The sequence below is a fragment of the Lytechinus pictus genome, chromosome 17, assembly GCF_037042905.1.
Source record: "Lytechinus pictus isolate F3 Inbred chromosome 17, Lp3.0, whole genome shotgun sequence".
NCBI lineage: Eukaryota > Metazoa > Echinodermata > Echinoidea > Temnopleuroida > Toxopneustidae > Lytechinus > Lytechinus pictus.
The window spans coordinates 30,165,943-30,300,316 of record NC_087261.1 but is presented as its reverse complement, the minus strand read 5'-3'; the positions used below and the strand labels follow the sequence as shown (position 1 = coordinate 30,300,316).

General features: G+C 36.8%; 7 protein-coding genes across 9 annotated transcripts in view; 4 read left to right on the top strand and 3 right to left on the bottom strand.

Moving 5' to 3' along the window:
- The window catches only part of LOC129279955 (uncharacterized), a 17,654-nt gene extending 16,427 nt beyond the window's left edge, over window positions 1-1,227 (top strand). For both annotated transcript variants that reach the window (XM_064112268.1, XM_064112269.1), the window contains one exon: window positions 1-1,227. This exon is cut by the window's left edge and continues 586 nt beyond it. In XM_064112268.1, coding sequence (XP_063968338.1) covers window positions 1-736 — 736 coding nt within the window. In that variant the 3' untranslated portion in view covers window positions 737-1,227.
- Window positions 1,228-18,625: 17,398 nt separating this feature from the next.
- LOC129279911 (beta-1,3-galactosyltransferase 1-like) lies at window positions 18,626-21,554 on the top strand. Its single transcript, XM_064112493.1, has one exon. It carries the CDS (start codon window positions 18,724-18,726, stop codon window positions 19,930-19,932), a length of 1,209 nt encoding a protein of 402 aa, XP_063968563.1. The 5' UTR covers window positions 18,626-18,723; the 3' UTR covers window positions 19,933-21,554.
- A 42,155-nt stretch (window positions 21,555-63,709) lies between these two features.
- On the bottom strand, window positions 63,710-64,423 carry LOC129279846 (uncharacterized). Its single transcript, XM_054915904.2, has one exon. The coding sequence runs from the start codon at window positions 64,334-64,336 to the stop codon at window positions 63,806-63,808; it is 531 nt and encodes a 176-aa protein (XP_054771879.1). The 5' UTR covers window positions 64,337-64,423; the 3' UTR covers window positions 63,710-63,805.
- Window positions 64,424-74,005: 9,582 nt separating this feature from the next.
- Window positions 74,006-78,335, top strand: LOC129279889 (uncharacterized). The gene is made up of 2 exons (XM_054915954.2): window positions 74,006-74,187; window positions 75,257-78,335. The coding sequence occupies exon 2, from the start codon at window positions 75,288-75,290 to the stop codon at window positions 77,523-77,525; it is 2,238 nt and encodes a 745-aa protein (XP_054771929.2). The 5' UTR covers window positions 74,006-74,187; window positions 75,257-75,287; the 3' UTR covers window positions 77,526-78,335.
- Window positions 78,336-85,355: 7,020 nt separating this feature from the next.
- LOC129281001 (ribonucleases P/MRP protein subunit POP1-like) lies at window positions 85,356-107,206 on the top strand. Of its 2 annotated transcripts, none has more exons than XM_064112358.1 (10): window positions 85,356-85,437; window positions 91,807-91,948; window positions 92,336-92,520; window positions 93,379-93,611; window positions 94,647-94,762; window positions 95,225-95,385; window positions 96,351-96,471; window positions 96,907-97,079; window positions 100,799-100,976; window positions 103,172-107,206. In XM_064112358.1, exons 2-10 carry the CDS (start codon window positions 91,855-91,857, stop codon window positions 104,941-104,943), a joined length of 3,033 nt encoding a protein of 1,010 aa, XP_063968428.1. In that variant the 5' UTR covers window positions 85,356-85,437; window positions 91,807-91,854; the 3' UTR covers window positions 104,944-107,206. The 2 variants fall into 2 exon arrangements, with proteins under 2 accessions (XP_063968428.1, XP_063968426.1); XM_064112356.1 differs by lacking the exon at window positions 85,356-85,437 and adding an exon at window positions 85,502-85,726.
- A 5,520-nt stretch (window positions 107,207-112,726) lies between these two features.
- LOC129279851 (uncharacterized protein C16orf52 homolog B-like) lies at window positions 112,727-113,447 on the bottom strand. The gene has a single exon (XM_064112152.1). The coding sequence runs from the start codon at window positions 113,344-113,346 to the stop codon at window positions 112,813-112,815; it is 534 nt and encodes a 177-aa protein (XP_063968222.1). The 5' UTR covers window positions 113,347-113,447; the 3' UTR covers window positions 112,727-112,812.
- Window positions 113,448-124,100: 10,653 nt separating this feature from the next.
- On the bottom strand, window positions 124,101-133,677 carry LOC129279834 (prostamide/prostaglandin F synthase-like). The gene is made up of 5 exons (XM_064111965.1): window positions 133,149-133,677; window positions 131,473-131,677; window positions 130,660-130,775; window positions 128,588-128,663; window positions 124,101-126,409 (listed from the first exon to the last, which is right to left on the bottom strand). The coding sequence occupies exons 1-5, from the start codon at window positions 133,206-133,208 to the stop codon at window positions 126,249-126,251; spliced, it is 618 nt and encodes a 205-aa protein (XP_063968035.1). The 5' UTR covers window positions 133,209-133,677; the 3' UTR covers window positions 124,101-126,248.
- Window positions 133,678-134,374: the final 697 nt, after the last annotated feature.

The window sequence follows — 134,374 nt, the reverse complement described above, 5'->3', positions numbered from 1 at the left end:
GCCGGATCTGGTGCACTTCAGAAAGAACATGGATCCGAAACGGGTACACTATAATTTACCAGAAAATTTCATGGAGAGTATAAAAAGTGTAAACGGTCAACAGCCGGCACCAATTGATCCGGAAACCATGCTCTGGAATCGGAATTTGTGGCAACCGGTTTTAATGGATGATGTTTCATTGGTATTTCTTGGAGCTGAGCAAGCAGTTTTAGAAGGAGAAGCGAGTTGGATAGTTTCTAAGATACCATACCAAGCAGAATTGCAAGCTAAAGGAAAAACTGTCGTTGTTGAAGGAAAATTCCAATTCTTAAGCAGAGACTCACAAAAAGTGGTTAAAGGAGAAGCGGCTCGGGTCGTTATCCGGTCATCCGGCGTCAACCCGCCAGCACCGGATAAAGTCCAAGGCGTTCAGTTAGTCGTCAGACCAGACGGTTTCATAGAGTTATCCGAAATCAACATGCAGCACGCCTCGTTGTATGATTTACGGACAAGTGGACATTTACCACGTAACGACTGCTACGAGTTTAAGATTGTTGATAGGGGAGAAGATTATCCAATATTTTGTGAAGTGAAATTATTAAAATGTGAAGAGGAGGATTCCGATTTAGAAGCTCTATCAGTGTCATTACATTTTAAAGTTCCTTACGAGCCGGAGAGTCAGATGTATTACGTAGCTGTCAACCCTATTGGTGGAAAACAACCTTTAGTTATTGAGAATTTAGTCGTATACTCTTAGGTAATGAAGACTTGACATTGAAGTGTAGAAGTAATTAAACCCTGTGCACACCTCAACTCGATCATTTGTCCAGGATGCTTCGAATAAATTGCAGTACTAGTTTTTTTTTAACTTCCAAAGAGTGTTTTATCAACCCCAGGGGCCAGGGGCCTGTTGCAGAAAGAGTTGCGTTTAAACGCAAGTCAAAATATCAAGCGCAAGTCCCAAATACGTGTGCTTCATCGGCTGAAAATCAAGTCTTTCTGCAACGGGCCACTGATCTTGATGATGATTCCTTTTTTTCTCTTCAAATTAATGAGGTATTCATTGATGGTTTGGGACTTAGAATTACCCGTCTTGGTGTTTTCTCGGAGAGAGTATGGTATTTTCCGACATTTTCCATAGGAACATAGTTTCTCAGCCAATCAAGCCAGGGAAAGTTTCCAGGTAACAAATGTTGATGAAACGCTCTACTGGGGTAGAAGTAAATCCCCCTTGAGGACCCCCAACCCCCCCCCAAAAAAAAAAAACAGAATCAAAAGAAGCAGAAGAAGTAAAAGAAGAATGAGGAGAAGATGCAGAAGTGGAAGAAAAGAAGAAGAAGTTAGATACCTTTTTATGGTTGCAGTGATTTTTTTCAACACGTTGGAGTCCTTTGATTTACGAATCCCCGATCTCTTCCTTTTAACATGCTTAATCACAATAAAGACAGTTTGATCATTCGCAACTTTCTATCAATGGTCTTAGTTAGATTTCAGTTCATTGAGTATACGGTTTTGTGGTGAAAAAATTAAATCTTAGTTCTGTTATACTCTTGCCATTGGTCATTGCATGTTGACGAACCGTGTTATTTAAGAGTTAGTAGGAATCAAGCATGCTTGGTATACACTCAAAACAACGGAAGATGAAAGGGTTTAGTTTAAACGCAATAAAAATATATTTAGGTTGTAAGATGGCGCATTCTGATTGGGTGATTATTAAGTTGCGTTTGATTATAACTGTTAATGCAACGAGCATCAGGGGAGTGTTTCACAAAAGGACTTGTGTGTTGTTTTATCCGACAGATACAGCAGTAGCAGTGCCTCTCGGTCAATCGAAATCATTGAAAGTCAGACAAAAAAAAAATGTTGATGAAACGCTTCACACTAAAAAGTGAAATGTTAAATCACCAATAGAAAGATTGGAGGAGTAGCAACCTTTTCAAATGTTATATCCGACAATGCATTAAGCTGAATCCAACAATAATATTGAAGTGTAGGGTCGAACCATTTAAAGTGGTAAATGCAACATTTGGAAAAGGCTGGTTCTCCTCCAACCTTTCAATTGCTGATTAACATTGCATGTTTTAAAGTGTTTCCAGGGGCCTGTTGCAGAAAGAGTTGCAATCAATCGCAACTCAAAAATCATTCGCAACTTGATTTTCAATCAATCAACAACGCGCAATTGGGACTTAATTGCGTTTGATTTTTTACTTGTGTTTAAACGCAACTCTTTCTGCAACGTCCCCCTGCTTGACAAGTAAGTCAGAGAGGTTATGAAAGTTTAGGTATATAGGCTTTCTTCAAATTGTCTTTCAGGGAAGCATGATGGAAAGGATGCGACAGTATTATTCAGTAGGAATATTATGACCTGGGGACCGTTTCATAAATCTGTTTGTATCTTAAGAGCGACTTTAAGAACGACTGGTGATCCTTTCTTACTCGCAAAGCCATCGCTAATGATTATACCATTTACCGCAAGAAAGGATCACCAGTCGTTCTTAAAGTCGCTCGTAACTTATACGAACAGCTTCATGAAACACGCACCCGAAATGTATCGATATCCACCTTTTGAGATGATCTAATGTGGAGTGGTGTGGCCCAGTGGATTAGTCTCCGGACTTTGAAACAGAGGGTCGTGGGTTCGAATCCCAGCCATGGCGTAATTTCCTTCAGCAAGAAATTTATCCACATACCCAGGTGAGGTGAATGGGTACCTGGCAGGAATGTATTCCTTGAAGTGCGTGTGCGCTGTATTTACGGCTGCCAAGCTACAGCTGGGGTACTAATATCCAAGTACTTTGGAAGCGCATAGAGACATTTTTCCTAATTGTGATATTCGCTATACAAGAACTGTATTATTATTATTTAAATTAATATTGGGCTGTGCCGAAGAAGGGGCCGTTGAGAGTCTTGGATACGGTATATTATTTTCGAAAATTTGCGAGCGAAGTGACTAAGCCAAAATATGACAACTTTGTAATTGAATAATTTTGCAATTCATTACATTGTTAAAAAGTAAAATTTACAATTTGATGGAAATGGGGGATAAAATATTTCACGTGTATGACTTATAGAGGCAAGGGTTGCAGCCCCAACCCAACCCCGCCAGTGCAAAGTATTTTTATAGTGAAATGCAACAGAAAATGACTGAAAATCGTCTGAACCGGCTCTTCATCATTTATTTCTATAAGTATGTTCCAACAGTTCAAAGGTTTAATGTCCCAAATAGGAAGTAGTATTATTTAATGTAATGTATGATTATATCTTTATATTGTGAAAAATAAGCCATTCCGCTATGTGCCTTGAAATACAGATGTAGTACGATAATTTTAAGTATATGCCATTATTCTGTAAATACTTTTTATTTATTAAAAATATTATGAATAGTGAGCGTTGTATGTAGTAATTATTTTGTTGTATCTATTTTGTATCTACACTCTCAGAACAAACTAATCCAATTGATAAGGGTTCTATATAGTATACCAATGATTTAAAGGTTCTATTGATTTAAAACAAAATTAAAACATTCAAATTTACAAATATCTTTTTTGGTTAGCCTTGCAAATTATTTTATATGGGATGTGTTTAATGTTGTTCATATGAATTTAAAATAACCTTGGAAGAAAAAAAAATCAAATTCGTGTTGACACTTTCAAAATACCTGTGACTGGATAATTATCTAATCGCGATGTTCTTGAATGTAATTCAATGTTACAAAAGTCATGTAGTATATAGAATAAACCTGGGTTTCCCATCACCTTATTTTTAAGCACTAAAAAAAAAAAAATTATGTTTGATATTTCCAAAGGCACAATTTTACAACACATCACATACACAGGTTAACAGAAATAGGACATCACAGCTCAGATTACAGCTTAGATTTCTTAAAAGAGTTTAAGCTATGATAAACGTTGTCTTTAATTCAAATGTTTGTAAAGAATAAAGAATCATCGAGTTTACTAGATCATTATTCAATTTGATTAGTTTGTTTTTAGAGTGCAGTGATGTAATCATGGTGGTTTACAGCCACTTCGTTGATATCATACCAGGGGCGGCCCGTCTTACAAAGAGTTGCGATTGATCCGATCAATCACAACTATGGACAGCCAGCAACGTCAACATCTAAAATACATGAATGTTCAAAATGTTTTCTAGATTTGACATAAATTACATAATTTCATTGTTTTCTTGACAATTTGGTTTGTTCGCCTTTGTTTACAAAGGAAATTTTATGCAGAAAAAATTATGACACTGATGGATTTCCATAGAGTTACGATTGATTGGATCAATCGTAACTCTTTGTAAGTCGGGGCCCTGGGGCCCGTCTTACGAAGAGTTGTAATTGATCCGATCAATCGCAACTATGGAAAGCCAGCAAAGTCAACATGTAAAATGCATGTTGTTTTTTTTCTAGATATGAATGTATATTCATAAATTCATTGATTTCTTGACAATTTGGTGTGTTCTCCTTTGTTTAAAGATTACATTTTTAAAATTTCCTGTAGAAAAAAATTGACACTGATGGATTTCCATAGAGTTACGATTGATTGGATCAACTGGTCTCATCCATGTTGAAAGGGGGTCCATCCGCTGGTCATAAGGACCACTGGTCATAATACCCACTAATCATGAGGACCGCTAGGCATAATAGTCATTAGGGTCGCTATTCATAAGGTCTATGTTCATAGAGGTCGCTAGTCATAATAAACGATTTCGGTATTGCTATTGGTATTTATTTTCCATATCACAATGTTAAAAACAATACAAGGTATATATATGTACATAATAAAATCAAAAGTATAGTGAGATGGCTGGATAAACCCACTCAGCTTTGTTAATATATTAACAAAACTGTTCTTCCCTGGGGTTCAGAGAATATGTAACAACAGTTACTGTACATAACATGAATTAACAACAGTTACTGTACATGACATAATATAATTATACATAAGACATAATTGAGCTAAACAATAATGAAAAAACAACAAAAAGAATGTAAGAGAATACATCTATACCCTAACGCGACCCCCCACCCACCCACTTGTCGCTAGTATTTCTTTTAAAGGTCAGGGCAAGACTGAATTATCTGATTTAAATTTTTATAAAAAGTAAATAGGCTATTTGATAATTTTATTGTAGATGGTAGATCATTATATTCTCGTGATACTCTATATAAGAACGTTCTTCGACAGCATTCACTCTTGGGTTTTGGAATTTTAATATTTCCTTGCGATCGGAGAGAATACGAATAATTACAATATTGGAAAGACTCTCCTAAATAAGGTGGGGCTAAGTTATGATAGGATTTGTATACCATTATGTTTAAATGTGATTTACGCCTTGATTCCTGCATGCCATCCTAATTTTATATGAATATCAATGTTTGAAACGGGATTAAACGGATTTCTTTTTAAAATGAGACGTCCGGCCCTATTTTGTATTTTTTGCAAACGGTCAGTGTATTTTTTGCTTGCCGAATCATAAACGACATCTGCATAATCAAAAAGTGGAAGGATAATATAATTAGAAGGGTCATCCTTGTTACCAGATTTAAATAATGGTATTACTTTAGTAGTTTTAAACTGATTAGGAAAAATACAATCTAGCAGTGACTTATTAAAAAGATAAGTTAAAGAAGGAAGTATAACAGTAGAAGATAACTGTAAAAACTGTGCAGTGATTCCATTAATTCCATATGAAGGTTGATTTTTCAAGAGATTAATTTCTTTTAAAACAGCTGCCTCTGATAATACTCTAAAATTGAAAGAAGATACGGCTTGATACTCTTGATCAGATATGGATTCATTTGTAATAGGAATTGTGGATGCTAAATGATTACCAACGTTTGCAAAATACTCGTTAAATTTTTCACTTTTTTCGAACAAACTTTCACTATCTGTTTGAAATGTATTTTTATTACTATTGGTACGTGGTAATAAAGATGTCAAAACTTTCCAGGTATTACCAGAGTTTTCTTTTATTTTCAATATATTTTCCGAAAAATATTTTTTCTTTCTTTTCCTTATCTAAAAAGTAACATTATTTCTAATTTTTCTATATTCTTTCATTATTATTTCATCTTTATTTCTCCAAGCTTTTCGCTTTAATTTATCTCTTTTTCTTATCAATTCAAACATATATGAATTCATCCATGGAGACTTCTTATTTCTAATTTTCTTGCTCCTGATAGGCATATGCTGATTAACAACATTCATAAGTAAACCCTCCCATTTACTGACTGCTTCACTGATACACGTACAATCAAGAATTTCATGGCAAGGTTGATTACTTAAATCATCTAAATAAGATTCTAAATCAAAACCAGAAAAATTTCTATAATTAATAACTCGAGAAGAATTTTCAGTCTTTGACTTCCATATTAAATAACTTAAAGAGTGATCACTCATTCCAACATGCAAAACACCATGTGATTTAATTTTCTCAATTGAGTTAGTTAACAAATGGTCAATGAGTGTCATTGTTTTTGCTGTAATCCTGGTCTGTTGTATTAATTTGCTGTAGTGAAAATAAGTTATGTATATCACTTTAACGTTTCAAATCGGACGATCCAGATATTTTCAGTAAATCACAGTTTGTGTCTCCCATGACAATGCTTCGTTAGATCTTCGTCGATTCCTAGCTTTTTTCCTTTGAGGTTACGACGTTTTGATAGAATGAGACTTGTACCCTTTTAATAAACCCAATTATGCGGCTAATAGCAGCATAATTTGGTCGTAAAATCGGAGGAGGACAAGAGTTATCCGCATTATTTTGATGCTGCAAATATCCGCATAATAGCAGCATCGGGACAAGATTTTGACTTTATGAACGCATTTCCAAATGATGCGGATAATTGCCATGGTGCGGTCACAAGGTCACCCTTTTCCAACACAACCGCATCGGAGGGGGCGTGTGCGGTTGCCATGACGATTATCCGCCTTTTTCAGGACGGGCGCTTGTAAAAATAATGCGGATAATTTTCGAAGTTTGTGAACGCAATTTTTATTGAATTATCCGCATTACTCTTAGGCGGCTAATTGGAGGATAGGTTTATGAAAGGGGTACGGGTCCGAAAGGAGACGAACTTTGCTATTATGACCCGCGGCCTAGTCAAAGACTTGCTGCTGCGAGTCACTCTAGTTGATTGCGAGTCTGACGATTTCTTTGTGCTCAGACGATGTGATCTCTCAATGTCATCCTTGGGTATTGAGAGATTCAAATTTTCACGAGCGAGTCTGCAGATAAGGTCATCGGTGTTCTCTCCTTCGGATTCGGGGATGCCATAAAAACGTAGACAATTACGCCGAATGTATTGTTCTTGGTCATTCGCTGTCCGTTGAAGCGTACGAAGAGATTCCCGTTGACCGTCGATGGTGTTTGATTAGTCTGCTATGCAGACTCTGAATGGCTCGTGAAGTGGGATCTGCAGCTGGTTTGCGAAGCAAACCAGCCTGAAAGGGCGAGCGAAGCGAGCCATTCCACATCTGCAGCTCCAGTAGACCTAGTCTGCCATGCAGACTCCTTGAATCAGCTGTGATACACACACTGCAGATGTGGGTCTACAGTTGTAGACTAGTGTTTGATAGGGTAGCGATCTCTTTGTCCTTAGCTGCAAGTCTACTTTCGAGGTCCAGGTGCCATGAGCCTAATTACATCAGTAGGGCTAAAGATATTCGTTCGACCCAAATTCGATTTTTTTTTTTCAATTTGATATTGCTGATTGACAAAAGTGTATGAATATGATTCAAAATCTAACACTGATTCTAGAAATGGTAACTACTGAACTTCCTTTGCCCAAATTGGGAAGATATATCAATGATTTGGAACTATTTTTTGACTGGCGGAAGAATTGGGGCTATTTTACTGTTTCAGGTGATGAATTTGATCCCATCATAGTTATCTTCATAAATGGCGATTTATTTTTAAAATGAGCTGGCTACGATACCCTTCTCTGGTCAGATATGGAATGTCAGATATATATCCTATCCAAAGGTAGTAAACATTCGACCCTCTAATTTCACATTTATTTTTTATGAATTTTTCTTAAGTGCCATTTTAACACACAAGTCTATGGGGAATGTTTTACGCGCGTGACACCTCCAGTAATCTTCCTTCGCTCTCTTCAATTCTGCCGATGATCTTTATTAATGCATCTTCAACGGCTTCACGCACTACTTGATTTGATTTGATTTGATTTAATTTTTTCTTCTGCATCCATAACATTCGTATAATACATTTTCATAACATAATAAACATAATATGCTAGCATTTTTGGCATGAATCATAAATAAAGAGTATTAAAAAGATAATTTCAGACAAAAATTATTAACTATATGATATTTACAATTTGCAGGAGAAGGATTGTCATCATAAGCAGATTGCTTGAAAAAAATGACAATCCCAAACTTATACTTATTGAATTAATTAATACATTTATAAAGCAGAATGGGCATACATTTTCAAATACGAAACATGAATTCATGCAATATCAGAGTATGAAGATGAAGATGATAAAGCTGAGGGTGACGGTGATATGATGTGATGATGATGATGATGATGATGAAGGCCATGGAGATGATGGCCTTGGCGAATTGTATTGAGAAACTTATCACTATTCATGTAGTTCTTAAAGGGGAATTAAACCTTTGGAATAAAGTAGGCTTGTGTGAAAACAGAAAAATCAAAGAAACAGATCTACGAAAGTTTGAGAAATATCGGACAAACAATGAGAAAGTTATGAGCATTTGAACATTGCAATCACTAATGCTATGGAGATCCTCCTATTAGCAATGCGACAAGGATGTGTGATGTCACATGTGAACAACTTTCCCTTTGATGGACTATAAAATACCCCAAAAATGTCTCTTTTTGCTTTTTCACATGGTGATACAAACTCTTATTCATGATGTATTCTTTTAAAAATCTGTATTACAAGCCCTCCTATAGAAAGAACACATGATCTACTGATAGATGTAATAAAAGAGGCAATTTAAGTGAAAAATATACTAAAGTAATGGGGAGAGTTGTTCACAAGTGACATCACACATCTTTGTCGCATTGCCGATGGGAAGATCTCCAAAGCATCAGTGATCGCAATATTCAAATGCTCATAACTGTCTCATTATTTGTCCGATTTTTCTCAAACTTTCGTTGATCTGTTTCTTTGATTTTTCTGTTTTCACACAAGCTATCTTGTTCTAAAGGTTTCATTGTCCTTTAATTGCATCGTCGGTAATCGATTCGATTTTATTTTGGGTCAATCCTTCTGGCATGTTATTGTGAAGTAAAACTGTGAAATAGAAGCCGTTGGACCCAGCTGGGTGTCAAATCTACACAGTGTATAGGCCTTCTGTACAATAAGTGTTTTGACAGGCCAAAAAGTTCATGTGAGGGTCGCCATTCATAATCAAAGATGAGGGTCCCTAGGGTCGCTACTCATAAGGGGAAGTGGTTTGTTTGACCATAAGGTTCGCCAGTCATAATAAGAGATGAAGGTCGCCAGCCTAATAGTAAAAGAGGTTCGCTAGTCATAATAATAGATGAGGGTCGCTAGTCATAAAAGAAGGGGTTCGCCAGTCATAATAGTAGTAGCGGGTCGCCATGCAGTCATAATAGTAGAAGAGGTTCACCAGTCATAATGGTAGATGAGGGTCGCCAGTCATAATATTAGAAGGGGTTCGCCAGTCATAATAGTAGAAGAGGGTCGCCAGCCATAATAGTAGAAGAAGTTCGCCAGTCATAATTTATAGTAGAAGGGGTTCGCCAGTTATAATAGTAGATGAGGTTCGCCAGTCATAATAGTAGAAGAGGTTCGCCAGTCATAATAGTAGAAGAGGTTCGCCAGTCATAATAGTTGAAGGGGTTCGCCAGTCATAATAGTAGAAGAGGGTCGCCAGCCATAATAGTAGAAGAGGTTCGCCAGTCATAATTTATAGTAGAAGGGGTTCGCCAGTCATAATAGTAGAAGAGGGTCGCCAGCCATAATAGTAGATGAGGTTCGCCAGTCATAATAGTAGATGAGAAGGATCCACGTTAGCCCCGGAATATCATCATCAAATTTTCCAACTACAGGGCAAGGGAGGCTGTATACGCATCTAGGGCTAAGCTGAAAGGCCTTTCAATTTACATCAATGAAAATCTAACACGGAAGCGATCTCAGCTGTTCTGGCAAGTGAAGAAGGGAAACCTCCCGCAAGTCCACAAAGTCTGGACTCAAGACGGAAGAGTAACAGCGATGAATAAGAGTGGGAAAAGAGTTGCTCTTTCAAGTGTAAAGGACCTCGGAAAACTTGATCAATTGAAGGAATGAGACAACAATATCAATCAAATTCACTGAACTGTAATACTTGGTCTGCTTGAGCACACAAGCGTTCCTGTTTACTAACTGCTTTTAAATTGCACTATTAAATATACGATTCGTTTTTAATAACGTTAATCACTAGAACTTGGTTCTTATTTTATTGAATATTTGTATAAAATTACATTCATTACTTACACGTAATACTTTTCACTTGTTTTGAAGTGTGACAATTTACATTTTATTGTTATTGTTGCTGTTGCTATTTTGCACATATTCGGGTCTTTCATGTATATATATTTGATAATTAAAATGATTAATGTATATAAATTGCTTAGAGTGGAGGAAGTAAAATATCAACCTAATTTCAACATAAGATTTAATGATTAAATACCCATGTTCAATTTGTAATAAATCTGTTAAAATAAATCAAAAGGCTTTGTTATGCACTGTATGTTCACAGTGGATGCATATAGTTTGTGGCGGGGTCTCAAGAGAGACCTATGATTCAGATGAACTGTTTGAAAATTGGCAGTGCCCGAAATGTATTCTCCAAAGTGTATTACCTTTTTGGAATGATCCTGATCTATCTACTGAAGTCGTGTATAACTGTAATAATATTTCTGTCGACGCACATGATGATAGGTCAACCGAAACTAATGATTTTGCTCTAAAAGATATGAAAGGTATAAAATTAGTTCATCTTAATGTCAGAAGCATTGTTAATAAAGTTGCTGATTTACAATGTTGGCTGAATAATAACCCTTATGATCTACTAGGAGTGTCAGAAACATGGTTAACAAAAGAACATTCTGATAGCTTGATTTCTGTTAAAGGTTATAAGTTTGAGAGGAAGGATAGATGTACTCATGGAGGTGGAGTGGGATGTTTTATATCAGAAAATTTATCGTATATAAGGAGATTGGATCTTGAATCTGTTGCCTTAGAAATAATTTGGTTGGAGTTGCAACGTAGCAATAGTAGCTCATTATTTATTGGTATATTGTATAGAAAACCGGATAATCATTTAGATTTTTTTGACAGTCTTGAAAGTAATCTTGAGAAATTGTATACAGTTACAAACAACGTCATCCTTCTTGGTGATTTTAACTGTAATATGCAAACCGTAAATAATCTTTCTAGAAAAGTTTCCAGTCTCATTACTACAATGCAAATGACACAGGTTATATCTGAACCCACTAGAATTTTCACCACATAGCCAGTCAGTAATCGATTTGGTATGTATTTCTGATGCACTTGTTGACAATATTATTAAGTCAGGAGTGCAGTCAGCTGGACTTAGTGATCACTCTGTGATTTTTACTGCAATTAAAGGGAAACATCAATCCCTTTCTCCGAAAATAACTAAATGTCGTTCATTCAAGTACTTTGACAGTGAGAAATTTAAAGATGATGTAAGGAAAGTTGATTGGCATGAGTTTTATTCCTGTGGAACTGACGTTGAAAAATTGTGGCACTACTTTAAAAACACACTCCTGGACATTTGTGACAGGCATGCCCCCGTGATATCAGTGCGGCAAAAACAAAAAGGGGTACCTTGGATAAATGATGATTTGTTGGTGTTAGCACGCGAAAGGGATTATTATCGAAAGCAATTTAGAAAAAATAAGATTAATTTATTGGTGGAATAAATTTCAGTTTTCCCGTAACAGAGCTAATAACTTGATAAAAAATTTGAAAAAGAAGTATTATCAGGACAAATTTAAGGACTGCGAAAATGACATAATAAGAACTGGAACATTTTATCGAAGCTTATACCTAAGAAAAATAAAACCACGAGTCATGATGTTAAATTAACAATTGATAATGATCAAATACCTAACAATGAAATAGCTCACGTTCTAAACAAAGCCTTTAATGAAGTCGGCTCAAGGTTGCAAACCGCTTCGGGTAATTTCTCGAAAGATTTATTAAACAATTTACAAACTCTGTTTATTCCAGATTGTGAATTTAAATTTCATGCAATCGAAAAGGAGTATGTTTTGAAAAAACTATTACATATTGATTGTTCGAAAGCGGTCGGAGTAGATGGCATTCACCCTACGTTTCTTAAGCTGGCAGCAGAGAGTATAGCTGGCCCTTTAACCCATTTATTTAATGCAACTTTACAAACTAGTGTTATTCCAGAAGATTTCAAAACAGCAAGAATTACTCCTGTACATAAGGGAGGATCATTTGATATTGACAATTATAGACCAATTTCTGTGCTTCCAGTCCTGTCCAAAATACTAGAGAGAGCAATGCATGATCAATTGTATAAGTACTTAAATGTAAATGATCTACTTGCAAATTGTAAGTCTGGCTTCAGACCGTCTTATTCTACTGCCACTTGTCTAACTGAGATTACAGACATTTGTATGATAAAATGGACCGAAAACATGTTACTGGTGGTATTTTCTTGGACTTACGCAAAGCTTTTGATGTTATTCCTCACAATTTTATACTTGCAAAACTTAAGTACTATGGTATTACTGGCAATGAATACAACTGGATGGAATCGTATTTAACAGACAGAAGGCAATTTGTAATGATTAACAGTTGTCGCAGTGAATTTTTGAAGATAAAATCAGGTGTCCCACAAGGATCTATACTGGGTCCATTGATATTTTGTATTTTTATTAATGACATGTGTAATTTGAAATTGCATGTACATTCTAAAATGTCTCTTTATGCTGATGATACCGCCATTTTTAATCACGGTGAATCAATTAAGGAGGTACAAAAGTATTTGCAAGATGATTTTGATTCAATAAGTAAATGGCTAGACTTAAATAATATGCATTTACACCCGCAAAAAACAAAAGCCATGGTATTTGGTCAAAAGAAAAAGTTGAGGGGTGCTCATTTGTCAGTGAAATTCAGGAACATACAATTAGAAAATGTAAAAAAGATTAAATACTTAGGTGTCATGCTCGATCCGGGCTTGACTTGGTGCGAACATATTACTAATATCGTTTGTAAAATATCTCGGGCAATAGGTTGTGTAAGGCGGATTAAGCACTTACTGTCTTTTGATATCATGAAGAAGCTGTACTTTTCTATGATTTTACCTTACATTGATTACTGTATTACATCTTGGGGAAGCAGTGCAAAAATACATTTAGATAAGATACAAAAACTTCAAAATAAATATGCCAGAATGCTTTTGAAAAAAGATTATAATACATCACAAATTTCTTTGTTGCAGTCACTGAAGTGGCAATCAGTAGATCAGGGTATAAAATATCAGTATTGTGTTCTTGTACAGTGCGTCCCACAAAAAACGAAACCGAGATTTATCGATGATTTATCATAACTTAATCACAAATACAATAGACAAATGACATACCAATGTAAAGCTTAGAATCTCCTCTTTCATCTGATTTTACTTAGATTATTCCCCATTCACGCATGAGTGAGCAAAACAATTTGATGAAAGGATACCAAAAACTCATTTGGCGGGGGTATCTAAAATTTCAAAAAGAAAATCACATGCCTAAAATTTTAAGTATCTGCTCTTTTATTTGATACCTTAATCACAAAAAATGGTCAAGAAGTAAACAAGTTATGTTCCCTCGAAACAATGCTTGTATTTCCATCATTTCATTAAATAAACGTGTTTTCACCGGTTTCCCACAGAAGCTATCGCATGGTTAACAAAAGACTTAATGCATGGCTGATCGTCAAGAAAACGGAGTGTCAAGTGAGTTTGAACGCTAGCCTGGAGAACCTTTTAATTTTATGAAATTATTGAAATTCAAGCCTTATTTCAAATAACCATAACTTTGTTATTTCTTGACCATTTTCTGTAATTGGGGTATCAAATTAAAGAGCAGATATTGAACTTTTTAATAATGTGGTTTTCTTTTTGAAACCCAGATACAGCCCGCCAAATGACTTTTTGGTATCCCCTCTTCAAATTGTTTTTGCTCACTCATGCGTGAATGATAAATAATCTAAGTAATTTCAGATGAAAGAAGAGATTCTAAGCTTTACAATGGTAGGTCATTTGTCTATTGTATTTGTGATAAAGTTATGATAAATCATCGATAAATCTCGGTTTCGTTTTTTGTGGGACGCACTGTATATAAAATAATGAATGATTTAGTTCCAAATTATTTAAAACCTTTAGTATGTAAACGGCCCGTGAAATACAGGACACGGTTTTCTTTACGATGCCCCCTTCAGCTTCCCAAAGCTAGAATTGAACATAAAAGAAAATCTTTCGCATATGTCGGACCCAAATTATTTAATGCACGTCCTTCAAATTTACAAGTTTGTACCTCCTTGTTAGTTTTTAAAAAATTATGCAAAGCCTTTCATACGAATTGATAAAGAGCGAAATGATATTCCATTGATTTACAATGCTATGTATGTTTAAATTGTCACTTCCCACTCTATATTTTGGTGTTAATTGTTTCTAATGTTAGATATTTTGTATTTTGTATTTTTGATGTTGTTTGTTGTTGTTGTTGTTGTTCGTAGTTATCTTGACATGTATTTTAAACTGCAGGGCGCCTTTGTAAAGCAGTTTTAAGAACTGAACAGGCCTACCCTGCAGTATAAAATAAATAAAACAAAATAAATAAATAAATAAATAAATAATAATGAGGTTCGCCAGTCATAATAGTAGAAGAGGTTCACCAGTCATAATGGTAGATGAGGGTCGCCAGTCATAATAGTAGAAGGGGTTCGCCAGTCATAATAGTAGAAGAGGGTCGCCAGCCAGAAGAGTAGAAATGCTGTCTTTTGAAATTCATCTGCTGTACGGGAAATACTGCCTTTACTAACAGGTGGAAATTTCTTTGCGTCCAACAAAAAAAATACAAATTGCTTTTGATTCTTTTTGGTTTTTTTACACAGGATCACATAAACGTATTTCAGGCTTCTTTGATATCATAAAATAAACTCAGAAATTGTCACTACATCCCGAATGACATACCAATGATCGCTTTATAGTCGGATTCGTGAAAGTGACCAGATCCTAAGTATTTCATGGACCCAATATAATAAACCTGTTTACGGTTGTAAACTGCGCACAAGCAGTAAAAGGTCATTTGAGATAAACCATGAAGTTGGTTTTCAAATTCACTGACAGGCATTCGTGATTTGATGATTATTCAGGTATTCCTTTTAAAATATTCTTTTCATCACATCCAAGCTGAAGAGTAACAAAGTCTTCTTAATCACTGGTATTTGACAGTAGCCCAAACTATAGTCAAAATGTTCCAGGACCAGACAACAAAACAAACAGATTTAATAAAACTTTACCCCTGATGTACTATTCTTGTCACCTGCTCTATACAATGCCTTTCATTCGTAGAATTTGAACATCTTCATTTGAAAATGTTAGTGCTCATCCTTATGAAAAATCGCAAATAGTCCAGGATAGGCCCCATAGAGAAGGGGTCGAACCTTGTTTTTTTAGATATACAATGTTTTTTGATGGTTTCTTGTCAATTCGAAGGTGCTGATTCCGAATCTGAATGATGCCACTCTTGTAACCTTGAGCATTTTCCGCAAAATCCAATATGGCCGCCAAAAAATGCAAATTACCCATGAAAATCATAGAATTGCCCACACATTAGCTATAAAATGCATGTAGTTGTTGTGCAGAAGTTAAATACCCGTTGTAAAAATTTGTAAATTTGATAAAATATTTATTTTATTGATATTCAAAATGGCCGCCATAACCCCTGTATACCTTATTATGTAGAATATGAATGGGGATTTTTTTTTTTTTAACAAGAGCACTATTATTGCATGTGATTTTGACCTGCGAGTGGACTACTGTCTGAAAACATGACTATTAACAAAACTATGTCATTTGTATACTATCTAATGTGATAAATGCTGTATTATGATATTCAAAATGACTGCCATAGACCCATTATAAAAGGGGACAAATAATTTTCACAACCTTTGAATTTGTTTGACTTTAAAATGCCAATAACTACGAAATATTGGTGAAACACTGTCTGACAACAAGGATTTCTAACGAAACATATCATTTCCCTTGCAATTTCGGTAATTATGCTGCATTTTGACATTCAAAATGGCTGCCATAGGCCCTATCTGTATTATGAACAAAGCGAATGAAGAAACTAATTTTCACAAGATTAAAAACAGTAAAATGAATGTAATTGTAATCTACGAGTGAAATATTGTCTAAAAACATGTTTTCTAGCGAAACATATCATTTCCTTTTTCATGTATGAGATAAATGATGTATTGTAAAATTCAAAATGGCCCCTATGGGCCCTTACAGTATTATCTACAAAGTAAATGGGGACAAATACTTTTGAAAGAATTAGGATTTGCCTGACTATGAAATCCATATAATTCTGTTGTATAAGGAAAATATTGTTTGAAAACGTGTTTTTTTTTTTTTTAATGTAACATGTCCTCTCCCATGTAGGTGATAAATACTGTATTTTGACTTTCAAAACGGCCCCACAAGCCCTTATAAATTCTGTAACATGCGTATAGGGAAACTAATAATCACCAGAATGAGAACCAAAAACGCACGTAACTATGTGATGTATAGGTAAAATTTGGTCTTGAACATGATTTCTGACTAAATACATCACATAACGGTTAAGAAGGTAATAAAGGCCTTACTTTAAAATTCAAAATTGATGCAATATAGCCAAAAGTAGTATGTACATTGTAACTGGGGACAGCTAATTTTGACAGAATTTTTACTACGAAAATGGCTTAATTTTGATATAAGTGTTAAGTATTGTCTAAACCCAATGATTTCTAACGAAATATATCATAGCTTGTGTCATAAAGGTGATGAATACTGCCTTTTAAAAATGAAAAATGGCCGCCATAGTCCCTTATCTTAATATGTAAAATTTGAATGGGGAAAGATAATTTCCACACACAAAAAAAACATATTGCAGCCATTTTGAATTTTAAATATAGCATTTATCACCTAAATAGCATAAGAAATGATCTATTTGGTTAGAAATCATATTTTCAGACGATATATCACCCATACATGCAACACCATTTTAGTCAAGCAAAGCCAAATTCTTTTAAATTATATGTTCCCATTCACAAAGTACATAATAGGCCTACCGTTAGGGCCTGTAGCGGCCATTTTGACTTTCAAAATACATTATTTATCACCTACCTGGCAGAATGAATGATATATCTTGTTAAAAATTATGTTTTCAGACAATATTTTACTCTTAAATCACAATTATATGCATGTTATGGTGCTGACTCCTGTGAAAATTGGTTTCCCAGATCGATTGTACATAATACAGTCAATGTCTTTTGGTGGCCATTTTGAAAGTGAAAATGCAATATTTAACACAAATATGAAACCCTTAATAATATATTTCGTTGCAAATTATATTTGAAGACAGTATCCCACTAATTTACCACAAAAAATGCGTTTTAGTGCTCACATTGTGATTGTTTTTGTCCTCTCTCACATCGTAGATCATAATTCTAGGGCCTTTGGCGGCCATATTAAATATCAAAATACAGGGTTTATCACATACATGGCATGTTAAACAATAAATTTCGTTAATAATGTTTTTAGTCAGTATTCCACTCGTTTATCTTAACAAAATGCATTTTAGTGCTCACTCTTGTGATTTTTTTGTCATCATTCACATTGTACATAATAGTGTTAGGGCTTTTGGAGGCCATTTTGAATATCAAAATACAGGATTTATCACATAACAAATGATATATATCGTTAGCAATCATGTTTTCAGACATTGCTTCACTCATAGATTATAATTACTTGCATTTTCAGTGCTCAAGTTTGTAAAAATTAATTTTCCCCATTCATGTTGTACAGGGGTCTATGATGGCGGCCATTTTGATATCAAGAAAATAAATATTTTGACAAAAATAATTTTTTTCAGATATTATTTCACTCCGGCAGCACAATTGCATGTACTTTATAGCCAATGTGTGGACAATTTTATGATTTTCATGGGTAATTTGGATATTTTGGCGGCCATATTGGATTTTGCCAATTTGCAGAAAATGCTCAAGGTTACACGAGTGGCATCATTCAGATTCGGAATCAGCACCCTCGAATTGACAAGAAACCATCAAAAAACATTGTATATATAAAAAACAAGGTTCGACCCCTTCTATCCTGGACTAAAAAGTCATTTGAGAAAAGTTGATCATCAGTGAACTGGCTTATTATATTGTCTGAGGGCAATAGCACTTGTGCATGAAGCCCGAAATTACGCAATCCTTCAATCTCTTTTGCATGTAATCCTTGAAGCGTATACCCACCATGTTTCAGCATTTGAAGAAAAAAAAAAGACATTGTTGCATACTGCATGCATACTTCAATTATTTGCGTGTAGTGAGGCTCTGTGCTCTGTCGGATCGCAATACTTGATCCATAGGAACATTCGATCAACAAGCATTTTCGAAACAGGACGAGAAATATCCTCGATTCGGTTACCATGACTCGGTTTTCCAGGGCCTATAAAAGACTATTTGCTGCTATCTTATGTGAATGTCTGACATTTATGGTATGTTTCATTCCCTTTGGATCTGTTCAGAAACATTCAGTTCGAATCAACTTGTCTTCGAAAGAGACATCACAACTTGGCAAAACTGCTTTATCTTATCGTCACACGAGTCACGATCAGCCTGCATACAGATCAATTTGGAATGAGACAATAGCAACTGATAATCTCACAAATCATCTGCCACTTTTCAACAACTCAACTCAAAACACCGAACAGAATGAAGAGGGACACCAGGAGGAACATCAAGAGGAACCACAGTCAGAAACTCTTACTTGGCTCCAAAGGACACATTGGGAGTCAAAGATTGATTTACACACATACAAATATTTGAATAATCCTCGGGATAAATGTAACTCCAATGGCTTCGTGGTAGAAGGATTCACATTGCTTGTTCTCGTTAAGTCGGCACCTAATAATTACGAGTTGAGAGAAACCATCAGAGAAACGTACATCCAAGGAACCCTAAAACACAACAGTTCGATCAAAGTTGTATTCCTTCTTGGATTCCCAGCACATGGTGAAGCAGACCAAATGGATATCAACAAGGAAGCGGACAGTAACCGGGACATCATCCAAGAAGACTTCCAAGACTCTTACTATAATCTTACCATTAAGGACATGATGGGACTCAAATGGACTATGACGTTCTGCAATAATAGCCACTTCGTGCTGGTGACCGATGATGATATCATGATTGACGTCTTTACCCTTGTTGAAGATTTATCACAGGTTTACCCAGTGAATCAATTCGTACTAGGAGAGCCAACATATGGTGCTGCTCCAATCAGAAACCCAAATCATGGTACTTTAAAGAAGTTTTACACACCACTTTCTCTGTACCCCAAGGCCAGGTATCCAACATACCCACAGGGTTATGGGTACATTTTTTCAATAGATGTCGTACCTCAAGTTTTCCAAGCGTCCAAGGAAGTACCACCTCCAGTGCCTTGGGAAGATGTCTACATCGGTGTTCTCCTTGAGAAAATCCAAATAAATATCACAAATAAGTTTTACTGGTATAGACAACGACACCCAGTCAAGAATCCTCTACTTCCAACGAATGACTACTTTATGATACAATTATCCATTGCCCAGATGAAGACAATTTGGAATAGTGTTGAGAGTGCGTTCCTTCGGTAAACCCATGCATGGTCCGATACTCTACGATCGTCCTCAAATGAATAAAATGTGTAATTTGCAATTGATTATCTTTAATTACCTTAATCCATCGTTTCATTGATCTTTGTTAACTTTATACAAGTTATGTATCTATTTGAGATGTAGCCTTTTAAAACCGAGTGTTCCCATATCTCTAATATGGGAATTAATGAAGTCAGGCGTAGTGCAGTCAACTGACAAAAACGTTCAAACGCGCAATGTATGCATTCAATACCAATGTTGCTTGACACATTTTTCTCAAGGTCCCACGAGCCTAATTACATCAGGAGGGCTAAAGATATTCGTTCGACCCAACCCATTCGAATTTTTGTCAATTTGATATTGCTGATTGACAAAAATGTATGAATGTGATTCAAAATCTAACACTGATTCTAGAAATGGTAACTACTGAACTTACTTCGCCCAAATTGGGAAGATAAATAAGTGATTTGGAACTATTTTTTGACTGGCGGAATAATTAGGGCTATTTTACTGTTTTAGTTGATGAATTCGATCGATTCATAGTTATCTTCATAAATGGCGATTTATTTTTAAAATGAGCTGGCTACGGTACCCTTTCCTGGTCGGATTTGGAATGTCAGATATATATCCTATCCATTGGTAGTAAACATTCCACCCTCTAATTTCACATTTATTTTTTATGAATTTTTCAAAAGTGCCATTTTAACACACAAGTCTATGGGGAATGTTTTACGCGCGTGACACCTTTAAGTAATATGGGAAATCTCTAGTAGTGGATGGAATACCTGGCCAAACTCTTCAGTATCAAACAATTTCTCACTGATATCAATATGTTTAGTCATCAAGTGGTGCAAAAAAATGGATTCAATGGCTAGCAGGGCTACATCAGGTAAAGTTAGTAAGTAGGTCTGTATAGCCTAGGAATGTATGTAGATTGGTCAATGTATAGAGTCAAGGCCTCTTTATGTAACTTCTGATTAATATCATTGTTTTGTGTTAGTGTACATCACCTACTTAGCATTAGAAAGACCTTTAGAAATTGCTCATGTTGAAATTGTTCTTAGGAAGGGGGTAGGTAGAGAGGAGATAGAACTTTGAGAACTTTACTGAAGAGAACTAGAGCGGTACCTTCAAGAAGGTATATAGAAAAGGGCACAGAGTAAGGTAAGGTATCTAATAGTGCTCAACTAAGGAGGGAGGGGGGTGGCTGTGTGCTGCAATCTTAGTATAGCCCCCCCCCCCTTTATTAAGCCATGCCATCTATAACATTATCTTTCTCTCTCTCTCTCTCTCTCTATCTATTTATTTATTTATCTCTTCCTTCTTACATCTGAGAGGCAACAGCCCTAGCAAGATTTTGAATAGGTCAAATGCAAATATACTAAAGTAGTATCTCATTCTTTTATTGTTTCCTCATCCAATCTCATGTATATTTGGTATTTATGTTTGGGGCAGTTCTGTTATCCTGATATCTACACATAATTTACATACACCTTTATATTACAATTAATAGGGATCTATATTGTCATTGCATTCACTGTTGGGCTATATGCAGGTAGGATTTGTATACATCCATATACAGTGAAAATAACATGTATGGGTAACACATTAAAATGGGTGATAGCATAGAAAATAGGCATTTTCAATGCATTTCTTTGTACTAGTGTGAGTGTACAGATATAAAAGAATAGCAAAGTAGCTATTCAAAAAAATAAAATACATAGGTCATATAATATAGGTCCCACGAGCCTAATTACATCAGGAGGGCTAAAGATATTCGTTCGACCCAACCCATTCGAATTTTTGTCAATTTGATATTGCTGATTGACAAAAATGTATGAATGTGATTCAAAATCTAACACTGATTCTAGAAATGGTAACTACTGAACTTACTTCGCCCAAATTGGGAAGATAAATAAGTGATTTGGAACTATTTTTTGACTGGCGGAATAATTAGGGCTATTTTACTGTTTTAGTTGATGAATTCGATCGATTCATAGTTATCTTCATAAATGGCGATTTATTTTTAAAATGAGCTGGCTACGGTACCCTTTCCTGGTCAGATTTGGAATGTCAGATATATATCCTATCCATTGGTAGTAAACATTCCACCCTCTAATTTCACATTTATTTTTTATGAATTTTTCAAAAGTGCCATTTTAACACACAAGTCTATGGGGAATGTTTTACGCGCGTGACACCTCAACCTCTCTGAGATGATTCTTCGAAGCATATGGACCATGTTCGAAGTAACTTCATTTTGTGTAAACGAATAACCTAATTTTCGTTGACACGAAACCACCATACTAAGTATACCAGGAAACTTAGTGTATTCTTCATCTTCCACTGTTATCAATATCCAGATAATCTAAATCATGGAATCTGTTGCGGTTACTGAATTTCATAATTTCATAAAATTGCATCATCTGTTGAGTTCACTGAGAGTTCGTTGACACAAAACCATCATTTTCTGCACATTACTTATCTTTGTTTCTATATGTATAATTGACATTGGTAGGCATATAGGCATCCCATCATCCACATCATTCTTATTTTTAAAAAATGGGATGTAAACCAGTGTCAGTTATTTCACACCGGTGTTACATTCGTCCCTGTGTTGTCATCTTAACACAATTTGGTGTCATGTTCAATCTCGAGGGTTCCTGTTCTGTGTAGGTTGTGGGCCACAACAGAGTAAATCGAAAACAATGTAACATTGCCAAGTTGATTGTTGTTTAAAGGACAAGTCAACCCCAACAAAAAGTTGATTTGAATAATAAAAAAATTCAACAAGCATAACACTGAAAATGTCATCAAAATCGGATGTAGAATAAGAAAGTTATGACATTCTAAAGTTTCGCTTAATTTCACAAAATAGTTATATGCAAATCCGGATCAGTATGCAAATGAGGGAAATGATGACGTCACTCATTCACTTTTTCTTTTGTATTTTATTATATGAAATATTCAAATTTTCTCATTGTTCTATTAAACAAATTTTCATTTCTCCCCGAACATGTGGAATTACAATTGCTTAACATTTTATGGTTCCGTCAAGTTGGTCCTTACTGTCAAATCTGTAAAAATTGAAATGCTGTATAATTCAAACAATAAAAAACAAAAGAATGAGTGAGAGAAATAATCGATTCTCTTATTTGCACGTGACCAAATTGTGCATATGGGCATTTTCACCACAGATGGACACAGAGGCAAAAAAATAAAGTTGATATTCATGTCAAATGCTTTATGTTTTTTAATAAAACAAGACCTGAAGTTTCTGAGACAAATTTTTTTTCCGACTCTGGCAGCCATTTTTTATTTCAAAATGGCTGCCAAAGTATGGATACAAATTAGTGTTGAAAATAGTATATTGATACATATTTTGTTTTGACAGATTTTTAAAGAACAGGTTTGATCATGATGTTTTCGCGTTTGATTTAGCTTGCTATTATAACACTTTTTAAAATCCCACAGAAAGAAACACCAGTAATTCATTCATCTGATAAAAAAACATTGATGAAGTATGTGATATGGTATGTAATGTCAGTTACCGAAAACATGAACTTTTTTTTCTCATTTCCTGGAAAAGAGGATATATTATATGAAACTTGGTAGATTTCCTCTCTAGGTAACACCCCTCCATTCTACACCAAAATTAAAGATTACCAATTAACCATGAAGCAATAGGGTACCATTAAATATATGTAATGTCAGTTACCAAGTGGAAAATGTAATGTCAGTTACCGAGATGTAATGTCAGTTACCATGATAAAACGTTGGTTACCAATATTGAAATGCAAATATGTGGTCAATTTTATGGTGAAGAAATATTGTATACTTGTTATTTAACCCTAAGAAGACTGGGGGGGGGGGGGGGCTGATTCAGCCCCCCCCCTCGACATTTTTCGCGATAAATCCACTGCTCGAATGTTTTTGACCGCGTCGCTAGCTGACTTTTTACCTTCAAGTCTCGAGCAACTTTTGAGACCAAAATTGTGACCCCCGGGTACACGGTTCCGAAATTACACAACATTTTGTAAGTGCATGCAGACCCAAAATTACTCAAAAACGTGAATTTGTGTACAAATCCAATGCAAATAGTGTTTTCAGCCAAAATTCATAAAATGTATCATTATTTTTCCTTTTACTGCTAAAATCAATTAATTTTATCTTGTATAGGGCCAAAATAAAGTCCCTGACAATTTCCATTAAAAAAACAATAAAAAACAAAAAGTCCAAAAAACAAAGAAATACATAAGAAATTTAGAAAACAATAGAATACATAAGAAAATAAATGTGATGTTGAAATTTTTGAAAAATAAATTTGATCAGATGCCTATCTAGAGTATGTGAAACAAAAATTAGCATTTTAGGGTCATTATTTTATTAATTAGATCAAACTTATGATTATACGCATAAATTAGCATAATCAATCAGCAATGAGATTTTTTGCAGAATTTGATTTTATAGTTTTGTAGATAATGCCATGGGTAAAGCGCGTGCCAATTTTCGTTGCGATCGCGCGATCGACGGCCGAGATCATAAAGGGGGGCTGAATCAGTTGCATTCCCATCGTGCAAAAAAAATTACTATGAAATTGTTTTGTACATGCACTCTACCAAGTACCTAATTGTTTGTATCAGACAATTTTTTGTTTGGTTTTCGGGGGGGGGGGGGGTAGGGGGTACTTTTCCCAACCTATTGCCTAAATCTGCAACATTTTTAAAGCTTAACATTGTGATGAAGGGGATTTCCGAGGTCCCTTTTTTAGTTTCTAGGATTCTTTTGAGCATTGCCTCGCTAAAAGTAAATTCCTGGATTTTATACCTGTTAGTAGTGTGGATGTGTGATACAATTTTGTTTTTGGTTTATAAGTATAGATGAAAAGTGAAATTTGATTGTTCTGATCAATGTTGCATGGATCTACTAAAACTGTGGTGTTTTTTCTAATTTACAAATAGTTCAGTTTTAGTTTAGAAGCTGGAGTTTATTTTTTGTTGACAGCTTATAAAAGAAATTAGCAAAGAAAATGATTAAACAAATTATGAAGAGAATTGAAATCCGACAGATATGCACAAGCATTGCTTGCACTGACCAGAATAGAAATCACTAAAACTACATGGCTGCATGAGATTCGGGGGAGGGGCAGGGCCGTAGCCAGAAGCATTTTGTTGGGGGGTGTACCAGCTAAATTTGCCAACTAAATTTGGCGTGACAGCGCCAACGTGAGTACAGGGGGAGTCTGATGGGGGATGTGCCCCCCCCTACAATAATCACATGCTAAAAGATTTTGAATTTTTAGAATTGAATTAGTGGCATTTGGTGAATACTTTAAGGTAAATTATACAAAGATATACAAAGATATTTGCACTTTAAAAATAAACATTTTGGATCAAAATAGAAAGGCTAGTGTGCCGTAGTTGCTAACTTGCAGTATAATGATATACCCTATGCATTAATAATATCAAAATCAAAGATTTTTTAATTTTTAATTGACCTTCTGTGCAAGATGTCTCAACTAAAATTTCAAGAGTGCTACTGCTAACAGTGGCGTACCGTGGGTCACGGCATTGGGGGGGGGGGGCACCAGCAAAAATTTAGAGTCATTAAGTGGGCGCGCGAAGCGCGCTCAATTGCCAGGTATAATGACCTGATAGGGACATTTTAAGGACTGTGCCATTAAAAGGATATGTATCTTAGTGATCAAATAATGCGAGCGCGAAGCGCGAGCTGAAAATGTTTGATATTCAGTCCTAAAAAGGGACATAATAAGCAAAGTTTTGTAATCATGATACGTACCTGTCTTACAAAACAAACAATGCGAGCGCGAAGCGCGAGCTGAAATTTTTTGTATAACTTAACCCTAAAAAGGGACATTTTCAGGACTATCTTTGGGAATTTATGAAGTGCGTACGTATCTCATCATAGTCATCTAATGCGAGCGCCAAGCGTTTGCTGATTTTGTTAGAATTACACTGGCACATGAAGCAGTTTTTGTGGTCATTGTAATCATGAACATGATACGTATTTCACTAATGAAATATTGCGGGCGAGAAGCGCGAGCTGACAATTTTTGAAATTCAGACCTGAAGAGGGGCATTCTATGGCTTGTTTGTAGGAATTTACTATTTCACTAATTAAGTGATGCGAGCGCGAAGCGCGAGCTGAAAATTTGTTATAATTAGATCAGAAAAAGGGACATTTTAAGGACTGTCTTTAGGAATTCGTGCACTGCAAAAACGCCGGTGTTGATTTAACACCAGCCCGGTATCTATATCGGTCCACACTAATGCGAACATATGCATATGTCACTACATAAAACAATGATAACTTGAAGTGCAAGGAGATAGTTTGGTGCATAATCTTTATGGGCTTAAAATACAACAGGACTATATATCTCATTAGTCAGACAATGCGAGCACCAGGAATGATGCAACCCCAACCTGCCCCCATCCCCACCCTAAGCACCTTCTGACACCATAAATTAAAAAAAAAAAGTTTAGTAAAAATAACTTAGAACATTTTTGTGTTTTTTGCCAACTGCAAACTTGTAGACAAGTCTACAAGTTGTAGACTTGTCTTCATGAATTTGCCAACTGCAGAGTTACCAGCTTTTTTAAGTCATGTGTTCTGTTCTTTTCAGATCTGAAACGGGGCAGTACTTGTACATCACTTTGCTGACTGGTAGAGCGTATAGTGTTCTGCCATAGGCCCACTTTATAATTTGCCAACTATACTTTGGCTTTGATTATTCAACTTAAACCTTGGAAATTCATCCCACCCAATATTTATGTAGCTAGTCTTGCCTCTGATTTTACAAAACTAATGTGTTTGTTAAATCGTCAATAATTGTGGGATAATTTGCAAACTAACAAGCTTGTTCATATTGGGGGAGGACCGGGGGGCTTACTTTGTGTGTTATTATAGCTCCATCTGTTTTGTACTTAGTATTTTGCTGACTAGTAGGGCTCTAAGCCTGGCTACATGGACTTGGATTTGCCAATTGGTTGTCTTTACTCTAAAAAATCTCGTAAAACTCTTCGAAGTTAGTACCCCTATTTTTCTTTCCTTTTCTTTCTTTCTTTCTTTCTTTCTTTCTTTCTTTCTTTCTTTCTTTCTTTCTTTCTTTCTTTCTTTCTTTCTTTCTTTCTTTCTTTCTCTCTTTCCCCCTCTCTCTCTCTTTCTTTCTTTCTTTTTCTCCCCTATCCTCCATTTTGCCAACTGGTACATGATTTTGCCGACTGCCACGAATGTTGGGGGGGTGTCACACCCCCCATACCCCCCTCTAGCTACGGCCCTGGGGGAGGGGTACATGTAGCCTAGGGGAGGAGACCCTTATTAATTTTGCCTTTTTTGAGGGGAGGGGGAGGTTGGAGAAGGAAAAGGTTTAAAAAGTCAATATAAAACTGATGAATATATTATGGGTGTATAGTCAGAAAAATCCATGTGTACAGTCAATGCAATATTAAATTACTATAGGAAAACATGTAGCTTCTATGACCCCACCCCCCCGGTAAGTAAAACATACATTTCCTATCTTTTGATAATTAAAAATGTGAAGTATTATGGAACTCTTATGATTTTAAAAAGCCTTACATATAAGTACCAAGAAAATTATGCCTTTGAAAATCATATAGCACTGGATAATGTTAGTGTGTATTGTCAGTTACCGACAAGTAATGATAAAAATGTTCAAATCAAAGAAAGGAATTAAGAAAAAGAAAAAGTTTTTTCATTGAAATGTTCCTAAAAACTCTGGTATACTTCCACATCAAGCTCACTTTCATGTGAAGCCCTGCACAGAAGATACAATGCAATGATTCCACACATTTGACTTCCATGTGTTATCTCTATGGCAAATTAAGTGTAATGTCAGTTACCGTAATGTCAGTTACCAGCATGGTTGTGGAAAAATTATCATAGTCCCCAAAAGACAAAAACGAATTGTTTAATATTTTGATCTTAACCTAGTAACGGAGGTATATTTACATATTCAAATTATTTCTCTATCTACTCAGGGACATGAGATATTTCAATTTTAATGAACACCCTGAAATTGCATGTCCTTTTGCGTAATGTCAGTTACCGACACATTTTTGTTTGCTGATGCGTAAAAAAATGTGGTTACATAGGAAAACTTAGTATCAGAGTATACAGCAAGGTTCACTTTATTAACTCTATCAAAAGCAAGCTCCCATCATTTGTTGTTTTAGAGATACACACAATGGAAGGTGTGAAAACATTGTGCCGTGTAATGTCAGTTACCGTGAAAATGCCCATATAACTATTCTGTGAAAAATGATCGAAATTTCAAGATTTTATTAATTTCTTACTGTAGGGTTGAAGAAAATTATAAGTTTGGAGTTGAAAATAAATGAAGTTCTAAATCATCAAACTGAAGGGGAATAAGTGAAACAGACGCAAAATGAAGAGAACTTAAACCGAAGGAGTCTGGTTGTACACTATTTAATATCTGGGCTATTTTGCCTCAGCTTAACTTTGGATCACAGTATAATTTACATAAATATTTAAATTAGAAATAACAACCAATCTAACTAAAGAAAATGGAAGGATCGAACTAAAATGTAAGAACCCAATTCATAAGATAAACCAATAAGGAATGAGATGAGATGGCAAAGATGTCTGGTGATTATGTAATAATGGAAGTAGAAACTAAGGAGTCAGGTGAGGGATGGAATGAGTGGAACACCTGAAGAGAGAGAAGGGATGAAGATGACAAAAGAAAAACAGAGTAAAGACATTGAGAGTAGAATGAATGAATGACAACTGAATATCATTAAACTCAAATAACCTAAGTCCAGACTGCAAGGGCAGTACTGAAAAGAAATGCAAATGAACTAGTCTAGACAGAACAGAAATATAAAACACCTGAAGAAAACACAAGTCAAAGGAAATAAACAAAATAGGTAAATGACAAATTAATAATCCTACATAAACTTTCTCCTTCCAAAAAAATTGTCCTCAATTTTTGTAAAGAACTAAAATATAAATCAAAAATGCAAAACCAGAATTTGACAAGTTGAACATTTAACATTATTTACATAAAAGTATTTAAAAAGAAGTAACGTAACCATGACATAATTCAATATTTACAATAAATGTGAAGACCAGGAGAGGATGGAAAAATTTGAAGAAAAAAAACATTTTATCAGAATTTTGAACTTTTCCTTTTTGGCATCATATGTGTAACTTCAATGGAAAATGAACATGCAAATAATTTCAATGTATATCTTATACTTGCATGCCATGAAATGAAATACCGTATCAATTAAGAAAAAAACAAAAAAGAATTGAAAATTTTTGTCTTGATTTCGGAAAAGAAAAAATATGTTATAATCTTGAATATATATATATATATAATTTTTTCTTCAAATTATTAAAGATTTCTGTTTTTGTTAAAATTATGCATGTGTTGCCAACTGGAAAAATGTATCTCCTGGACTTACAAAAGAAATGAAAAAACTTATATGAGAGCACTACTAGACAAATAGATAAAAACAATTATGGTAGCTCAAAGGAATATTAAATAACATTGAAAAGTGCAAGATAAAATACTACTGAACTTTACAAAATTAAACGTATGACGTTCAGCAAATAACATAATTACCAGAAATTATGAAAAATCAAACATCTGAATTTATATAAAGCCATATTTTCTGAAATTATATGACAAAGTATATCTGTGAAATATGTATTAAAGGAGAAATATATTGAAAATCGTAAAAATGGAGAATCATATATCAAATCAAAGGAGAAAATAAGGAGAACACGATGGTGACATCATTTATCATGGAGACCGATGGAACTCAGTTAATTGATAGTTTAAAGTTCTCTCTCTGAATGCTTCAAACACGCAGAATTACGTCCGCGAAATTGGGGATTTTTTATGACGTCACTTTCTGTACGAGAGGCGTGATTGGCTCTCCCACGTGAAGCTCCACTTGCATGCAAAACCTGTTGCGAGGGTACGTTTTCTCCACATTGTCACTGAATACTTCGATCACGAAATGAAAGAAAACCCAGAATTTTATCTAGATTTGGATTTTCAAATTGATGATTTTGAAGATGAAGAGAATGATGATGAAATGAACAACAAAGTGACGTAGTTGGAGGTAAATTGGGGGAATTACGCCGATGATGATGAGTCGGACAATTCAACTTGCAACACGATCACATGCCGATTCGCTACCTAACTCATGCAGCTGCTAAGAGCTAGCTACACCGTGCGTGCCAAATTGAATTCACGAAAATGACTTACCACACTGTCCAGACAGAGTCTCTTACTTCTGTGACTATGAAGAAGGAAAATAATGATAAAACTGTACTTACAAATAAGTGAATGTAATCCGAACCTGAAGGCAAATCAACTCAACGAATAGCAGCAGACGATATGCACCGATGATAAACTTCATGTGGCTGGGATAGATTGTCACTCGTTCTGTTAGATGTAATTTTTATCTCATTAATTTGACAAAATTACGAAACTCGAGGAATTATTTATCTATATAAAAATATAATAACACCTCGTATAATTTTTAAATTACGGTAAAACCATTTTTTGAAGGAAAACGTTGAGGTAAATTAAAATTAGATGTAAAAGATCCCCAACATGCGTAGCTTGATTGAGAGCTGTGCAACACGTGCATAGATCTGCTCTCTCAGCCAAGGCGATCAAGCAATACGGCATGTTTGTGATTTTGATTACGATCACATATACGAGCTTTTAAAAGGTTTTATCGTAATTTAAAAAATAATACGAGATATGTTACTATATTTCTATATAGATAAATAATTTCCCGAGTTTCGTAATTTTGTCAAATTAATGAGATAAAAAAACAGAACGAGTGACAATCTATCCCAGCCATATGAAGTTTATCGTCGGTGCATATCGTCTGCTGCTATTCGTTGAGTTGCATTCAGGTTCGGATTACATTCACTTGTTTGTAAGTACAGTTTTATCATTATTTTCCTTCTTCATAGTCACAGAGGTAAGAGACTCTGTCTGGACAGTGTGGTAATTCATTTTCATGAATTCAATTTGGCCCGCGCGGTGTAGCTAGCACTTAGCAGCTGCATGAGTTAGGTAGCGAATCGGCATGTGATCGTGTTGCAAGTTGAATTGTCTGACTCATCATCATCGGCGTAATTCCCCCAATTTACCTCCAACTACGCGTCACTTTGTTGTTCATTTCATCATCATTCTCTTCATCTTCAAAATCATCAATTTGAAAATCCAAATCTAGATAAAATTCTGGGTTTTCTTTCATTTCGTGATCGAAGTATTCAGTGACAGTGTGGAGAAAACGTACCCTCGCAACAGGTTTTGCATGCAAGTGGAGCTTCACGTGGGAGAGCCAATCACGCATCTCGTACAGAAAGTGACGTCATCAAATTCAAGTCAATTCAGAGACCGATGCGAGGCATATTTCGGAGAGGCATTTTGAGCGTTTTTTAATCGGCGATTTTCACCTTATGTATTATTTTCGTTATTTTTGAATGACCCACTGATAATCCCCACATCATTACCTTTCCATTGTCATATAATAAGACCACATTCATAATCAATATAGTTCTCCTTTAAGTTCAATCTTTGACTTTACTTTAAAAAAAACATTAAAATAGGGGTTATCAAAATTCTAGGAATTTTAAGTGAATGTTGGAAAAAGAAATTACTGAGTAATACAAATAAAAAAGACTTATTTTGTATAATTTGTAAAATTACAATATGATGAAACTTTAATAGTAAAAAAATGATAAGAAATGATTTACATTGAACAGTTAACTAAGTCTGACTTTGTGCAATATCAGTGATAAAACTTTGATAAATATACAGTGATTAAAATTGAAAAAGTTTTGAGCATTAAGGTATACAAATGAAATATTTCACAAATTTAGTTTGTCATAATCTCCTTTAGTTTTACGATTTCATATATTGCACTTAGTTCACATTATTTTCAGATTTAGAAATTGAAAAAAATTAAATATTTAAAAATCTGTAATATCAAAATATTAAAATACATCAATTTGAGCTGAGAAAATTATAATTTTGATATATTGCACATTAAATGTAATCACTTGATCCACGACAAATCGTAAATATATTTCAATTTATGTACATTTAAGACACCAATTTAAGACAAATAAATACCTAAAGAAAATTGTCTGATTCAATAAACAAAAATATACTTTTGTAGAATTTGAATGATCTTGCTAAAAAAAATGTTTCTATATAAGCCTAACATTAAATCAAAATAAGGCATGTGATTAAATCCAGTTAAGAATCAAATATATAGGTTTGATAAAAAAAAAATGATTGCTTTTTTAAAATCTAATTCATTTGTGTATAACAAAACACTCAATTATAAATAAAATACTGGAATTTGTGTATCATATGCCTTTTACAGTATATAAAGAAATAGATCAGTTTGGATACATAATTTATCTAAAATTTGATAAAATGCTATTTGAACTTAGAATTTGGCTATCATAGTAAATATCTATCGTTTTTGTATGAAATTAATTGAATAGAACTTATTAATACATTTGGCAAGATTATTCCATAGATCTGTACAAAATTATTCAATAAACAAAAATTGCATAAATCTAAAGTTAGGGGAATTTTATGATCACAGAAATCATATCTTGAGAAATCATTTTTATATTTTTCAACGAATTTAAAATCTGTGACAAAATTTAATGAAAATTGTTGTTCTCATCATCAGGGAAATAAATTGTCCAAAAGTTCCAATTAAAGTTTGAGTTTGAGAGAAGAATGTAGTCTGGTGGTAAAATGGAGACATCAAGTTCAAGTTGTTGAATATCGGACCTTCTTAGGAGGCGAAAAGTTTTCACTGTATGCATGAAGACCAGGGGAACAGCATCATCCACCATGGGCTAGTATACAATACTAACCTCGTACTAGTGTGAGTGCTCATGGGCTGGAGCAACTGAAGAGAAAAAGGTGGCGGCTGGCTTCGAAGATCAAAGCAGAGCGTCATCAACTCTAGATGCGTAGGCAACAGAGTAACAGGCGAGAGGCTGGAATGTGTCATGCATCGAGCGAAGATAGAGGGACAGCGCAACGTGAAGATCAAAAAGGCAGCATCATCCACTCGAAGAGAAGCAAGGCGAGAGGCTGGAAGGCATCATGAGGCAAAGACTGTTGAGCCAAAGAGACTGAATGAAGAAAAATAGGCAGCGACATCATCCACTCCATGTAGTCGGGCAATGGTTGTAGTAAAAGGCAAGAGGCTGACTCGCAGGCAGAACTTTCATCTACTCACGTTGAGAAAAAGGCGAAGGCTGGCTGGTAATCAGGCAGAACGTTCATCCACTCACGAAGAGCAATAGGCGAAGATCCGAGCTGGTACTCAGGCAAGGCTTTCACCCACTCACGTATAGAGCTAAAGGCAAAGACTGGCTGGTAGTAGCATCATCCTACTAGACAAGCCACAGCATTGACGTTGAAGTTGTAGGCGAGCTGCTGGCTAGCATCAATCAGGCAAGAGGTAACGGCTGAACAGAAGTGTGAAGGGCTAAATGTTTCTCCAACAGGAACATGATGACGATAAAGTTGACGAAATAAGATTGAAAGTTTGTGGCGAACAGATAAGCGAGGCATGAGGTTCGAACACCGCTGCTACCAGTTGTAGGGTTGAAGAAAATTATAAGTTTGGAGTTGAAAATAAATGAAGTTCTAAATCATCAAACTGAAGGGGAATGAGTGAAACAAACGCAAAATGAAGAGAACTTAAACCGAAGGAGTCTGGTTGTACACTGTTTAATATCTGTGATATTTTGCCTCAGCTTAACTTTGGATCACAGTTTAATTTACATAAATATTTTAATTAGAAATAACAACCAATCTAACTAAAGAAAATGGAAGGATCGAACTAAAATGTAAGAACCCGATTCATAAGATAAACCAATAAGGAATGAGATGAGATGGCAAAGATGTCTGGTGATTATGTAATAATGGAAGTAGAAACTAAGGAGTCAGGTGAGGGATGGAATGAGTGGAACACCTGAAGAGAGAGAAGGAATGAAGATGACAAAAGAGAAACAGAGTAAAGGCATTCAGAGTAGAATCACGGACCTATTACATAGGTCCATGGTAGAATGAATGAATGACAACTGAATATCATTAAACTCAAATAACCTAAGTCCAGACTGCAAGGGGAGTACTGAAAAGAAATGCAAATGAACTAAAGTCTAGACAGAACAGAAATGTAAAACACCTGAAGAAAACACAAGTCAAAGGAAATAAACAAAATAGGTTAATGACAAATTAACAATCTGAATTTGATGAAATTTTCAGCATTATGCTTGTCTGATTTTTCTCTATTGATTCAAATCAACATTTTTCTGACGTGGACTTGACTTTTAAAGGACACCATTTGGTTTTATTCTTATTATATCATTTCGACGACGCTATTATACAGTGTCTAAAAGGGAAACAGTAATCTTCTTCATTTTTGTCATCATAGTCATAAATATGCTTCATGAGATATACATCAATTAAAAGATATGCTTCCCCTTTTTATTTAAGGCTCATCTCAACGTTTATAATACACGCATGACTGAGTTATAACAATGGAAAGTGGTGCTAACAAATTTCCATTAACACGAGCAAATTACGATATTTAGTGAGTTTTTCTGGCTTTTACCTGTTTACTGCGTCAATTCTGAAAATAAAGTTCATAACTTTTTTATGATGCATGGTAAAAAAAAGTTACATGAAAACGTGCTTGATTTCTTCCTAATTGACGGATCACTGAAAAAGAAGCTTTTCCAAAAATAAAGAAGCAGACTACAATTATATTTAAATAGAGTAAAATTTACAGAGCAAAATGCTTAAAATTTCTTCAAAATGGGATAACAAATAACGAAGTTATTGACTTTTAAAGTTTATCAATATTTTGTGAAAACAGTTATATGCACATCGTCATGAATATTCATTAGGTGGGCTGATGATGTCACATTCCCATTTTCCTTTTTCTTATGTTATTACATGAAATCATAAATGTTTCATTTTTCATACATGTGTAAACGATGGGTCTCCGTTATGATGAAATAAGTTGCGGCTATAAATAACTAATGCATTTAAACAGTTGTCAATACAATTGTTATAGGGGATATGACATCATCAGCCCACCTAATGATTATTCATAAGGACATGCCTAGAACTGTTTCACCGGAATAATGCAGATCTTTAAAATTCAATAACTTGGACCTGGGAAGCAGGGGTGCTGGGGGTGCTGCGTGTATTATTTCCCATAGGCAGCACCCTCACGAAATCAGGTTCCCCCTGTATTTTTTCAAATATGTTATATTGTACATTATTATCACATCCGACAATCGCAAATCATTTACATAGTCTTTCATATATTCCAATAACCTCCCTCCTACGCGACACAATCAAGCTCCGGCATTCCGATACAGACATGGTCGCGCGCGATACGTGATCACCACCCGGGGGGGGGGGGGGGGGGGGCCACTTCCATTCACGAGTGGATACCATGCGCGACCATGGGGTCTCGAAAAGCACCCTAAACACGTAATTTCCATATTCTGAAAATGCACCCCTTAACAAGTATTGGCGTGTGAAACCCTAAGTATTGGAAACAAAACGATACTCTTGGCAAAATTAATATTCCCTGAAATGAACCCCTAAACAAGTACAGGAATGTTTTATTGTTACGGGTCCTTCGGTCGTCGGCTTTACTTTATTTGGTTTAGTACGACCCCACCTTCTACACCTCGCGCAAATTGGACTCTAAGCACGAAGTGTTGGGGCAAAAAGGACATCCTTTATAAAACATTTCAATTTTGTTTTATCATCCCCGCAAATTCGACCCTAAACACGTAATTGTCCTAGCGAAATAGATACCCTTTTTCATTATTTTTGTGTTTTTGACACCCTTATCACGTTACGTACGTAACGTGCCCTATCGTAAAAAAGACATCCTTTTTACGTGTTTTTTTGGTCGCGCATGGTATCCACTCGTCAATGTAAGTGGCCCCCCCCCCCCCCGGGGATCACCATAGTTTTACACGTACACTACTCAATAGCAGAGAGGGATATAATAATGGCTGGACAGGTTTTATGTCGAATCATTAGTGTGCGCGCGCCCGTCCGCCCGTGATTTGTATAAACAATTACAAGTCAGACAATAGAAATCAAATTTAACAGTCTTTTTCGCCCTGCCCCATGGCCCTGAGAAGCGGTGGTGCTGGGGGTGAAGCACCCCCAAAGTTTGGGGATGCTGCGTGTGTTATTTTCCATAGGCAGCACTTCCTGGAAAGTTAGTGGTAGGTATGATAAATGACAAAAATGTAATAAAAATGATCGACGACGTTTTGTACCCCCCCTCCAGAATTTTCCGACACAGCTAGTGTTTATATTCACCCTTTTTCAGATCGGAATATCTAAATATTTTCTGCTCGCGCTTCGCGCTCGCATTATTGATTTTTATTTAAAAAAAAATGTATTTAGAATGCCCAGATACTAGGTCTAACTCTAAACACGCGCAAGCATGTTTATTCAGATACGCAGCTTGTTTTGGGGGGTACTCCGGGCTGAAAATATTGATATCGAATGCATTTATCAAAAATAAATTTTATGAAAATCTGATAGCAAATAGTTAAGTTATTTGATTCTAAAGTTTAGCAATATTTTATGAAAATGGTGAAATGCATGTCGTCATGAATATTAAATAGGTGGGTTATTGACATGGGCGGAAGTCTGTCCCCAAAGGTAGGGGACTAGGGCCTGTAAAATTTGACCAGCCAAAAAAAGGTTTTCACCCAAAATGTAAGGTCATTTAGTCCAAAATACATGTATTATTTCGATTGTGAAGTGATGTATTTTTCATGAAAGACCAAAAATAGAAGGGGGACATTAAGGTATTATATATTAAGATCTTAAAATGGGGCAATCTAAGAAGCCATGAAAAAGAAATATGTCACTACATAAAAAAAATGCTAACTCGAAGTGTGAGGAAATATATTTGGTGTATATTGATTAGAAATCGGGAGGTTTTAGTACAACAGGATTATATATCTCGTTAAAAAGACAATGCGAGCACCAGGAACAATGAAGATATAGGCCCTGAGCAAATTACGTTTCATAAAGTCACGAAAAGAAAGTTTCTTATGTAACATAATTATATTATAATATAGCATTATAATGAACAATAATTTCTTCTTTCCCACTACGTTTCTCTTCCTTTCTCCCTCTTTTTCTGATTTTCCCCGTTTTTTTAATACTCCCCCCCCCCCCCCGTAGTTACGCCACTGAACAAAAGCGAACGAGAAGCCTAAAGCCAGTTCGTAGTTCCACTCTGCGCATGATCAGAAGATTCTGCGCATGATCAGAGGAAGGTCATTTGTACTAAAGTGACATGCTGGTTTAAAATTTAATGAGATAAGCACCAAGTTAGATGTCTTGATTATTCATAATTCTATTCGGAATTGTGTTTTTCATTCACATCCACAAAAAAAACGATGCGTCCACGAATGACTGGTATGTTTCACAGTTTGCCAAGTTCATTGTACAACATCCTCTGCATTCAAAGTAGAAATGCAACAAATACCTTCATAGAGTGTTCATTGATGTGCTATTCTAGTCACCTGGGGAGTGTTTCATCAACATTTTCATCCGACAAGTTGTCAGATCTGACATCTTTCTTTGAAGTTGATTGGCTGAGAGGTACTATTACTATGGTAACTGTCGGTTAAAATGGGACTTGTCGGATAAAACGTCCGACAAGTCCTTTCATGAAACGCCCCCCAGGTCTATTCAATTTCTTCATCCCGCTATGTAAGGCATGTATACGTAATATCTTGATTTGAAATCTGCCTATTTCAATGAAAGAAATGAAACTTATTCCCTAATTCGACTCTCAATCGTGAATAAATTATTTTCAATCACGCCTCACTATCCTTATACCCCCGTCACACTTATTCGGAATCAGCAGGAATCGAGCAGAAGCTGGAAAGAAAAAATATTCAAAAAATCTAGAAATTTTTGGGAGGAACTTATTAATTCATCAAACTGGAGTTGAAATTCAGTAAATTGACCAGGTGTATCATCATACACTAGTCAAAATGAACCGCAATAGAGTCAGATTGATAATTCGTGCTACGTTCTTGGACATTCGAGGGGCATTCTAAATATTCTGACTGCATTCTGAGTGCATTCGAAATATTTTTGTCATTTCTTTTGGCCGTCCCGAAGGTTTTGGTCGTGTTAAAAACATTCGAGGGGTATTCTCGAACGATGTTGGAAGTAGATTTAAATGACCAATTGGTGGTCAAACAATAGTCCTTTCATTCAGGCCAATTCTGCTTGATTCGGAATAAGTGTGATGGGGGCTTTAAGCACAACCTTTTCACTGCTGCTCACCTGTAAAAGAAAACATTTATATACTTTACTTATAAAAAACATACCTGTTTCAAGGGGAGCACCAAGCTTCGACGGCAAGATAAGCTAAACATAGCTCTGCTCCCTATGTCGGGGAGCACCAAGCTTCGACGGCAAGACAGCACGGACGGTACTTACTGACGAATGTACGTATTTACTCACTAGACTCTCAAGACTCCCTCTCGGTTCAGACCGGCCTCGAAGAACTCCTCAATGTATCTCCTCCATCAGAATCCTCTTTGCTCCGGGGTTGCTCTATCCTCTGTCATCACTTCGTCGGCATATCCATCCTGAATAAGGCGTCCGTACTGTGCTGTGTCGAACTCGGTCAGTGAATTCCAAGCTAGAGTTAGGAATTCAGACACTCTCTCTCTCGCAAGCATTGTTATGCAAATCGGATACCTCTGCTAAGAAAGAAAATATATGTCATTTGACCAAAATTGTCCATTAAGTAACTACGAACTGGTGTTATCTCGAACAACATACATTTGATCGCTTTATAGTCGGATTCCTACAAAGTATTTCATGGGCCCAATATGAGGGCAATTGCGCTTGTGCATGAAGCCCGAAATCACGCAATCATTCAATCTCTTTTGCATGTTTGTTTTTGCAAACAAAAAATGATTCAGTTTTAAGAAGATGGGCGATCAGTTCTAAATTCTTTGTTGAACAAGTTTAATACTAAACGGATGTCACTTCATTCTTTATTTACTTAAGAGAAATATGAAGTATTTTCATATAGTTCATTTATTGATTATGTAATAATTTTTGCTTGTGTATATTATTTTGAAATTATTGGACTTAATGGAGGGCTTTGGAGAGCAAAAAGGTTTTTGAAAATAATAATAGGATAAGAGAATCGCTAGTCATAATAGTAAAAAAAAGTCCCTGGTCACATGCATAAATAAGAATAAAGATCGCTATTTATAATAAAAGATGGTTGCCAGTCAACATAGCGGAAGAGCATTGGGGGCGGAAGCATTAAAAAAAAGGGGGGGGGGGTCGACAAATATTTATACCACATTTTCCCCAGTGGGCAACTAAAAGCTGATTTATTTATCTTTTTAATTTTGTTTAGGGGATAGTCCCCACCAGTCTACTATTTAAGTACATCTTGGTTTTATTCTTACAAACAAGATAAGATATAAGTCCGAAATTAATAATGCGAGCCCGAAGGATCCCTTTGTTGATTTCATTTACCAATATATTTTTAGTTGTTTATACGTATATCTAAAGGAACTGTTGCTGCGCTAGCGCCATGAGCGTCTCTGGACTGTGCGTGCGCTCTATAAAACATCACTATTATTATTATCATCAAATTTTGGGATAACCCATGCATTCGAAACTGACAATTCGAACACTCTCAGCATGTTTGTAATCTTGAACAAAATGCCCGTATCAGGCGTTAAATGCATGTTGAATTATCTTATTTTATAATAACACGAAAAAAGGCAATTGAAGGCCACCTTTCTTAAATTCTTTGTTTATGAAATAATGTAATATTACTTTTTTAAAAGAGCAAATGCGAGCGCTAAGTGGGAACAACTATCTGTTTCGTATACGTTACGTCAAGAAAGCATACATTTTCAAGCGCTCTGGGGTTTCAAATTCGTTTAACTTCTTATCAGAATATGGGGGCCCTATACTAGAATTATGTGAGCGGGAGCTATTTTTCCTTTTCTAATCGTTTTAGAACATCCTTCAGGAATATTATTGATAACCTCTTGGAAATATTGTAATAGCAAATACCCAATACCCCCATCATCGGCGTAGCTAGGATTTATTCAGAAGGGGTCACTGGCGGGGCCTTGAACTTTTGCAGGGGGCACCAAGATAACTTTGTTTTAGGGGTACCCCTACCAATGCTAGTAGGTCCATCAAAGTAAAAAAAAAAAACAATCTTAATTTTATTTAAAACAAAGAACGATGATGTATCTCACAAGGCGTGAATAAATAATGCGAGCGCGAAGCCCCCGCTGAAATTTAGAAAGTGATACGAAAACATTTCCAATTGTCAGACTAGGGGGAAAAAATTCAGAACGCGCTTCGCTCTCTTGTAAAAAAATATTTTCTGGAGAGAACGCGTATGTAACTAAACAATTGATGTGAGCGCGAAGCGCGAGCTAAAAATGTTGAGATTCTAAGAACTTTTTGTGATCATGGACAAGATGGGTATCTATCTAAACAATCGATGCGAGCGAGAGCTGAAAATTTGATATTCTGACCTACCTAAACTTGTGACATCTTGAGCACTTTTGGTAACCATGATGTCATGAACAGGAGGATATTGATCTAATCAATCGCGCGAGCTGATTTTTTTTTTATATTCCGACCAAAGATTTGAGATCCTAAGCACTTTTTGTAACCATAAAAATGAAGGGTATCTATGTAAACAATAAATGGGAGCGAGAAGCGCGAGCTGATTTTTTTTTTATACTCATTAATTTTTTGTAAGGATGAAAGAAAAGCGATGGAAACTCGAATGGCGAGCAAAATAATTTGTGTATACTGACTTTAAAATTTTTAATGTAAAGCTTATGGGCAGCTAATGTCACTGAACAGTAAATGCGAGCGCGAAGCGCGAGAAATATTTTAATTTTTATGTAATTTTTTTCCATTTACCAATTAATCCCCTCCCATTATTTTATTCACATTTCTTTTTCTTTTGATCTTGCTGTCTTTTGTTCGTTTTTCCATTTATTCTTATTCGCATGGGTGGTGTCCTGGGAGCAAAACCACTGGCAGCTTAAGAATTCTGATATTTCCAGAGGGCATTTTGTAAAAACAAAAAAGGCCTTATTTATAAGAACTCAACATCTTAAAATTGTTAAACTCATTGGAATATTTTTGGGTTTTAAAGATATAAGACCAGGCAACAACAAATTAAAACAAGTATTTTTTAAATGTAAAATGGGACAAACTTATTCATCACTGACGATGCATATAAAACTGAAATGCAATATTTAATTGTACTCTTAATAATTGTGACAGTTCGTATATGATTATATTTTGATTATTCGCTACTTGCTTCTATTGATTTCATAATTTTTCTATATTCTGTGAACTTTGTAGGTGTCAGTCTTCGGATTGTTTAACACTATCTTTGATGCAATAAACCGAATTGAATTTAAATTTGGGAAATGAGGAATTTTAGAAGGGAAATTAGGAAATGAGAGCTAGCGTAGAGAGTGAGCTCAGAAAGTCGCGCGGATTTGGATTATTATCCACAGCATTTATATTACGCCATATTTCTGTCAAAACACTAATAGGCGTATATAGGCTCATCCAATTAAGCTAATTATTTCACACTTGCTGAAATAAGATTTCAGATTCATTAAAAAAAAAATGTCTTTCCAGTCTTTTCGCTACCATTCCCGAAATGAACATAGCCCTGGGAAGCGTGGGTGTAGAGTCACCGCCAAGATGTTTATTGAAATTGGGTTCTAATTATATAATGGAGATTTGACCCAAATCTCCTCCATTTTTGGTGGCTTGTTATTTGTTTTTCTCTGAACACAGTCAAATTAGGAGCAAGTTAAAAAAAAATGATATTTTCCATAGTTAACACTGCCATTTTCCGCTATTCTATATAGCTTTCAATATTTCTTGTTTCAGCTGATGTTCATATACTTTTTATCTTTTTCCGTTTCCTTTCTTCTTTTTCTTTGTCTTTCTTTCATTCTTCTTTCTTTTTTCCTCTCTCCTTCTTTTCTTTTTTTCTTTCTTTATTTATTTTTGTAGGGGGAGGGACTGTCCCCTCCACCTGAAATTTAGGTTGGGACGTGCCCCCCCCCGCCTATGTAAGTTAGATACGCATCTTCTTCATGATCACAAAATTGATCAAAACGTTGCATTTGTTTGGATGTCATGAAAACCCTAAGAACTAAGAATTAAGTGTTACTTAAAACTTGATTCTTAAGTTAAGACTACCCATTCAAAGTAACCAGGAGAAATGAGCCATCATCAAAAACGAACTTTTAGAGGTCATTTGGGGAAAATGTGGATGAAAATATTTTTTCCGCCATTGTGGACTCTAGAAGAAAGTATTATGAAATACAGCCCTCCTCCTTATTATGACTTTATACCCTCCTCTACTATTATGACTAGCCACCCTTTTTCTGATATAATTACTGTCGAGCCCCTTCTACTATTATGACTGTCGAGCCCCTTCTACTATTATGACTGTCGAGCCCCTTCTACTATTATGACTGTCGAGCCCCTTCTACTATTATGACTGTCGAGCCCCTTCTACTATTATGACTGTCGAGCCCCTTCTACTATTATGACTGTCGAGCCCCTTCTACTATTATGACTGTCGAACCCCTTCTACTATTATGACTGTCGAACCCCTTCTACTATTATGACTGGTGGACCCTGGCCTTATCTACTATTATGACTGGCGAACCCCTTCTACTATTATGACTTGCGACCCTCATCTACTATTATGACTGGCGAACCCCTTCTACTATTATGACTTGCGACCCTCATCTACTATTATGACTGGCGAACCCCTTCTACCATTATGACTGGCGAACCCCTTCTACAATTATGACCAGTGACCCTCATCTACTATTATGACTAGCGGCCCTCATCTATACGATTATGATTGGCGAACCCCTTCTACTATTATGACTGGCGGACCCCTTCTCTTATTATGACTAGCGACCCTCTTCTATTATGACAAGCGACCCTCATTCTAGTCTTATGACTGGCGAACCCCTTCTATCATGACTGGCGACCCTCACCTACTATTAAGACTGGCGAACCCCATCTACTATTATGACTGGCGACCCTCATCCACTGTTATGACTGGCGAATCCCTTCTACTATTATGACTGGCAAACCCCTTTTACTATTGAATAGCGACCGTCATGTACATTTTATGACTGGCGAACCTCTTCTACTATTATGACTAGCGAACCTCTTCCCCTATTATGACTGGCGACCCTTATGATTAATGTAGCTTATTCCTTTTTATGACTACCGACCCTCATCTATTATTATGAATACCGACCCTCATTGGGATTATGACTAATAATAATAATGACAATAGTGTATATTTGTAGAGCGCGCACACCGTCAGTAGACGCTCATGGCGCTAGCCGAGCAACAGTTCTCTTTTACAATGGAAAAAATGAGATTTTATAGAAATTTATATAAATACTACACAAGAACCATGAACAAGTACAATGTAAGAATAATAATTTCACATCTGCTTCATTCACCCCAACCCATCCATCAGCCCATCATCATGCGAAACCCAGTGCCCTCTAGCTGCCCCGTTCACTGACAATTTAAGGGGTAAACCCATGGCCAGTCAGTACATAACTTAAGCCCCTTTCACAATTGACGTACGACCATTTGCGACCTTTTGGTCGTGCGACAGGCTGCAACAGGCATCAATCGCTAGTCATCTCATAAGATCGCACAGAGGCTTTCACAGTTGCAACAGCTGTCGTACAACAAAAACAACCAGTAAACCCCGTTGCACGAGTAAGTCGCATATGCTCTTATTGTGCTCGTGCGATCACATGCGAGTGTTGCACGAGGGATTGCGAGCGGAACGGTCGCATACATGCGAATGAAACGGTAGTGCAATGTTGTAAGCCGTTGCGATCGGTCTTGCAACAGTCTTATGGCCCATATTTTTATCGCAACCAGTCGCAAGACAGGTCTCTGTACATGTAGGTCGCTTGCACATGTGCAAGTGTTGCACGACCTCCAGTCAAGTAAATGCGACTACTTAGTTGTACCACCTCTCGCACCAAGTCGTACAACGTTGAACAACACTCGCACGATGATCGCCCGACCGATGGTACGACCCCGGGTACGGCCTGATGCGAGTGAATCGATCGTATTTGATCGCGTTCGGATTTTGAACATGTTCAAAGTTCAGATGTGACCAGTCACGACCACCTCGAGTTCGTGCGACCGTCTACAACGACTGCGAGTGCTCGCAAGACACCAAGAGATCGATCGTGCAACAACAAGAAAAAACTGTTGCAGGCGGTCGTAAACTGGTCGGACGTCAATTGTGAAAGGGGCTGAACGGTCGCATACATCCGAATGCAACGGTAGTGGAATGTAGTAAGCCGTAATTTCGATCGGTCTTGCAACAGTCTCATATTATCGCACCCAGTCGCAAGACTGGTTTCTGTAGGTCTCCAGCACATGTGCAAGTGTTGTACGACCTCCAGTCGACTAAATGCGACTATACTTAGTTGTGCCACCTCTCGCACCAAGTCGTACAACGTTGAACAACACTCACACGATGATCGCCCGACCGATGGTACGACCTGTTGCGAGTGAATCAATCGTATTTGATCGCGTTTGGATTTTGAACATGTTCAAAGTTCAGATGCGACCAGTCACGATCACCTCCGACCACCTCGAGTTTGTGCGATCGTCTACAACGACTGCGAGTGCTCGCAAGACACCAAGGGATCGATCGTGCAACAACAAGAAAAAACTGTTGCAGGTGGTTGTAAACAGGTCGTACGTCAATTGTGAAAGGGGCTTTACAGGAGCTCTAGCAATCTGAGGACACCGGGTCCCACATGAACAGCCAGTGAACGGGAAGGGATGAAACATCTTTCTTATAATCATGAATAGAATACAACAAATACATTTAAAATCAGTAACAAATTAAATAGGTATGTCTTAAGGTGATCTTTGAAAGTAGTATATGTCTTGATGGAGCGAAGAGAGAGAGGAAGCATATTCCATAACCTGGCTGCTGCATTCGAGAAAGCATGGTCTCCCCAGGCATGCCAGGAATGATAGGTACGGGGAGTTTGAAGCAGGTTACAATCTGTAGAATAGATCGTAATGTGCGGATAGGATTGTATGGCCTAAGGGAATCCTGGATATATTGCGGTGACAATTAATTGAGGGCTCGATATACAAATAATAAAAGTTTAAACTGAACTCGTTTGTGGACAGGAAGCCAATGTAGCGAATGTAAAACTGGTGTGATTGGGGCCATTCTTGGTGTAAAGGTAAGGAGTCTGGCACTTGAATTTTGAAGAGATTGCAGTCTATTAAGTTGTTGTTTTGTGAGTCCATAGAAAAGAGAATTACAAAAATCGAGGCGAGATGTGATTAGAGCATGGATTAATTGTTCACATGCTTGTTTGTATAAGAATTTTCGAATAAACCCTAGGTTCCGCAATTGATATCTAACAGACTTTGATGTGCTAGATACATGTTCAACAAGAGACATATTGGTATCAAATACTACACCTAGGTTACGTACCTTAGAAACTGGCCTTATAACTTTATCGTCAATATGTACAAGCAAGCGATCATGGTTAATTTTCACAATAGACTTTTTCGAACCGAAATCAATGAATTCACTTTTATTTTCATTAAGTTTAAGACTATTTGAATCCATCCAGCACTTCATGTCATGGATGCAGGCATCTAAGACTCTTAAAGCACTGGCAATCGCATCAGGGGAAGGGTGTACAGAAATGAATAGCTGAATGTCATCAGCATAGCAATGATACTTAATATTATGTTTTTTAATAATTGTACTGATAGGCTGAAGGTAAACAGAGAACATTAATGGGCCACCTACAGACCCTTGTGGCACACCATACGAAAGGAGAGTTCTATCTGATTGGGAATTATTGACAGACACATATTCGGTTCTTTGATCGATGTATGAAGAAAACCACGTCAGTGCCATGCCTGTTACTCCAAGAGAGTGTAGTCTTTTTATAAGTATAGAGTGATCAATGGTGTCAAATGCACTCGACATATCAAGAAGCACGAGAAAAGTTATATTACCTCTGTCCATTTCCGATAGGATGTTATCTACAAGATTAGTAAGTAATGTTTCTACACTATGGTTTGGGCGGTAGGCAGACTGGTAATTGTCTATTAAACTGTTTTCTAGAAGATATGCACGAAGACGTGAGAAGGCCACTCGTTCAGCGACCTTGGAAAGATAAGATAAGTTTGAAATGGGTCTATAATTTTGGAGATAGTCGCTGTTTGAATTCAGCTTCTTAAAAGTAGGGCGCACTGCTGCAACCTTCATACTATCAGGAACTATCCCTGAATAAAGACTTGAGTTTATAATAGATATAATTGAGGGTAAGATTGCAGGGAGACATTTCACACGGTTGAATTTGAGCATTTCAACAGTGTGAATCACAGATAGTCTACTTTGCCCAACACACTAGCGATCCTTATGATTATTACCTCATGGTCCATTATGAATAACGAACCTAATTATCTTGCATTATTAATATCGGACCTTATGACTTATGGCCTTATGACTAGTTACCCCTTTTCCTTATTATGACTAGCGAAATTCGGGTATAGGATTTTACACGTTATGACCAGCGGTCCTTATGACTAGTTAGTATGGTCCTTATGACTAGCGGGCTTACCCCGTTGAAAGAGTCACAAGTGTGATCACAGTGTGTCCATTATTCACACTGTTAAAATTGTCAAATTTGACAGTGTAATAGGAATTTCACACTGTGACTACCTCTATGGTGTGGATGTTCACAGTGTGTTGGCAAAGTAGACTATCTGTGATTCAGACTGTTGAAATGCTCAAATTCAACAGTGTGAAGACATTTTCACACTGTGAACACCTCGACAGTGTGACTGTTCACAGCATGTTCACATGGTCGACTATGTGAATATGTCATTCATACTGTTAAAACGCTCAAATTCAACAGTGTGAAGATATTTTTACACTGTGGACACCTTGACAGTGTGACTGTTCACAGCATGTTCACATGGTCGTGTGATTCACACTGTTAAAATACAGAAATTTAACAATGTGAAGGTGATTTCACATTGTGTTCCACACTGTGAACAGACTGTGGCATACACTGTGGAACACGATGTTCTTTCCAGTGTCGGAAATTGTTTAATCCTACTTCGTTTACATTCATTTCGTCTACTAATCATTTGGTCTAAAAGCTAATTAGCAAATTTTTACCATTTTACCCAATTTCCAGTGTCGGAAATTGTTTAATCCTACTTCGTTTACATTCATTTCGTCTACTAATCATTTGGTCTAAAAGCTAATTAGCAAATTTTTACCATTTTACCCAATTTCCAGTTTATGCCAGGGGCGTCGATCCATTTTTCAGATTGGGGGGGCGAAATCATTAACGTTCCAAAGGCGCTCGATCGTACAAAACACCCACCCACACACACACACACACACATACATATATATATATATATATTATATATACACACACACACACACACACACACATATATATATATATATATATATATATATATATATATATATATATATATATATATATATATATATATGTATATATCTATATATATGTATGACTCATGAGACACAGACACGTATCTCACTACACAGATAGTACGAGTGCCGAGAGTGAGCTCAAATTTCTTTATATTCTGAGCTGAAAACTTGATATTCTAAGCATTTTTGGTACCAATGATTAAGATTTGTATCTAAAAGAGAATAGATGCGAGCGCGAAGCGCGAGCTGAAAATTTTGATATTTCGATCTGAAAAAATGACAGTTTACTGGACGTTTTTGATAAAGAACAAGCTATATATCCAAGAAAAGATGATTGCAAATTGAAGCAGTTCTTTTGAGGCTTAGAACTGAAAATGGGACATTTACATTCACCAATTTAATCATGAAAAGTATGGGTTTTTGCTACAGAAATGATGCGAGCGCGAAGCGCGAGCTGAAAATTTTTATATTCCAATCTGAAAAGCGGACATTTTGAGCACGATTTTAAATAAAGAACGAGTTGTGTATCTCAATCTCGCTTGCTGAACATTACAATCTTGTTTTTTTTATGCATATCCAGAATTATGGGGGGGGGGGGGCAAAATGATATGTTTGCCCCCCCCAATATTTTCATTGGTGGGGCGATCGCCCCCCTGCCCCCCCCAGGATCGACGCCTCTGGTTTATGCTATATAAATTTGTCCAATCCTAGCCCTAACCCTTTGCGTATATCAGACGTAGACTATGGGGTGTTGCAAGAAAACATTTGCGATCAATTGCCAATATTCTGTTGCAATATTACAGTTGATTGATCACTTTTAACTTTAGCTAATCAGATTACACTCCTTGTTTGATGTAGCAGATTAGCAATCAATCGCAAATTTGCAATTAATTGCACGGCATGTGCTTGATTTCGGGAAACAAAAATAGACTTGCGATTGATAGCAAGTTTCTTGCAATGCTCCATAAGTCTTATTTGGGTTATCTTATAAGGCTTATTTGGTTGGATGAAATGCTTTTGAAACAAATTTTCATTTGATAAGGTAGAAAGTACACGAAGTGGTAATTAACAACACATTAATTAGATTATGGAGGTGTTGCAAGAAAATATTTGCGATCGATTGCAAAATTTCAAATTCATTTTTAGAAATGATAGATCAATTTTAAATGAAGCAAATGAATTTATATTTGCTGATGCGAGAAGCAGACTCTCAATCAGTTGCAAATTTCCAATGAAATACATGATTTTTAATTGATTTGGGGACCTTAAATTGACTTGCGATCAATTGCAAGTTTCTTGCAACACCCCATTAGTGTATATTAGACCAAGTCTAGTGTAGGCCAATGGCAACTGGATCAAACCGAAAACTCATCGTGGATCTATAGGTCGTAAGAGAAGGGCTAGGAACTTAAATTGGAAGCACAGTATATTGTCAACGTCACAACATGATGTTTTTGAATACCCTATACCAGTTTTGGTTCAACAAAGAAAGTATACCCGACATTTTAAGACGAGAAATAGAGACATAAACAATCTTAAACAGATTACAGTACTGATTGACAAAAATCATCATTTTGACTTACCACGCTTTTTTCTGTCAAATGTACGATCGATCAATAATAAACTTGATGAAATTGACATTGTTGCTAATATAAACAAAGTTGATATTCTTGCTTTGACGGAAACATGGATTGATGAATCAACTCCTATGGATTGTTTGAGTTTACATGGTTATACTTTATTTTCAAAGCCAAGGAGTGGAAGAAAAGGAGGAGGAGTGGCTTTATACGTTAAAGATATTTTTAATCCTAGTATTATTCCTGTTTTGGTACCTGATAATGTAGAGGCTTTGTGGGTCTGTGTACGACCACGATTATTACCTCGTGAAATATCACGTATTGTCGTATGTGTATTGTACTTTCCACCACGTAGTCCATATGGGCAGGAATATATTGATCATATTATTTCTACAATTGATGATGTTCTTACTGTAATCTTACAAAACATCCTGATGCTGGCATTTTTGTGATGGGTGACATGAATGACCTTGATACTGAACCAATTTTGAATAATGATAACTTTCATCAGGTTGTAAATATTCCAACAAGAGATAATAATATACTTGACAAAATTGTAATGAATTGTGATAAGTTTTACTTACCTGTTAGTGTCACATCACCTCTTGGAAAAAGTGACCATAACTGTGTACTACTATAAGACCAATTGATATAGTTTGGCACGCTCAAGAAAGAAAATAAAAAATAAAACTTGCCCGCCCTCTCCCAGACAGTGGTTTGCGTTTATACGGTCAATGGATCACTCAATATGCTTGGGATGATATGTTACAGCTACACGATCCTTCCGAAAAATATTCTCTTCTTATTCTAACTACTCTATCAAAGCTGGATGAATTATTACCGACTAAGAAAATTAAGATAAAGGATAATGACAAACCTTGGATGACACCACAGATAAAAGCAATCATAATTGAAAGAGAAAAAGCTTTTGAGAAGAATAACAAACCTCTGAGGCGTAGTCTCAGAAATAAAGTAAATAGAATGATAAAAAGTGCAAAAAAACGTTATTATAACACACGTGTATCTCATCTTAAATCAACAAATCCAGCAGACTGGTATAAACAAATCAAGATTATTACAAAAAAGAACAACACATCTAACGTAATTGCTGTACCTGGTGTTGAACCTAATGATAAAGATCGTCAAGAGAATACTGCTGATACCATTAATAAACATTTCATTAATATAGCATCAGATTTGGCGCCGTTGGATAGAAGTTGCTTACCAGCTTTCTTACCTTCTCCTTGTGTTTGCCCAGAAGTACAACCTTATCAGGTTTATTCTATGCTAAAGAAAATAAAATGCAGTAAAGCAGGTGTAACAGATGACTTACCCCCTCGTGTAATTCGTGAATTCGCTTGTGAACTAAGCCATCCTCTTGCCAATATCCTTAATACATCATTTCAACAAGGGTTAGTACCTTGGCAGTGGAAGCGAAGTCAGGTTGTTCCCATTCCTAAGTCACAACCACCGAATATTAAAGAACTTCGACCTATATCTCTTACATGTCAATTCGCTAAAATTGCAGAATCATTCATTACGAAATGGTTATTGGAAGATATTTCTAAATATATTGACATTCATCAATACGGAAACATACAAGGTCTATCAACTACCCATTATTTGGTAAAATTATTGCATTGTGTATTGGACAACTGTGAAAAATCTAAATCAATATCCACTATTGTTTGCACAGACTTTTCCAAAGCCTTCGATAGACTTGACCATAATATTCTGATTCGAAAATTAATTGAATTTAACGTAAGACCTTGCATAATTGAGTGGATAGTTAGTTTTTTAGAAAATCGTTTTCAATCTGTTAAATATCAGGGTGTATTGTCGTCGTATATTAAAAATCATGCTGGAGTGCCTCAAGGCACAAAATTAGGCCCGATACTATTTTTGATCATGTTTAATGATGCATGTCAGAATGAATCTTTACCGCACTTTAAATATGTTGACGATCTTACTATAGTTGAAAATCGTTCAATACAAACTCCTTCTGTATTACAATGTCATCTAAATGCACTCGTTACCTGGTCATCTGATTTTCATATGAAACTAAATCCGAATAAATGCAATGTAATCAGAGTTACTTTTTCTAAAAATCCACCATTACCTAATCTATTGCATATTGGTGACACTTCTCTGCAATATTCAGAAACTGTTAAAATACTTGGTGTCTATATTCAGTCAAACTTAAAATGGGATAAACAAATTTCAGATATTATAAAAAGGTGTAACAAAAAATTGTATATGTTCAGACTTGTCAAACAATATAAACTCCCTATGTCAGACCTTGTTCAAATTTACAATGGATATATTCGTCCAATATTGGAGTATTGTGTACCGGTATTCAACGGAGCACTAACTGCTAAACAGGTAAAAGACTTAGAAAAAATACAAAAAAAGAGTTTGAAAAATAATTCTTGGCTCAGATTATATAGACTATGAAGATGCACTAACAAAATGTGGATTAGAATGTCTTGAAAGAAGACGAAAAAAACTGTGTATGGAGTTTGCTAAATCTCTTTTAAAAAATCCTCACTGTAACAACTGGCTACCAAAAATAAAAAATATCTCAATCTCATTAAGAAGTGTTCCAAACTTTGCTCAGATAAAATGCAAAACAGATCGTTTTAGAAAAAGTGCAATACCTTATTTCATTGATTTACTAAATTCTAAATAAATTTCTACTTTCATACCCTTGAAGTCAACTAAAATCTTTGCCATCATTTTAGTCTCCATTTCAATCCCATTGATATTTGAATTTTTAAAGCCTTTCATACGAATTGATAAAGAGCGAAATGATATTCCATTGATTTACAATGCTATGTATGTTTAAATTGTCACTTCCCACTCTATATTTTGGTGTTAATTATTGTTTCTGATGTTAGATATTTTTGTATTTTGTATTTTTGATGTTGTTTGTTGTTGTTGTTGTTCATAGTTATCTTGACATGTATTTTAAACTGCAGGGCGCCTTTGTAAAGCAGTTTTAAGAACTGAACAGGCCTACCCTGCAGTATAAAATAAATAAAACAAAATAAATAAATAAATAATTGTCTAATATTCATCACTTTTAATATTGTATTTACATAGTTTCTTTTCCATTCTATTTTATTATATTTAATGAATTTTTATGTACACTTGCTCTTTAAAAATTATTTATTATCTATGTACATTACAGTACATGTTTAAATTATAATTGTTGCGTTTATCCATGACTTGTGAACATTTTATTGTAAACATGCTAACTTCAGCCTTCTGGCTGTGTAACATGTATTCTTTTTATACGAAATAAACCATGATTGAATTGAATTGAATTGATAGAAGACCATTCAGATTCAGCCATTTTGGTATTCAGATGAGAAGTCCAGGCCTATACGTTATGGTAATTACTTAGTTTAATTGGGAAATATTTGTATCTACATAATAACCATTATAGCCAAAATATAGGGCCTACTACCATAATCTAATTGGGAAGAAATGATTTGTTGATTTTATTGCTGCTTTACGAGGGGCAGACACTATTGAGGAAACGATCTTCAGCTAGGTCTCTTGCCCGTTCCGCTGGGAGGCGCGACAGGTCAGGGGAGCCTTTCACGCAGCGTCCGTTCAAATGATTTTTTCAATGGAAAACTACACTCAACCAATCGGGTGATTGGATTTTAGAAGCGTGCTTGTGATCTTCATTGACACGTCCGTTCGTGAAGAGGTGCTCAGATCTCCGGAACCGTTGATTTCGTTTCATACTGAAGTTGTAACTCCGGACTGAGTTAGGTAAAAGTCACGAGTTGATTTTCACGGGGGAAGGGGTCGTACCCCCAACGAGTGTCAAATGCAGGGGCGGTGCTAGATGGGGGCAGGAGGGGCTAGGTGTTCAAGTGGTGAAAGGAAGATGTAAAGAGGAAAGGGGGAAATGTGGAGAAAAAAAAGAAGAACATAGATTGAAAAGGGAGACCAGGGATCGAGCATACCCTTGTTATTTAATTAAGGAAAAGATGACGTCAACATGCAAATAGTATACTTCAATGAAAAAAAAAAGATTCGTTCATTCGAGATTCTGCAGCATTGGTCCGGAGGTTCGTTAAAGCAAGGTTTCCACTTTGGCGAGTTAACATCGCGAGTTATGGCGAGTTATAGCGAGTTGCCAAAATGAGGCACTCGCGATAACTCGCATAAAGCTCACCATGAAACTCGGGATAACTCGCGACAACTCGGCAGAGCTCGGCGGAGCTCGTTCAAGCTCGGGACAACTCTCCTTGAAGTCGTGAGCTGTTTCAAAATTTTTGAACATGTTCAAAAATTTTGCTAACTCGCTGTAACTCGTGCTGAACTCACCTAAACTCGTTATATACTCGCAGCACTCGCAATAACTCGTAAGAAGCTCGAGATAAACTCACAATAACTCGTAATAACTCGCCACATCTGAGTATACGCGAGTGCGTTCCGAGTTTTCAAGAGCGATATACGAGCATTGCGATCGTTTTACGAGTCAAATGGAGGTGCCCACGAGATTAGCGCGACTTTAGATCGAGCACCCCGAGTTACAGCGAGTTTCGTATGAGTTTATTCCGAGTGCGTTGCAATAGCTCAGAGGCATGCCAGCTGAATGATAAATGTCCAGTGATCTATATTTTCCCCACATATAAACCCCTCAAAAAAAGTTTGAAATCTGAGTTTGGCCATTAATTTCTCCCAACTCCAAAATTTACACATTGCATATTTGACATCATTTAAAAGGTCATTCAATTTTCTTTACAATGATACCATGCTTGTTATGATCATGCCATCACGAAAAGAGCAGGATTCAAAAGTGTTGGATAAAGTCTGAATTGAAAAGCTGCAAAACGAGCAAAAAAGTTTGGAAATCTGAGTTTGGCCATTAATTTATCCCGACTCCGAATTTTACACAATGCATATTTGATATCTTTCAAAAGATCATTTGATTCTCTTTTAAATGATCCCATGCTTGTTATGATCATGCCATCAAAAAAGAACAAAATTAATAAGTGTTGGATGAGGTCTCAAGTAAAAAGCTGCAAAACGAGCATAAGTAATCATGAAGGGTCAATACAGAACATGATATTTTTGTCTGTGTCAATAAAGATGAAAATCCATTCAAATCAAACCCCTGCTTTTTCATTTCATAATGTTTTGTTGTGGTTTATGTTTGTTTGTTGTGTGTTTGCTTGTGCAGAGGTGTGTTTGATTCCATTTGAATGTTGATATTAAGGTGCATGAAAACAATTGCTGAGAATCTCACTCATCATCATGGAAGAAAAGAACAGTGACTTTCAATATTGTGTCATTTTGCAAATTTTGAATTTTGACCTTGCCCCGCATTTCAAGGCACTGCACCTCCATGTGAGCCATAATCATATCATGTAGGGTATCATTTAAAGACACTTAAATGATCTATTCATTGATATTAATTCAACTTGATATTTACTAAAACCGAGGCGGGATTACCGATCAAACTCAAAAGAAACCGCTTAAAATACTCACTCATCAAAGGAACAGTGACTTTCAATACTGTGTCTCTTTGCAACTTAATTTTGATTTTTGACCTTGCCCTACATTTCAAGGCACTGCACCTCCATGTGAACCATAATCATATCATGTAGGGTATCATTTAAAGACACTTAAATGATCTATTCATTGATATTAATAACAATTGATATTTACTAAAACTGAGGAGGGAGTTTTGATTAAAGTCGGATTTCCAAACTTTTTTTGAGGAGTTATTTTAAAGTGAGAGCACATTTTAACTGACCCACGCAATGTACACGTACTTTTAAAAAGGCTGTTTCCACTGCATTATTACAACTTTCAACAAATAAGGAGAGAAATATGCCTCGATCCAAAAGATCCAAGAGTTGTGGCCATTCAGATAGGGAAACAGCGAAAGAAGATGACATTCAAACAAGGGTAGAAGAAGTGCAGGAAGAGACAATTGAAACGGAAGAGGAGGTCAATGACGAGCAGAGCCAAGGTAAAAAAACAAGACATCAAACTGGACAATTAAGGTCCAAGTGGAGCGCCTCTGCATCACGCTATCCAATATAGAAGTAGTGCTGACTCTGAAAACTATTGTAAAATAATTATTCACAAAAACACCATTCATACATTGATACAATACTATGTTCATTTACAATAAATGACATTTGACCTTTATCATTTGACCTAAGACTTGTCAGTGATACTAGATTACCCCTATATCCACATTTTATAAACTGTATCTAAACTTTGAAAGTTATGACAGTAATATAGTATTAATCTCCAAAATGGCCAAAGTTCAATAACCTTAAATGACCTTTGACTTTGGTCATGTGACCTGAAACTGACATGAAATGTTCGGTGATACTTGACTACTCTAATATCCAAGTTGATGAATCATATCCATAAGCTTTCAAAGTTATGATGGTAATTCAACAAATACCCCCAACATGGCCAAAGTTTATTGACCATAAATGACCTTTGACCTTCGTCATGTGACCTGAAACTCGCACAGGATGTTCAGGAATACTTGATTACTCTTATATCTAAGATTCATGAATCAGATCTATAAACTTTTAAAGTTATGATGGTAATTCAACAGATCACCCGAACATCACTAAAGTTCATTGACCTTTGACCTTGGACATGTGACCTGATATCCGCACAGGATGTTTAGTGATACCTGATTACTCTTATGTTCAAGTTTCATGAATCAGATTCATAAACTTTCAAAGTTATAATGTTAATTTAACAAATACCCCAATTGGCCAAAGTCCATTGACCCTAATTGACCTTAGTCATGTGACTTGAAACTCAAGCAGGATGTTTATATACTTTAATAACCTTATGTCCACGTTTCATGAACTAGGTTCATATATTTTCTAAGTTATGATGACATTTCAAAAACTTAACCGTAGGTTAAGACTTTGATGTTGATTCCCTAAACATGGTCTACGTTCATTGACCATAAATGACCTCTGACCTTGGTCTTGTGACCTGAAACTCGAAAAGAATATTTTGTAATGCTTGATAAACCTTATGGTCAAGTTTCATGAACTAGGTCCAAATACTTTCTCAGTTATGATGCCATTTCAAAAACTTAACCTTCGGTTAAGATTTGGTGTTGACGCCCCCTCCGCCGGCATCCATCTTTGAGTGCCAAAAATGTGCATTTCCCACCCCTAGGTCGTATGAAACTCTTATCACTCGTAACAAAATCTTTATAACTCGTTCATAGCTCGCTTTAAGTCGTATAAAGGTCACCGCAACTCATACTAAGCTCGGCCTGACTCGTTTCGCGCTCGGTTCACTCGTACAACGAGCGTAGTGAACTCGATGTTGAGTCGTTTGTCACTCAAGCAAATTCCAGGGAAAAATGTAAATTTCACGCGAGCTTGTGCGAGCTAAGGCGAGTTAGAGCTCGCGCAGCTCGCGTATGACTCGCAACTCCAACTCGCCAAAGTGGAAACTAAATTTATCGAACTTTCAAAATAACGAGCTGTAAAATGAAAAGAAAGAAAAAAAGGTAGGGTAAGTGTGTAAGAAAATGTAAATGTGAAAGAGAGAGGGAGACAGACAGAGAGAGAGAGATGGGGGGGGGGGGGGTGGTGGGCGAGTCACTGATATGACATTTTCTCTGGCGACAATTGCTCTGCTTTTAAGTCCACACACTAATGGAATGGCCAACTGCAATCCTGGGTTTAACATTATACCCTAGTATATTCTAACCCAAGGCTTAACATAAAACCGTATTGCACGCCTATATCTTAGAGGAAGTAAAGCCCGGAGCAATTGTCGCCGGAGTAAATGTCGTGTCATCAAGCACTTACCGTTCCTCTCTTGTGGTTTATGAATGCACCTGCCTCTTCTACTGTGAATGAATGTGATTAACCATAGGAGGATTATGGCGAGTTTTTGCAATTGCATCGGGACACATTCTAGAACATAGTAAATCTATTGAAAATGCTCGTCAAATCACAATGAACAGCTGAGAGGTCTTTGTCGACAGGAGACCATCCTAAGATTCGGAGCTGACGAAAAGTTGCAAATATGTCGTTTGTACAGAGTCACGGACGACACACACTGCTGTTTTGATTTCGACAAAGACTGCTTTGTCATGAAGGGCTTTTGACAATATATTCTCTAGGTTCCAGAATGCGTCTGTGTGGTGGTTGCGAAAACTCCCTACCAGCGTTTGAGACTCTCTTTGTGTGTGTAATGGACAGGGTAATTGAATGCAGACATACGTATGTCTACAGCAAGGGTCCTTAGGCTCAACCACAGCCACACCAATGTAACTACCCCGGATGCAATTAAAGCTCAATTCCACCCCAGAAAATTGTTGATTTGACTAAATAGAGAAAAATCAAACTAGCATAAAGCTGACAATTTCATCAAAATCGGATGTAAAATAATAAAGTTATGACATTAAAGTTTCGCTTATTTTTCACAAAAGAGTTGTATGTACAACTCAGTGATATACAAATGAGAGAGTCAATGATGTTCTTCTCTCACTATATCTTTTGTTTTTTATTGTTTTGAATTATACAATATTTCATTTTTTACAAATTTGACAATAAGGACCAACTTGACTGAACCATATATTATTAAACAATGTTTATTCCACATGTTCAGGGAGGAATTAATCAGTGTTTCCCCTGACAATGAGGAGAAAATTAGAATATTTTGTATTTCATATAATAAAATACAAAAGAAATAGTGAGTGGATGATGTCATCAGTCTCCTCATTTGCATATCAATCAGGATGTGCATATAACTATTTTGTGAAATTAAGCGAAACTTTAAAATGTCAATTCTTATTTTACATCCGATTTTGATGAAATTTTTAGTGTTGTGCTTGTTTGATTTTTCTCTTTTTATTCAAATCAAATTTGTATTGGGGTGGACTAAAGCTGTTATCGTTACTTCAAATGGCATGCATCATCTGTGGGAATCAGTTTCTTTTGTGGGACTGTATTATTGCCCAGACCAGCCTGGACTAGCTAGCTCTTGGGCAGTGCTTTCACATTTCATATCCGGTTTACTAGTGTTGGCTGAGACGCGGAAGACACAACAGTGCACCGATTCAAAATATGACACGATCTATCGGAAGTTCCTAGATTTTATAAATAGCCCAGACATGAATGTGTGGACTGTGGAAGTGAGGGGGGGGGGGGGGGTCCCACGTCTCTTTGAGATGTTGTTTAACAGCAGGAAAATCGATCATTTCTATCATCTCTTTGTATACTCCCCCTATCCGGGTTAGTCAAAGTTGAACCCATGTTGAGCCACGGAGAGCCCTGCGCAGTGCACTTATTTTAAATAATATATCACAACCTTACAAATAACCCAGACATGAACACGATGAATGCGTGGATTTATTGGAGGGGAAGGGGCACTTTTTTCTCAGTGGATGAAAACCAGTCGTGTCTTCCCCTCTTCTCATTCTCCCCAATCCGGCTTTCTCATAGTTGAACCATTAAAGAAGGCATAGCAGCTCCACCGATTTAAAAAAAGACACCATTTCACAAACAGCCAAGAGTGAAGGGGGGGGGGGTGGGATGGGAGACCCACTTTGTTTTCAATAGAATGATAACAGCATGAAACCGGTCACTTCTCTTGAAGTTTATTCAAAATTGAAATACGGAGGACACCGCAATGCAATAATTTTGAAAACAGACGATTTTGCAAATAAGCCTGGTATGAAAGTGTGTGAGACTGTGAGTAGAAGGGGCCGGGACGACTTTTTTTTCAAATGATTTTTTATAGCATATATAGTGTACAAAAATCATGCAAAATATTCATAAACACTCATTGTAAAGCTCTAAACTGGTTGGCAACGACTCGAACAACTCGTCAAGGTAACGCAATAGGACAATCATCGTGCTTATAATATAGGCAAGGACGTAATATGACAATTTTCTACTTTTTTATAAAAATTATGAGACGAGAATTTGAACAAAATACAAGTTCAAGTCTTGTAGCCTAATTAAAACACTCCAAAACGGTTTATCTGTGGTACCAAAAGACATAAAGGACGGAAAGTCGTAGAAAATATTCGACGGCGGGGGGGGGGGGGGGGAGGGGGGGGGGTGACAAGCTAGAGGGGGTGGCAGACGATTTAATGGAGTATTGTATCATATGCAGGGAAACCAGACATCACTCTCGGTAAATTGATAATTCGTCCACTCACCACATGTTCTACCTTCATTTCCCGCTTCATTTAGTTCAATGCCATTCCGTCCATCAACAATTCGTCTAACGACAATTTGGTCCAATCATCACTTTGTCTAATCACCAGTTCGTCTATGACCATTTCGTCTCATAACCAGTTGGTCTAATATTCGTTTTATTTTCATTCATAAAATTAGACCAAATGGTCTATGGACTAATTTGCTATTGGGCCAACTGGTTAGTAGATGAAATGGTGAATACACGAAATGGCAATAATTAGACCATGTGGTTATTGGACGAACTGATGGTAGACCAAATGATAGTAGACGAGTTTGCAATTGAACGAATTGGCGTTGGACCAAATGAAAATAAACCATCATTCTCTCCCTCTTATAAAGCTTATCAACTAAAATCTCTGTTCATGAAAATGACAAATTACGAATATCGAATTAAAATTCACTTGCGAACAAATACCAGTATTCAATTACATTTCATTTGTTTTAAAAAGTCATAGCTTTCTTAAACCTTGACGAATTTATTTCAAGCTTCCATTTCCCTGTTTTTGTAATTGTTTTGTTTTTTCATATTCTTTACAAATAATTACCGTTGGGTTAGATTCCGCTTTGGATAAAACCCTTGGCCTTGTAAAATGTTATACTGTCTAACAAGCGAGTGCAAACATTAATGTGGCTTTTTTTATTCGTATCGTTCATCAGCTGGTTTGCATTTTAAAATTTAGCCATGTTCAAACTCAGTGGAGTGATTGGCAAAAAGATTGAGGGCATAAATGACGTATGGGGCAAATTATTATTTTTAAAACGGTGCGAGTGAATGAATCGAGCCATAAAAAATTGCGAACTTTTTTAAACGTGAATGTTTGATTTCGTGATAGATTTTGACATGATATTCAGAAAACAAAATAATATTTCACACCTTTTCCCTCTTTTACTTTTTTTTAATTTTTTTTATTGGTCTTTTATTGGTTATGGAACTTTTGAGGCGTCCATTACCCCCAAGTCCCCCCCCCCCCTAATCTGTACGCCGTTATTAAAAATAAACTTTTGGCCGTCAGACTTCATCTGGAGGAAATCGTACGACGGAGGCCTCCAGTACACACTAGACTGCAATGATGTCCATCCTATGTAACAGTGCCTTAGACGCTGTTACAATACCAAATCAGAAAAAAACTGAATGCTTACATTGCTTGACTCATTGTCGGTTTAGACATCCAATTAAGAGTAAGACCAATCTTAACATTCATTCTTGAAGGGCCTGAAGACATTTTATCATGATTCATTCACTTATCTTATAAGAGTGATTAAAGTATTACCGTGCGGAGCAGCGGAGGAACATATTGATGGCAATATTGAATTGTTTAGAGACAATTTCTGTCGATTCATTTTGGCCTATTTTTTCAACATGGCCGCCACGCAGTATTGTCCTCCTCCTTCATTTTCTTCTTTCTCTTCTTCCTCTACTTCTTCTTCTACTACTGTTTTTTCTTCTTCTCCTCCTCCTCCTCCTTCTTCGTCTTCTTCTCCTCTTGCAATACTCAACTAATTAAAAAGCAAAATCATTCAAATTGTTGATATTCTTGTCCGTGCTAAGTCTGTTTTTACTATTGAAATGATCCAAAGCACTGATTATCAGACTATTCTAGGAACTGGAACTTAGAATTGCGTGGTAAACTTTATTTCCCGCCAATTACAGCGATGACAGAGACATTCAGAGAGAAGTTACCATGAATCATCTGAAGGGGTATTAACCCGCACCCCTCCGTAAAGATTGCACCCCTGATCCTCTCCGCCTACCCCCCTTTTGACGCTTTAAACTCTCATAATCTATGGATTTCGATCCAGAGACAGCGGTAATTCACGTCTCTATCAGGACTCACTCAAATCATCTTTGATATAAACCTTTACCAGCCAATTCCTCAATTTCCTCTTTTTCACGACTCTAATTCTGTCCTTTCCGAGTTTTAAAGGTAATTAGTTACTTCAGGAAGACATGATTTAATCAAGATGCACAGTTTTGATATCGGAGAAAATAAACCCCAACAAAAACTCATGTTACTCCGAATAGATTGCAATTTGCTCTCTAAACAAATCGATTGACAAATTCAATCCTCGGAGGAAGTGAATCAAATATTGCCAAGGTTCACAACTCCCAAAATTATCCTGCTCCGCGACCGGACGGCGAGTTTTTAGCCAATATCGCCCGGGCACCGAGCACCACTGGTTTAGCGCGGAGTTAAAATGCCGGCGGCGCCTACTTACTTTTCGCTCGCCGCCCTATATACGCTCGGTGCCCGACTGCCCGGGTGGTCGCCGTCCGGGGGCCGACGCGGCGGCGACGTAATCTAGCGGCCGCCGTCGTAATCGAGTGGTCGCCGTCGAACGATTTAGGTCAAAAATTGAACTCGTTGGATCAGAGGCTGTCGAGCAGTCATCGGGGATTTAACATCGAGTGAAAATTCACTCATTTTTGTTATATTTCAAAGGGCCAAGTCCCCCTAACATTAATTGATTTGAATATAACAGAATTAAAATGGGCATTACATATTAAAAATTTCATCAAAGGGGGCAAAATTATCGTAAGCAATCGTTTAATATTTTAGGAACAAAAAATTTTGTTAAGCCTGTTTACTGTTTGTCTTTATTTGATTTGTATTTTGTCTTTAAACTTTAATCGCCCGCCATGATAATGACTAATCTTCTATAGTCTTTGATCTTTTAACAATGAATGTTTGTAATACAAGGGATTTCTTTTAACAAAATTACTAAAAATGAAAACAACACATTCAAGCTACATCTTCAACTTAAATAGCATTTTTACACTGATGGGATGAGACAGGCTGTGAAAGGAAATTAGCATACCAATAAAGACTTGAATAAGGAAGAGTGGGCATGATTTAGGCCTGTGCCGATTACACTGATACACTTTTGATCTGCAGTGTCGGTCAAGACAAGGTTAAAAAGTAATGATTCACTGATGTAGGGGAGCAAAGTAAAGCAGATTAGGAAATTATATTACACTGTAGAGCCATACTTTTAGCAAAGACTGATTTAATGCAGATAAACAAAAACTTCATTGAAAAAACAGTCAGGTGCGGTGTTACATGTTTCAAAAGGGGTGGGGCAAAATGACCCAAACGTTATTCATTTTATCTCAATTTAGTAAAATGTGATAGGTAATATGTAGTTAAAATACACAGAAAGACCGAATATTATTAGCAATTCAATTAAAAATTATTCCAACAGAATTAACATGATAATCGTATCAATCACTCCATGTTCCAGCCCGATCCGAAAAATGATTACTTCCAATATTTTGGCCAAAAGGTATAGAAGCAGTTTATTTTTTTCGTCAAACAAGCTTTAAGGGTCATTCTGTTAATATTCAACACTTTATTGCACATTTCCTTTTTTCAGTTATGAACCAGGTTTTAGGTTATTGAATCACTTCACACACGTCCAAGTGAGAATTCATTACATTTTCGACATGTTCGATATCAGCAATTAGGAACGGTTCCGTGATGGCCAGTTCTGAACTCATGATTTCCCCAGATCCAATATATCGGCATCATATTGTAACTCCTCAGGAGTCAATTTCTGTCATCCGACATCTTGTCAAATATTGCAACTTTCCTTCGTTTTGATTTGCTGAGAAGCACTGTTACTATGGTAACTGTCGGTCTGTCGCCGACATGTCCTTCCATGAAACGTTTTCAGGACTGGTCGATCTACATCGATCATCACACCTATTCGGAACCAGGCTGACTCAATCGGGACAAACCGAAACGACGATACTTTCAGAATTCTCTTTATACGGAAGGGAACTTTGAATTGAAAGAATAGCTTTGGTGCTGGCCCAGAAACTCCTTGATTTCGAGTAACCTCAGCAGCGGTCCTCTTCCCGAATAATCTCGACTCTCCCTCAAATGCCATCAAGATGTTACAAGGTCATAGAAAAACAGTATAATACCAAATATATTTCGTTCATTGTTTATATAAAATATTTTTCGAATGCTATTGAACATTTTCTCACTCCGAAGGTGCGTTGGCATCGTAATCATGAGCAAAGAATAAAGGACAAGTCATGTTCAGCCGTTCGGGAGTGTCTCTGACCGTTACTCAAAATGCAGAGTCGATATGGCTATTTTGCTCGAAAACAAACCATAATAATTTAGCTTCTCCTCTGAAGTGTAATTTTGATCCATATGAACTACATCTTTCACATTCAATGAAGAAATATAAAAACAATTATTAACGTGATCCACACGCTATGTATACATTCACAAGAAAACGGAAGTTGTTCCAGTCTTCTCAATACTGTCATTATTATATCCGCTCGTCCAAGTTCGCATCCAGGACTCACAGGATTCATTGGCTCCAGAGAATATGAGGGTTCAAAAAAAAATCAATCTAATATAAGTTTGTCCCTCTCGCATTCGGTCGGATCCAAGTTGAACTCGAACCGCTTATGATCGGATATATCCACATCCATGATTGTGATATCCGGTATCATGGTACTGAAGTTCGGTTCTTCAAGGCCTCGGTAATTATCATCTACGAGGCGCAGTTGGTTCTTTTTACTCTTTCGCCTCTTCGAAGACGCTTTCTTTTGAACAGCCGCCATCGACGGCGGCCGCGACGGGAGCGGCGGCGGATCGACGGATGGAACTTCCGGTGGGATGGTGAGGTCGATCTTCCGGACCATTAGGCCGTCGCCAGCGGTGGAGAACCGAGGCATGGTCGGCGACGCGGGGACGCCGGGGTTGGAGATGACTTCGACGTGATTGACATCCTTGAGGATGATTCGCGGGTCGACATGACGCGGGACCTTACGACGAGGCCATTTACAGATGCAAATTGCGACGATTGTTACGATTAGGATGAGGACTAAAAACACAGGTATAAACCATATCCAAGGAGATTGTGAGAAGATCATAATGGCATGGGGTCCAGATCGATAGGTCCTATAATCGTGAAGACGTTTTCCAATAATTTATCCAGGTAATTACCATCAGAAATATAGCGTCGATGAAGTGCAATCATATGCTTGTCAATTAAAACAAATCGATACAAAAGCAAATATAATGCGATCACGTTCACCCTTCCATTAAATGTACGATAGAACCATTCATATCAAAGCAATTTGCAGTTTTGAACATGTTCGATGTAAACTATGATAGTCCTGAGACAAAGCAGCACAAGTTCCCCTCCTTCGAATCGACCATTCGTCTAGCCTCCTTACATGTTTCCGGAACGTTGTAGCATGTCAATACTGATAGCTACGATAAAACGAGGATTTGATGAGAATCCATTAATTAGTCATCATTGCGAGCTTCAGATCAGCAAGCATTCATTGTGACAGCAGAGGCTCCTGTAAGGAAAGAAAATGAAAAATAAGAAAGAAAAATCGAAATTTTAGCCATCATCTCTGAAAAGTGGCAAAAGTAACTGACTTGTATAATCATCAAGCTCATTGTAAAATGACATGACTTACAGCCCAAACTTGAAGCTGAAGGTCTGCTTTGACTGACTTTATTTTCGAGACAGATAGAGAAAAAATGACAGATTGATCTTACACTCATATTAAACTGCTAACGTAGGAAAATGCTAACAAGTCATCTACATGTACATTCGTACGAAGTGATATATCCAAACAAAGTATGGTTGATGATAAATGGCGAACATAATTATAGAGCTTGATAAAAACTGGCATTCTTATAACCTGGGACATGTAAGCGAACAATGTCCAAAATATAAAGTAAGCTCTATTGATATCAAGGCTTTGTGGAATAATGCACGTCTCATACTCAATTATATTCATAATTCAAGGAAGTTAAGCATGTCGGTATTAATTCCCTATAGTTAGCAGTTTCTTGGCTTGGCCAACAATACGACGAAACTTCAAAGTACAAAATGCTTCAAAATCCTATGGATCGCCATTCTTCATAGGTTTAACATTATAATGATCATGTACACGAAGATATAATCCAATCTAGCAATGACGTACAGAGGGGGGGGGGGGGGGGGGGGGGCTGCACTCTCACACGTTTTCAATTCATTTTATTGTTCTACGACCAAGACAAAGAAAGTCCTACAGTCATTCTTTTATTTTCCTTCCCCTTCCCAGAAAACGTTTAGCCTTCGTAAGTGCCAAATGATTTTTAATTGTACATATTTCAGAATTAGAATTAGAGTTAAAATATTAAAATGCTCTTTCTGCGTGGAAAAGGGGTTAAGTTAAGACCTCCCCCTTGTGGTGATGATATTATCTTTTTTCATAAACGTACTTCATGTAAACTTCTTCGAATTCGAACATGTTTTACAGGTTAAGCAAGAGTCTCGACACTGGATGGGTTTAGGGCGGATGTTTGAAAGCGTGAATCAATTTCCCCTTAAACGTTTTGCGCCCCTGTGAAGAATGTAAATTCAAGGTATATAGGAGGGACTCTAATAGCGCGCCAAAAAGATTGTCTCGAAAGCGGGTAATTCCGCCGAGTGCCAAAAATATTGTTGCGTGAGACAATGAATAATAATGAATTAGTTTCTCTTCTTGAATGTTGGCAGTGATCTTGTTGACTGTGAACAGTCCTTCTAAATCGTCTTTTGAAGGTCCTTGTTAATCTTTTTGAATGCGTTAATAAAATATTAACAAACTATACTAACAAACTTATTTCCAAAAGGTAATAAATCCTAATTTTGTTACTGCAGAAATAGAGAGGGAGAGGGGTATGGGAGAGAGGGAGAGGAGGGGGAGGGGGGGGGATACATTTATGTTTACGCCAGTCATATGCGTCGATTCGGAGGGATATGTTCCCCCCTCACTTCACCCCCTAGAAGTACCAAAAATGACCCGAAACCCCCACGCATGGTGAAAGTGAAGATGCAAAGCCGGATCAAGGAATTCGAAGAAGAAGATCAAAGAAATCTCTGAAATTCTTAGTTATCAGTGGTGTAATAGGCCAAATATTATTGAGGGGGCTACGTATGGCGTATGGGGCTAAATAATAAAAAGAGAGCGAAGCAAACGAGAAAAAATTCGATATTTTTATTACAAATATAAAATTTTGTGATAAATTTTGACATAACATTCAGAGAAATTATCATATTTTACCCTTCTTTCTTTCGTTTTTCTATCCTTTTTTTATTGCTCGTTACAAATTTGGAGTGGGCAAGAGCCATCTGTTAATTATAACCCCTGAACAATTCGTTATTAAAAAAGAGGGGCCTTCTTTCGAATTTATATAGGTAGATTTTTTTTGGTTTGCTTCTCCCCCCTAAAAACCTGCAATTGCTAAAACCTCAAATTGAAAAAAAAATAAAAGTAACTATATTTCCTTAATTTATTTATTTATAACTAATAGGGGAGGGGCAACTATAGGGACACGTCCCCTGATCTGTGCGCCTGATTAAGCATATAAACCGCGTTTCAAAATTTGTTAAAAGATAGATGATACAAATACCTTAATTCTCATCAAAAGTGGATCTAACACCTTTTACAATTACACTCTACATACAGTCGAATTTCATTGTCACAAAACCTCTTATTTATATAAAGAGAAGCAATTACGAGAAGGTTTTTAATACTTCATGGTCATTATGACGCTATTTAAAGAAGAATGTATCATTGATCATTTATACAGTACATCGAGTTAATAACATAATCCAGCATAATAGCTGCAGAAAGTAAAGATGAGGAACAAACAAAACTTCTGAGAGAAAAAAAAATTGTAGTTGCCTCTCGATCTCTTTTATTGGTGATGTGCCTAAACTATCTATAGAAATTTATGCAAAGGAAGTTAATTACTAAAAAAAAAAGAATAATGATCATCCTTCGATTTCGTCAGATTCTCTTCCATATGCTGTCTTAAAAAAAAAATCCGTAACTCGATGGGGGGAGGGGGTGGGCACGTCCCTTAGACTCCCACCAATTGCCCGGGGGTATTCAGAGAAATGATTATTCAGCATAATTGTATAATGAAGTATAAAAACTAAATGAAATTAGTAATACTATCTCGATGTGAATTAAATCAATCGAGATAGTCACGTTCGCGTAGACCCAAAATGATTTTCCTTCCGAATACCCATTTTAATATTACTTATTTGGTTACGTTTGAATTTCAAGTGGTTATCAAAACTTAGATTTCTGTCATAACGAGAGTAATATATACATGTATAGTGCAAATTTGAACTAAATTTTTGAATAATACGTTCTTATGGAGGAATATTGCTCCAAGCTGAGGGAAGTTTCGTTGTCCATGCGCGGCGACTTCGTTAGATGTTTGGTCATTTGAGGGTGGGGTGAAGGAGAGAGACGACTACTATAGACTAATGTCTATTGTTTATGCTACGCTAAAACTTCCCTATACGGTGGCCGTACGACGAGTCGAAAACAGCCGTTTTTGTCTCACCTGCATAGCAGAGTGAGACTATAGGCGCCGCTTTTCCGATGGCGGCGGCGGCGGCGTCAACACCAAATCTTAACCGAAGGTTAAGTTTTTGAAATGACAGCATAACTTGGAAAGTATAGGGACCTAGTTCATGAAACTTGGCCATAGAGTTAATCAAGTATTACTGAACATCCTACCTGAGTTTCATGTCCCATGACCAAAGTCAAAGGTCATTTAGGGTCAATGAACTTTGACCGAATGGGGGTATCTGTTGAATTACCATCATAACTTTAAAAGTTTATGGATCTGATTCATGACACTTGGACATGATAGTAATCAAGTATCACTGAACATCCTGTGCACATTTCAGGTCACATGTCCAAGGTCAAAGGTCAATGAACTTTGGCCATAATGGGGGTATCTGTTGAATTACCATCATAACTTTGAAAGTTTATGGACCTAGTTCATGAAACTTGGACATAAGGTTAATCAAGTATCACTGAACATCCTGTGCGAGTTTCACGTCACATGTCCAAGGTCAAAGGTCATTTAGGGTCAATGAACTTTGGCCGAATGGGGGTATCTGTTGAATTACCATCATAACTTTGAAAGTTTATGGATCTGATTCATGAAGCTAGGACATAATAATAGTAATCAAGTATCACTGAACATTCTGTGCACATTTCAGGTCACATGACCAAGGTCAAAGGTCAATGAACTTTGGCCATAATGGGGGTATCTGTTTAATTACCATCATCTCTGTAAGAGTATTGGTCTAGTTCATTAAACGTGGACATAAGAGTAACCAAGTATCACTGAACATCTTGTGCGAGTTATAGTAGTTTTCAAAGTCAGCACTGCTGCTATATTGAATCGCGTGATGCAGGTGAGACCGCCAGAGGCAATCCACTTGTTTTAAATTCAAACCACCTACTGTATATAGCTATTAGAAAAATCTTAAAGGGGCCGTTTTCGACTCGCCGTACGGTCGCCGTAGGGGAAATGTGACTGCGCCATTATTGTTAAGTCAATTTGATTCTGATTAATAAATGATGCTACTGCAGAAAACGGAGATTTGTGCTCTCCTTTTAGAAGGTGAATTTAGATGGCATGCTCCCTTTCAAGGTTATTTCAACCGAACTCAATTTGGCAACATAGGACAACATTACACAGATTATGATAACCATACAAATTATTACAAATGAATAAACAAAGTAATAAAGGCCGGGCATTGTGGCGTGCATCTGCAGTTCAAGCTATGGGGGGGGGGGTCCAAAATAATCATGTTAAGGCAGAGGTCCGAGACATGGGCACGTCTTTCGGGTGGTTAAAAGGTCGGTCCTAGACGTAAGCAATCATATCGACTGATACATGTCTGTAAAATCTCAACCCCCCACCCACACCCTAACACACAGGACATAAGCATTTTTATTTACGGTAGACACTAAACAATAATTATATTAATCAATAATAATACAATGAAGATAGAAACTACATGTAAAATATTCTGGATATAAGACGTATTGCTAGGCCTCTTTTCTTCATCTTTTTTTCATCTTTTTTTCATATAATTAAAAGTTGAGTTTTATTATTTCATTACAATCAACGTAAAGTCATTTTAAACTTTACTTTGAATAATTGATGTACAGTCTAATCTACTTTTGCAAACATAAATAAAAACAATTTACTAAGAAGTGCATTATTTGACCATATAGTTTAGCACTGCTATACTTTTTTTTTAGTTTCATGACTGTAAAGACTACAAGAAATACATGTAGATTATCAATTGGATGCATGTGAACAACTATCTTACAAGATATTTCAAAGACATTCATTCTCTTAATCCACACTCTTCCGAGTTAATTAATTTGAAGTACTTAGTACCGCTTTTAAATGTTGAATTATGGAAACAGCTGTTGACGATTGGGTATTAATGATTCATCAGGTCAAAAGTGGATGATTTCTTAACCAATATCTTAGACAGGGGCCGCGGAACGGTTTTCAAAGTGGGGGGCTGAGCCAAAAGTGGGGGGGGGGGGCTGACCATGCTAAAAATCACAATCATAGGTAATTTTTACGTTTTTGTACACGGTTTTGGAAAAAAGTGGGGGGCTGAAGCCCCCCCAGCCCCCCCGGTTCCGCGGCCCCTGTTAGAGTGTATGCTTAATTACTTCATGAACATCTGTAAGACATTCCTTGACTTGCGACGCACGGCGGATTCCAGAACATAGAAAATGTATGGTCAAATGCCCTTCATGACTAAGAACGACCAAGAAGTCTTTGTTGAAAATTGGTGAATCAAAACAGCATGCTGTTTCGCTCTGGACAAACGACATAATTTGCGATTTTTCGCCAGCTCCGAAACTTAGGACGAGACTGTTTCGGTTCACCAATTTCATTTGACGGGCATTTTTAAACATTTTTTTTGTTAAATCGTCCCCGTTGCACTTGCGAAAACCCCCTCCGACGAAGCCGAGTCCAAACCGACCGATGATAGTGTTGCGCCCCTTCCAATATCTAACGCGGGGGACAAGCGCTGAAATCGAACCCGCTTCTTTTGAGTATCAGTTCAATCTTTAAAAGTTGTTCTTTCTGGGATTTTTATTATTTCTTTACCCTTATATATCTTTTCTTCGTTCTATATCCTAAAAAGAAATCCCTTTATGCGTTCTTTTCTATGGCCTCGTGACCCCACAGACATGGTAGATGATACGACATGTAATCTCAAAGGCCTCTTACATGTTTTACAAGTCTACGTTGTCTTCAGGTGATTAATACAAAATTATCCCAAGGATTTGGAGGCGCAAATTGAAGATTTAATAAGCAACGGTTATTGCTTTACAGTGAATCATGGGGGCTTTGTGAGATTGTAGGCATTTCAAACTTGAGATTCTAAACCATTTTCGCAGAAAATCAGAGCTTTGAATCATCATCATCGAATAAATCTTGGTAACGTGATTTTTTATATATTTATCTAATGCATGTAATTCGGATGTATACCTTCATAATATTATTTTGAAAGTCTAAAACGGAGGAAGAGGTAGTGAAAAGGAATTACACTGTAAAAAATAATTATACAACGCTGTTTACTATATGAACCTGACAGTAATTGTTTAAACAGTTTAAACAAGTGTTTAAGTCTTAAGCAACAAAGTTCAATTTTCAATATCTAATCTTCAAAAAATTAAACATGATTGTTTAAACGGTTAAACAAATACTGTAAGGTTCACATAGTAAACAGCGTTGTATAAAATCTTAAACAGCGTTTTTACTGTGTAGAAAAGAAAGGGAAATATAGTACGCAGATCAATGTTCTGAGACGAATATCACATGACATTTAAGCAACAAACATATTAATAACATAGTGAGAAACGAATGAATTTCTTCTAATTATGGAGGGGGACTATATATCCGCTTATTCAAAGGGCAAGTCTACCCAACAGAACGTGGATTTTAATGAAAAATCCAAACATCTAACTAGTACTGTGCAAAACTGTCTTCAACATCATGAACATTGCACTATACATGAGATACTCATGACATTGCACATTATTATGGATGCCTTTAATTTTCACAAAACAGGTATGCGCATACTGATTGCCATGCAAATTAAGAACCCATGAAAATACAGACTCACTATTCATTTTGTATTTTATTACATGTCATTTATTTATTTATTATAATAATCATATGAAAAAAGTTTCGATTCCTGTTTGAATATGTCGAATTGACATTGTTGCGGCATATTGTTTTTTTTAGATGCTTCCTCAATTTAGCTGCAAAAAATGAAATATTCTGCACTCTAAAACACAAAACGTATGGCCAAGGAGTGACAGGCTCACCGCATTTTCAATCCTCATGAAAAATTGTGTCACTCCTCGGCACTTTAAAAGGGTCATTTATCCCTTTCAATTATGTCCATTTTTAGAGTGTATATACAAACGAAATACAGAGTGTGTGTAATGTATAGATTCAATTACTTTACTGCTTCCCTGTTCCCCCTCCCCCTGGATGGAAATGAGATGACTTAACCCCTTCTCCCAGGGGATCTGAACTCACATCCCATCCGGTTTGGGAGTCTTAGGGGTAACTATTATTATCTCATGATACATCCATTATTCATACAGACAAAATACGAAAAAAAAATCTTACACAAATTTACCTATGCTATGATCATGATGTTGATTCATTTAGTTATGTATATAATCTACACACTTAAAATGTTGGGCAACGTATACTGTCCACTGTGTTGGGTAATGTATGTTGGTAAAAAATCATATACATGTATATTCTGGGCAATTTTGATCCAATTGAGCAAATTTATTAACCAAATATAAGTTTTTATTACCCAATTTGGGCAGATTTTAACGAACAATTTAGTGGATAGTATGTTGCCCAGGGTTGGTTAAAAGCACTTTTTACCCAACTATTTTAAGAGTGTAAAACAAGCTATATCGCTGAAGTCTACACGATTTAATTGGGAACTGATTGGGAAACAGTCGAGTGCAGCAAATATACAATTTCCATCACTGTGAAATGTTTCTTCAAAAGTTTCGTGTATAGAATAATGATATTTTAGTGGGTATTATAATGATAAATCATGATTATCCAGCTCTATATCTAAATATGATGGATAGAAGCAATTTTAAATCAGCCATTCTCTGTGTTGCATGCTCTCTCCGAAATTTAACCCAATGCCTACTTCAAACTGGGAGGTCCATGTTTACAAAGCTGCTCCGGAATCACAGAATTCAGTAGTTAACAGGGTAAATGGGTTAAGAAAACGTTAAATTGGATATAGAATGATAAATAATCTTGTTATGATGGGGCATAATGTGACGAATAACAATCCAATATGAAAATAAAATATGACGGATTAGAAATACATTCATATATTATGAAAATTATAGCAAACATAATAAGAAATATAAACAGGAAATTGTAATTAAGAAACGATCTTTACTTCGATATTCTAATATATTTTCTCTTCATTTTGTCTGGCGTACTCAGAGTCAGGTCTGGAAGTCCTAAAAAAAACTATAAGTGCAACATATTAAAAAGAAAAATAGATATAAAGATATAATTTCAAACATATTATGACTTGTGAATTCGTACTTACAATCGATAAGTTGAAGCGGAATTCAGTATATAGCGACAGTTATATCATCGACTTCTGCTCTTGGCAAATTCCGAAAATAAATCTCAACTACAAGTTGGAGGGCATCGCTAATAAGATACACATCAGGAGGAGCAATAAGAGAGCGCCTAGCTAATCGATGCATTGGTTATAAACGATTGCTCGATAGAAGTGATCGCTTCGTATGGCTGTCGTCTGTAAAGTCTCCGGGTGAGTTGTATGCGCAGAGCATATCGATGTGTCATGATCTTGTTGCGCAGTTGTAGAAAGTTGATTTGAGAAGGAAACAGTGAGGAATAATGAGAGGAAAGTAAATCCAGCGGGAGGGGAGGGAGGGATGAGTGGTGAGGGGTTTGATAAAGAGAAAGAGGGGGATATATTTTAGAGGGAGATGGGGGCAGGGGGGATAGAAAGGAAGAGAGAAGGCTGGGGTATAGAGGGGGAGGGAGAGAGGATCATCGAGGCCCGGAGGAAGACAAAGATGGAGAGAGAGAGAGAGAGAGGGGGGGTGAGAGGGGGGGGGGGGAGGAAGGGGAGGGATTCGAACTCGTACTAAAAGTAACCAGGATCTTCCGATACCCTTCCCCACTTTGGCGTAAGCCCTTCCTGGAAAACCTCGGCACGTAGACCTACCCCCCCCCCCCAAAAAAAAAAAAATCATCAAGAAGAAAAGTTAATTAACATTGACATTTGTATTTTTTTAATGCGAGTACTGCAGTATTTCTGCAGTAATCGTCAACAATTACTACAGTTTGGGTATAAATATTTTACATTGGCATTACTTTCATGATATCTATTTTTTCCTCCCTCCCCCTTGTAGTTCCATCACATCCTTCTTCCCAGTAGGCTTGATAGGCACGTGCAGGTAGGGAAACTAGTGCCTGCGAATTTCCCGTGAATTTTGCGATCATCTTGTATATTTTGCGCGATCTTCTCCAGGGATTGCAGTCTGCAAACGAGAAACGGGAAATCCCCTCTGAGTCATGGTCACTGGGATCCCACTACACTGCGCATGCGTACTCCACTTACGACTTTGGGGGATTCCCCAGTCGACAATCTCGTTTCGCGATTCATCTCCCATCATGTACCGTATCATCGTGCATGCCCCCTGTTCTCATGATTTTGTGGACGTCGACTTCAATCTTGTACAGCTATTCAATCTATTTGGAGGAGGATGTATGAGAGTAGATAATACAGGCAAAGACAGATAGTCCGAATACCACGATAAATGCAAGGGATCACGGATCAATCACAGTTTATTTGGTAAGAATTTTAAAAATCTCCTCATGCATGCGCACTCGCAGGCGCCCATACATGTAGTAATTACACTCATCGATTCTTAATGGACAGAGTAAACACATTACGTATTGCGAGGCCTCGTTATCAATATCGGGATCTTTGGTATTTATTCATCTGCATCTATTTATTTTACAATGTCAAGCTAGAGCATCGTGTGCGCCAGCCCCCTAACTGCTGCAGCTATTTGCAAGTAGTACACACTTTTTCTCAGGAGCGTAATGGCCCAAGACAAGTCAAGTTTGAAACCATGGAAGATTTATTAATTGTTTAATGAAGTTTTCTAATTATATGGTGATGAGGAAGGAATGATGAGTATTACTTTTACATAGTTGTAGATTTATGAGTAAGAGTAAAGGAGAAAGGGAAAAAAGGGGAGAGGTTCGAGAAAGGAGAAGAAATTAATTCAATTCAAATTCAAATTAATTTATTTCACTTCCATCAAACAAAAACAAATTGTATACCATATATAACCATAAATATTTGTATCCGTTGCAAAAAAATTAATAATACATATGTAAAAAAAAAAACACTTAGACAATTTGGGCAACACATTGTAGGTTTGAAATATGTATACTATTTTTCAATAGAAATTAAATTAAGATGGAAATGGAGGGACCCACTAAAAAGCAATGCTTGTACCATAGAGCTATAGCTCCATGCTTGTACAATGTGGGCTCCTCAAAAAATAGATAACACAACAAATAACAAAATAACAAAGTACAAATACAGATATATGTAATCAAATGAGAAAAAAAAATTGATAGTGGAATGGATAGTGGAAACAAAGGGAAGAGAGAGAGAAGAAACACACATTCTAGCAAGAATAATGGCGGATGTCAATGATGTTCTAATAAATTCATTAGCGAAGCTACATCCGCACAAGTGACTTCACGCGTTATAGCAGACAGTCCTCTATCTGCCACCAAAATGTTGTTCTTGTGATTTCAAATCTCACCCCCTTACGAATTCCTTGACCCTTGCACTAATCAATCTTTAAATTTTGTTTGTTCACTTCTTCATCTTGCCAATGCAGAGTCTCTGTCAGCTCAGCCGCCCAGAGTATTATGATGTCATCTCTGACGTCAGACGAGTTGGATATCCTAAGATGGTTCAAGGATGAGCTCCAATGTCAAATATGTAACAACCTTCTCTCCAACCCGAAGTCTCTGAACTGCTTCCATCTCTTTTGTCTTGAGTGCATCGAGAAGAAGGTTTCAGATCTTGAACTAAGTCGTGATGACCCCAGTCAGAAACTGAGTCTATGTTGCCCATCTTGCAACACTGTTACTCTAGTTGATGGTTCTGAGAGTTTGTCCAAACTAACTACCAAATCATCCGTTACACGTTTACTGGAGAGTTTACACAGCCTAGGTCTGATCAACCAATACAGTCTGAATGAAAGGTTGTCAGGGTCTGAAGATAATTTTGGACAGTTCTCGATGACAGCATCTTCAGGTATCACTTCGATTGATTCAATTGATCTTCCAAGCTTTGTCACTTCTGTTGGTAGCCAGTCGTCGATATATTCAAGGGGGAAATCATTTGATAATTTGTTAGCGTCATCACTTTCTGATCATGGAGACCCACTAATATCAGCTGCTACTTCTTGTGATTCGATAAGATCTCTGAGGTCATCTGGGTTTCAGTGTAAATCTCCAGTCGTGCCAAATCAAATCCAGATACGACAAACAAGCCATGATTCAGATAATGCGAGTTTAGCAATCAGCAGTGAAGGAAATACAGTTACTACCAAGTCTTCTGCAGCAGAAGATGTGACATCTGGTGGAAAATCCTCTGGACGTGTATTGTCGGATAGTGATTCTAAGACTGAACCCATGAACATGAACATCAAGGTGGAGAGACGTTGTTCAGTGCATTCTGCTTTACTTTTAACCGTTTACTGCTTGACATGCAAGATGGCCATCTGTCAAAGGTGTAAAGAGGAAGGGCATCATGAGCATGAGACTGATGACCTCCAAGCTCAAGCAGATCTTCTAAGGTGTAAGCTATTCACAATGATTCGAGCTGCAACCGAAGGATTGAGAACAGTGGGTAAAGCACAAAAGACATTAGGGTCCCAACGCATATTTGACATTAATTCATTAGCTAACCAACTGAACTTAATGGAAGATCAGATAAAGGCCAATGCTCAGGCTATGATCGCGCAAATCGAGAAGGATACTGATCTGCTTTTAGATCAGGTAACACGACTCCGAAGGGCCTCCAACATTGATGTGCTTAAGAATCTTGAAAAGGAGATGAGAACCGGAAGACACATCGCAAAAGTTGTCAAACACCAAGGGGATGATGTCGATGTCGTGAACACATCAAGAGCTATCTGTAAGAAGATAAAGAAGGCAAGTGCTATATGTGCAAGCGGAGGGGCTATTGATAGGATAGGAGATCTGTCAGTTAGGTTTTCTAGTAACAAGAGTACAGAACTTGTGGTTGGACGACTCCAGGAGAACACTGAGTGGAAATTGTTCCGTCAACTTCTTATCCCACTTGACAAACGAGGTTGCATGCAGGGTATGGTATCCCTACGGGATGGACGGTTGGCAGTAGGGTATGAAACGGGTGGTATTGATATCTTCACCACAATGGGAAAGCAAGATGGGCCACTTTCCAGAATCCTTGAAGAAGTGAAGTTGGTAGACCTGGCACCGACGTTGGACGGCACGATCATCGTGTACCCCATGTTTGGTGAGATCACGGAAGTGACACCTGATGGAAAGGAACGACTGGCTAAGTTTGCTGCTCCTTCATCCGTGGAGCATGTATCCATGTCAGCAAGTATTGATGGACGGATATTCTTAGGGTACGCTGAACATGGTGAAATCCATCAGTTCCAACAGAGTGGAGGAAACCCTCTGAAGAGTATCTCGATGGACGACTGTCGACCTCAGCAGATTGACGTCACCACATCTGGAAAGGTCGTGATGAAAGACAAGACCGGTGTCAAGGTTCTAGACCTAACCACAAATGCTACGACTGAAATCTTCAAGGCTGGCAGAGGACAGTTTGCCTATTCCACCTGTGATGTCAACGAGCATGTTTACGTTGCAAATGTTTCGGCTTTAGGGCATGAGAGTAAGGCATCTATTGATAAATACACCCTCGATGGAACATTTCTTGAAACAGTCTCAAGAGATTGTAGAATGGCTAGGAATAAATCAGGTGCTCATTGGTTAAGACTTACATCGCTATCGCCTTTTAAACTTGCTGTTTGCGACGGCTCTTTTATATCTATCTACCAGCGGCAACCAAGCATATTTGAACTGGCAAATGATCTAGGACTCTGACATCAATACCATGCATACGGCAGCATACTTCTCGAAAGTATTTTGTTTGGTATGCATTTTCTTAAATGATATCAAGTATTCAAGTATATGTTTGATGAGGAGACATGTAGGGCCTACACGGATTGGATTTCATAACAAGGAATTTCTAATATCTTTGTAACTTAACAACGACATGCAAGTTCATGCATTGTTAAATGAAGAACGACTTTGATGTATACCAATTAATTTAGGGCATAAAAGCTGATATAAACTATATATAAACACAATTAATTTTCATTGACATAAGAATAATGTACATGAATTCCAAAACTATTTTGATAAAAAGAAACATAGGCCTATACATTATACAAGCAGGAATTGTGACATGATAGACAGCATCAGTTAAATGCATGTTTGGTTACAAGACATTTAGGTTCCATCATAGTTCGGTTTGCCGTAACCATGGGTTATATTCCACATCGAGTGCAAGTACAAAATGGTGAGAATAACAAGTTTCAGATGATTCAATTTTCTAACCATCTAAAGCTTAGGTAAATGCAAATGGTAGATGATAAGAAATAATTGATTATCAGCCAATACACCAAGCTTACCATGCTTACTAACTGTTGAGACGATTGAATATGTATTTTACTTTATATTAAATACTTCAAGGAGAGACGCATTATGATACAGGAGTTGAATCTGAATAACCCTAACCTTTGGGCTAACTCTCTCATGATGACATGTATGTTTGTGAATTATGATATTTAATATACTTATCCTTTTTTTTATTAACTATTTTGTTTTATAAAATAAATTATCTAGACCCGTATTCTGAAGTCAGATTTAACTTAGTCTAACTCTCACAGAAGAGGTTTACGGTACACCATGTGTAAAGTCCTGGAGGGACTGAGATAAGAAAAATGGAGAGAAATAGAGGTGAATTGGAAAGGCGAGAAAGTGGAGGTTTGAAAGAAGAGTATTCTTTTCGAAATGAGTGTAGTCCTTTAACATGTTTAAGGGACTGTAAAACATAAGAAGTGAAAAGCTGTTTTGGGAAGGAACATCATTTTTTAACCCGCGCTTCGTGCTCGCATTAATTGTTTAGATAGATTCCCATCCTCTTCATGTTTACCAAAAGTGCTCACAATGTTCAATTTTGGGTTGGAATATCTTTTTTGTTTAGCTCGCGCTACGCGCTCACATCAATTGTTTAGATAGACACCCATCCTGTTCATGATTACCAAAAGCGCCGCTAACGCCTATATGGGCATAGAATGAGTGAGCAGCGAGGGACAATTATAATTGGGGCACTCCAGGGGCAGATCAAAGAGTGACTAGAGAGAGATCGAAACTTGATGACAAGAAAAAAGAAATGGGGCAGGGCCGGGATGACTTGACTTATAAAGGGCCTTAATAAACGAATAAACTCTTCACTCACCAGTGGACTAACAAAGCGTATGCCCTTAATTGATCAACTTGTTCAGTGTTGTCAGGTTCAAAATGACGAATTCGACAGCCAAAATAGTTTTGAAGAAAGTGATCGTACCCTCTATGTGGTGCAAATACCGATTATTCATATAACTTATCCAGTGCTTATATCCCATCACAGCAGTGGCAAACTCAATGCGAGTGTGAATCATTTTCAATAAGCCATTAATAAGACGGAATATTCTTTTTTTGTAATCATATACATGATTCGTATCTAAATAAGCAATGAATGCCAGCGCGAAGCGCAAGCTGAAAATTATTGATATATTAGAAAATTAGGCCTAATCCCACGATGCGTATCTAACTGAGCAATTAATGCAAGCACGAGGAGAGAGCTTAAAAAATTGATATACTTGAAAGATTACACCTGAAATGAACAATTTTGAGGACTATTTGTAGGAATTTGTAGAAAAGGGTCCATATCTCATCGGCGTAATGCGAGCGCGAAGCGCGAGCTAATTTTTTTTTCATATCCTCACCTAAAAAGGGACATTTTAATCATTATTTGTAAAAATTAATGGAGAGGATTTGTATCTTTCGTATCAAATTAGCGCGTGATGAAAAGCTTGTCAATTAAACCAGAAAAACAATGTGGATTTCAAAACTGTAAGAATAACGTATCAAAGTGCGAACCCACAGCTGTAGATGAAAATTTACGATATTGCACTAAGGAATTTTTTCACAAGGACTGTTTGTTGGAATTCTTGAAGAGAATAAGAATATCACTAATCAAAGGTTGGCACGAATATTTATCCCTTAGGAACTGGGAGCATTTTTTTTACAGGGGGTGCTGATGTAAATTTGACAAGCAAAAGAAAAAGAAAAAAGGGTTTCACTACAAAATGCACGACGTACAGTTTGCTTCCATTTATCCCCTTGGCAAACCTAACAGAATTCTAGGGGGTGCTAGCTGCCTATGGAGATTAAAGGAGAATGAAACTCTTGGAGCAAGTTAGCTTTTGTGAAAGCAGAAAAATAAAAGAATCAGATCAACAAAAATTTGAGTAAAATAGGACTAGCAATAGAATAGTTATGAGCATTTGAATGTCGAGATCACTAATGCTCTGGAGATCCTCCTATTGGCAATTCGACCAAGATCTATGATGTCACAGATGAACAACTCTCCCCTTTTGGACACTGAAAATATACCCCAAAACATCTCTTTTTGCTCATTCTAATCATATGACAAACGATTCATCAATGATATAATGTTGTGAAACCTCTGTACTTGTCCTCTCATAAAGAGAACACATCACCTTGTGATAGACTCTATATAAAAGTGAGAATATAAGTGAAATAAGTACTAAAGTAATGAGGGAGTTGTACGTGTGTGACATCACAGATCTTGGTCGCATTGCCAATGGGAGGATCTACATGGCATTATTGATCTCAATATTCAAATGCTCATAACTTTCTTATTATTCATTCAATCTTCCTCAAACTTTCAACAATATGTTTATTTGATTTTTCTCTTTGATATGGATTCAGCTGGTTTCAAGGGTTTCATTCTCCTTTAACACACGCAACATCCCCGCTTCCCATGCCCATAATCATCCCGGTAAATTGCCAATTCGTCTACTGCCATCCCGTCCACTCACCAAATGCATGGTCTACCTTCATTTTGTCTAATGCCACTTCGTCCATCAACATTTCGTCTACCACCCATTTCGTCCTGTCACCATTTCGTCCAATAGTCATTTCGTCTAAACATCAGTTCGTCTATAACCATTTCGTCTACAAACATTTCGTATACCACCCATTTAGTATAATTCCATTTGGGCTAATGGCAACTCGTCCATTAATCAGTTCGTCCAATGTTTATTGCACTGTTTGTCTGGTTTTCATTCCCCTTTCCTTTTGAGGCCTTTATCAATTTCAAGCTCTAAGCTTAAGATGGAGGTCTCCCACATTTCAAAATGTATTATGTCAATATATGTATATTTATATTTTTTTCTGCTATTTGTTTTAATAAAAAAAAAAAAATTATCAGGTATAAATATATTTCAATTAGATTGTTAGAATGTATACGTATGGGCACTAGTATTCAACCCGGCATAATTCAAAGATTTTGATAAATTCCCCCAAATATTTAGAAATAGGGAATTTATTTTAATTTCATACCTTTGTTATTTCCAGGGTAATCTGTTGTTGGTATTTTCTTTATCAATCTGTCGACTGTATGCGCGGAGGATCGAATTATGCGGCGATGACCTTTTGCACTGAATTGCACTAGTATTCAACCTAGTGATGATAGATAGCGAATCTCAAAATGGTTTAGATCTATGTAAGTCTCTGGCTTTGACTAATCCCTGTTTGGTCTCATCTCAAATGGTCTAGTCCATAGTCGGATGGGACAAGAGCAGATTGAGAGACAGGGCCATCTTTCATCGCTAGGTTGAATACTAGTGCAAAAAACCATCGCCGTATAATTCGATCACCCGCGCACGCAGTTGAAGGGTTGAAGAAAAAAATAACGCAAAAAGAATAACCAGCATTTGCTATTGGAAATAAGACAGGTCCGAAATTAAGGTAAATTCCATATTTCTATATATTTGAGGAAACTCTCCAAACGGGTTGAATACTAGTGCCCTTACGGCATATGTTATTCATTATATATGTCATTTGCTTATTGATATGTTATGCTAAGAAAAAATGATTACTCTTGTATATACTTTTATTATTGGAATGTGGAAATAAATAAATAAAATAAAATCAAATGTTCAGTAATAATAGTAATAAATAAGAATGGTACTATAATAACTATAACAGCTATATATTGGCGGCACAAAAATGAAAAAATGAGAGAAAAGTGGGAAAGGAAGGGAAAAAAAGGACAAGGTAAAATAAGAGGAGGAAGACAAGTGAATGCAACGTGAGGGGAAGACCTGGAAAATATACATTTTTCCAGTATCATAAATTTTACGTGAGATCGTGCTTCGCGCTGGCATTGCCTGTTCGATGAGATACTGTACATCTTCATTATAATGGATTATAATGGGTGCAGTTTTAAAGTCAATTGTACTCGGACACCAATCTTTTATTCTTAATGGTTTTAAAAGGGATTTTAAAGAAGTGCTCAGTATAAACATGGTAAAATGTCCCGTTTTAAGGTTGTCTGAGTATGAAAAAAGATCAGCTCGCGCTCGCATTGTTTTATTTTGTGGAGTACCTATATCCTATTCATGTATACTTTGTTCAGGTCTGAAACAATTATATAAAAGATTAACCAAACAACAGGTGTAAATTAATAACAAATCACAAGAGCAACAGGAGTCGAGTCGGCAATATACACACGCACCGAACACGTATAGAGGGCTATTTATGATTGTATAGACTAAATTAATATTGGACGAAATGATGATTGACCAAGATGGCAATTGGACCTACGTGACTAGACCGAATGGCAATTAGACCAAATTGTCAGACGAAATGGGTTTATACTAAGTGGTCATTAACATAGACCATTTGCCTTGAGACCACTTGGCTAGTGGACTAAATGGTAATTATAGACGTAATGAAAATGGACAAAGTGGCTATTGGGCCAATAATATTGGGGATAAAGCAATCAGACCAAATGGCTATTAGACCAAAGTGATAATAGACGAAATGGAAATCCGGCTATTGGACAAAATGGTAATTGGACGATGTGGATAGTACGTAGACCAACTGATGGTAGACGAAATGACATATCAGACCATGCGGTGAGTGGACAAAATGGCAGTATAGACGAAATGGCAATGAACCGAACGTAGGACGGGATCACCTTCAGTGGCTTTTCTGCGCCTTTAATTTTTTTCTTTACCTAAGTTTTTACTTATTTTATTTATTTATTATTATTATTATTAATTTTTTTTTTTTTTGGGGGGGCTTTCCTTTCTTTATTTATTTTTAATTTTTGCTTTCCTTTTTTTATTTGCGTCCCTAATTTCCCTTTTTTTGCGCCCCCAATGAAAGTGGAACCGGGGTACGTGCCCCCTCCCCCTAGATACCCTGCATCCTGATGGCCAAGTGTGTATTTTGATTGTCACCATTGGCGTACCGTGGGTCACGGCATTGGGGGGGGGGAACCAGCAAAAATTTTGAGTCACTTAAAGAGCGCGCGAAGTGCGCTCAGTTGCCAGGTATACTGACATAAAAGAGACATTTTCAGGACAGTGTCATTAAACGGATATGTATCTCACTGATCACATAATGCGAGCGCGAAGCGCGAGCTGAATTTTTTTGAAATTCAGACCTAAAAAGGACATTATAAGCAAATTCTTGTAATCATAATACATACCTGTCTCGCTAAACAAACCATGCGAGCGCGAAGCGCGAGCTGAAATTTTTTTATATATTGACCCCAAACAGGGACATTTTAAGGACTTTATTTTAGGATTCCATTAAGAGTATACATATCTCACCATAGTCATCTATTGTGAGTGCCAATCTCTTGCTGATTTTGTTAGAATAATATACATCTAAACACATGAAGCACTTTTTGTAATCATTGTAATCATGGTTAACATACGCATCTCACTAATCAAATATTGCGAGCGCGAAGCGCGAGCTGAAAATTTAGGAAATTCAGACCTGAAGAGGGACATTTCAAGGCTTGTTTGTAGGAATTCACGAAGATCATACGTATTTCACTAACAAAAATATGTGAGCGCGAAGCGCAAGCTTAAATTTTTGCATATCATTGACCCCAAACAGGGATATAAGGACTATTTTTTTAAGGAATCCATTAAGAGTACATATCTCACCATAGTCATCTAATGCGAGTGCCAAACGCATGCTGATCTTGTTAGAATTACATGTAAATGACACATGAAGCACTTTTTGTAGTCATTATCATATACGCATCTCACTAACCAAATGATGCGAGCGCGAAGCGCAAGCTGAAATTTTTTGATATTCAGATCAGAAAAAGGGACATTTTAACGACTGATTTTTGGAATTCATGAAGAACAGACATATCTCACCAATCCACGAATGCGAACGTAAGCACGGACAGGAAATGGTTTACATTAAGACCTTAAAATGGGGCAATCACTTTAAGTAGTCATGAAATAGAAGCATATGTCACTACATAAACAATAATAATTCGAAGTGCGAGGAAATATATTTGGTGTATATTGACTTGAAAACGGGAGGTTTTAGTACAACAGGATTATATATCTTGTTAAACATACAATGCGAGCACCAGGAACAATGAAGACATAGGCCCTGCGCAAATTATGTTTCATAAAGTTATAATTTTTTTAAATGTAATATAACATAACATAATTATATAACATAATATAACATTATAATTAACAATAATTTCTTCTTTCCCCACTACGTTTCTTTCCCTTTCTCCCTCTTTTTCTCCTTTTCCCCGTTTTTTTTTGGGGGGCCAGCCGATTGGGGGGGGGGGGGGGGCACGTGCCCCCCATGCCCCCCCGTAGTTACGCCACTGATTGTCACCTATATGTTGATCGTACAAGAACAAAATTATCGAAGTTAACAAATTACGATGTTAATTAAGGTGATTATTTATTTTTTGTGAACAGTGTTTTACATTTTGCAATATACCATATTACCATGGATTTCTACATCCATGATATTACAATGATTTTGATAAAATACATGCATGTATAAATATTATGTAAAAAGATGATATACAAGGAATAGTTTGATCGGGGGGGGGGGGGCAAGACGGGATGTCATTTCTCATAAGTACTACGGTACTTAATTTAGGCCCGACCTTTCCTTTTCATTCTGTTCTTGTTTTTTTCCCTTTTCTCCCACTTTCCCCCCTTTTTTTACTGCGTGTATAAATAAAAACAGGGACAGTTACCCAGTCTCCCCCCCCCCCCATCATTTTGGCCCGTCGCGTCGGGCACGCGTTCTCGGTTCGGTCCCTTAACCGGTCGATCGCCCGCGTGTATAAATAAAAACAGGGACAGTTACCCAGTCTCCCCCCCCCCCCCATCATTTTGGCCCGTCGCGTCGGGCACGCGTTCTCGGTTCGGTCCCTTAACCGGTCGATCGCCCGCACACACCGGCCTCGGATCGACAGACGTACGGTGACTGACACACGTGCTGCACTAGACGACCATGGGCCGATTGTACGAAAGGGTCTTTCCAAGGACCATCTTTCGTGTCGCCCATCTTTTATGGTGCGCTATAAGCGGGGTATTTCTGAAATTTATGATAAACAAATAAAATTCGTAAGCTTGCTTTTGAATCAAATTTTATAGTATTTAATAAGATATCACATCATTTTATAAACAAATATTTTGTTTATTATAACGGACAAATAAAATATATTTGCAGATAATTTATTTGAAATGCGTTTCACATGGCGTATCATAAAAGATGGGCGACACGAAAGACGGTCCTTGGAAAGACCCTTTTGTGCAATCGGCCCCCGGTCTTGCGTAAAGTGACAAAAACTCAAAGGATAGTTAGAACTAAGGTGAGGATTTTTATCCTATGGAGAAGATATATGAATTGTGCCGAATTGGCTGATTATTGATGATGGTAGAGAGCGCGAGAGAAGAACAAAAATTAAGTTGTATGCCTTTCTCAGACTCAGTGTCTGTTGTCTGGTGATGCGGTGCCGGTGTAAGACCCGTGCCCCGTCTCCAGCGGCCTGGAGAATCTGGAAGGTTCGCTGACACCTACCTCGGGCGATGTTCGTGCAGGCTCCACACTTCACATCACTACCGCTACACTACGCTCCACCCACTCACACAACATGCGAGGTTAGTATACTAACCTCGCACAACACATGTGATTTCATAGTGCATTTTGACGTTTTCATTCATCACACGAATGTGAGGGACTATACGCCAAACCTTTCAATATTTGTCCACTATGTCATTGTATGTTAATCTTGATCGTATGGTTTAAGTTTATTTGAAAAAGAAATTACAAATTATTTATTAAAGTGTTTTTATCGCTTACCTCCAAATCTCAACCAGGATACTTCGCTCGGTCCGTCCTTAGTCATCCTTCGTACTGCGGTGGAAATTACGCAAACAACAATCGAAATGCGAAATTTTCCTATCGAACATTCTCGATTCAAGTCGTCGGCGCATAATAGGAAATTGTACCAAAAATCAACATAGTTCTCTATTTATTCAAACAATTTTTTCTGGGGTGCACTTGACCTTTAAGAGATTTTCCAATGAAAATATTACATGGAACTTGGAAATACAAATCATAATTTGGTTGAACAAAATGTTTTCTGTTAAAGTATAAAACAGAAGAGGAACATATTCACGTATTTTTATATCCAAAATATGTTGCCTTAGTATGGAATAATCACAATGACATAAAATGAAAATGGGTAAAGTACCTTCCTAATGATCGTTGAGATTTCGCCTATGGAATCATTGTTTAATAATTTTCAAAGCTTTAAATAGATGAAAATGTTCATTGAGAAAATATACATATATATATATGAACAAAATGATAATGTCCCGATTGTTTCGCATTACGTGTGTTAGATTGCGGGCGTTTGTGTGTGTGTGTAGGAAGCAAGATATTCGTGTTAATGTTTGCACAAAAAAGGAGAGGGAAAGGAAAAGGAAAAGGGGAGGGGGAAAGGTAGAGGAGAGAGAGGGAAAAGGAGACCATAAAATAGAAAGAAAACAAAGGAAAGGAAGAGGGGAAGGGAGAGAGAAAGAAAAATGGAAAGAGCGAGAAAAGAGTAGGGGAGGGAGAAAGGAAGCAAAAGAAGAGAAAGGAAAAAGCGATAAAAGGGAATGGAGGGGGCGGGAAAGGGAAGGAGAGACAATAAAAGACAGATCAGGGGAGGGGGAAAGGTAGAGGAGAGAGAGGGAAATAGAGACCATAAAATAGAAAGAAAACAAAAGAAAGGAAGAGGGGAAGGGAGAGGGAAAGAAAAATGGAAAGAGCGAGAAAAGAGTAGGGGAGGGAGAAAGGAAAGAAAAGAAGGGAAAGGAAAAGCGAAAAAGGGAAGGGAAAGGGAAAGGGAGAGAAGAAAAGAAGGGAGAACGAAAATGGGGAAAGGGAGAAGGAGAGGGGATGATGAAGGGGATAGGAAAATGTCAAGTTTGAAGATCTGAATATTAACACTAAAACAAAATTAGACTCGCATGTTTTATTTATAAAAATACCATCTTTTTCATGATTATAAAGGTTCAACGTCCCTGTTCTAGGTCTAAACTTCAACATAAATCTACTGGTGCTTCGCGCTTGAATTCTGGAGGTCATTCCTCTTTTAAAAGTATAGGTAATCTGTCGGACTTTTCAAATCCCAAATTTAAATCTTAAGCGCAAATGCATTATTTTTCATTTAGATACAGTCCTGTCATCAATATCAAAAACTCTAAGCGCGAGCTTCGCGCTGGTATCATTTTTGTAAGTGACATTTATGATGTTGTTTATATTTTAAAAATGTCCATTTGTTGAGGTTTAAATGTCCAAAAGTTCAGCGCTCGCATAATTTGTAAGGTAAATAGGCCTACCCTTTTAATTGTTATACAAAGGCGCTTATACAACGTCCAGAATGCAGTTCGGAATATTGAAAATAACTATTGGTCCCGCTATTTCTGCCCGTGCGACAAGCATTTATCATTTTGAATCATGAGATTCACCTTTAAAATATGATGAAAAAGTATCGTTAAGACTGAATTAAGAAAAAAAGAAGCTCACGTTTCACGCTCGCATTTTGATCCGTTAGCTTGTGATAATAATGGTGACTTCGTTAATATATCTTAGCGGACATGTCCACCTTTTGGTGCTTCAAGAAAAATAAACACAACACATAAATAATAATAGAAAACGAACAAGAATAGAATAGATAGTTACCTATCCCACTCATGAATTCTTATTTAACAGTCCCCAAAACGTCTTTTTTTCGTGTTAGCTTATTTCATATACATATATATATAAATATATATATATATATATATATAGGTCTCCTCATCATGGTTATAAAAAGTGCTCAGAATTTTTTATTTTCAAGTCCTTGTATCAGAATTTTCAGCTCGGGCAGCTCTATCGCATTTTGATTACTATCCTGTTGATTTATTTACTTGAACAAAATATTTAAAATGTCCAGCTTTTAGAACAGATATCAAAAAAAGGTATTCACCTTTGATCATAGATGAGGAAGAAGAAAAAAGTGCAAAAAAAAAAGGAAACAAACTAACGAATTAATGTGACATAATTTTTCTTCATTTCAAGGCGACTCTTTACATTTCATCATCGCTGATGGCGCTACAATAGAAAATACCGCTTGACAGCAAAAAAAAAAAAAGAAAGAGGAAAATAATGCTGAGCGTCTAAAATGCAGCTAGCAGGACAAGCTGCAGAACCGTAAACAAACATCTTGTGAATAATATCGCGCGCCCTCTTTAAGCAAAAGTTTACAACCACGATGACCCTGCGGTATCTACGTGAAGATCACGAGAAAATGCTTTTTTTTTCTTAAAAACACACCAAAGAAAAGTCAAGAAACGATCCATATGGTTCGGTAAGTGTCATAGCACAATTAGAAACATTATTTTAAAATGAATGGCATAGTTATTTTAGTAAAAAGGGTGTGAAAAATTCGCGTGCACCATGTGCATATGAATCCTTCGCACCCGAGATGCATTGATCCCATGAGTGCGCTCCACCTACCCACTTGTTCACTGCAACCACCCTGCCTGTGGGGAATCTACAGGTTGGACTATGGCAATTGGCATGCCAATGCTGTACAGAGCACACACGTACACTTTAAAAAATGATTAAAATATATCTTTTGTGACCAAAATTACTAATTTCCATACAGTTGCAATTTATTCAGTAGAGGCGCACGGCCAATAATTGGAGACTGTCTCCAATGTGGGAGATTATCTCCAATATCAGAGACTTTTGTAAAGAATTTTGGTATCCAATTTCAGAGACAGTCTCCAGTTTTGGAGTCCAATTTCCTTTGTTTACATTTGCTGCAAAAGGATTACCTTGGCGGCAAATAAAAATGTGATAAGCAGATTCCTCATGAAAAATTACCCCTTTTCACCGTCTACTTTAAATATTCACCGTCTACTTTTGTTTTGATAAGGATTTTTGTTGTCAATCACACACAAAACAAATGGCCTTCTGACCTCAGTGAGACAAAATTTTGGGTGGAAAAAATCATGCTTTTGTTGGTGTTGTATTGGAGAGAGTCTCCCATATTGGCCGTGCGCCTCGACTGTTATTTTTCATTAGTAACTTGGGTATAATATTTGTATTTACTAGAGCACTAAAAAACTTGAATTTGGGGCATATTTTTGTGTACGCCCTCTATTGGAAAATAATAAGGCAAGAAAATTTTCATTTTTTTATCTCTATTTTTAATTAAGAAAAAATAATTTAAAAAATCAAATTTACTTAAGGGCCAAGTTGTATGACGAATAGGTGTAATGGAAACTGTCAGTGTAAAAAATCAAGCATAATTTTGTCAAATAAATGAGATAAAAATTACATCTAACAGAACGAGTGACAATCTATCCCAGCCACATGAAGTTTAATTATCATCGGTGCATATCGTTTGCTGCTATTCGTTGAGTTGATTTGCCTTCAGGTTCGGATTACATTCACTTATTTGTAAGTACAGTTTTATCATTATTTTCCTTCTTCATAGTCACAAAAGTAAGAGACTCTGTCTGGACAGTGTGGTAAGTCATTTTCGTGAATTCAATTTGGCACGCGCGGTGTAGCTAGCACTTAGCAGCTACATGAGTTGGTAGCGAATCGGCATGTGATCGTGTTGCAAGTTGAATTGTCCGACTCATCATCGATTCCCCCAATTTACCCCCAACTACGTCACTTTGTTGTTCACTTCATCATCATTCTCTTCATCTTCAAAATCATCAATTTGAAAATCCAAATCTAGATAAAATTCTGGATTTTCTTTCATTTCGTGATCAAAGTATTCAGTGACAATGTGGAGAAAACGTACCCTCGCAACAGGTTTTGCATGCAAGTGGAGCTTCACGTGGGAGAGCCAATCACGCCTCTCGTACAGAAAGTGACGTAAAAAAAAATCCCAAATTTCGCGGACGTAATTCTGCGTGTTTGAAGCATTCAGAGAGAGAACTTTAAACTATCAATTAACTGAGTTCCATTGGTCTCCATGATAAATGATGTACACCATCGTGTTCTCCTTATTTTCTCCTTTGATTTGATATATGATTCTCCATTTTTACGATTTTCAATATATTTCTCCTTTAATATCTTACTTTACACCCGTATTTCACTCCGTGTCCATCCTCCGGTTATCCTCAAAATTGGTGATTTTGGGCCAGTATATTTTTCCTTACACGTATTATTCACGGCCGATTTCAAAACATCGCATGCGATCGATCGCATTTGGGAAAAATACAGTTTGTTTTATCACAGAATACAGTTTTTCATTCCCAGAGGTTGGCAGGTCTGCATATTTATCTCACACGGTAAAAATACTGATTTTTTTGTCAAAATACTGATTTTAGGGGATAAGAATACTGAAAATGCAAAATACAACTTGGCAGCTCTGCATGTGCCCTCTATATTAGCTTTGGGAAAGGGCACTTCCAAACAACAAGGTCCAATCTGGACTAGTGTGGAGTATGTACAGACAGTACAGTGCCATTTTAAAGAGAAATTCCAGTAGTTGCAGTAAACACTGATTTCATGAGAAAGTCTGTAAAACCAGGCTTAATTGTCAGTATATCATCGAGGATCTAGATCTGGTACAGTTACATAAACTGAACTTTGAGAAATCTTGAAATCTACGCTGAAAAATGTTCAGACTGAACTTCCCCAACACAGATAAGCGCATGTGGGACTGTGTATAATTATTGCTTTGAGCGTCGGGCCCGACGCTCTACCCGAATCCTGTGCTTATTTGCTGATTTCTCAGCAATTACACAATTTCTTCCAGAATCCTTTGGCACATGCGTTTTATTTATACAAACAGACACTTTGGTGGTTATTTCATTGGATTCTGTACGAACTCATTTTGATATCGTTACCAAAACTAGCATTTACCTTTAAAATACTCTAAAGAGTTACTAAGTCTAAGTGCATCAGTCACTGCAACTGTTTGCAGTTTGGGAGTTATATTCATGTAATTTTCATTCTTTTCCTGCACTATTAAGGACATATTTTAGAATTTTAGGCACAAGAAATATCCAATTCAGGCGGCAAAATGAAGAGGCTTTTTGAAAACAGGACTTTGGTTTTATTGAGTTTTAATTATATTTTCTTCTTGGTTTTAGTTTTAGTTTGACAGTCTATTTAAAATTTAAAATTGAAATTGTAATAGTTTTTTTTATTGTTTGTTAATTGGGTAGCCATAGGTCCGCCCCCATCATACTGGTTATTCAGAAATACTCCATGCCTACTTCATATACACAGTGGTGAAAAATCCTCTCTAGATTTTACTGAATCTTAGGATTTTGTATAATTTGTGTGAGAGAGCGAATGTTTTGGGGGCGTCGTGGTCTAGTGGTTAAGACTCTAGTCTTTCAGTCTGAGGGACATGGGTTTGATTCCCAGCCATGGCGTGTTTTCCTTCAGCAAGAAATTTACTCACATTGTTATGCACTCAACCCAGTTTAGGTATTGGGTACCCGCAGGAAGTAATTCCTCAAAAAGCTGTGAGCACCTGAATCGTTGTGTACTTGCTTAACCAGGGTGTTAAATATAGGAGCACCTTGAGCATCTAACAAGGTGGATACATGCACGATATAAATCATATCCTATCCTGTGCTTCAGAATGGGCTACTAGATAGAAGATTTGTATTATTGTATAGAATTGTAGGCCTATATTGCTATTAATTTTTTGTCTTCTTGATTACAGACCTCACTTCTTTCATGTGACTATAAATACAGAAAGCACTTTCATTGTATGAGACAAGGAACATCATACACTGTTACCATGGCTGTCGTAGGTCAAAGTTCAACAAAGCAGACAGGTCCTCAAATGGATATGACTCCCAGGGGTAAGAATATATCTAAAATAGTTTGCTGTTTCTCATAAACATATGCTGTATCATTTTTCTAGGGGCGAGCAAAACATTTCAACTGCTCTTTAATCACCTGGTAAAAGTTCAAAAGTTTTTCCATTTTGTGCACTGTTGACAGTATGAAAAAACAACAAAAGTACACAATCTTTCCCCAAAGTTGCTGGTAATTTAATTTCATCTGCCCATCTGTGAATCTATCCTGTAGGCCCTATATTTTTGTTGCTTGCTCCATTACAACTAATACCCTCTTGCTTAGTTAAACTGTTGATATAATTTTTTGTCTTTCCCTTTCTATGTTAAATTTTCCATAAAACTGGCTTCAGAGTTAATGTCTTGACTAAACCAAATGATTTCATTTTACAGCAATCAATGTTGGTGCATTTGCTGTAGCCAGAGCTGATGAGATCAATACTATGATGAGGTCCATCTCAACCAACAATTCCATTCAACGGATATTCCAAAGGTTACCCCGTCACATGCGAAGGCGAGCCATGAGTCACAACATTAGAAGGATGCCAAGACGACTGAGAGAGAATGCAAGGATCCAGGTAAAAGTCAGGGTTGCCAAGTTTTTTGTTTAAAAAAATGAATATCCTTTGTTTATGATTTTTTCTGACTTTAGGATGTAGGATTTTTATCAAGAAACACTGGATGAATGCCATTTCATTACAAGAACTTGATTTACAGTTTAGTGTTTCAGTTGTCCAAGAATACCATTAATTTGACACTTTGGTTTTTATTGTGTATGTGCAAATATGGTCGGATTTTGGGTAGTTAAATTATAAAAGGCTCCTACTTCAAGGGAGGGGGCACAGCTCACTTGAACCCTTGCTGGGGGCAGCCCCCCCTACCTGGACCCCAAACATCAGAATTTCTACCTGAGGTGACCCTACTGGCATCCCTTCAAAGTAGAATCTATAGACCGAAAATATTTAAAGTTCACGGGGGGAATTAACTGTGATGTAAAATTAGTTTGGATAAAAGCAGAAAAACAATTGATTGGAATTCAAGCAATGAACTTACTCTGTCTTTGGACAGCTGAAAGGAACACACCTGTTTCATGCCACCCAACAAAGTAATGGATTCTAACATTTTTTATTTTTTGACTTCTGTGCTTCTTTGCCTTATGGCTCATGAAAATAATTCAATGAAATTCCATGTTTAAAGAAAAGTGAAAGTTGCACTGTACATTCACTATAACATCAGACACTTTACTTAATATGTACTTCTATGAGGAAACCTTTTCAGCTATAAAATATCATTAATTTTTTTATTTTACATAAGGGGCAGCTGCTACCATATGTCACCAAATCAAAGCTACAAAAAACTGTGACTGTCCATTTATCAAGATGATCTGTTGCATTGTTTGTACTCTTTTTTTTTTTTTCGTTGGTGCATTTCTAAAGGCAGAGAAAAGTGTCAAGAAGAAGCCCAAACAGGATACCACTGGAGCTGCTAAAAAGTCTCGTCGCCATCGGAGACGACCTGGAAATCTTCGTGAGATGTACGCAAAGCGACAGATGAGGAACCGCTGGATGGAGACGCATATCTGGCATGCCAAACGTTTCAAGATGGTGGAACGTTGGGGATGGAAGATACCCCTCCATCCCTCGGATAAGAGTGCTAGAGCTGTTTACAGGTTAAAAAATTAAATTAAAACACAGTTGCCCTTATGGGATAACAGCGGTATGATGTGTGCTAGATTTCCGTTAAGTCTTGCCGACAGCTCCATGAGTAATGATGGGCTCTAAGAGTCTAAGTAGTGCTGTTATCGATAACCTCTTTATCACTAGTCCTGTCGATAATCGCATGTTTTTTGCCACCAAGCGATAATCGATAACCTTTCTCTGATTGTCGATTATACCCCCTATTATGTAGGGACATGACTGATTTTTCGTGATTGCGGAAAACGGACAGAATTCACGGAAACGACCTATTGAAAGTGGCTTTTCAAACAGAAAATCACGTAAAACATATTTTTCCTAAAAATGCATAGAACAGCAACAGAAATTACTCCAAAATCTCAACAAAATACAAATACCTACTAGCCACAAAACGGGACTGCTCTCGACTCCACTCAATCTTATAGAAAACATTTACAAGTGCAAGCTCAATTTAGCAACCAAAAACAAGCACCAACTAACGTAGAAGGCAGCACACGGCCATTTGTTGCTGCCCTCTGTGTTCGAAGATGTACAGCACGATATCAAAATGGCGGATTGGCGAAAGTCTTTGACTGCTCAGAACGATGTCCAAAAAGCCCAAAAATGATCAATAAAACTTCATTCAACCCTAAAATAATGCTAATAACGTGAAAGGCAAGAATGTATTTATGCTAAATATGTTTGTTAAAAGATGTTATGTAATCATTTACATTCGATGAACGCATTTTTAAGTGTTATTGGTACAATGGCAGATAGAAATTTTGACCAACGTGAGTATTGTGACATCGCTAATCAATGCATACAAAATGCGTATTGATAATGTTCTTTTGTCAATCGATATTGGCAAGATATTCTTAGCGATATGTCGACACCGATAAAAGCACTAGCTCTAAGCTAATATTTAAGTTCAGCATAAGTAATTTCAGATGACTGAAGTATAATTTTGATAAAACTTGCAATGCAATACCAGAATTCTATTAATTTTTTTCCGTGTTATCCCCCTCTTACAGAGCAACAGCCAGGCATTGTGTGATTAGTGATATTTCCTATCATCAGGTCATTGAAGTTCAAGGGACACAGGTCAATATTGTATCGGCCATGAAACATTTGACAAGCCCTCATGTCGGTAAGTGAAACCTTTGATGGTGCCCCATTAATCGTAATGATGATGATTATGGTGATGATCTGAATCTGAATGGTTGGGTCAGCAAAATGAATGTCGTTGATGGACAGATCCACGCTAACTTATTGAAGAGAGTAGCGGACTGTGTGTGAAACAACTTTTATTGAAGTTGTTATAGTTTTGATTTGAATGTCTCCAGGGGAAGGCATCTACATTTGAGAAGGGGAAGGTTATTCCAGTCCTTAATCATATTTACAAAGAAGGAATCTTGAAAGATGAAAGATGATGATGACGATTGATGGTTATGATGATGAGTGTGTTGATGGTGATTATGATTATGATTATTATGATTATTATCCCTCAATCCAACCCTCCTACTCGCCTCCACCACTTCCTTCGTCCATCTCTTTTGTCATCCCCTTCCCCTCTGACCAGACAGAATATTATCATTATTTAATCTTTCAGGTTTAACTATGGCTTCTAGAGCATATCTCCATGGCACTAGACACAGTGGGGTGCTGCTATATCACAGGGATACCTACCCTCATGGAGCTATTTGTCCTGTGGACTACCTCTGGCACTGTGAGCTCCATGCATCTATGGCTCCACCCGGAGCACACACACAGGTAGGTGGAGATGTATAAGATTTGTGTGTTTTAAAGATATCCGGATGGAGCTAATGGTCCTGTGGATCACCTCTGGCACTGTGAGCTCCTTGCCTCCACGGTTCCACCTGGATCACGCACACAGGTAGGTGGAGATCTGCGGCATTGGGTGTGTTTGTGTTTGAAAGATATCCGCGTGGAGCTATCTGTTCTTTTGATTATATCTGGCACTGTGAGCTCCACGCCTCTATGGCTCCACCCGGAGTTCACAAGGTAGGTCGTGGAGATCTTTGTGTCTTTTCAAAATATAATATCATTTGGCTTGGTTGAAAACAAGGACACACACACACACATGATCAAGTTTTCATACTGATGGCTGCCATTTAGATTTAGACTTATCGGATGCTCAGTTTTTCATATAGATAACAACCAAACAATTTTGATATAACAAAGGAAGGAAATGGAAAAAAAAAATTGAATGGAAATTTGTTTTTTAATTAATTGTGTTGCATATACTACATGCATAAGTAATAGGTTTAAAATCATATGATAAATAGTAATACTGGCAAATTATGATAATCTAATAACAACATAGCACCCAACCCCCCCCCCCCCCCAAGAAAAAAGAAAAACAAACAAAGAGAAGAGTGAAATAATTTGTTTGGTGTAAAATTAAATAAAATAAAAAAATTAATCATTGTAAAATATGATAGGAACTACCATTTTCCAAGTATTGAATATTGCTTTCCGTGATTTAGGATTTGGAGAGTTTATATTTCAGAAAAATAGGAACTCTTCCCTGTATGTTTTCAATTTTTTTGTTTATCTCAAAGGGGGAAGTTCACCAAACAAAAATTAATTTGAATGAAAAGAGAAAATCAAATGAACTTAAAGCTGAAAATTGCATCAAAATCAGATACGAAATAAGAAAGTAATGGCATTCTAGAAGTTTCCTTCAATTTTGTTTTGTTTGCTAATTTGTACAGGAGTTGAATAGCAATGGAGGAGATGATGATAGTAAGATAAGGAAACTTTGGATGTGGATACACCCTTCTTGCTGGAAAGAAGTCATAGCAGAACTGAAAGCAGTGTGCTCAGAATACAATGGTGAGTATTACTGGCAGAAAGATGTATCTCCTGCACGTCCTGAAATGAAAAAAGGACAACTTTTGCTACGTTACCTGTTTTATTTTAAAAATCAGTCGGAGAAATATTGTAACTTTTGTTATACTTTGTACATGTACATCCCCAGAGCTGTATCTGTAACTTCGATAGAAGATGAACTCCTTCCTGAAACTCCTGAGACTCGCTGTCCCACTTTAAGAGAAATCTTTTCAGAATTACACTTGTTGATTTAAAATTCTCTATAGTACGTAGTCTATATTTTCTTCTCTTTCCCCAGGAAAGAATAACCTTAAACTACCACATTTGATTATTCTGACTGGTGTAAATAATTAGCTGATAAATCCCTACAAATGACAGCATTGGATTTTGGAGAAACCTTATGATTTTTTTTTACTTTGTACCTCCTTCCCCATACAGTATCTGTAACACCGCTAGAAGATGAACTTCTTAGATTCCGTCTCCAAGGTCCCCTAGCTCATCCAGTTCTTCTGGATGCACTCCAGGTTGCTACGGTAACACCTCATGAAACGTTCCAGGATGAAAGAGATGATGGGAGCGACACCTTATGCTGGTGGGAGAAATACTATCGGGTAAGGAAGTACATGTGTGCCTCTTACAAAGCATTAAGTGTGGTTTAAGTGGGGATACAAACTTTTTGGAAAGGATGCAAATGTAACAAAAATTTGCCAAATCCAAACTTGGAGAAACTTTTCTCTGAATCTCGTGACGATTGAGTGATGAACAATTGTACAGTTGGTTGCAAATAATTAAAAGATCAGTGTTTAATTGTGCCAATTATCGTTAAATGATATAGTGTAATTGTGAAAGAATCTGGGTCAGCTACATGGAACTGAGTGTTAGTCCCCCTGACTGTCTGGGAGACTCCCTGAAAATTGACTTATTTGGAGCAAAAAAACAACGCAAATTTTCAACATCCCCTAACTCATACATGTACAACAATTTCTTTTATTTGATTGTGTAAACATCTCCCTTCTTCCTAAAAGGTGTACAGGGGCAGCTCTCTTGAAATACATGGATGAATTTTAGGCTAATCTAAACTTCTGAAAAAGAGTGTGGTGTCTGTGTTACAAGGTCCTGGGTTCGATTCCCGGGAGGAGCCAAAAAAATAACATTCCAGTGTCAGCTCCTGGCTGGATGCAACCTAATACACGTTCTACCACAGCCGACTCTATTGTAAATCTGTTCGAACGGTTTGAACGCCTCATTTTAAAGGGAGATTATCATGCTTTTTGTGGGGAATTTAACACCATAGAAGGATATAACTAGGATAGAAATTACTGTGATATGCGTTTTACACTCGCGAAAATTCCTTAAACCTTTACTGTAGGTGAGGCTAAATTCCCATTTAACCCCACCTTTAGAATGGGGTTGAGCTTAGCCCACTTTCTTTTTACACAGCGTTTTTGCTAAGTAGGCTAACCTCTTCTATACAGTGCGTCCCCAAAAATACTATACACTTTTGAAATGGCTGCCAAATAAAAAATACAGCATTTTGGGGAAAAAGACTTACATATATGGAAAGCCAATAAAGTCAACTTTCAAATGACACCAAAAAGTTGGAAAACTGTTCATGCTTTGAGCGAGCACTGCCCACTGAAACAAAGGGTATGAAAATTAGGGTGGGCTGGAATTAGCCTTCCAATTTATGTCAGTTTTTAAGAGGCAAATCCTTTCGAACTTGCAAAGTTAAGGGCGTTGTGATAAATTAATGATCAACCGTGACCAGTTTTGGTTGCTTATGCAAATTTTATAAATTATTAAATTGAACTTTAATGCATGAGTAAACACAAATTACACTTTTGGGGCAGCATTTCAACTTTATCATTTGGATCTCTTTTTGGGCAGCATTTAAACTTTATCATGTGGATCTCATCATCTCAGCAGTGTGTTCATGGGAGTCGGGAGAATAGGGGGTGAGATAGGACTTAAGTGGGAGAAGTAGGTTGATGGAATAAGGGTCAACAGAACATTCAGCCCCCGCCCCCTCCCTCTTTCCCGCCCTCCCCTCCTGTTGAGAGACTGATGGCTATTGTCATATACGCGTGAAGTCCAGAGCGGAATGTTGATTTAATGATTAATTCTGAATTGGGGCATCAACTTTTTCCTATCAATCATTTCATCAACAATTTATCAGTAAATCAACTCATTCAATGTGCAATGTGATCAATCAAACATTCAGTTTTTTTTCAATAAATTATTTCATTAATCATCATAATCATTAAATTTCTTGGTAATAATTCAATAAAAAAGTGACCATAAAAGGACAAAAAGAAGAGGAATGCCCTTTTAACCAAGTCTTAGCATATCTCGCCCTCTTGCTTGTAACAGGTACCATCACATTACTCTGACTCTCACGAACACACTTCTGAGGTCCACAAGATGAATATGCTACACTAAAATTTCAATTACTGTTCACTCATGCATTAAATTTCAATTTAGTAACTCATGAAATTTGCCTAAGAAACCAAAACTTATCTCACTCATTAATTTAGCTTAGCAAGTTCCAAAGGACTAACCACTCAAAAAAACTGTAAGGCTAATTCCTGCCCAGCCTAGCCGAGCTTAGTGTCTGAGGAGGAGAGAAGCGGGGGGGGGGGTTGAGATGGAGGGAGGGGTTGCTAAATGTTCTGTTGACCTTTATCCCATCAACGTACTTCACCTACCTAAGTCATATTACCCCCTCTTCTCCTGACTTTCATAAACACATTGTTGAGATCCACATGATAAAGACAAAATGCTGCACTAAAAATTGCAATTCACGATCACTCATGCATTAAATTTCAATGTAATAAATTCAATTTAATACGCATTAAATTTTCACAAACAACAAACTGATCACAACTGATCTTTAATTCACCAAATAACCCTCAACTTTGCAAGTACCAAACAAAAAACCTGAAAGAAATTGGAAGGCTAATTCCGGCCCACCCTAATTTTCATACCCTTTGTTTCAGCGGGCAGTGCTCGCTCAAGCATGAACAGTTTTCCAACCTTTTGAAGTTACTTGAAAGTTGATTTATTGGCTTTCCATATCTATAATTATTTCCCCCCAAATGCTATATTTTTTATTTGGCAGCCATTTCAAAAGTGTATAGTTTTTTTGGGACGCACTGTAGTATGGGATTATTTGGCCCTGCAAAGAATGCAGGGTTAGCAGAGCAATTCTGCCCAACTTTGGCAAAAGGACGCAAGTGACACATCAGTCAAATTTGATTTATTGTTGTTGCTGAAATACCCTTTGTATGTTGCATATTCAGGCAAAATTTCGGGAAGAAATTATCATTCCATGGAAAGGCTGAAGAAAAAATGCTGTTAAATTGCATTGACGCCTCTGTAAATGATGAACACACATTGCTCATTTACAATTCAATTCAATTTACTTCACATTTGCATAAAAAGACAATACATACAATTAAAGTGATAAAAGGCATATAATACATGAGATCACACAAAATACAGAGAATACAAATGTGTGGAATTTAACAAAGGCCAAAGGCCTATCAAAGGCAAATCCCAACAAATGATACTTTTGTAACTTGCTTCCTTTTCCCAAAGTATGGCAGAATTGCAGTGCTAAGAGTATCTGGGGTTAATTTTAAGGTAAAAAGAAACCCAGCTAAGCCAAGTATGCGCTCGTTTTATGCCCTAGGGCAACAAAGTTAGCGCTGTTATTCAATCAGAGATACGCACTCATGAATGGTTACCACTAGTCAGGGTTACTGAATTATGTTTGTTAATATAAGCAAGCATTTACTTAGCCGGGGATAGGCAGAAAATTTGGCGTGTGTAAAAAGGAAAAAAAAACTAAGTACGGGGTTAAGGATAATATAGGGTTAGCGATAGTCTGTGGTTAAGAAAATCGTGTGTAACTTAAAGATGTATTTAAAAATGAAAAAAAAATCTTTGTAAAATCCGTATGAGTAGACAAAGTCAGAGTTATTGACATTATTTAATTATGTAACATGTAATTCCACTGGAAATTGCTTGATCATCATCTCACATTTCCCAGCCTGAAAGTTGCCCAAGGCTAAAGCAGGCTTGGTCAAAGAATTTCTCAGTGGTACGCAAGGTTTGCTTTCCCCAAAGATTTCTCTTTGTTACTGGCATTCCCAATTCTTTTTACAAAGTCTTGGGTTAGCAAATAGTTAGCTACTCCCCATGACAGCCTACTCCAACCTGACTTTAATGGAAATACAAGACATAAACATTGACTGGATTTTAAGCATACTGACATCTTGTCTTTGATAGGTTTATGCAATGTAATGCTGTTTCTAATCTTCTATGACAGGATGAAAGTCACCTTGAGACCTTTAAGCAGCAGGCTACTACATGGAAGAAATTCAGTGAGCTGCAGTCAACATCGGAGATACCCACCAATGCGGTGATCTCGCTGGTCGTACGGGACCCTCGTGTTGTATTACCAAAGAAAAGAACTAAAATCATGGTGGATCCTGATCAACTTGCAGGTGCTTTTAGAAATTTTTCTCAAAAAATACTACAAATAATGTACAGGAGAAAATGTGTTAATGAATGGCGATGCAACAATCTGAGAATGTTCAAAATAGTGCAACAAGCAGGAGTTACCAAGTGCTTTCAAACAACAATGTGAATACCTAAAATGGTTGTCATGTTAGTCAGTCTTGTTCTTTACACATTTGCATTATTTGTATTATATACATAAAAACAGGTCAGCAGTATGAATGTATAGTAGATAAATTGCTAATGAATCATGGCCCCATGGCATAATTAAAAGTTACAAATATGGTAACTTTGCCCATCCAATGGTATCTTTCATGTAGTCCTTGATTTTGATTGGCTGATGAGCCTTGTTACCATGGTAGTTACCATTGAATGGCAAAGTTACCATAATAGTAACTTTTATGCAACAGGGCCCTAACCTTGGTTTTAACAATCACAGTCAAGGAGGTGGTCTGCAATTTCTCAGTCTGATACTTTATATGGAGTTGCCATTGCTTAATTTGAATTTTGAAAAGTATATATCAGAATTTCAAAGAAAGTTTAATGTGCAATGAAAATGGATACTTAACATGCCGTTAGCCAATTTAGGTATTTGCATTAGATAACCAAGGGTGTATTTTACAAATTCAAAATGGAGTTCAGCAGGTTAAATTAGGCACTCTATAGTATACAAATAATGAATGTTTATGAGTGCAATGGACAAGATACTTCATTCGGTGAAAGATGAAATGATCCATTCAACGAGGCAAAGCCGATTTGAATATATTATCTGTTTCACCTTTAACCGATTGAAGTAATCCGTCCATTGCACAGATGAAAATAACATTCATTACTTGTTTTATATGACAGCTAAAAATAGGTCCTTGTCGCTTGACATTATGCATTGGATGCAAAAGTACATGCAGTGCAAACAAGGTCTGTGATTGTTGCATGGACCGTACTAATTGTGGCATACAACATCCTGCAAACACGAGTGTTTCTATGTAGTCCCAATGGTCTTTGGAGTGGGCAGTGGACAAAATCGTCTGGTTTCAAAATTGCACGGAGGATGACATTGTAAAATGGGCATAATGATTGATATCAAACAACCAATCAAATGATAAGGATCTATCTAGGTGTCATACATGTATAATTAAAAAAAATATTACAGCCCTACAGTGCCACTATGAGCTCCCTCCCTCTCTTTTTTATTGGAGGGGGGGGGGGTGCTGATGTTTTTGATACCATCATACACTGGACTTCTGTTAGAAAATTGCAGTGAGCCCCAAGATTACTTTCAGAAATAATTGATTTGTTCTATCATTGATTTAGTTTATTTGCTTATATAGGTTATTTTACTATAATTTGCCCTCGTAGAAAATGAACTGGCACCATCAAAGTAGAAAACAAAACGAATCCTAATTTGCCAGTTATTCAAGGAATTCTGTTATGAATTATGAATGAATGAAATGAACTTGATTTGCCTTTGGAGAATACAAATGTTTAAAGAGGAAATGAAGTTTACAGATGAGATTACAAATACATTGTCAACATGTCGGCAGAAATAATCAACTTAGCAATATGTTAATGTCTTGTAACAGTATACAAATAGCAAACATGAATGAGTGAACAGATGGTACGGGATTGCGCATGAGGTGAAATAAAGGTGCTCTATCCACCGAGTGGTACATGTAAGCGTCGTACCATTGCATGAATAGAATATTCGCTATTTGTGTTGTACAACACCTCAGAAGTTTCCAAAAACACAAACAATTATCAACTTTTACCTTCGTTATTCTATGGAAATAAGGAAAAAATTATTGAAAGCAAAATCCACCAAGGTGACATCATATCTGTCACTCCTGTCAGCAGTCTGCATTTATCCAGTTGGCCCTATGTTTATTGCTCCTGCATTTATTTAATATTAAAGCACAATGAATCGTATTATGATGTCACCTCCTAAGACGTGCAATGGTACATTACTTACCATACAAGCTAAGTAGGTGTTTCTGAACAAAGAATCCTAGTATACATTTGATGGCTCATTTATAAATTAATTTCAGATTGCAATGATTTACAAATGCAATTAACCAAATGTTTTCATGATTCAGGGAGTTAGGGAGCATTATAGGGAGGAAAGGGTTCTAGCCCCACCCCACTATTGATCATCCATTTATATTTTCATTTCACCTTTATCTTACAGATGAACCATCCAATCAGAGAGCTCACAAGCTTCCGAGAGAGTCTAGCATCTCTCCACTCTGGTCACCAATGGTAAGAGAGTCGGTGGCCTCGGAACAAAAATCAAACCATGAACTTAACCAGCTCCGTTCTGATCTTCTGGTACCTGGAACTGACCTGAATCTAGGTCGGTCTGAAGCCCGCATCCCGGTCCTACTCCTGCACCATCCTGGGATCAGAACATCTGCTTGCAATGAAGGGAATGAGAGTACAGGGATGCTAGGGTATGGTGGAGGTTGGGACTTGGTGGTGCCCAGGAAATGGGGTATGGCTTTCTGGATGGGGTTGGTGTACAGAGGAGCAAGGGCGTGTGGGCTTCGTGAAGCAGATAAAGTGTCCCTCCACTGCAGCATGCCAAGGTATCCTTATGACTTCCCTGACTCAGATGCAGGGCGCACCATCGGGAAGTGCATCGCTGATGATCTGCAGCAGACCTTTTTGAAGAAGCCTCCGGCAAAGAGACCAAATCATGGTAAACTTGGAATAGCAGCTCCTTTCTGTCCACCATGGTTTCAGCTTATCAAGGAGTGGGTCTTGAAGGAGACTGGGGAAGCTAGTTGTGCAGAAAGCGTGGTGCAAGGGTGGTATGTACTCAGGAACAAGGAGAAGCTTGATATGCTAAGGACAACTATGCAAGGATGGTCCAAGAAGCAGGGAGGAGTGGCCAGGAAACAAAGCAAGTTGGCTGTTACAGGGGGAAAGCATCCTTCCAACATTGCAAACAGTGCCACCAGCAAAGAAAGGAAAGAATTACCTGATCATCTATCTTTGCTAGAACCTGTAACAAACAGTCTTGTGCCTTTGGAGAACAGAACTTTTGTATGGGTTGGACTGCATATGGTGAACAGGGGTTTCCCATCCCAATTTGCAATCGTCTGTCTTCCAAGTAATGCTGACCTTGCAGAACTTGCCCGGAATCCTAACTACGGTGGCCCAGAAGAGCCTGTTCATAAGGAATTCTGTCTTCCGAAGAAGAGAAAGTTGGAGAAAAGCCAGAAAGGCTCAAATGCAAAGAAGGTCAAAGTCACCCAAGAGCATAGACCAAAACCTCCATCAACACCGGCAGACTTTGGATATGTGAGCAAAGACAAGATGGACCTTCCAGGGAAGGGTTTGGACATTGCTCAAGAATGTGTTTCTAGTGGATCAAATGTTGACAGTTTTAGTTTACAGACTACAGGTGCCCCAAATTCAGGACAGTGCCATGACGACAAAGACATAGGATCGCAGAAAAAAACGGAAACCATTCCAACTGTCACTAAGAGTAACACTGATGGTGTAGCCTCGTGTAAAACCTCAACATTGACTGATGCCAAATCTTCAAACCAAGGAAGACATGCAACGGGAGCTGCTTCAGGTGAAGTGATGACGTCAATAGAACAGTCATCATCACCAGTATCAACTCCTGAAGTAAGTGGGAGTGCAACATTTAACACTGATGCTGCAATGAAGGTTCCTGTACAACCCCAACCATCTGAGAGCAAATCATCTGAAACATCCCCACCTATCACACATAAGGAACTTCTCACATCCTGTACGCGTTCAATCATTGGCTTTGTAACAAATGGGGCACAGTCGTTTAGTTGTGGCAAGGGGATGGGTGTTGGGTTCTGTGCTACGCTAGGTCTCATCAACCTGATGAGGGCTTCTCCTAGAGGTCGAAAGTTAGTTGTACTGGTCAGAGATGTCCAAAGTTTACAGTACAGGTTTGCGTACATTTATATCCCTTCATAACACAGACAGTGAACCAATGTGCCTTTAATTAATACTACTGTTTTTTTTTCATAGGGAGTGGAATACCATTTTGGTTTATCCCTATGCTTTAGTCTGGTCTAGGATCTCATGTGGAAAGATTTAACTTACAAGCTGTAAAGTAGTGATTTATCAAGGGCAGGGAGATGGCCTTTTGTATCACAATCCATATCCTTCTACCATTATGGTAGAGGCCAATCAGGAGATGTCTTTCATGATTGTTTAAGTCACATTTTAACAATGTAATGTGAATGATCTTACTCTCCCTAGCTTGCAGTCTGTGAATATAGCTAGGGCCAAACTTAAAGAATGGTTGTATCATTCATTCACCACTTGAAAGCAGACATTAGTGTGGTCAATAGAAGATCTATGTGTATTATTTTTTAAAGATATCTATCACTAAAGGAAACCAAAACCCAAGAAAAAAAGCAATCTTATTGGAAAGAGTAAAATGAGAGGAACAATTTGAAAACAAGTTTCATCAACTTCGGTTATGACATAGGCAAGTTATGGACGCTTAAAAAGTCTTGTTCTTTCTATGGGGATCCTCAAATTGGCAAACATGCTTCAAAATGGCTGATTTTGTGTACAACGCTCCATTTGTTTTGTACACATTTTCAGCCGCTTTATTTTACATATTTCACATCATTTCCTCCTGACCTTGACATATGTGGTGTGAATTATATTTCCCCATGACATATATTATGCTCAGAAGTAGGCAATATGCAATTTTAAAGATAATAGGGAAAATCTGATATGTTGTGTACAAAACAAATGGAGAGTTGTTCACAAAATCCATCTTGAAGCATGTTTGCCAATTTGAGGATCCCCATAGAAAGTACAATACATTTTGAACGTCCATAACTTGCTTATTTCACAACCGATTTTGATGAAACTTGTTTCAAATTGTTCCTCTCATTTTACTCTTTCCAATAAGATTGTTTCTCATCTTGGGTTTTGGTTTCCATTAAGCAGCTTACTTTGAATCCATTGGGTCACTGCATACATATATTTACATATCATTTTCTCATTGTGCACTGGTCATGTTGATGCAAAATGATCTTTGATTCCACCCTAGTTCTTGAGAAAAAAATAGTAATGTAATGAACTTTAAGTTGTTACTAGAAACTTGGTGGAGAAGTTTTGTTGGATTTTGTACTAATAGGAGTTATTCAGTTGATTTAGGGAAAAATAATGAACTCTTTTTTAGTTCAAATGTTTATATTTAATGAACTGTTTGAATTCTCAATTTTTTAAATATAACAGAAATAGACAAATAGAACATGTGGCTCAAGCCATTATGAACAATAGGTTCAAATCATAATACATATATATGATATGTAGGTCTAATAAATAAATTATATATTTACCGGTATTTACCGTTTTTAGGTCATATGGCATATCTTCCATTAATGATATATATGATTTTTTAATTTGAAGCTGTTAGAAGCAAGATTGTTGGTATTTTTTTTGTGAAAAAAAAACCTTGAACCTATTTTAAATTGACATTTATCCTGTTGATAGAGACTCCACTATCTCTGTCAATAATCTACAAAATTGTATAGTAATTTATTTTAAGTGATTATGCTAATTTATGCATAATAAGTATGCAAAATCATACTTTTCCCTCATGACATGTACATGAGAAAATTGTGATATCAGATCAATTTCTTATGTATTATATTGTTTTTTGCAATTTCTTGTGTATTTCTTAGTTTTTTTTACCTTTGGTTTTTCATTGTTTTTTCAATGAAATTTGTTGGGGACTCTTCTGAGATCATAAACAGCATAAAATAAATACATTTGGACCAGCAAAACTAAAAATAATCATACATTTATGATTTTTGGTTGAAAACACAATTTGCATTGACTTTGTACACAAAATCACGTTTTTGAGCAATTTTTGGTCTGACATGCATGTACATAATGTTGCGTAATTTCGGAACCGCGTACCCAGGTGACGCGAAACTGGTCACAAAAGTTGTGCAAGACTTGAAAGTAAAAAGTCAGTGAGTGGCGCGGTCAAAAAATTTCGCATGGCGAAAATATTGCGCGAACCGTTGAGAGGGGGCCTCTGAGGCCCCCCCCCCCAGCCTGGATAGGGTTAAATGTTCCTCCACCTTGCTCTCATGAAATCTCATGCAAATTAATTGCAGGAAATGGTGGTGATTTGGCATATGTTGGTCTATGAATTACAGTACATGAGTAGGTTCTAATAAATCACACTTCTCATGGAAGCCTCCAAGTAAGCAGTTCACGTGAATTAATTTGAATTATTAAAGAATGAGAATGAGTGAGAGACAGAGAGAGAGAAAGAGGGAGGGGGGGGGGTCTTAGGTAGAAAAAGGAGGGACAAAAACCAAGAGAAATATTGATGATAAGAGAGTGTTGCTTGGTTACAGAGAGAGGGACACACAAGGTTGTTAATAATAATAGAAGAGTGTGGGAATAGGGGTGCAAGTTCAGAGGAAGAGAGGGATACAGAAGAACTAAAGCAGAAAGGTCGATAAGATAGATATAGAATAGGGGCATAGATTCATGTATGGATAGAGGGGCATAAAAACAGAGAAGAGAAAGGCAGGCAAAGAGAGAGAAACAAAGGCAGTCGTAATGAAAGACTGGAAGAGAGAAAAAAAGGTAGACAGACAAGAGAGGAGGGGGGGGGGGGTAGGGGCTCTAAGATAAAAGGAACAGAGAGGAATGGGGGATAAGGGCTTTGGTAAAATAAGGGGAAAGGAGAAACGGAAGAGAATAACAGACAAAGGAAAGGGTAGGGGCTTTGATATCCTGTTGGAGGCTTAGGTAAAGATAGAGTGAAGGGGGGGGGGGTAGAAGCAAAATGCTATATGAGAGAACGGGGCAAACTAGTCTGAAATTGAAAAAAAAAGATTAATTAGATCGAGATCATATTTTTCACGGTAATATCTAAAGAATTAAGTTGTAGGATTAATTTTTCTTTCCTTTGTATGTAGTCATACTGCGAGGGAAAGTTATATATATAAAAGACCAAAAGGAGACAATAAAAGTGGTTCATCACCTGGGACCTGTAACACAGAGTAAAAGAGTAGTGATTAATCGTACGCTTGATTTTCACGATTAATTGTACATTGTAGTCGTTGCAATCGATTGTAAAAACATGTTCTACGATGATTGCTAGACTTTGTGTTTATACAGGCCCCTCTTTATGGATAGGGTTCTGCGTAGTGGAAATTTATTCAGGAGGCCACGACATGTTTGACAAGACCCATATGCAATGATGAGTGAACCAACAAATTCACATTCTTACTTTCCCTTTTTAATGAAGTTCGCATAATTTCATTTTTCATACTGTGTAAAAAAAATAATAAAACCCTGCCCGTTTTAAAAGGCAAGGCCTAACAAAATTGATTTGAATGAAAAATTAGAAAAATCAATTTAATCTAACAAGTATTAAGCTGAACATTGAATATCAAAATAGGACCATAAAATAAGAAAGTTGTGACATTTTAGAATTTTGCTAACTTTTTTACAAAACGGTCTTATGCAAATGAAGAATCACTTTTTTTGTATCTTATTTGACGTGCACAACTTTTCATATTTTTTTGTAGATTTGACAATGAGACTCTTTATTCGGTTACAATGACAATTTGACTCATTCAGTACAGAGAGGAATCAAACTTGTAGCTAGGGAGAAAATTTAATATTTCATATAACAAGGTACAAAAGAAATATTGAGTGGATGACATCAACTCGCATTTGCATATCAATGTGTTGTGTATATACATGTAAACTGAAGTGAAATCTTAATATTGAAACTTACAGCATTTTGCTCATCTTATTTTCTTTCATTCATATAAACTTTGGTGGACTTGCCCTTTCACAAAATAAAAATTCCAGCAAATGATGATTTGATACATTACCGAGTCCATTTTTTGTATTTTTTCTTTTAAGGGCTCTATTTTTTTCTTCCATATCTTCTCTCACTTTCCCCTTCTCCACCATGATAAATTTGTATTTCTCTTTCCCCCTCCGCCCAATACATTTTTGTTTCCTATGGTCTATTTCATCCTCTGTATACAGTTTTCAGTCTTTATTTCACCAATTTCTCACTTTTCTGTCTTTAAAAAATGTTAAAAACTTGCTAATTGCCACTTGCCTTTGGTCACGCCTGGTGGGTGTTTCATAAAGCTGTTCGTATTCAAGTTTTAAGAGCGATTTTAAGAACGACTGGTGACCTATTGTGTGGTAAATGATATTCAATATTAAATGTTCAATGGTGATTATTTAGCGGGTAAAGAAGGTTCACCAGTTGTTCTTAAAGTCGCTTTTAACTTACAAACATCTTTATGAAACAACCCCCTGGTATCCACTCGTCAATGGAAGTGCCCCCCCCCCCCCCCGGGAAAATGGAAAAGACAAGTGTCATCACATGCTACATCCTTGCAAATAAATGAATCTGCATTCAAATCATACTTTTATTGGTAATTTTATTAATAGTTGCTACATACATTTCATGCAACCGACATACACACTGACAAGTGGCATATTGATTTCAGAGTCTACTGTCTGTTTGTACAGCTTTGATAATATCTCATATTTACAACATCAACAAACATGATTTTCAATAATTACATACATACAACCTTAAATATCCCTCAAATGTTTGATCTTCAAATGAGTCTGATATTAATGTAGAACTCAAGAAATATAGCACAACTAGTGTAGACACTCCTTTCCTCACTTGACAACATAAAGACGTGGCTCCATTGTACCCTTTCAATTAATTTACTTTAACAAGTTTGAAACTAAAAAACTACCTTTTCAATTAATTTACTTCAACAAATTTGAAACTTAAAAAACTAACTTTTCAATTAATTTACTTTAACAAGTTTGAAAAAAAAAATGATAGTTGGTTTCCATGCTTCGCTGTACAGTACATTCATATACTCTGGTGTTCGTATAATCCGTACCATAGATTTTCCCTGTCAAACTCATTCGGAAGAGAAAAAGAAAATAACAAATCATTTTGTATACAAAAATCTATGGGTTTTGTGAGACAAAGCAAAAGAAGGGTTGTGGTTTTGTGGGTATTAGGAGAAGGAGATGGTGGATAGCAGACCTGCCAACATCTGGGAATGAAAAACTGTATTTTGTGATAAAAAAAACGGTATTTTTCCCCAAAAAAGTGTATTTCATAATAAAATGCTTGGCGCACTCGCTCATCGCGGCGCTAAAGCTGCATGCAAGCTAAAAAGCGCACTGCTCTTGCAGATGAAAAAAACAAACATTAAAACATGTGTATATCTTCACCCTGGTTTGAACAAAATGATTGAAAAAAAAACAAGTTACCTGAAATTACAATGATCTAATAACCATATTTGTGCACGTTTTATAAAATAGAGACATATAGAGATTATTTATCTCAATAAATTACAATTAAGTTATTTAAAAAAAATATATATATTTTATTTTTTTACAAAAAACATATTTTTCAAAGAAAAAACGTACTGCCGTATTTTGGTTGCAAAAACGTACTAAATACGGCTAAAACGTACTGGTTGGCAGGTCTGGGATAGTAGCTGGGAATAATGAACAGATTACCAGTATTCTGAATAGCAGACACCACATGACAAAAGAACCTCTTCTGGACTAGATCCTGTTGGATCAATTAATGACAGGATGCGACTATTGTGTCCAGGCAAGTAACACCAAGCTACTCAGCTACAAGAAAACACTGCTAATCCATCAAAATTCTCCAGCTTATGCATTGCCATTCCTACACAAGAAGGATTTGCATCGTAACAAAAGCATGGGAGGAGTATTGCTTTCCAAACAATACCACACAAAGCCTACAGATTTTTGTATACCAAATATATATATATATATTTTTTCTACAGTTGAAACTACATGTACACGTATGGATAAAGATGACAGTTTTATCAATTTAAGCAGGAAATACTTGCAATGTTATTGTTCTGTGCAAATCGTTTTAAAAATATAAGATTTATTTTCTGGACAGTGGGGAACTGATAGAATATCACTAAATACATGTACATGTATGCATGTAAGCACAACTAGTTTACATGTACCGGTATATGCTGTAATGCATACATGTAGGATTTATGCTATAAGAATCACAATAAAGCACATCTTCAAGGCTCACAAATTTGATAGTTTCTCAGCAAAATATTCAGCAGGTAAGCACAGAAGATGAATGAGCATGAAACCTGCCTTAGGGTATTCTGCTTTTTTCTGTAGCTTTGCAGTAGATAGTTCAGCTTCCGATACATCGTTTAAAAGATCTACATATACCTCAGACGTACCAAGTCTCACGCCTTTAATAGGCATGAGACTCCTGCCTTTTGGACTCTTGCTAATCCCCCAAACCTCATAATTTCATGTTTCACAGTCTATCCTGTATATATATATAATGCCTGCAATCTCAACCCTACATACATGTATGGAAAATCTCAAGCATACCGGAGTAAAAATTATCCCCTTCTTTCAAGTAATTATCCTCCCTATAATATGTTTGTTGCTTATGCATGAATGAAAACAAAATACTGTGCAGATGGCGAACATTTCAGATAAAACATGATGTTAGACAAACTGGTATCAGATCAAGTAGATACATGTATTGTCAAAGCTTTCACATGTACATCTTTAGCACCTTGCCATTATATGTAACCAATCAGTTTTGCACAAATCATATAAGCTGAGCCTTGTAATTGTACATGTAACAAGAAAAAGATAATTGTTTATGCCTGTATAAAGATAACTTGGCAAACTGGCTCAAGAAAATAAACTTGTACTGTATAAAGCATATAACATGTATGTACCCCTGTACATGAGCTTTGTTTCAAATGGCATGTATCCCCATCCCGAAATTTGATGATCAGGGGTCCGTTGCAGAAAGAGTTGCGTTTAAACGCAAGTCGAAAAATAATTCACAAGTCCCAAATGCACGCTGTTGATTGGTTGAAAATCAAGTTGTGCATGGTTTTAGAGTTGCGATTGATTGCAACTCTTTCTGCAACGGGCCCCTGAACAACTAATAAAACTATTCAAATAGGTACACGCAGTACAAATCTACTCTATGATCAACCACTTGGCTTTTTGTTACAGTACACATATTTACATTGTAAAGTGAGAACTTATATCGCCAGGCTATAAAGATAAGGTTAAGGTGGGATATGTTCAAGATTCTTCTTTGCTTACTAGAAATTCTGGGGAGAGGCGAAAGTGGGGGAGGGTTCTCATAGTCATAGGATTTCTAAATCCGAAAATCCGAAAGTTTTGACTCAGACCACACATTCTCATTAAATTACCCGGTATTTTGTGCTCTTTTGGAAGCTACTGAAAAGTATAGTGAGGATTTCATTTTTTCATTAAATTATATTACACAAGCAATTATTACTTTTTCTTGATCATAAAGATACTCGATGGCAACCATGTAAACCATTGTGACAGCCAGTTAATCTTCCATAGTTACCGCAATCTCGGTATCATATATGTTTGTTCTTATTGGAGGAACTTTATTTGTTCTCATGACGGGTGTGAATAGAGTACATGTACATCTGATGAATGTTTTCAAAATATAAAGTTTGTAATGGATTTCTTCATGAGAAACTTGGCTTCCACAATTTGTTCCTTGGAAATACATGTACATGTATGTAATCACATAAGCAGCAAACAGTCAATGTTCAACATTAAAATCAGATTGCGTGATTTCTGGTAATACTATGTGTATGCATATTGCATAAACTATATAATCTCTGTACAGTTTGAATAATGATGGCGAATCAATTATCACATTCTATATTCTACTTTATATTGTAAGTCTCCATTAAAAACTTGTTGTCTGTAGCATTTTCATGTATGTCCTCTCCAGACGATCATTGCAAAGTACATCCTCCCAAGCGCTAACACAGCCCCGCAGACTGTGCACAAGATCCCTGTAAAGAAGAGTCCGTACGAGATCCCCGTCTTGGCGCTACTTGGCAAGAGAAAGCTCTCCCCACCGATCAAAGGGAGATTGAAACCCGCTGGAAACATGACGATGGCAAGACAGAATAGCGACCAAGACGCCAGGCCAAGGTACTTTGGGTATCGCCTCAGCTGCGGCATTTTGTCCGAAAGCGCGATCATCACCATGCCGATCGTCAGCGCTAGAACGCCAAGGAGGATGAGGATGGCCGCAAAGATCCACGACACCGGTCCATCAGGCGGATAGCGATAGTTGCACTGCATGGGACGACCATGGATCTGTTGGCAATGTTGCAGTAGTCCAAGACGTAGGTCTTCGCGCTCTGCTGACACCACCCATTCAGGCAAAGCTAGGCTGACCATTGCAAGTGCGACAGCAACAAAGTATAGCACCCCTGCAGCTTTCAAAAAAGAATCCATGGCTGCAATGAGTTGTCACCACTTTCTACTCTAAAAAGACTTTTGTACAGGAATAAATGGCTCACATCAGTTGAATAACAGTCTTCACAGTATTCATCCTGTGTGTCTGCCTATCCACATTTAAGTTGCTGAATGCTTCTATTTTCTGTTTACTTTTTCTTTCCAGAGAAAGAGCTTTTCCAGAATCCATACCTGCAAAAAATGGAAATGAAAAGTAAAGAAAAATTTGTGAATTAGCCATCCCCCAAACAACAATAGGTTGCCAGAAAAGGTTCTCTTTATATGTAAGGCAAAAATATTATTTGGTCTTCAAGAAATATACATTAAAAAATATACAATCGATTTCTTTGACACCTCTTTTTATCGGTCTTTATGATATTAATCGACCAATGCAAGTATTTTACGATTCATGATATTTATCGGCCGATGCAAATATTTTTAAAATTTAAATTGGCAGCTATACACGCGTGTGGTATCTAGGTATCGATAACAAAGACATCAAGATGGCGACCAAAACAGACTGGGTAAGTAAACGCTCGGGCTCTTAATTATTTATCAAATTTACTACTATTTATTGAATAAATATATACAAGCATATAAAATTTGGGGGGGGGGGTAAATATTGTTTTGGCCCATGTACATTAGTTTGGGCTCAAAACCCTAAGTAAAATGTGTGATTTAGGTCTAGTTTCACAGTGGGAAAACCTACGGTGTGTATAGACCAATGGTTCCCCATGCCAGGCTCCATGGAGAGCAAGCCTACGTACAGTAGACTGATTTTTACTCTCCAGGGGCCTGTTTCTCAACACCTGGACAAGTTAGTCAAATCTTTATCCATCAACCACGGAGTTAGTTCCAATCTTACTAAACCTGTTTGACGAAAGGCTTCCTAACTAGAATACCTTGATATCGAAACTATCGGTAAAAAGAGCAGACGAGACGTAGCCTTAGTCACAAAATAGCATAATTTTCAAAAAGAAAAATCATGACAAAGTTGCAAATATTGTGATGAATTGGGAAATACATCTTTTCAAAATAATAGCACAGGAGAATTATGGATCATACATACTTAGACCATGAAGACTGGAGCATTCAATTGCTGAGAAAATTAAATTACGAATAATTCATTTCATGACTAAAAAATCACCTGTGGACGTTGAGATGGGTACCCCCGGGATATCCAATTTTAAAAGTTTACGAAAGTAAACCACAACGGTTTTCTTTGTAAAAAGATCATAATTATACGGTCTTTTACGATTCCAAACGTCATCAAAATATAGTTTAACGAAACATTTTTGAATCTTTGATACCGAAACATACAATATTTGACAAATTATATGCATAAATTAGAGATAGAATTTATCCAACTGTTAATATAGGGTCTGAAAACAACAAATACGAGTCCAGTTATGGATGGCCTGACGTGGTAGAATCATTAACGATTAAGTTATTTTACTATTTCAAAATGAATGGTTTTGGCGTTTTACCAACAATTTTTATAGCTTCTTTGTATTACAATTATCATTGAATGCATTATCCCACTTGTTTTGTGATGTAATTTCAACCTCTATGATTGATTACGTAAGATTATAATTTTAGAATTTCTAGGCACTTTTGCATGTCATAGTCTACCCACGTGATGCCACTTCGTCATTGAGAAAGAAGTTATGACAGGTTCGGAGGTGTCACAAATATTTAGTGAGGTTGTTGTACCCGATCTTGGTAAAGAGGGCTTCGTGAAACGGTTAGCGGACAAGTAGCTCACTATCTCCGATTTAGTCAAGAAGTTAGACTTATGATGGTGTTGAGAAACTCAAGGGTTCATTACATGCCGTCGCGCACAGAAAAATCAAGCCATAGAAGTCATGTGTTGTGGACACCAGGGGAGTGTTTCATCAACATTTTCATCCGACAAGTTGTCAGATCTGACATCTTTCTCTGATGTTGATTGGCTGAGAGGTACTGTTACTATGGTAACTGTCGGATAAAATGGTACTTGTCGGATAAAACGTCCGACAAGTCCTTTCATGAAACGCCCCCCTGAAGTGGGATCGCAGCACGCGCGACCCACTAGTTAGAAATCCACTGCCAAAGGCGGTTCATGGCGCGAGGTTAGTATACTATACTAACCTCGCAATACGTGTGAGTGCTCCAGGGTGCTCCAGGCTACTCCCGAGCCCGGGCAAAATAAAATTAAAAATCTTTCTCACGCCTGAAGTGAACAGTAGAGGCGCACGGCCAATATGGGAGACTGTCTCCCATAAGAGAGATTATCTCCGATATCAGAGACTTTTTAAAAGAATTTGGGTATCCAATTTCAGAGACAGTCTCAAGTTTGGGAGGCCAATTTTTTTTTTTACATTTGCTGCAAAAGGATTACCTTGGGGGCAAATAAAACTGTGATAAGCAGATTCCTCATGAAAAATAACCCCTTTTCACCATCTACTTTTGTTTTTATAAGGATTTTTGTTGTCATCCACACACAAAACATATGGGCTTCTGACCTCAGTGGGACAAAATTTTGGGTGAAAAAAATCATGCTTTTGTTTGTGTTGTTTCCTTTGTTCTTTTGCAAAGCAAGTCTCCAATATGGGAGATTGTCTCCCTTATTGGAGAGTCTCCCAGTCCCAATTGGCCATGCGCCTCTACTGGTAGTGGTGCATGAAGCCAATCTCCATTTCCTTGTGCTGTGATCTTGAATGTTAGCTTAGCTGGCGCTAATGCAGTTTCGCACCGGCCGATTACCAGCATACCTCATCGCCAATACTTGTTCCCAAACGTCATGACAAGTCTCTCAGTCACATTTCGAGGTCAATCAATATACCCACCTCTTTTCCAAATATCGCGATCGGGAACGGCTGTATTTCAGCTTTGATCTCGATATCGTTGTTCGAATCCTCAGACATCACTTCGCGGATCGCTTGGATTCGCCGTGCGCCGTAATGTTGATATGGACTGAAGTTATGCGACCAAAAGATTCGCCTGCAGCAGGCTGGCAGTTTGTTTGCATGATTTGGTTGCTAACTTCAGTCCATATCAACATTACAGCGCACGACGAATCCAAGACCAAGCGATCCGCGAAGTGTACCTCAAGTGATGTTCGTGCAGGCTCCTCTCCACTTCACTACCGCTACACTACGCTCCACTCCTAGTACCAATGAGGTCCAAACATTAGCATGTATGGACCTCATAGGCGACAATGCGTTAAAAACAGGTTAGAACTTCTAACCGTACTGTTTCCTGCACCCAAGTATGATATTACTCCCAAAATATGAGTTTTGTCCTCGTTTGTTTATCATTTATTAAAAGATTGCCCATTAAATATATTCCTATTCCTAATTTGAATTTAATAAAATAAAGGGAAACTTACATTTGAGTCATTTTTCGATCTTTTTTTGGCAGTCAGTCCGGTCACCGTCGAGTGCGATCAAAGCGGTATGAAGCTGATTTTCAGATCACGTGATACGTGTGGTCATCACCTGATCAATCGACTATCCTTTTTTAAAGACCGCAACAATTATAAATTTTATCATAAAATATATATAGAATAAATTATTGCATAATATTATGTATATTTCTACAATTAAAAAATATTTTGTGATATAAATTTAATATTTGACGTAAAAATCGCTATTGAACAAAATATTTATTAAAAAATAAAAAATAAAACAAAATAAAAAAGCCTTGGACACAGTGCAAAAAACCTAACGATTTGGCCGCGTTGTTAACAACTATCGTAAGGGGCGCTTTATTTATAAATAAAAAAAAATGTACAGCTGTCTACCGCGACGTGGTTTGTCGCAAGATTTGGGACAAATCCGTGGGAATTCTGGAGAAAATACATCAAAAGAACTGGTGAGTACCGTTTAAACATTATCAAATTACTAAATAGATTATACATACCTTGTAGATTTAGTTTTTAAGGTGATATTAGTGCTTAGTTCTAAGCTAGGGAGGCCCAAACGCGCGTGAGCGGAGTCCCACTTTATTAACACGGGTAAGTATTGCGGTGTCGCCTAGAGTGACTACGCTCCACCTACCCGAACATCAAGACAGTGAACCGTTCGGATACCCCCGAGTGGCAAAGGTGGGAAAAAATTCACATTTGTTGTAAAAAATATTTTAAAAAAAGACATCGACAATAAAAAAAAGCTTACTTTCTTACTATTCGCCCTTATTTCACCCCGTGTCCATCCTCCGGTCATCCTCAAAATTGGTGATTTTGGCCAGTATCTAATTCCTCACACGTATTATTCACGGCCGATTTCAAAACATCGCACGCCAGGGTCGCAGCCTCAAACAGCATGAATATTTATATTATATTGAATGGCTCAGAATGGAATATCAGAAATATTCCAAGAGTTTAAAAAAATATTTCACAATCGTAAAAAAGTGATGTCTGACTCTGAGGATTCGAACGACATCGAGATCAAAGCTAAAATACAGCCATTCCCGATCGCGATATTTGGAAAAGAGGTGGGTATGGTCAGTTCCCCCATGTCTGCGCGGTCTCCCAAATCTGCGCACCCGCGTATCTGCGCGATTCTAGTAAAAGAAGATACGCAACGAGCACGAACTTTACACATGCAATACATAGACATGTATTCATTAAAAAATCCGACTCAAAATGGTGAAAAAATAATGAATTCAGGGCATTTCATGTGACGGCCTCAAAATACAGCCTTTCTCATCAAAATCCCCGAATCGTGTGCAAAGTGAATGAGTGCGCAGACATGGGGTACCATTTTTTTTTTCAATCTGAAAATGACTGCCCGAGGTTTTTTCAAGAAAATCCTATATTTTCTTTCATTTTTTAATGAGAAATTTGGTATACTTACTCTCAATAATATAAGGAACATTATTATCCAAAAGATTTTGTGAAATAAGAAGAAATTCATGTTAAATCTTAACTCAAATTGTTAGGTGCGCAGACTTAGGGCCCACCATCATATATAATATTGACCTCGAAATGTGACCGAGAGGCGAGAGACTTGTCATGACATTTGGCCTTTTTGGGAACAATTAAGTATTGGTGTCAATGCCAATTCAATTGGCAATGGTGATGAGGTATGCTGGGGCCTGTTGCATGACGAGATGAGCGATACGTAGGAACGTCCTAGGACCATTCTTCCGAGATAGGAAGATTGGCGACAAATCAGCGCTTTCCGTTTCACGAAGGCAATTTTGTCTTCCAAGTCCGCGACATCGTTTTATATCGATAGTATCGGGAAAATATTTAGTCTTCATCGTCACCTGAACCTTTTATTTCTGAATGACGACTTTACATAAAATCCGATATTTCAATAAAAGGAGATCAAATAATGTTTTATTTATTACTGATAGTAGAATTGATGTGTCGAGCTTACTTTATGAGGTTAAAAGAGAAAAAAAATTAAAGATTCACAAACATAACTAAATAAAATCGAAATTTTCATTATTTCCCTTATTTAGAACACGGTGTCTTTTTAGAGACACCTTTTATTGATATTTCAACGAAAGAGACCCTTGTCCAACATAAAAAAATGATTTAACTAAGTAATTTCGACATTTATTAGTTCAATATTCTGTATTTTAATAGAATACTTGTATATAATGATAATTTTGCAAATTATGCGTTAATATGTTATTTGCTGAGGTAAATATAGGGTTTGAATGGAGTAAACAAAATCAACAGTGTCTGATTGTATGAGACTAAAAAGGAAAATATGAGAGGCTGCGTGTGAAAAATCTAATTTATTTATTTTATTTGTCAGATATAACGCAAGAAATACAAATGTGAGTGTTTAGAGTATAAACATACCTCAGTTGCATGATGAGTAACAGAAGAAACTGAAAATATGAAAATTGCTGCAAACATGTCCAAGTTGATAAAGTAGTACTTTGCAATAATAATTAACACATAGAAAAAGGTGTGAATCAATCTGCAATGGAAAAAATACTTTTACAGAAATAATGCTAAATATGACAACGATTATATATAAGAATATAAGGTTTAAGAAATAACATTAAAAATATATATGTTCAACATTTCAAAGTTAAGGAGTATAGAGACTATATGCTATGACATGAGGGCCGAAAGGGGCCTACCCCCTACCCTAAGATTTAAAATGCGTCTCTTCGTATGGTCTTTCCATAATCTTTTCTTTAATGAACTTATCTTCATTTGTAATGATTGTGATTGATTCGTATAGCTATAGGCTTAATCTGTATCTTAAATTCAATATTAGCTGCAGGTTTTTTGTTTTGTTTCACTGTTTTAAATCCAACAATTAATTTTCATTGATTAAAATAAATCTCAGCAAAAAAAATAATTATAATGAAAATAAATAAATGATTTAGCAAGTTTAACATCTTAGTTTTGTTTGTCTTGTTTTTTTTTGCTGAATGTTATTGAACACGTTTTTTACCTTACATAATTTCTTTTAAAGAAATTTGTTGTGTATCTATAATGGGAAAGCATGAGGGGTCGGCTAAAGAGATATAGTGCCGCCCGGCCATTTCAAGTATTTCAAGTTTATTTTTTTAGTAGAAAAGGGGTGGGGATAAGACGGAGGGAGAATAGAAGAAAACATATTAAAAAAAATATTTGGCCCTATACATTACCCCCGGGAATAATACATGTACCCCGGAGAAGTTAAAATGACATCCGTTTTTGGTCTTCCTGCCGTGCAAAAAGACGACCTGAAATTGATGACAACTAGCCCCCATATAAAAATAACTTGGCGCCATCCCAGATAAAATGCATCAGAGTGCAACAAAAAAAAATGTTTAGAGGTGATATGTCAGTGTGCATGGCTTGCCGTAAATGCATTTTCTCTCAATGCCGACGGTGGCGGGCGGTGTGCAAAGAAGATCATGCCTACGTAGGACATGTCTGGAGGTGTCTTTCCAAGGACCATTCTTCGTATCGCCCAAATCGGCTTTGTGAAACAGTTGAGCGATATCTCGTTCTTACGTAGAATGGTTCTACGAAAGACCCCTTCATGGCTATCATGCAACAGGCCCCCGGTATTGTGGTAATCGGTAGGTGCGAAACTGCATATAGCGCCGCTCAGCTGTTTCTGAATTTGATTACAATAACACATTAACAGTTAGAACTGGGATAGATCTAACGTTAGATCTAAGAAGTGGCAATGCCATTTCCAATGCTCATGATGCTTCGCCACTAGCTAGGCCACTGGCATTGCATTGGCATTGCGTGACTGCGTCGCCACCATTCTCACACACAGACACAGAATCTCAGCTCAATCACGTCTCTCGTCTCGATCTCGCACTTTCGCTCATGTTGCGGCGATTCTCGCCACCTTCACTGGCAGGTTAAGGATTTAAAAGTTAACCACACTATAACAGATACTCTCTGTACCCTAAATGTCTTGATAAACTCACCATTTTGAAAATATTAGACCCAGTATGAGCTGTGTACAATGAGATCAGCTGGGCTGTCCTGAGCCTGAGGGGTATCTAATTCACACAGATATCATTAACTCACAAAACTGCGAGAAATAATCTGCTAAATTCGCAGTGAACTTCAACGTACTATAAATGCATTTATAAGCTGAATGTGAAGTACATAATTTACAAGACCGTTCATTTAACGTAGCTTCAAAACAAACATTGAAAGGGATTTTCCGGGAGGAAGGGGATGGTGAGGATATGTTTTTCTCAAGAGTAATATTCTGCGAGCGGTCCCATTGAACAAATTTACATGTATTTTTATGATTTGAAAAGGAACGTTTTTTTGCTATTTCGTGTGTGTATTTTATATTAATTTATGTATCAGGCATATATCTATACAAGCAAGCAAAAAAACAAACAAAAAAAGGTCTAGATCTCCACTTCAAAATGATAGTGACACTCATTTATGTCATTAAACAACTACATGTAACAAGAAAAAAGTAACAATTATCCACTTGCACAAAAATCTCCATTAGCAAATTATTTTTAAGGCTCTCATGCAAGCTAGGGGTGAGGGGGTGGGGTGGTTGAAGGGCTATAGATGTGTCCCATCTGGACCTTGCCTCTGACGCCTACTATATATGCATACCCCAGAAACCACCATTTCAAGACAGAAACTTTTTTTTATCAACAAATATATAATACCATCAAATATCATATTGCCTATGGAACCTTATTTAAAGTCACTATCGCCTCAAGGATCTAATTGCAAGAACTTTAATATAATTTGCCCCCTTTAAAATTTAATTTTGCTAAGAATCTATTCGGGGGCGGCGGAACGAAATTGAAAGTGGGGGGCACAGGGAAAAAAAGGGCACCTTTTCTTTTGAAAAGGGCACCATCTTAAAAAAGACAAAAGGCCTTATCTACAGTGGCATATGGGGCAAAAATTTTGAAGGGGCAAGATATCACGTAAATTTATGAGAAGCTGCGAGTGAGCAAAAATTTTGACATTTTTATAACGAAAATCCAATTTTGTGATAGATTTTGGCAACTAATATTCAGAAAATAAAATATTTCACCCTTCTCTTTTTTTTCTTGGTCGTGAAAAATCTGGGGAGGGGGCAATTAGGGGCCCTCATCTGTACGCCTCTGCTTATCTACCCCAGTCACTTGACTCGTGAAGCTAAATGCACGTAGGATTTATCCTTACAAGTTTTGTAGTAATATGTGAAAATGAGAATATTGTTTTCTCGTTTCAAAGGGGTTCCTTCTCAGGTGAAAGGGGCACAGAACATGTTCGTGTAGGGCACTTTTCTTGGGTAAAAAGGGGGGACTGATGTGAGATATAGGGCACTTACAAAAAGGCAAGAGGGCACTTAATTGCTCACACATAAAATGGGTCACATTAATCAACAAACTGACCAATTAGGAAACCACTCAGTACACAAACCACTCACTCAAATAAACAAACAAATAAATAAATAAAATAAATGAAAGAATCAACTGATCTATCAATCAACCTACCAATATCGATCAATCAATTAATTAATCAGTCAACAAAATAATCAAATAAATCAATGAACCAATAAACAAACCAGTCAACTAGCAAAATTAATCAAACAATTAACCATCATGTCCCAAACAAATCAGTTGATTAAATGATCAACTTCTTCAGCAGTCTTAGGTGGGGTTACAAGAAAATATTTGCAATCAATTACAATTTTTCTGTTGCAATTTTACATTGATAAATCCATTTTAGCTGCAGCAAATTTGTTAACTCTCCTTGTTGCAAAAAGCCAAACAGCAATCAATTGCAAATTTGCAATTACTCGCAAGGCAAGATGTGATTGATTTAGGGAGCCTCAAATAGATTTGCAATTGATTACAATTTTTGTGCAATGTGACAGTCAATATACAGTGCGTATCAAAAAAACGGGACAGTCACGGTTTAGAAGTCTATCAAAATTTAGTTTCAAATTATGATGTCTATATTTTGATGTTAATAGATGCTCTGATGTCTTATCTTTCTAATGCTTTAAAAAATATTAGTTTCGTTCATGCTTGAGCGAACACAAGACGTTTTTGTTATAGTGTTCAAAAAAAGGCTTGCGCCAAATGCCAGAAAATTAGACAATATTGATCATTAGACTTCTTGCTAGTTTTTGTTCAGTTTGCTCTCATTTCTCCATCAATTATGTTCATACTTGGTAAATATTATCATTGGATAAGTTTACATATCTGCCAATGAGGATGATGAGGTTGAATGTCGTCTAGGGGTCAAATGATATGTGGTCATGTCCATCCTTTTTTCAAGTTTTTGTTCAACTTGCTCTGATTTCTTTATTTCTGCATCAATCATGTTCATACTTAGCACATACAATTATTGGGTAATACTACATACATATTCATGAGGATGATGGGGTCAAAGGTCATCTAGGGGTCAAAAGATTATATTGCATATTTTAATTATCGCGAAATCAGGCGAGACTTATAGTTCGCAAACCACCTTGTTTCATTTAAATATCTTATCTTTTAGCATTGAATATTCTTTCATAAGTAAGAAAAAATTGTCAACCAAAGCAAGGAGATATTCATTATTAATGGAAGAGCTTGTAATTTATTCATATCCTTTTATTATGTGCAACAAAGGTTATGGTGCATTTGAAAGACATGTTGTCCTATTGTGTGCTTGACAGGACAATATTAATTCTAACAGAAGGATTCATATCCTTCAAAGGCACCAAAACCTTTGCAGCTAATAATAAAAGGATTTGATCAAATTACAAGCTATCCCATTAATAATACAAATCCCCTTACTTGGGTTGACTTTTTTGTTGTTTTTACTTATGAAAAAACATTCAATGCTAAAAGATACCATATTTAAAAAACACCAACAAACAAATTTAGGTAAATTAATAGATTTGTAAATGGATTTTGACAGCATAATTCGAAAATTATGGCAGAGATAATGAAAAGATTAAAAGGAATTTGCTGATTAGCAAGAAGTCTGACGAGCAGTATTTTCTCATTTCTGCTGTTTGGCGCAAGCCTTATTTTGAACCCCTCACAAGTGTTCCGTGTTCGCTTAAGCATGAAAGAAACTGATATTTTTTTAATGCCATTTAAAAGATAAGACTTCAGATCATCTATGAATAACAAAATATAGACATCATAATTTGAAACAACATTTTGATAGACTTTTCAAAACTGTCCCGTTTTTTTTTATACGCACTGTATACATCAATCCCAGACTTGTCTAGAATCAAAATAATTCACAAAGAAAAATCTGATCAAGAACATAATAATTTGCTTATACAATACACTGCCCAGAATATATTGACAAATAAACTAAGAAATTAAGTACACACAAATATTTCATTTCATTTTATTGACATTTGATGTGCATAAATGATAATTTTACACCAATAAAATACATGTCCAATTTGAGACAGAATTTGTGCCTTAGAGTGACGTTTGATAAAACATCAACCTGATTAGGATCCAGTAATGGACTTTACATAAACAAGTATCATAGGTCAAAGGTCAACTAAAGGTCATGGCAAATTCTGTATCACAGGGAAATCTAATTTTATGGTGACTTATTATATCATTGCATAGATAAATATTTAACAATTACATTTCATAAATTAAATATTGCTTTTAAATGACTCCTGTATACACCAATATATTATAATTATAGAAAAGCATGACTAAAAACAGAGTAGACACAATCAACAACAATTTTAGCAATGAGATGAATTAGGCAATTAAATTTGACTGTAATGTAATCTATAGGAATAGGAAAAAAAAAATGAATCCAGAGCGCAATTTTTCATGCCACATTTCATTTTTTGGTCACATTTATGATGTATGTAATTACATGTAATTCCCTTCAGGACTGATTTTCATCATTTATACATGCAGAAACTGATCAGCATTTATTATTCAGGGGCCGATTGTACGAAAGGGTCTTTTCAAGGATCATCTTTCGTGTCGCCCATCTTTTATGATGCGCTGTATGCGGGATATTTCTGAAATGAATGAATGTTAAACAAATAAAATTTGTTAGCTAGCATTTAAATCAATTCGCATACAATTTCATGATATATCACATCATTTTATAAACAAAGATTTTGTTTACTTAAACGGATGAATAAAATATGTTTGCAGGTAATTTATTTAAAATGCGTTTCACATGGCGCATCATAATAAATGGGCGACACGAAAGACGGTTCTTGCAAAGACTCTTTCGTGCAATTTGCCCCTGGGCTTTTCATAATGAAATTCAAAATATTTCTACAAGTAATAGGTAATAAGAGGTTTTTTTCTAGGTAACAATTATGTAAGGTATATGATGCATCATACGTTCTTACATTAGATATTATTTATGATACAATAGCTCCTACCTCAGTTTATCTGAAAACATGGCGTTTGAGCAGCGGAGTGCGAGAGGATGTTTGGTGTGGAATAATATGAGGACCTACATGAGATCACTTTGAGGCTATGTTTTATGACCAAATATTCATATTTTCCATGGTAGCAATTTTGACCAGTCTAACAGTAAGTCTAATCCTCGGTTTAATACTTGTATTAAGCAACTTTTGCTGTACTAATGGGATAATGGTCAAATTAGTTATCATTTAATTTCAAATTAAAATGGTCTGTATTGGTACCACAGACAGACATAAAATTACGGAGAATTATCCAATATTAAAGAAAAATGCTGTACTTTTAAATACTATTGAATTCCCTGACGAAGTGTGTTTTAATGCTTTTAAAGGAGTGTTGTACAGACATATGATTGCTACATAAAATATCACAAAGTTGTTTGATGATGTCAATACTTTAAATGATATTTTTACCATATATTTATGTGCTTGAAATGAAATTTATACTGGAATTCCTACCACTATCTTCAAATACATACAGTATTTGTCATTTGCATAATAATGATAAATTTATACACTATATGACAAACCATGGAATCTTTTGTGCAATACTGGAATAGCAACACCAAGAAGGAACTGAAAGACAAAATACCCAGGTATTAATGTTTACAAACAAAATACATAGATTACATGTTAGAAATAGAGAGGATTTATTTTAGCTCAAAGTATATAAGTTCAATATGATTCAATATAGGAGCGCCATGAGCACCTAACAAGGTGGATATGTGCGCAATATAAATACCCTATATTACTATATTAATATAGGATTCATAAATTCTCTGCTTCATGCTGCTTCTTCAAATTAGATCCCACCGCTGCCACCATAAATATGTATCACTGATAATACATTGATTAACAAGAATTGTGCTGTTACAGGAATGCCATTGTGGTGTTGTTTGTTTTTATATTGTCAGGATAAAATGAAATACTACATCAGTCGCTTGGGCATCGCCTCTTCTGTTTTGTGAAATACCCTGCATCTTTGAAAAGCTTTGTAGAGCGAAGGCTGCATTCCTTCAAACAGTTGTGGAAGAGTTCATAAAGTTTGTATTTTTTTTACTTCATTTGGCATACATCATCGTTGCATACGACGGCCCCACCTTCGGCTCCATCGGTCTTTGGTGCCTCTGCTTTGATGCCAAAGGCATTCAGTACAGTCTGGAGGGGTATGTGGTCACCTGGGGCTTCCTGCTTGAAATCTTCTAGTACTTCTCCTCCTGCATATTAAAAAGAAATACATAAAGTAGAAAAATGATGTCCAAGTCCTGTCTTACAAAGTTTTTTGTGATTGATACAATCAACCTCCACTAAAAATGGAAATCCATTGATATTATAAATTATCCTACAGGAAATTTGCACAAGGGCGCTTCCATGCTAGAAAATCTGCCGTTTTCACAACATTTTTCAACCTGCTTTCTGAACAAATAAGAAACTTCAATTTGTTTTGCTGTACTACTGGGTACTCATGTAAAAGAATGACAACAAAACAAAAACATGCTGTCCATGGGTGAATTAGAGGTGAAAATGTTGCGTGCCATCCGGGACATTTCCGAGTCCCGTGCGATGCATAACATTTTCACCTTTAATTCTCCATAATCAAACATTTTTTGTTCGTTAACTGTTTTTCACATGACTACCAACTATAACATTATCACTGACAAATAAGAAAATTGTAATGCTCAAGCTAATATGGAATCGCCCACTAGGTCCTTTGTAATCATGAAGGAAGCACACTGCATTGTCAAGACAAAGTTGAATATACATGTCTGAGTATACCTAGAATATATCTAGAAAGTATTTTGAACATGCATTTTAGATGTTGACGCTGCTGGGGTGGTATTCTGAGATCCATTTTATCTCAGATAAAATAAAATATTTTATCTCCGTTAAAATCAGTGAGATAAAATACCCTTAAAATCTCTCCGAATTGGTATTCTGAGAACAATTTTATCTTCATTTTATCTCTGTAAGACACACCTATTTCTTAATCAATATCCAATTAGAAACGCGCTTTTATAGCTCTCTCATATCACTCAACCAATGGAAATCCATTCCGCTAGGAGGTGTGGCGAAGGAGTGAGATTGCGTCAATTTATTGACTTCAATACGCTTGCACTATACGCTTGTGCGTCTTTACAGAGATTTCTTTTTAACAAAAATGGCAATGCTCTCATCTTTTTTTCGAAGTCTATATCGCATATTTTCAAGCATCATTTCAAAGACAATATTAGTCAAGAAAAGTCTTATGAAATGCTTACTGATTGTACAGGAATAACTTTAAGGTGTTGTTCTCAACGAATATATCATTTTTCTTAATTTTCATGCCAACATTTGGAGTTAATTCACCTAGAAATATTGACGAAATGAACGTCGCGGAGATAAAATAGCCCCTACCCTCTTTTAAGTTTATTTTATTTTTTCTTCAAAGTAACTTGGGCGCAAGCACATCACCCGCGTTGCAATGGCCAGATACGCGATGGGTATGTCTACGCAGCCACTGCTCTGTTGCGTATCATCATAAATACGCAAGATAAAATTTATACGCAAGATGAAATTTTAAATTTTATCTGAGAGATAAAATGTCATCTCAGAATACCAATTTCATTTTAAGAGATAAAATAAAATATTTTAAAGATAAAATGACCTCAGAATACCGCCCCTGGCTCTCCATAATTGTGGTAGATTGGATCAGTCGTAACTCTTTGTGAGACAGCTGTGCCTTGATATTAGCATCATGGCTGTCATACATGTATTTTTCAAGGTACTGGAGCCTGGACGGACTACATGTATATCTATATAGAATAGCTTGTGATGATTTTTTTTTCATTACTTTGCTTTTTATTTCATATCTCTGAGTATGATAAAAAAAACATCTACGGCCAAAATCTGGTAAGAATCTGTTCAATGGAGCCCACAAGGTAAAATAACGTGAAGGCCTAATTAGCCTCATTGAAGTCAATCATGTATTATTGGCATGGTAAAACAAAACAATAACAAGTTGAACGCCTCTGGCAGTCTCGCCTGCATTACGCAATTCAATAAAGCAGCAGTGCTGCCTTTGAAAACAGCTAATGAATAATTACTCACAGAAGAAAACACTATTAAAATATGATAATAAAATATTGTGTCCATTGACCCAAAATGACATGAGGGTGTCATAACTTTCTATTTGGAAGACCTTGTTATATAACTTCTTCTCTACACGCCCCTCCCCCTCTGTCTTGCTTTTCCTCCTCTTTCTTCTTTTTTTTCTTCTTCTACCTCCTCCTTTTTACAACGAGTCCTTCTCATTTTCCCCCATCAACATTTATTTCACTGTATCATTATCTTCGTTGGCTCTTTTTAATCCTTTTTGTAGAGAGTATAAAGCCTTTGAAAACTTCTAAATTACAAACCTTTTCCGATGATAAGAGTTCCTCCAATTTGCAGCTTTTCTCCTTTCATGTTAGCCTTAATATTTTTATCACTTGCCTGCCAAATAAAATAAATAAATATACCAATAACCAGAAAATTATGTGCACTTATTCATTCTCTGCACTCCTTTAAATCACAGTTAAGGGAGAATGTCACTCTGACAGTAAGTTGATTCTAATAATAGCAGAAAAATGAGAGAATATATTTGTGAAGGTTTTATGAAAACCTATCATTGATCAAAGAAAGAGTTATTAAATCAAGCAGTTCCCCTATCCCAATTTTTAATGGAACATAATGGGGGAAAATAACAGAAAGAGGCATAACATTTTGTGTCTCATGATTATTCTATGCACAAATAATATCAATTTCAATTTTTCTAAAAAATAAGAAATCTACACATGTATCAAACAACATACAAAGGAGCCGCTGGTCTGTGATATCTCAAAATCAAATGTTTAAACATTCATTACTCTTTTTTCTGCTTTTATTGAAACCAAGTTTTCATCAAGGTGGGCTTCTCTTTCACAAAATCAAATTTGATCTACAGATAAACTTGTACATTAGTTGACCTTCCATAAGTCGAATATATTCGCCCAAGGTGAACAATTTTCTAGTTCTAACAGATTATGCATTATTTGTCTAAAAATTGTGACACAACATTTCTCCTGCAAACAAACAAAACACTGAAAATATTCCGGTGAAAAGTTCTAGGCTTGTCTTCATGAATATTCAATGAGCAAACTGATGATGTCATATCCCCACTTGTTCTTTTGTATTTTATTATGAAATAAGGTTTATTCAAATTTTTCCCTTCAAGAACTAAAATCATTGGATTGAAAACTGATTAAGTGAATTAGATATTGCAACTGCAACTTACTTCAATATAAGGGAGACATATCATTCACACATGTATGAAATTATAAATGAAACAAATATGATTTCATGTAATAACATAAGAAAAGGGAAAGTGGGGATGTGACATCATCAGCCCACCCAATGAATATTCATGACATGCATATAACTGTTTTCACAAAATATTGCTAAACTTTAAAATTCAATAACTTTACTCTTTGTTATCAGATTTTGATGAAATTTTCAGCATTTTGCTAGTGAATTAGATATAAATATTTTTAGCCCAAAGGATCCCTTTAATAGCTCCACGGTGAGACCATTACACAAGTAACTATCATATCAGGTGGTAGGTCACATGACAGATAAGCCAAAAAGATGTACTTGAAAGTTGGGCTTATCATAATGCAAAGCTTCAAATTAATCTTTTCTGTACACACACTTTTATTTAGGAAGGTTATATGATATGTGTAGACATAATCCACCTCAAGCATGAGATAATTACAAACATGTATGGTCAGCAGGAAATAACATAAAGAATTTAAATTCTTTCACATTGAAATTTGAATGACAAGTATTATGATCAATCAGGAAATAACAGAAAGACTGCATTGTTTCACAATACTGAATGACATGGGTTTTGATCAATACACACGAAACGCACACAAATTATGTATTTGACTGATTTAAATGATGACTACATGAATTATGGCAAGTCCACAACTGATGATGTCATCCACTCACTATTTCTTATTCAAATTTGATTCTAGGAAAAATAAAACATCTTGTTTCTTCTTTACAATATCATTAATTTTATGTAAATTCATTCCTCCCTGACCATATGAATTTACCGCTGTTTTAACCTATAGTGATTCATCAGTCAGTGGAGATTTTCCTTATTGTCAAATATGCCAAAATAAATGGATGAGATCTCAGACTCTCTCATTTGCATATATATATCCCTGTATTGTACATGCTTACTGTCTGTGAAGAAAAAAAATAGTATGCCATGACATTCTTATTGCACATCCAATTTTGAAGAAAATTTGCAGTATAATGTTTATTTCATTTTTCTATATGTACGTGAAATAAATTTTTTGTTGGGGTGGACTTGCCATTTATGAACCAACTTAATGCCAAGGTGACTCCCTCATTAAAAGGATTGTCAATATACTAATCATAAAACAATTGAATGCAACTATACCCTTGAAAGTGCAGCTCTGGTTTTCGCTGAGAAGACAGCCTTCATAATGCTCATCAAGCTGTATTTCTTATAACCAAGTCCTTGGTAACTCTTTTGTTGTTGATCTATGAATAGATCTGGAAAAAACAAAAACAAAGGAAAATCATGGAAATGAAGATATGATCTTTTCCAATCAGACACTCAGATATTGAATTTCGGGAGAGCCAACCTTCAAAGACGATATGGTGCAATAGTAAATTATCATCATCTTAATCATCATTGGGTCAGATGACTGAAAGAGTAGCTGATGCTTGACTTTTACTTGATTCTGCATGCATTAAAGTTCATGGTAATTGCTTGCAAGCAAAAGGTTTTGCTATAAACATAAGTCTACTCAGTGCTTGCTGAATGAAAGCAATAGGCACAACTAAAGGATGCATACAAAATTAATCAGTTGCTAAGGTTTGATCTTTTGCTTGGCTAAAATTGCTATTTTTACGCATCTGACCCATTATTCCAGACAACCATCATCATCACCACCACCACCATCATCATCATCATCATCATCCTCACCATCATCTTCACCATCATCACCATCATCTTCATCACAATCATCATCAAAATCACCATCATTATCATCCTCAGCATCATCATCTCCATTATCATCATCTTCATCATGTTCATCATCATGATCATCATCATCTCATGATCGAACATTAGCTTTTTAACTTCGATTATTTATTTTTCAATGAACATTTTATTTCCAAAGGCTTTAAGCATACTACATATGTACCGTAATTCACATTAGGAAATTTACAATATTCTATGATTTACCTCCTTTCCAAAACCCGCCATCCAAAAACTCCTGAGCTCCGAGATCTTCAAGGCCGATGCCGACGAGTCGTACATTGGCCTCGTCAAGCTGGGGTCTAAGCGAATCAAGCTCGCTGGCACCCAGCCGACACGCGGATCATCCAAACCGTCTCATAAAGTGGATGACACAGGCTTGCTTCTCCCAAAATGAAGAGATTGCCACCATCTGGAACAAAAAAAATCAATCTTTATTCTAAAATGACTTAGGCCTTAGGGGCTGCCGGGCCTACTTTTTTTTCAATCTTGAAGTTCACGCCTAGTAGGGATTTTAGTCAGGCACAATTCATGAACAGTCTGTATTCTGGAATTTCTTACACCAACAATTTTCGGCAAGAGTTCCATATGCACCCCCCCCCCCTAAAATTGAAAATAAAAACATGGAGAAGGTTCAGAATATATATCTACTTCTAGCCCAAATATAGAACATAAATGAAGGGGGAGTGGAAATACATACCAAAATATGGCCTATCCCGCACCCACTCACACGTATTGCGAGGTTAGTAGTAACCTCGCAGGAAAGAGTTCCATATGCACCCCCACCAAAAATAACAAAAGATTGTTGAGACTTCCATTTAACTTCAGATTTTTCTATCATTTTTTTTACTGTTGGCTATGTTGCTTACCTTAGTTGGGACTCGAACTCACCTTGATTTATCTGCAGTCAAGACCTCTTCCCGCTTAGACCAAAAGCTTCGGTCTCTGTTATGTTGGTTGTTCAGCTGAACTCCGTTGGCTTCACTCACCAAATACAGAGACCGAAGTTCTAGCGCGATCTGTACAGGGGACTCAATGGCCATATGTTTATGTACTTAAGATCGGATAAAACGGGGAAGTGAATTTGCGCAACAGCCGAGGTAAGTCACTGTTTTTGTTCCTTTTAACTTGATTTTTCTCCGTTTTTGGGCAATTAATGCCAAGAGGGAATATTAATTTGCATTTTGGTCGCGTTAATTTTCAAAATTTTTATTCATTAAAGACAAAAAGTGAAGAGCCCCGACGGGGGGATTTCGCATTGCAAGTCCCCTAATGGTGGCTGCACGCTAGCGAGCCGTCTGTGTACGAGGAGAATTAAAAAAAAAGAAATGTTAAAAAACTCCTCGAAACAGACGGCTGCCAGCTGTCTACTTCCCGCTATGCTAGCAAGCGCTGATACCGGAAGGGGTATTTTAACGATTATAAGCCGATAGTTCGACTAGTCTTGACTCACAGACCCTTTACTGACTAAATAAACCGATGTCTATGGACAATTACACGCACTAGATCCGGCTCGAAATTTGACGGGATAAAGCCATATTGATGATATGGTTACTGCATTTCCACTCCCCCATCACATATGTTCTATATTAGGGCTATATATATTATTCTGAACCTTCTCCATGTTTTATTTTCAATTTTAGTGGGGGTGAATATGGAACTCTAATATTACCGCACCCGCACGGCATCCATCCATATACAACTTACAAGCCCACCAACCAGTGCAGTGCAGAGCGTCACAACCTGCTCGCAGCACCCCGCCCGACCTGGCTAGGCGAGACATGGGGGATCCGACTGACGGCGAGTCAAGAGCTGCATGCAAAGCTCCCGGGCAAAGCTCACAGCACAGCCCATAATAAGAGTTTTTTGCACATTTTACTCACCTCCCCTGTCGCAAAATTCTTCACAAGATTAGTCGCAATTTTAGACAGATCGGTAGCCATCTTTCAGATTTCTCCCATTCACTTTCTATCTTGATCTTGAGGCTCGATGAAGCACAAGCGGTTGCCCTATTCGGATGGTAGGAGCATACGATGATAATTGAGAATGGTGTATTACCGTATTTCAATTCACACTTCAACACATAAGCCCCGCCCAACGCCCAACCTGGGAATGATGAGGCGAGAGGGAAGACCGGCCCCTATAATAACTGAGCCTCGATCACCCCAGACTCCTTCCCCCAATGCAGGAAACACAGAATTAAACAAATTTAGTCGTAATTTGAATGTATTATCATACTATTAACTGATTTACGCAAATCAGAGTGAGGAAAATTTTGAGAAACAATCAACAATATCAACTACTCGGGGAGCTCTCGTCGATAGTAAACCTTTGAGATAGGATATCAGTCTGCGAATTATGCAAGGAAAAAAAGTTAATAAGGCCTTAATTGCAGTAGCTTGTAACACAGTGAGGTCATCGTATCCCCGATTGCTCTCCTCCCATAGACAGGGGGTTGGGGCGGCTGCCCCCCCCCCCAAATATAGGTTTATTTTCATTTGGTCTGATGACAATCCGTCCAATTGCCAACTCGTCTACTATCATTTGGTCTATCATCAATTCGTCGAACATTGTCTAATTGCCATTTCGTCCACTCGCCATTTCGTCTAACAACCAGTTTTGGTCCAATTATAATAGCCAGTATTTGGTCTAATTAGAGTATATGTCTTAATTGGGCAAAATGAATGAAAATAAAGCAGATATTAGATCAACTGGTTATAAAACGAAATGATCATAGACGAACTACACAAAGTGATGACTGGACCATGATGGCAATTGGACCAAATAGTTGTTAGACGAAATCATATGGACGGAATGGCATGAGACTAAAATGAAGGTAGACCATGCGATGAGTGGAAGAGCTGCATGGGAGTCGACAAATTGACAATTTACCAAAATAAATATACCGGTATATATACCCAGGTATATATATATATATATATATAACCCTCTCCCCCCCAAAAAAAAAATGGGAAAAAGGAGAAAATAAAACGCGGGGCGAATAGAGAAAAGGGAAGAAGGGTATGTATATCCATGCATAGCTTTATTGTTTTTTTTTCTTGTTTTTGTGAAGAAAAAAAACTTATAAACGAGACGTGAATACAAAATT

Coding starts and splice junctions, on each gene's coding strand:
- LOC129279911 (XM_064112493.1), top strand. CDS start 18,724: ATGACTCGGTTTTCCAGGGCCTATAAAAGACTATTTGCTGCTATCTTA.
- LOC129279846 (XM_054915904.2), bottom strand. CDS start 64,336: ATGATCTTCTCACAATCTCCTTGGATATGGTTTATACCTGTGTTTTTA.
- LOC129279889 (XM_054915954.2), top strand. CDS start 75,288: ATGATGTCATCTCTGACGTCAGACGAGTTGGATATCCTAAGATGGTTC.
- LOC129281001 (XM_064112356.1), top strand. CDS start 85,655: ATGTTCGTGCAGGCTCCACACTTCACATCACTACCGCTACACTACGCT. Junction 85,727..91,806: donor CCACTCACACAACATGCGAG/GTTAGTATACTA, acceptor TCTTGATTACAG/ACCTCACTTCTTTCATGTGA. Junction 97,080..100,798: donor GGTGGGAGAAATACTATCGG/GTAAGGAAGTAC, acceptor CTTCTATGACAG/GATGAAAGTCACCTTGAGAC.
- LOC129279851 (XM_064112152.1), bottom strand. CDS start 113,346: ATGGATTCTTTTTTGAAAGCTGCAGGGGTGCTATACTTTGTTGCTGTC.